At 40.9% G+C, this 125337-nt stretch overlaps 4 protein-coding genes across 11 annotated transcripts; 1 reads left to right on the top strand and 3 right to left on the bottom strand.

Annotated features, from left to right (window-relative positions):
- Positions 1-19416: 19416 nt before the first annotated feature.
- ep400 (E1A binding protein p400) lies at positions 19417-50531 on the bottom strand. 6 transcript variants are annotated; one of them, XM_030737605.1, is made up of 54 exons: positions 50338-50531; positions 45889-47236; positions 45685-45792; positions 45486-45570; positions 45116-45235; positions 43066-43460; positions 42672-42971; positions 42210-42395; positions 41966-42106; positions 41807-41879; positions 41609-41646; positions 41463-41520; positions 41288-41377; positions 39677-39790; positions 39385-39572; positions 39100-39277; positions 38861-38997; positions 38601-38770; positions 38196-38370; positions 37970-38106; positions 37442-37628; positions 37095-37264; positions 36775-36959; positions 34920-35219; positions 32930-33100; positions 32359-32511; positions 32101-32171; positions 31679-31968; positions 31035-31237; positions 30016-30185; positions 29175-29371; positions 28951-29062; positions 28515-28802; positions 28338-28412; positions 28057-28191; positions 27919-27963; positions 27593-27746; positions 27141-27376; positions 25526-25699; positions 25385-25432; positions 25135-25271; positions 24952-25008; positions 24786-24864; positions 24197-24364; positions 24058-24103; positions 23871-23977; positions 23510-23711; positions 23296-23423; positions 22855-23052; positions 22396-22573; positions 22103-22254; positions 21817-21975; positions 21646-21723; positions 19417-20514 (listed from the first exon to the last, which is right to left on the bottom strand). In XM_030737605.1, exons 2-54 carry the CDS (start codon positions 47200-47202, stop codon positions 20194-20196), a joined length of 9381 nt encoding a protein of 3126 aa, XP_030593465.1. In that variant the 5' UTR covers positions 47203-47236; positions 50338-50531; the 3' UTR covers positions 19417-20193. The 6 variants fall into 6 exon arrangements, with proteins under 6 accessions (XP_030593465.1, XP_030593466.1, XP_030593468.1 ...); XM_030737606.1 differs by having other exon boundaries at positions 27141-27373; XM_030737608.1 differs by having other exon boundaries at positions 20194-20514; positions 32939-33100.
- A 1370-nt stretch (positions 50532-51901) lies between these two features.
- Positions 51902-64944, bottom strand: ulk1a (unc-51 like autophagy activating kinase 1a). 2 transcript variants are annotated; one of them, XM_030737627.1, is made up of 27 exons: positions 64455-64944; positions 64265-64357; positions 64143-64184; positions 62879-62911; positions 62728-62764; positions 61384-61557; positions 61160-61233; positions 60949-61050; positions 59727-59785; positions 58168-58250; positions 58020-58067; positions 57842-57930; positions 57529-57685; positions 57362-57422; positions 57174-57263; positions 56836-56949; positions 56606-56736; positions 55876-55958; positions 55548-55669; positions 55195-55310; positions 54818-54943; positions 54341-54480; positions 54056-54231; positions 53839-53957; positions 53156-53313; positions 52876-53011; positions 51902-52761 (listed from the first exon to the last, which is right to left on the bottom strand). In XM_030737627.1, exons 1-27 carry the CDS (start codon positions 64542-64544, stop codon positions 52706-52708), a joined length of 2709 nt encoding a protein of 902 aa, XP_030593487.1. In that variant the 5' UTR covers positions 64545-64944; the 3' UTR covers positions 51902-52705. The 2 variants fall into 2 exon arrangements, with proteins under 2 accessions (XP_030593487.1, XP_030593488.1); XM_030737628.1 differs by having other exon boundaries at positions 55548-55666.
- A 1225-nt stretch (positions 64945-66169) lies between these two features.
- adgrd1 (adhesion G protein-coupled receptor D1) lies at positions 66170-96487 on the bottom strand. Of its 2 annotated transcripts, XM_030737624.1 has the most exons (26): positions 96063-96487; positions 95933-95969; positions 95469-95585; positions 94880-94978; positions 94405-94527; positions 94145-94321; positions 92576-92836; positions 91293-91360; positions 89799-89939; positions 89627-89677; positions 88897-89020; positions 88492-88599; positions 87196-87271; positions 86284-86425; positions 75036-75109; positions 74307-74430; positions 72238-72341; positions 71894-72005; positions 71496-71649; positions 70632-70698; positions 69256-69322; positions 69062-69153; positions 68821-68947; positions 68696-68737; positions 68487-68579; positions 66170-68402 (listed from the first exon to the last, which is right to left on the bottom strand). In XM_030737624.1, the coding sequence occupies exons 1-26, from the start codon at positions 96114-96116 to the stop codon at positions 68307-68309; spliced, it is 2730 nt and encodes a 909-aa protein (XP_030593484.1). In that variant the 5' UTR covers positions 96117-96487; the 3' UTR covers positions 66170-68306. The 2 variants fall into 2 exon arrangements, with proteins under 2 accessions (XP_030593484.1, XP_030593485.1); XM_030737625.1 differs by lacking the exon at positions 94880-94978.
- A 1539-nt stretch (positions 96488-98026) lies between these two features.
- stx2b (syntaxin 2b) lies at positions 98027-105566 on the top strand. The gene is made up of 11 exons (XM_030737648.1): positions 98027-98362; positions 98470-98544; positions 98638-98737; positions 99343-99417; positions 99494-99567; positions 100826-100934; positions 102904-102977; positions 103135-103272; positions 103431-103541; positions 103733-103841; positions 104011-105566. The coding sequence occupies exons 1-10, from the start codon at positions 98333-98335 to the stop codon at positions 103826-103828; spliced, it is 882 nt and encodes a 293-aa protein (XP_030593508.1). The 5' UTR covers positions 98027-98332; the 3' UTR covers positions 103829-103841; positions 104011-105566.
- Positions 105567-125337: the final 19771 nt, after the last annotated feature.

Here is a 125337-nt window from a genome sequence, read left to right as displayed (position 1 = left end):
TAAGGCTTGGAAGTCTTTTACTGCCAGAAATGAGGTGAAATGTTAACAGAGCTTATGGTCTAGAGGGAGTTGATAACAGTGCAGAGATAAGAATAGAGTGCAATAGTAGATACTGTGACTGAAGTAATCTCTGACACACATCCCTCTCACTGTGCATGTGTGTGCGTGTATATCTTTCATGTGCTTTTTGCTGTGAGATCACAAGATACTGGCGGTGTCTGCGCAGGCTGAGTAAGTCGCCCTGAGGGAGAAGCTTTTTAGCAGCGTGGCTGAAAGGAGGAAGTTCGACACGCAAACCACAGAAAAACACAGAATAAAATCGCCTTTATTTTTTTCCCCCCTCTCAGCTGTTCCAGTGTCAGCTAAGTAAACGTTGGACTTTGATCATAAATTTGAGGATTTCACTCCCTGTGTCAAGTCAAGAATTGAGAATTGACCTAGGAGAACTTTCCCAGGAACATATCCTATTGGCTTGAGGTGTTTGCACTGGGAAAGCAACTCTAACTTTACAGAGAATGGCATTTACTGAATTTCACTCCTCAAAGCTAAACCTCAACACTTTTCTCTGTTATATTACTCTACCTCCCCTGTGCTGTAATATACTATAGAGTGAGCCTCAGGGGTCATTTCTTTTAACAGACAAATGAAAAAAAAGTAAAGAGTGTCTCCAGACATGTGGATTTAGCTCTCCTGGGAAATGCGGCAGGACTCAGGCCCTGACAGGCCAGTGGAAGACTGAGCTATTTTTAAGCTGTTCCACACAGCTTACACAGAATTAACAGTTCTGCTCCCAGCTGTAGGTGCCTATAGCGTGCCTCCCTGCAGATTAGTTGCTTTCCTTCCTTTTATTTTTATCTTGTCTGCCAAACACAACAAGAGAGATAAAGATAGATTCATGTCTAATCACTCAACACTTGAACGTTATTGGACTGTCATATATGATAAAAACCAAGTATAAAATAGTTTTTTTTGCTTTCAGATTGAATGAAAAACACTAATCTGTGAGGTGTTCTCAGGAACTAACTGAGATTTCGGCCTGTGGCAGTGCAAACAAACAGTAACTCAGTGTATGCACCTCATTCTGTATCCTAACATGGTTGTTCATGTCTTAACAATCAGTCTACTGACTATTTTCACTAGCAACATTCAATTCAATTCAGTTTTATTTATATAGCACCAAATCACAATAACAGTCACTTCAAGGTGCTTTATATTATAAGGTAAAGACCATAGAACAATACAGAGAAAACTCCAACAATCAGCCGACTGCCTATGAGCAAGCACTTGGTGACAGTGGGAATTAAAAACTCCCTTTTAAGAGGAAGAAACCTCCAGCAGAACCAGGCTCAAGTAGGGGCGGCCATCTGCCTCGACTGTTTGGGGGCTTAGGTGATGGAGACAGGACAAAAGATACGCTTTGGAAGAGAGACAGAGATTAATAATAGATAATGATTTGGGGGCCTGATTATTCAACACATTGCACGCTAACTTTAGCAACAGTAGTGTTCAAGTAGTAAAAAGGTCAAATTCAGTATCCATTTTTTCTTTCTCTGGTTTTGATACCTGCCCTCCTTTAGGGCCTCTATTACATCAGCTTGTTGATAACGCAGTCTCTGTGTTGCTTGGTGCTGGGCAGGCTGTGTGCAACAGGCTTTAGAGAAGTGTTTTTTTCAGCTACACCAACTCTGAGAGGAAATTCAAATAGTGAAGTTGGCCAGAAAACCACAACAATGCATTGAATAGTGTTCAATATATAAATATTTATATATTGAACACCATTTCATGTGTTCAATATATAGAAATTAGGAACTGCATGGCTGGGTGGCAGTTCACTGGATATTCCATTTTAATGGTACTGTATAAGTAATGCATGTGGTGCTGTCACCACAGAGTCTATAACCATGCTAGTGGCACTGTGAGGATACACTTATGCACAATGGTGCTTTAAACTACATGTTAATATTGGCAAATATGACACAGACTAATGATCAGGAGTTGTGCTAATATGCTTATATCTCCTAATTAGCAAACACTCCGAAGCACACAACAGCAACAACAGCAACAACAACAACAGCAACAACAAAAACAGCTTCTTATTGGTGACAGAGGAAATCCATCTAACAGCTGTTTGAGTATTTCAGTTTGGATCAAAACAGCAGCATTTAAAAATCTTAACTTCGCGTATTACTTTACATGCTTACATATATGGTATAAGAAAAAACAAGCAAACACCCAAACAGTATTTTACAAAAGGACAGTGTGCACAGAATAGATGAATATGCACATAACACACATGCCAGTCATCCCAGTATTCGTTTACAAAATGATCAGGAAAAGAAAAAGACACACAGATACACAAACAAAGGAGCAAGTCACTATATATGTCTTTGAGGAAGAGGCTGATATCCTATTCAGCAGCTTCTGTTTGGTTGTGCTGACATCAAGGTCAAAATGTACACAGCCCTGCGTAGGAAGGAGGGAAAATAGTCCATCAAATGAGCAATGAACCAAGCACTCGCATCGTGGAAACCGTTGATGCAGGAATACCGAGCCCTCTGAGAATAGATGCTGCTCTGTAAGCATCTACATCGCTCCCTGCGCATCCACAGTGTGTATCCGTTTTGCACATGACCTCAATTTTTGTCCTTTAGCACAGATGCAAAACCCTCAAGTTCCTGTCTGCAGAAATGCCTTTTGTCATCTTCTTCTGAATGAAAAGGAATTTAGTAGATTTAGGGATTTCATTAAATGCACCGCAGCTGCCAAACGGCGTTCATGCAAATATAATCAAAACCTCACTCTGACTGTGTGTGAATTCCTGTAAAACAATGCGTAAGTCCGCTGTGGGTGACTACAAGAGGAAAAAAATAATAAAGGCAGTGGAAAGAGCTGAGTGGACATTATAAAAGAGTAATAGAAGAAAAATTTAGTCTTACACTGCCAGAGCTAGTGAGTCACATCCGATCTGAGAATCGTGTCAGATGTGGGAGAGTGGGAGGTGTGTGTGTGTGTGTGTGTGTGTGTGTGTGTGTGTGTGTGTGTGTGTGTGTGTGTGTGTGTGTGTGTGTGTGGGCTGCAGAAATATGATATAGAAGGGCCAATCCAGTCCGCTAGCATTCTCTCTTGAACACCCAGAAATTAATCCATCCACCTTGGAAAGTCCTCAAGGCTTTTCACACTGAGGATGCAACGTATTAGTAACAGACTCAAACAGGGTCTTTGTGTGTTTATGTCCATAAGGGACTGAGAGGAGACTGTAAAGGAGGGAAAAACTACACTGTATATGCCAAAGAGCATGTGTAAGATGCACACTGAATCTTTTGTTTTGAAAAAAAAAAAAAAAAACTGTGATAGTGATATTCTAAACTTGTAATCACGCCTCTGTGCAGCTGTGTAGCTTTACAACACCAGTTACACTCGCTGCCTCTGAGCAGCACTCAGTGACCTTTGCTCTACTAAAAGCATTAACTCAACCACTGCAAGTGCAACACTGTAACTATCACCCTTGCAGATTCCTATCTCTCTTTCTTTTACTCTTCTGCCTCCCATCCATTCACTGTGTCTGCCCAGAGGAGCAGCCCTCATTTTGATCCTGGTAATGATTGGTGCCCAGCCAGGTGGCAATAATGTGCCCATTCTACTGTGTTTCCTTCCAGGGGTCAGGGGTGCTGGGTGATTAACATACAGGATGTGACCTTTAATCCACTAGCAGCTCCTTTCAGCATTAATCTCCCCCAGCCAGCATTCAACTCTGATAATGGCATGTTAATTAATGATGCTCTTTTGAGGTGGCGTCAGCCGCCACTGGAAGATCCGAGAGCTGGTTAACACCTCACACATGTTCAAGTCATCCCAAGAATATCACACACAAGACCTGAACGCACGAAACACGTCATGTGACAGGCAAATTAGATCACTTCCTGAGTGCAAATGTTTTCTTCAGTGAGAATCAGTGTATATTCAGTCTGTAAAATGTAAATATGCTATCTCACACATATCATCCCATCAGTGTTTGCGCCAGCAGGCGAAATGTCAGTCCATTCTCTCTCTCTCCTTTCTCCTCATGTTGCCCTGATCAAGCTGCTCACTCAAACACATTCACAAACGCAGAGGATCTACCCAGAGGACTGTCAGCACCCCAGCTTATACATATTTAATCAAATGTTTACATTTTCTTACACACCATCCCCAACTGACATTAGAAGAAGAGAGCGCTGGAGAGTTTGGGCTGAACCCCAGTGTTGTGTACATTGGATGAGTCAGAGTGATAGAGAAGACAGGCAAAGGCCAGGCTTGTCATTGCCCGGGAGCTGTGACCGGATTTATGACTCTGTGTGCCGTGGAGGGGAGGCCACAGAATTGTGTGTGTGTGTGTGTGTTAAGAAATGTTGAAAAAGTAAAAAAAAAAATTCTATTTCAAGTAGACCCCAAAACAGCCATCCATGGCTTCATCTCATCACATTTGGACTCTTGCAGTTTCCTCTATACTCGGGTCTCAGTCAAGACTGTCACCTCCATCCAGATCTTTCAAAACTCCACATCACTCCCATCTTTGCTACACTCTGCTTGCTACCTGTTAGATATAGAATTGATTTTAAACTTCTATTATTATTACTTTTAAAGCCTTACATGGGCTCCTACCTGCATTATAGATTTGATCAGACCTCGTGAACTGAGTTGCATTCCTCACTTCTGACCCTCCGAGCTGTGGAAGTCTTTACTAGAAGAACTGATTTTAGAAAACACTCCTAAACAACAGTTCTTATTTCCAGTCTACTATTTTTATTCATCTATTTATTTATTTCAATTGTATATGTTTATCTTACCTGTTGTATTATTCACTCTTTCATGCCATGTTTTTGTTCCTTCTAGTTTTAACTGTTTACGTTTCTTTTTGATTTTTTAGTGCAATCTATTTGATTGTGTTCTGCAAAGTACTAATGTTTTGAAAAGTGCTATACACATAAAGCTTTATTTATTTGTATCTTTGTGTGTTTGTTTTGTTTGTTTGAAAGGTGCTAAATTTCATGAATTCAACCAACAGTTGTTGAAAGGAAGAGAAAATTCCCAATAGAGGAAAACGACCAATATGGTTTATCCTCTGGGGACCTGGAGACACATTTAAGAACAATCCACTGCTGTGCTGCATTTATTTATGGAAAATATTTAGTAGTAGTATTAGTAGTAATCAGTATTGCCACACAAGAAGAAAAGCTGAAATGGCAAAGTGCTGAAAAGTATCCATTTTGGTGTAAATGCTGAGACAAGCTGAAGTATTTGTTCAGCAAAGCGCTGAATGGAGCTAAATATTCCGCTGAAATTCCAGCACTGTGAGGAAACAGCAATTAACAATTGTGTAAGGATGATAAACCGGGCTGGAAGTGACAGCTGAGGTGTGATAACTTCAAGTGAATTAATGTTTTGGTTAAGTAGTTACAAATGAGTCTGTTGATGTGCAAACACTGAAAGCAGTGAAGGGCGATTGATGAAATCATTTGGACTGTGTTTACCTCAAAATTTGAAGTCATTTCACGTGTTTATACTGTGACATTTAATCCAGCAAACTGAATAATGAAATAACTAACATCTTATTTCTGCAACTGCAGAGTGATATTAGTAATACACGTAAAGGGCGGACAACTGGAAGAATACTAGAAGCAGCAAGAAACCAGCCCAGTTAGAATAATGAATTCACCAAGACTGAATCTGAATGTTAGGAAAAAAACATGTAATTCAGAGACTGAAGAAACAGATCAAACTCTGACACATCAACACTTTAGCCAGTGATTTATACCCATCAAAAATCAACTACTGCAGCTCAGCTCAAATATGTTCTTTCGCCTCCTCACTTCACCTCCCTCACTATAATTGCTCCACTTTCCCCTCCAGTCTTTCTTCTCAGCAGTTTCAGGGGCTGGTCTGTCGGCTTGTGGCTGATGCTTCATTTATGGTTCAGTGATTGTGTCCACTTGTGTAGGTATTTGCCTACAGAGAGCCTACGTGAAAGGGGTTTTCAACCAACGCAAATGTGCTCCGGTGCAGTCCTCCAAAATCTCAGCTGCACGTTGCTCGACGTGGATGATGTTGTGCGTTGGTTGAATGCTGATTGGTAGGCATTTGGTAGGTAAGCAACTGGGCTGGAACAGGGACGGGAGCAGATCAAAAAATACAGCAGGAAAGGTTCAGGCAGTGGCTTCAGTGGACATTTTCATTGTTTTTAAGACTTCAGCTCTTTGTATGTTAGAACTTTGCTCTTCTCCTCGACTGGCTGACAGACCAACAGCAGCATAAGCAAGAGTAGCCCACAGACTGGCTGGACCACATACTTTGGACCCCGCCTCCATTTGGCTATAGATACCCTCTGCAAGTTGACAGGCTTTAGATCCACACCTTTAGATCGATACAGTCTGCTAATGAAAGCTAATGAAAAGTTCAGTATTAGAGCTTAGAGACCAAACCACTAGTCTGAGCAGCCACGTCTAGTAAAAAATATGGAATTCATGGATGCATGAAAGGAGTTCTCAGGGCTACACAGCGAACATTCATGGAAGATCTAACTTGTGGGCAAGAGGGAACGTGAAGAGGTGGGTAATTTGAATTACATACGCAAGTCACTGAATGTTTCTAAGACATTCCACTTCACAGATATCAGAGACTGGATCCATTTTTTTTCTTCACTAAGTAAAAGTGAAAGTAAAAGAAACTCCTCCAGCCATGAGCGCCCTATAATGAAAAGTAGGACTGTGGGTGTGAGAATGAGCAGCTTTCTCCACTGTGTGCCAAACTGATAAACGATATTACAGTGCCCAGTTAAGATGTAGAGTGATTAGTCCAGCAAATACTAGATCTTTGTCCCGTGTAGCCTGTTATAAAACTTGATAAAAGACACATATCAAGTTAAAGGCAACTGGTCCTCTTTCTAGTGTGCCATGTTTTAGTGCTGACAGGTGGAAACGTGGACACGTCGAAATAATTTTGAAAAAAGACCTGCCTCAACAGCTTTTATAGGGTTACAGAGGTATCACACTGGAATAAAACTCACCCAAAAAAAAAAAAAAAACGTACCCCATCTCCTTTTGTCATTTTATAGCTTAAGTGAAAGAGATAATAATTAGGCTGGAATGATGCATATTCAGTCAAATTAGTAGAATTTTTATTCATACAAACACACTTTATCGAGAGAAATGGAGGCCTGCAACTAATCAAAATCCTTCCAGTTTAAGGAAGGAGCACAAAAAGGATCCACCTATGCCTTTGTCTAAGGTTTGCTTTAGGAGAATTGGTTAGTCCTCCTGCAGCATTCACCGCTCTTTCTTTTTTTTTTTTTGCATTTTTGGCCACAGTGGGTTTTTATGGGCAGTGGAGAGAGACAGGAAATTGGGAGAAAGATACAGGGCAAGCTGGCGACGGGCCGGGACTTGAACCCGCGTCGCCTGCACTGCAATGTGGCATATGTATGTGGTCTTTCAATTATGAATCTTTATGTCATGATCATTTGGACCCAGGTCCTCAGAAACAACTTGTTTTAGTCCTTTCAATAAGAAATGGCGCTCTGCATCCACAAAGGCAGTTAAATTCAAGTATGCATATGACCTGAATGTTTTGTGTGTGTGTGTGTGTGTGTGTGTGTGTGTGTGTGTGTGTGTGTGTGTGTGTGTGTGTGTGTGTGGTTTCGCAGAATTTGACTATAGCTTTTCCTGTTCTGCCACCTCTGCCTCCAATGAATCAATGTTGCTCACTCGAGTCTTATCAGAATTTGAAGCAAACAATTTAACGAGACCACAGGAGCATTTCTCTTTAACTTCTACTGTCCTGTTCCAGCCATCGTAGCAAACGAAGACTTCCTAACACTGACAAATACAGCTGGTGTCAAGGCATATATTACTAAAGCAGCGCAAAAATTACCATTACCTGACATAACCCCTTAAACAGACACATTATAAACACTAATGATAGGTGTATGTGTGCGCATTTTTCCTGTCTGGCCCTCAGTCATGAGCTGGCTCCCTAAATTGGCACTCAGTCATTGAAACTTTGGGAAATGCTGTTTGAAATAATCAGTATTTCTCTGCAAAGTAATGTTGACACCTCCGCACAGTGGTTTTGTAGGTGCATTTAGTAATGCAAGGTTGACAGTTATAACAGAGTGGAAAGACAATAGGGGCACTGTGTGTTGCAGTAACGTGTACCAAAGAGAAATATGCAGTTTGTATGTAAATAGCTTTTGTGTCTGTTGGAGAAGAAACTGAACTATTTAACTGAAGGGTAACCACTCTAAAAGCATCTATCAGGTTAAAGTCAGAACTCATGTAGTCAGCGCAGAGAGAAAGGAACAGGAATATGGATACTGCTGATTTAAATGAAGGATTTAGTGCATCTATTAAATTAAAGCAGGATGAATGTTGGAATACAGCTGGATAACTGTAGAAAAGTTATATGAAAACCAAGTTAAGCTGAGCTAAAAAAGGAGTGACCAAAATATACCCCCCCCCCCCCCCCCCCCCCCCCCCCCCCCCCCCCCACACACACACACACACACATGACTGAGATAAGTGCATAAGCACAGTCATCACAATGTCCTTGTAATTACACACAAAAACTGTAACTCAGTCCTGGAAACCACAACACCCAGCAACAGCACTCAGAAGATGACAACATGTCTTGCCCTTCTCCCTTCCTTCTTCTTCCCACTTTACTTTCCGCCTTTTCCAACATTTCAGGCAAGAAGAGAGGCCCCTGACCAAGATATTGGACTCCATCGCCTCATGAAATAGCAGTACTTGTGCACGTACGCGTGTCTGTGTGTGTGATTTATGTGTCTTCTCCAGACTCAGTAAGAGCTGGAAGTACACTGCCACTTCACTCCACCCCACCCCTACACTCCACCTCACCCCCCTTCTCCCCCAATTGCCCAACAAAGCTCTCTAAAAATGTGTGTCAGAGGGTTTTTTTTTTTGGGGGGGGGGGGGGGGGGGGGGGGTGTCCCCTGAGAGGCAAATAGAATTAAGGAGCTGAAACTATGCTATAGGTCCTCAGCTGACAGCAGGAGTACACGCCCAAGACAGTGAGCACTCCCCCTCTTTGTTTTTCCTCATACCTTTTTTACATAACAGTGCTGCATAAATGGAGAGAGGAATTGATCACAGTTTTGGTCAGCACTGTTCGCTAAATACCCTGAAATATGATACAAATAAATATTATGCTTACACACTCACATGCTGACACAAGCAAGGGAAAAAAAGGCAAGCATGCACGCACAGTAACCGCATCAGTGCTTCCTCTGGCATTAATCTTGCACATTTATTCTGGTCAGTCAACTTGCAGGGAAGAATTCACCGGGAGATCTCATGTTGCATATCAACACTTCCATTTGTGCAGCGAGAGGCTTAAGTAGGTTAGAGGCAGGCATGCACGCACCACTTTCGTCTCCAGCCCCTCCGGGGTATAAACGATTCTGTCAGGGAGGCATGCTGCTCGTTATCGACGTGCTCGCAGGCTGGAAGTTGCGGGCACCACAACAGCTCCTGCTAAATCAGTGCAGCCTCTGCCTCACAACAGCCATGGGTGATGATCGAGTGCTTTATGGATCAGCTATAATACCATGCACAGTAGCACATCCAAATTCAAAAAGGACCTCCGCAGCGAAACGATGTGCACTGATTCAAGCAAAGCACATTTACAGTATGTGCGGCTGGAGGAGAAGTGAGGTTGTAATGGCCATAGTTGCGTTTTATGAATTCTCAATGCGGCACGCAATGAGTTAACAAAAACTCTGTGCCCATGCAGAGCATCTCATTTTCACATGTTAACATCTGATCATTAGTGCCGAAATCCCCAGGATGCATCTTCTGATGACCATGAATGGATTTAGAACACATCCATCTGGCAGTTTGAGATATTACATTGGACTGACCTGCTAATGGTGTCAGAGAGAAAAAAGAAATCAAGGGATCACCAGGGAATTTATTCTCAGCGGAACAGAAATGATATAAATAGAAACAGAAAAAAATGAATGTGGTATTCTAGCCTAGAGTTGCTGAGATATTTCAGTCTGGACCAAAGCTGAGTGGAATTGCTGTCACTAGAGTCCCCGCATCTCTGAGGTTTAAAAAAAAAAGAAGAAGCTGGTTGTTAATCTGCTAAAGCCAAACCCCACCTAGCCTGAAGCACTTTGGCTGCATGTGCAAGCCTTACAGCTATTTTGAAACAGGAATGTTATAAGATATAGTTTGTCTGAATGCCCGAATCCTCAGACTGGTGGCTGTCCAGGAGGGCAAAGGGAGATTTGTGGACCCGGCCAGACCAGAATAACAATCCTCAGATTAATGACTCCTATTCCTCTGCATTGCTCAAACTCACTGTGTTAAGTTTCACAAGTGTTTGTGGCTGGAATGCATGTATTTGGATCATGTGTCTACTCCACTGTACTGTAGGCTCCACGGGAAAGTAAATTCCATTATCTCATTATTTCCCACTAACCAATCAACCGACTTCTTCATCTAACACACGTTTCCTATCATGGTGGTGGTGGTGGTGGTGGTGGTGGGGGGGCATTCCAAACATTCCACAAATTAAAAAAGAGATCAATCATGTACCAAGCACAGAAAGTCAAAAAGAATTGAGATTTTTATTTGTTCAGCTTAATAAAATATAGAAATGAATACACACAGTATATATTATATAAATCAAGAACCCAGTAGAGAAGCTCAGGGCTTTATCTGGCTGAAATTGTCACCCCAATAAAAAGAACTGGTTTAAAAAAAATTAATCATGAGGCTCATGATTTTTCTTTGGGTCTGACTAAAACATCTTTTGTCTACATGCAGGAAAGGCTCCAGCTGTAAAGATGATGTGTTACTTTAGGATGTCCCAAAGTCCTACAGTGGGTCATTGGTTACATTCACAGCACCACACTGCTGCTGTGGTGTATGTGTGTTTTTTTAATGGTTGTATTGATTAGTTGGTCTATTGGTTTGTTCAGCACAGACAGTCATAGTGATTCTCTGATTTTTATGCTGCACCATCAGTAGATCTGCAGGTTAGCAAATGTGTCACGAGGAAGCAGCATTTTAAAAATGCTGACGCCAGGGTTGTAGCTAAAAGCACCAGCAAAGTCACACAGTAAAGAGCTGTCCATCCATTTTCTTCACCACTTATCCACCTTAGCATCGTTTGGGAGCTGGAACCTATCCCAGGCACACACCCCCCCCTCTCCAATGGGTTACCGGTCCAACACAGAGACAGACAAGAACACACACTCGTTTCCACACCTAAAATCAATTTAGAATCACCAATCAACCTGGCACGCATGTCTTTGGACTGTGGGAGGAAGCCAGAGCAGCTGGAGGAAGCCCACACAGGCAGAAAGCAGAACATGCAGACTCGACACAGAGAGGCTCCGGCTGACCGGGAGGGTTGGACCTTCTGTGCTGTGAAGCGACCGCGCTAACAGTCACCTCCCATGACGAAGAACCATGGAAGGCAAACAAATTGCGTGGGATCTTTTCTGCCACATTGCAGTTTCTTCTGCCAGCAACTTGGGAACATTTGTGCAGGAGAAGATTATTTTTGTAGTTTCTGGGATCCCTCTAATGTACACCCATTGCCTCCAACAGAGAAGCTGAAACAAAAGCAAAAAGCACAGTAAGGGATTTTATTTTTGCAACAAATAAAAAAGCTGCCACGTGTGATCTCTTACTAGTTACTTGTGTTACTTTGCACTTTGGTTTTTCATTTTTAGTTTTAGACAACAGACGGGTGAGGACTTTTGGGGTCATTTTATGCATTTAATAGAGAGGCTGGTTCATGATCAGAACCTTAACCTCTGTGGGGCACTTCATATTTGTAGGTTTATGCTGAAATGTTTGGTTCATTTTATTGAGTCTTTAACATGGGTGTAAACAAGTGAACAACACACAGACATTAGAAGTTTTTGATGTTTATTTACCTACATGCAGGCTCATATTTTCCTCATAGCTCAGCTCAAATAGAGGTCATCATGACACCTCTATTTGCGAAGTGTGTAAACACAGCTGGAGTTCAAAGGGCTGGAATTATGTGAAAGCACTTTGTCCAGTCTCTCTGGATATCAGCTGGGGAGCAGAAAGATATTTTTAAATTTCATTTTTGTAATTCTTCAACAAAAAAAACTGAACAAATAAATCATACAAACTGAATGTCAATTAGCTTTTTTTTCTCTCTCTCTCTCTCTTTTTTTGTCCTTTATATTCAAAAAGTCCTTGAGAGTCACATTTGTGGGTAGATTACACATTCAGAGATGTGTTCTCTTGCTTCCTCCACAAAAAAAAGAATATGTAAATAAATAAATCAGGTTTGTAAAAAAGAAGATGCTGCAATCGTTTCAGGAGTGGCTGTCCCAGAAGATCCATCCCAAGGTAATACTGTGCGATTCTCAGAGACACTGTAAAAAATCAAGAGCTGCAGCTCAGACTCTTCAGGCTTCAGTTATCATATTAAATGTTAAACTTCATGACGGTACAGTTAGAAAAAGACTGAACAAGTATGGCTGATGTTGCAATTTCCCAGTTAAAGTCCAGATCTCAACCTTAACACAGCTTAACACAGCTGTGCATAAATGAATGACTGCTAGTTAGATCTCTAACTGTTAGTAAATCCTAGATACCAGTTTTCTATTTATATGTGCCAATAAATATAAATTCCATCCATTCTTCTCTGTGGTTTATTTCAAAATATTGACTAAAATGGAGTTTCTCTATGTGAGAAGTGTCTCTCAGTTGTTGAAAAGTATCAAAACTTTCACCTGAGGATATTACACATCCAGAGGTGATGCTCTTAATACATTCATCTTTGTCTGTTTGGTCCTGCACGATCATTGGTAGCTGGTACTTGATTTCAGCTGTTATGGAGCTATGATTATGTTAACATGTGATAGATAACTCTTGATTCCTAGATATTCAACAGAAAGTTCTTAAACAATATGCTTCATGTGCGGAAGAGAGGTAGAGGACAGCCTGCAGGGCCATCCGTGGGGGTGGATCAGGACAAGATCAGTGGGAGTGACAGGGAATGCAGGAGGCAGCAGGAGATTCAAAGTAGGCCAATAAATAACATCCTAGTGAGACAGCGACCCCTCCTTCAGCAGCAATCACCCCGTTCCACCCATAACCCCCTTGGCCCTTGTCGACTGTGCCCCCTTGATTACTGGCCTCTCAGACAGGAGATGGGGGTGGAGGCCCCGGCTGCACAATACGCCTCTCATACGGGGCCCTCACTCACCTCTTGCCTCCATTTGTTGGACATTCATCTTTCAGCATGTGTGTGAGTTTGTTTAGGGGGTTCGTGCCGAGCGGATGAGAGGGGGACAGACACAGGGATGGAGAGTGTGTGTGTGTGTGTGTGTGTGTGTGTGTGTGTGTGTGTGTGTGTGTGTGTGCGCGTGCGTGCGTGCGTGCGTGAGTGTGTGTGTGTGTGTGGTGGATGTTCTTCCCATCATCTCCCTTCCAGTGCACCACCCCCTCCCTCCCCAAACACTGTTCTATCTTACTCCCAGACCACCATGAGGTTCTGGGCTGTGCTTTCAGTACGAGAGCTGGGTGGTTTAAACATTAGCCACTTTGAGTTGTGCTCCACAGAAGTCAGGAAGAAGAGAAAGAGCTTGTCGTCTCCCTTCAGTCTGGATACAGTCCTGCCACTTGAAGTCCCCTTGAAGCCAGTTAAATTTCTGGCATCACAACCGCTGTCCAAGCATTTGCAATTTCACTCACATTTTAGCAAAGATAATATTTTAAACATTATTTTAAGCAGGCCAAGGCTAATACTAAACACTCAGTCTGTCACTTGCTACTGTCTTTCTTTTAAATATAAAATTCTTAATAGCTGGCGTGACCCTTTAATCTGTAAACTGTGTACAAAATGGGGCCAGTGTGACACATTTCTCTCAGCGTGAGTGGCTGTAGGCTAAATCCTGCACATTGCTCCTAAAATTCTGAAACTATATCACAATATGGAAGAACTGGCAGCCTACGGTTGTGACACATTTTAATCTGCACATGAATACTAAAAAGAGGAGATTATGTTTTATGCTCCATATCGTGGAATTTGCCATGCGCCTGGAAACAAGGAACTCCAAAGTAAGAATGCAACTGAGATCGGGAGACTTCCTTTCTATTTTCAGGGGCTCAAATGTAATCAGACATTGTCAGAAATTACGTGTTTTTTAAAGTCGGTCAAGAATCTTTTGCGGGTAATGAACGCCTGAAGTCATGAATCCGTGGACATCACCAGAGAATGGGTTTCCGCCTTTCAGATGTTTGTTCATGGGTCTTAGGTGGACTGAGATCAGGTGATTGACTCAGCTGTTAAATAAACTCTGGTTTGTTTTCTCAGTCTGTTTTGGAATGGATCCATCTGTACTGTGAAACACCGTCCAGTCGATTTTACTGAACGTGGATGAATCTGGGCAGACAGTGCATCCCTATAAACCTAAACTTTCTTCTGTCACATCATCAGCAAACACCATGCTCACGCATCACATCACACACTGTGCCTTCTTTGTGCCTTCTTTTTTTCTTCCACAATTCTGGCATGTCTTGAAAAAAAAAAAAAAAAATGCTGCTCCTGAACAAATTCCTGAAAGAACAGCCCACTCCGTGAAATAGCTTTTCAGTAAATTGTTCAATTATATTTGATCCCTTGAAAAAGACGGGGCTACACATTAAAGAGTTGTAATTCCAAAACCCTTCCTGCAATTTGGATGAGAATAACCTCAAATTAAAGCCGAGAGTCTGTATTTTAACTGTCACTCGCAAACGCTGTGTGTCTTGGGTGTACTTGGGGAAAAAAACAAAACAATAATTGTATCAGTGTTCAAAGTATATGGACCTAGCTGTAGCACACAAACCACACGCGCACACAAACGCCGGGCATTTTGACAGTCTGAAGAGTGGCTTGTGCGTTGAGGAGAGCGGGGCCACACTTCAGCCAAGGTTATCGCCAAGGCTCGGGTAGAAGACAGAGATCCTCTTTGTGGTTCACAGCCACTCACTTACATGACTGTCATACCACAAGACATTTGCGTGGAAGATGAGAGCAGCCGAGCATAGTGAGCTGACAGAAGCAGACAGAGAGGAAGAAGCAAGAGGCACGGAGGTAAGAAAGAGAAGCCCAGGGAGACAGAGAGAGGGATTCAGAGGAAATGAGTGGGAGGTGGGAGCAGAGAGTGGCAGACTTATATTGTGGATCTACGTGGTATGTTTTCAAAGTGCTGAATGACACTTCCTATCACTGTGGTGAGGGAAGTGGAGCGTGTCATACTCCAGTGAGCTCTCTCCCTGCATCTTACATGCAGAGCAATTACCACTGGCACACCCCACCACCCCACCCCACCCACCCTCAACCCAACACCACCATTATCCCCCCTGCAATTCAGTGAAATCAGCTAGCAGACCTGTGACTCATCAGTTGGAGTAATAGGCCTGTCCTGCTTTGGCCTCAGGAGTCTCACAGCTTGTAGGAGGCTTAAGGAGCACGGGGAGATGACTAAATGAAGCAAAGTTGTCTCATTATAGAGGGGAGGATGTCGCAGAAATCACCTCTCATATCAGCTTTTATCTGTATTAGTATGGATCAGAAAAGCAGGCTTGTAATGGGATTCAAAAGCTTTTTTTTTTTTTCTAAACCTAGAAAGTGTCGACGTTCCACTGTTTGGTGCAGAGAAGCTCCAATACCTGTGATGGAAACTTAAATACCTCACTTAAGGGCATTTGGACAGCACGATATGGCATGTTCCTAATGTGATACAGAAAACACACACACACACACACACACACACACACACACACACACACACACACACACACACACACACACACACACACACACACACACACACACACACACACACAAAACCAAAGCAAGACATGTCTGAGAAGCTTGAAGGGCTGTGCTGCCAGTGTGTGCTACATAAACCATTGTTCCACCAGCCCTGTGATTTGCACTAAAGGGGGTCACAGTTGGTTGCCATGGCAACCTTTCAGTATAGATAGCCTGCTCCTTTTCCAGCGGCGGTGATCATCAGCATCATTGAAGGAGCATCATTAGCACAGAGCCCCCGGGGCTGTGTGATCAGTGCCTGGCCAGAACATTAGAGAGTGTGGAGACAGAGGATTTGGCCTTCACCATCTGCAGGGTGAAGCAGAGCTCACTCCCTGATACATGATTCACTCAATCTATCTATCTATCTATCTATCTATCTATCTATCTATCTATCTATCTATCTATCTATCTATCTATCTATCTATAATAGTAATTCGTGATATTAATTAAAGGTATCAAAAATATAAAAATAAATGTGTTTATTAATTTAATAAAATGTGACTTAAATTGGTGTTTCTGTTTTAATGTTTTTTATATATTTATTCGCTTTTGCATAAATTCCCCAGTTTGTTTATGCTTTCATAGCACAGTACTGACTGACAGTGTTATTTTCAGTTGGGTTATTTAACCTCACTTCTCTAGCAACTTCCCACAATGAGGCAACCATTTGTGTTGTAATCCTGTTTCGATCAACCAACAGGTGCAAAGCTGAACCCGTGACCCACTTTGACTGACAGCCCTCAGCTGTGTACCAGGAGAACTGTAAATGAATACAGAGTGGGGGTGGGTGGGTGGGTGGGGGGGGGGGGGTAATATGTACATAAATGTCTGAACTTAACAAACAAATCAGGGAAGTAAATGGGAAAGTAGCACAATTGTAAATGGAAGTGAAAGCAAACAAAAACATCATTTTAATTTACGTTTTATATTGCCAAGCTTACATTTATGATGCTTCATAATGTCTCCCTGATTTTATTTGTTTGGTCATTTATTTTAATTTTTACAAATTTATTTAAGCAGTTTTGGCCCGCCCTACCGGCGTGCTGAGCTTGCTTCTGCATGCGTTGCCTTCAGCTCTGCTTGTTTCTTAGGCAACAACAAAGCCATTGCCGTGTTGATCTCTTCACTGGAGCTGTGTCAACACATGTAATGATTGTATCATCCCGCTTTTCCAGAGGCTGCCATTCAAACGGGCTCCTCTGCTCTTCCACATGCTTTAGGGGCTCTTGTTCACGGCTCTGTGCAAATGCAGAAAAAACAAAAAAACAATAAAACACACACACAACAGTGAAAGAGCAGCCCTTATTTCTCCCTCACGCATTTGACACTCTTCAGAGGCTTTAAAGACCCTGCTGAGATAAACACTCACTTGGTGGGTGGCTAGTGTCTGAGCAAGAAGATAAAAGCAACTGACAGCACTCAGCAGCCTTTATGCCACACTGCTTATCCTGCACCCCTCCTAATGCATAACTTTCTCATTGGAAAAGAAAATATCAAAATAACAACCTGCTGCTGTGAGGACTCTGCAAACATAGCTTGTTGCTGTAAATGTGTCACTCTCAGTCCCTGGATCACAGAGCCTGTGTTGTTGCTTTGGTTTAAAGTCAAAGTAGAAATGCTCTTCATTTTTATGTTTACACTGGAACATGAAAGTTTCATTTAATCCTGTCTCTCTTTGCTGTAAACTAGCATCTAAAAAACAGGTGAGCAGCTCTTGAATGTGCATTTATAAGCTCTCCGTCAACACATCACTGCCATTTGCAAGCTCAGGTGTCTGAGAGCTTTTCCTTCCTTCAGAGCAGAATACAGCTCTTTATTTCTGAGTTTCATGCCGTTTAAAACGGGACAACTTTTCTAGTATAAAAAAACAGAGGTTGAGCTCAGGGATTGAATGATGTCCCGGCCAAAGGAACCGGCTTTGTCCATCTGTTCATCTCTGAGTCCTCTCTTCCACCTCACCTCTCTTGTCTCACTTATTTAGTGGTGAATGTGGGCCGGCCACCGAGTGCCAGAGGAGAAAAGAGAGACACAGGGAATGCACTGAGGAGCAGATGGGAAATATCAATGAGCTGGAAAATCTGGAATAGTAGTGGGACCTCCTTCAGGAAGCAGGTGAAGGTGACACTGATACAATAGTGACACCTTCTGGAGAATCACAAATCTGCATTTGCATGACTTTTAGAAGCAAATTAGCAGGAATGAACCAGTTTTCTTAATTCACTAAGTCAGTGTGCAAAGGCGGTAAGTTCAATATTGAATGCTAAGTAGAACTTTGGCCCTTCATTTTTTGCTCAGGGGCTCACAGAGCTGTTTTACCTGCATTTTTCCAGTTTTTTTTTTTTTTTTAATTGATATGTGACAAAAAGGAATAGAAACACCATAATTTAGTGCAGCCTCCTGACATGGTTATAGTAACCAGCAAAAACTCTTTAAAGGGGTGGAACAGGAGATTCTCGTCATGGATGAGCAGCCAACAAATCAGCAGCAACTGTGATGCAATCACGTCAATATGGACCAAAATCTGTGAGGAACGCTTTCAGCACCTTGTTGAATCGATGCCATGAAGAACTAAGGAAATTCTGCATATTTAGCTATAAAGTCTTAGAGAGTAATAAATTGTTAAATGTAGTTATTTTACTCACAGATACTAGTTGAGGCTGCATGTGTTTTAGCCCACTGTCAGCTTCCTGTATCCCACTCAGGATTGGCTGTCGCCTTATTATTCCGAATAGTGGGGCGGTGTCAACATGAACCCTTTATTTTGCAGAACAGCAACAAGTCAGTATTATTAGACCAGACCTGACCCAGTGATGGTTGCTATTTCTATTTTAAGTGCAGGGAGATCATAATGTTACATTTTATCAAAACATTTTTTTTTTTTAACTGGATAACAAGATGGAAGATGAGCTTTTCTATCAGCTCTGCTGGCTGAGTGAAAGAAGCTAGAGAAACATACACTAAATGATTAAAACCCAGAGCCTGATAAAGCTGATATTCAACAGTAATCAGACACTTCAGATTAATCCTGTAGTACCAAAAATCTGACCCTCGCTATGGTACATGTGCAAAAATGGGACATTTTACTTCGACAAGGTTTAAAATGATGATTACGGTTCACAAGTGATGTTTAAAAACCTTGAAGATTGGTTTGGAGAATGGCTGAGAAGACAGTGGCTTAGCTCAAATCTGATGCGTGTCAGAGTGGGACAGCTGTGGTTTCAGTGGTGAAGCGGGTTTGATGCCGGGCTCCCTCCACATCCCAAAGTGTTGGGTTTGCTGCTCCACTGTCATTTGTGTTTAAAGGGGTGAAACTGAAAAACATAAAGCACTCTGTAGAACCTCTGAGGTTTAAAGGTTCTGAGAGAGCAGCAGGATTATTTGGTTTTGTAGCTCGGGTCTTTGAAGAAATCGTACCAAATGTTATGTTACTGGGCTTGCAGATAAACATATTTTTTTCTAGTCTTATCTCTTCAAATCAAGTGTTTTATTTCCACGATATACAAAGCTGTACAAACAAGACTGTGTGCTGGAATGAGATGTAAGAAGCCACAAGACTAAAAGTACTTACAACAATTTAATGAAAGGAAAAGATGAATTTGTGTATAAAAACAAAACACTTTATTACAATTGGGCTGAAAAATCCAATGAAAACACAACTACTTTACAAGTACAAATGTCCGCTGTTGATATTTACATTTTTTTTTTTCCTTTAACATCAATAAAAAAAAAAAGGAGAATTTATGAGGAAACAAAATACTAAAGTACATGTTTACAGTGTATTTGCTGAAATTTAAAAAAAAAAAAAAAAAAAAAAAAAAAAAAGACTAAAGGAACGTGCATTATTCTCCATTCAGTATCTATAGACAACAAGAGATTCGGACATAAAACAGACTATTTATGAATACACTTATTCTAATAGAGAGCTAATTTCCCAATGCAATAAACACCCATAATCCTCAGCCTCAGTTACCTTGAGTCATTTAATCACTGTGCAGAAGGCATGACTGCTGTGGCTGTCATACGGTGGATTGTGCAGTAGTTGTGGGAGAAATTGTTAAAGGTGTAATATCAAGAAACATTCCACATCTCAAAACAAATGAAGAGCAGAACATCACTGATCTGGTGACAGATTGTTATGGATTCCACCAGAATTACGCGCAGAAGCATCGTGACTGATCTTCAAAACTGGTTTAGGTACGAGCACTGAAACTATGTTGAACACAAGATTAGAGAGGCTGGAGTTAGTTTGTTGTTGCAGAAATCATAAGAAAGCACAACAACCTCATCACTGTCCTGCAGGAAAACGCTCGGTACATACAGTCTCATTAGTGTGTATCTCTAACTGCCCCCCCCACTAGGCTTGGCAGGGGTTTTGGCTCTGATGCCCCCCTGGCGAGCCTGACCCTTGGTGGCCTGCTGCGGCTGAGAGGGCTGCTGCGCCGGGGACTCGGCCGTAGTGGTTGCAGCAGGCTGCTGGGCGGGGCTGTGCGGAGGAGGTGTCTGGATCTGGGGGGAGGCGGTTGCAGTCACCACCTGCTGCTGGATGATCTTCTGCTGGACCACCTGGGCTGTCGCTGTACCAGCGGGAATCATCTGCACCTGAGTGGGAGCTGATGTGGTAGCCTGGGTCAGAGTCACAGTCTGAGGCTGAGCCTGGATCTGACGAGAAACAACACAAACTAAATATTTCTATCCTGTTTCAGAGATTTGATGCAATCCACTGCACATAAAAGCTTTATGAGACCTGAACAAAACACTAACAAAGTCTGTGATGAATCATTTAAAATCAGAAATAAAAAATGAACATAGTTTTAGGTATGATGAAGACAGCAGAACAAAGTGATCGCACAGAAATTTCATCTGACACTTTAACTTCGGTATTCTGGTCAAATGCACCGATTTGTGGGTAAAGTTTTTCTAACATGTAGACGTCAAATAAAAACAGCCTAGTGCAGCAGACTATAAGCCCGATGGATGACAGCTGTAACACAAAGCACGACGCCATTCACAAAGACAAGAACTGTTTGTTCTCTAAACGTGAATCCTCGCTTCAAACAATACAACTACTCACCGTTCCTTTCAGCTGAAAACGAGTGTAACTGTTTCAAATCCAAGCCCAACTTTCAAAGCCTCAAAGAACAAAACATGCCAATCTTTCAAACTTTTAATGCTCCTCCGTCGACATCTAAACATTGTGTGCAGTGAATGAACAGTCTGTTTATTGCTGTATACATAAGACAGCTATATTCTTGCTAAGTGACAAAAAAAAAAAAAATCCTTTCAACCACAATTAGCAATTTATGAATGTAAAATTGGCCTTGAGCTGGAATTCTGGCAGAGCACCAGAGAACTTTAAACCCTTTAATTAGTGGACAAATCCTTGAGTTGTGGCCAAATGTGTTTCGTAAGGTCACACTGATCTTTACTTCTGACATACATACTTTTATCAGTTCATTCATTTGTAAGATAACATTTGTGTCAGATGTAATAAAATTCACCTCGAGGTGCTCCTGATATCTTGTGTTCATGAGAAGATGAATGGCACGGACAGCTTGAAAACCCAATGCCTCACCAGGGAGGACATAACAGAGCATTATAAATTATTTATTTATAAATATAAATAAATAATTTAATATTTGATAAAGGTAGCACACCTAAAAGCCTGCAGTGGTGTTTATTCTAATGTCTGTAATGTCAAGTTTCAGACTGAAGATTTGAGGCATTTGTTAAAAAAAAAAGAAAAAAAAAAAACAGCACTCTCATGAGCACTGCTCAGTCTAAAACTCTCACCTGCTGAGAAGACGACACAATTTGTTGAATATTGGCCACGGTCGGTTGCTGCTGCACTATTGATGGGATCTTAGTCATCTGATATAAGCAGTAAGCAAGAAAATGTCATTAACACACAAAACCAGTTTCACTGCAGGTATTTTGTTGCATTGGCTGTCACTAATGATGCACCTGGAGTTGCTGGGGTCCAGTGGTTTTCTGGGCCGGGGTGATCCCAAAGAACTGGGTCTTGAGTCCCGGTTGGAGTTGGGTGGTGGCAGCATAGGTCACCTTTTGATGTGGCTGCTGAGCTGGCTGGGCAGCCTGCACTGTCACCTGCTGTGCACCGATCTAAGTGAAATTAAATTACAATAAATACTGTGACTGGATCTTCCCAATACAGTAAGATTACTAGTAACCTATTACTTCTTAATAAAAACATAAATTACATACATAAGTAAAGGCACTGTGGGTTTACCTTTTGCTGTACAGTGGCCTGTCCTGGCTGAGGCTGCCCTGCCTTCTGCTGGGGTGCAGCTGCCACCTGAACTGTTGCTTGGTGCTGTTTCTTCATCTGAATCAGCTGCTGGACCTGCATCTGTGGGAAGGATGATGCCAGCACAGGGCCACCTGACAGAACAGAGAAAGAGCAATGGATTAAAAGACGTATTAGAAGATTGCCATATAAAGGTTTCCAAACCACATGATGCAGACACAATCAGCAATACTGTTGCATCTTTTGAAGCATGTAATCCAAGAATTTCAACACACCTGTTTTCTGTGGCTGACCAATAGCCACACTAATGCCTGCTACAGTGACCGGCAGTGTAGTGACACCAGCTGATGAGACCACAGCTGGCATAGAAACTACAGGAGGCTTGGTCAGGGTCACCTGAGCTGTCTGTCCTGCCTGGGCCTGAATCTGGCCCTGAGTGGGCACCCGCGCAGTCTGTGAAAAGAAAGATTAGTATGAAAGGTGGCCCAACCTCAGAGCAAGAGTGTACAAAGGACAGCGTTTCTGTGGATCCGGTGGTGGATGTTATTAGTTTCCTCTCATTAAATCATCAATCTGATGTTGTTACACCTTTTTGATTTCTGTAGATAGGCTGTTAATAATAGCATTTATCTCATTATATTCTCTAAAAAAAAGATTTCTCAGTGACATCCATAACTACTAATTTTGTTGCAAATTCTGCATCAATATGTAAATCAATATTTCCCTAATCTTACCAATCTGGCCATTGGCAGGCTGGTCGTCAGCACAGCTCCAGTTCTTGGTGTTGTCACAGCTGCTAGCTGAGGATTAGCTTGAGCAGCCTGTGCAGCTGGCACCTGTGTGGCCTGCTGGGCCCCTGCAGCCTGCTGGCCCTGGGCTGCTGCGGCTGCTGCCACCTGCTGCTGTGGTTGCTGCAGCTTATGCTTGTGGATCTTTTTAAAACAGACAAACAAAAAAACAAGAAAACCCCATGGAGATTACCACATAAATTAACTTATAAGTCATACAGATAAGTTATACACATGTTGTCATTGCAACAGTGCCCTGTATTGTTTACTGGGTAAAACTGAAATACTGTAATCAGCGTAATCACGATCAGTTAAAACTGCAAATCTAACTCATCCAAAACAGACTAAATTAGTAATTGGTGTAGTTAGTGTATAACAATGGTATACCTGGGGTTTGCCAACAGTTTTGAGCTGAGGGGATGTAGCCTGTTGTTGCTGCTGCAGCTGCTGCTGTCGGAGTATCTGGAGATGGGCCGGGGAGATAGACTTTGTGGTTTGTGGCATCATACCCGAGGCTGGAAAAAGGACAGAGGACAGGTCATGTCTGTCAAACAATGTAATGTAATGCGTACTTATGAAAAGCCCACGCTAAGCTTATTACCTGGTGTGACCTGAGTGACCAGTGGGCGGGTCTGTGACTGCACGGGACTCAGAGTGGTAGAAACTACTGCAGAAGCTGTCACTGGGGTAACTGCTCTAACACCTGGACCTGTTGCTATAGCAACCACCTCGGCAGGGGCGGCAGTAGCTGTCACAGTCCTCTGTTGTGTGTGGACCACCTGCGTTCCAGCTGTACCTGCAGGCTATATTAACAATGACAAAAAGCACAACAACATGAACAAAGGCTTTGATGCTTGTAACGACCTTTTCTCTGTACTGAGTTTAGCACTGCACTCCAATCCAAATACTGTCACTGTAAATTAATGATGCCAGAGCAGCAGTGAAAAGCAAGTATGACTCACAGACAGAGTTCCTGATATGACTGGAGATGCAAGGCGTTTGTTGGCCTGGAAGGGACTTGGAGGAACTCCAGGTATTGTGTTGACAATCACATTCCCCCCTACAGTGGCTAGAAGAAATAGAGTGAAAGGAATTAACTACTGGAACACAAGCTGCACTGTAATCTAAACTGTGCATGTGTTCACGTACCAGCCTGAATGGTTGTGCCCACAGTGGCATTTTTTATGGCCCCAGCCTGTGAAACACAAAAAGTGTGTTTAAACCTTCGACTGGCTTGTTTTGGAGATGACTATACGTAAAAACATGTAGCTCAGCTTCTGAGTCTCACCAGTACAGCTGCATTAGGCACAGCGGTAGCTCCGCCTACCGTGGCAGCCTGAGGGACTTGGGCCTGGCCAGAAGCAGAAGCCTGGGCTTGGCCAGGTGCAGCCTGGGCCTGGGGGGCTCCAGTCTGCTGCTGGGCCAACTGCTGAGCCTTCTGCTGCTCTGCAAGGGCCTGCAGACACACATGCACAAACAATGCATAGGAGCCAACACAAAAGCAAACATATTTGCACAGATGGAAGAAAACTTGAGTTTAACTGATATGTGACAGCCATGTTTTAAATTCTTTACTCTTGCTTTATAATTATTGTACTAGAAAACATTTTAAGTGAGCATCCCTCTTCTTGGATTTTACAAGTAATTGGAGATACCAGCCTAACAGCTGCAGTGTGCAGACAACTACCCCCTACTATTGTGCATCACAAGTTTGAAGGTTGTTCTGACACGTGAAAACTATATAAACCAGATTTCTCTCAACAGCTACAGAAATATTCATACCAAAATTCCTTTGTTGAAATTAAACTAACATTCTCCAAGCATAGAATAGCACCTGGATAAATAAGCACAAGCAGTGGAACGCTGCTGATAAGCACCTTTTTTTCTTTGGCAATCCTTTCAGCACGTTGAGATGCTACTTGGATGGGAGGTAGGGGCTTGTCGTAGCTGATCCCACTGAAGATGAGAAAATTAATAACACCTTACACTTCTCTTTAAAGATTTTGGGGCTTGATTTCCAGTGAATACAAAATAAAGACACACCTTTCTGCCAAGACAGACGCATGTTTGGGGTTCTTCTGAAATGGATTCATGCCGAGTCTGTAAGCAGTATAAAATTGCATTTAAATGGACATACCTTATATGAACAGAATTTCACAATTTTAGATTCTTTTTTTGGGGGGGTGGGGAGGGGTTCATATTTCTCTCTCCTTGATCAGTACTTACAGTGGTTTGATTGGTGGGCTTCTCTTACTGGCAATGATCTTCATAAGTTCAAAGCGGCTGTTGTAGAGCTGGATGTGAGTGGCATTGTCATCTTGTGTGTAGATTTGACAGGTCCTTAGAGGACGGCTGTTCTTAGACTGAACGTAGATACATTTTATATATATAAAAAAAAAAAAAAAAAAGTAAAAATGAGGCCAGAACAAATAAGCATTTATCATATCACATGCAAAGACCAGGCAGGACAGGGTACCTTGTATATACTCTTGGTTTTCTTCTTGGGGTTTGCTTCATAAACCAACTTAAAAAAAAAAAAAAGTAATTGTTGAGACAAATAAGCACAATGTGTAAAAGACAGTTTTACAGTAAAGTAAAGTGACTCTGTATTCAGTACCTTGCCCTCTTCTCTGGGAATGATGACATTCTCGTAGCGGTTGCGACACTGTTTGGGTGAGCGGTAGATGCGGCTGCAGGAGTTCACCACATCACTCACCAGATCCCAGTTAGGTGTGTGCGCAGGAGACACGATTGTCAGGTTGAGCGGCAACTCCAGCAGCTGCTTTACAGCCTAACAGACACATAGCAATGACAACTTAACCCAACACGTACCAATTTTATGAACTGTGCTTTGAAATAAAGATCATCATGGCGGCAGCACTAATGCTGCGTTTCCACTAGTACCTACTCAGCACAACTCAACTCGGCACGGTTTGCATTAGGTCGTGGTACCAAGTACTTTTTTAGCACCCCTCTGCCGTGGTTCCAAGCAATCTGAAAATGTGATGTTGAAGAACAGCATGCCACTGACTGGCCAGGAAGTGTCATCACTAGCTGAGCCATGAGAACAATGCCTTCACCAGAATCAAACGCGTCATTTTTTAAAACCTGACAGCAGGAGAAATGGAGGCACACAAACCAACACTGTGGTCCAACGATAAGGTCCAGGACAGCTGTGTCCAAATTCAGAGGCTGCATCCTTCGAAGGACTTTGTCTACATAAGCTGGGTCCTTTGAAGCCCACAAAAGCCGGAAATGAGGGGATGTGAAACTGGACGAGCTAGCCTTCATATGTGCGTCACACGCCCTCACCTCAGCATAGCTCCTGTCACCTAGCAACTGTGACAGCGTGAAGAATAGCTATGGAAAAGAAGGTGATAAAAATGGAGCTGACTTGTGTGTGTGTGTGTGTGTGTGTGTGTGTGTGTGTGTGTGTGTGTGTGTGTGTGTGTGTGTGTGAGAGTGTGGGCGGAGTTATTTAAAGTTGACTTGAATTGAAAATAAGCTGTTAAAACAAGTATAATATATTTCTACATCAAGGATTAATGAGCGAATGATTAATTTCCAAATATACTGACAGCTCTAGTAAGACATTAAAGTTGAAACTATCCAGTTATGAAGCTTAACTTTAATCTCAGGACAAAAAAAAAAAAAAAAATTTAATCTTAGCAAAACCGATTTGTTCAAAAACAAATGAAACACTGAAATAAACCAAACATCAGCTGTTAAGAGACGATCTGAGTGAATTACATCTGTGTTTAACTTCTACTCAACAGCAAAAACCAGCAGGGGTTTGAAAAGGATGCGCCGGGAGTCAGGTGTGCTCTCCGGGCATGGCGAGCCTCAACCGCCCGGCGAGCGGACAGCTGGCTGTTTAGAGCAGCAGGAACGGACATCTCCATAAACATTGAAGCACTTTTGTAATTAAGCGATATCTTGATAAACTGAGGTTTACGCTTCTGCATTCTCGCCTGAAAACATCTTAAAAGTTTATTTTGTGTCACATAAAGTCAAACTTTTTAGCTGTGCTCCTCCACCATTGCCGCTCAGTTCTGCTGCTCTGCGTTTGAGTTGCATACACATTTCATCAAGTGACTTCTGCCCGCGTTGTTATATCAACTCCACCCACATTGAGGTGGTACACAATTGTAAAGAAAACAAAACAAGACTGTGCCGAGTCGACTCACGCGGAGTAGGTACTAGTGGAAAAGAGGCACAAGTAAAGCCAGTACCTGAAGCAGGGCCCAGTCCTCACTGATCAGCCACTCTGGATTGTCCTGCCCAGCCTCCATGGCAGGTTTAACCAGCGAGGGTAGGGGCTTGGCAAACGGTGCCTGCTGCTTGAGGGAGAAATTCTTTTTCTGGTCCTTCCCCTCGCGGCGAACTTTGAGCATGCTGGCTTTTTCAAAAAGGGAACGTGGAGGAATGACCGCCTCCCCGTGGCCCTTCTTCTTCTTTCTGGCTGCTGCTGAAGAAACATACTTAAGTTAGGGGACAAAAACTAAAACTTAGAATGACACTTCAGCATTTGTCTATTCTTATGGTCATTTACACACTCTTTCCCTTAAAAGACACATTTACAACAATTCCTTCTGATGTACATGTATCTAAAAAAATATTCAGAGGCTGTGGAGAACTGAATATGCAAATAGCACAGGAACACCTTATTAACAAATCTCTTTACCTGAGGGGTCCATCTTCAGTCTCTTATGCTCCTTGCGAATGTAGACAGGAGGCAGCTTGGACTCTGGCATGGGTGTGGTGTCATACATCAACATCATTACAGAATCAATGTAAATGTCATTGTCATCCTGTGGTGGTGTGGGTGGAGTCCAAAGCTATGGTGGAAAATCACAAGTCAAAAAAGTGTCAAAAGGCAAAGCAGGATTTCATGTTGTGGCTCAAGATAAATACATTTAATTAAGAAGATATTTAAATTCTATACAATTCCCCACATTACTCAAGACGCCGTGTAAACATTTATAGATAAGGTCACATTTGACATCTTACGGGCATAATTTCTGTGTGGCCGTCCTCTGCATCAAACACATACTCCTGTTGAAGTACAGAGAAAAAGGTGATGTCAACTACAGCACAATAATCCATACACCACTTGCTTGATTAGCAGAGATCAAACTATCCACCCACCATGTTGTAGGCATCCTCTCTAGTGTAGGTGAAGAGATCTTCATCTCCCTCCATCATATGCTGCTGCTCCTCCTCCTCCTTCAACCTTTGCAACTGCTGCAGCTCCCAGCTTCTCTTTGAACACTGCAACTGCTCCTGAGGAACATAAACACAAAACACACAAGAAACTGTTAATGAACTGATTTTCACATCTATATTTGCAAATGCCTGTAAATCTGTAAAGACGCACCTCAAATCTATGAAAGTGATTTAATCTTTTATTTTATTTAAAATTACATTACCTTGAGAGCTCTTTCATCTTCACTGATGTGGAGATACTCCAAATAATGCATGGCATATCTTTCAATAGGTGTAAGCTGTTTCAAGGACAGGTAAATACAAAACAGCATTTAATTTTACCGTTATTTATTTTTGCTTGCACCACTTTTCAAATTGTATGTTAAGAAAATCAAACCTACTTGTTCCATGACTGCATTTAGCTCCTCTATCTGAGCAGGTTCTTCTTTAGCTTGGCTTTCCAATTCCCGGTCCTCCTCTGTTGACTCCCGGTCTGGCAACTCACCCTCCTGCTGCTGCTCATCCTCTGGACCGGCATCCAGGTTTATGCTCTGGAGAGCCTGGATGTAGGGTCTAGCTACTCTGGGAGAGATTGACTCAGAGGCTGAAGGCTCCTGGTGAAGGACGACAAACTCCTCCACCTTCTCTCCCGAGCCTGCCTCTACTTCAAACAAATCCTGGATTGTCCGCTATAAACACACAATATCATGTCAGTTATTTCATGTCTGGGGTTGAACTAAATAATAATGACTTTTAAGCCCAAAAGACAATTTAACTAATTTCTGTAGCAAAAACTTTCATATAATTTTAAGAAGCTTCATTGAGAGTTTATCTTACTTGAGTGAGGAAAGCCAAGGTGTAGTCAGTACCCTGAGCAGCCACCTCTCTTATTAGGTCCTTGGTACCATTCTTCAGGAGCTTCTCTTCAATAGAATTCCCACTCTCCAATCTTAGGACAAACAAAATTAAACAACAGTCCTTCATTATCCCAGTTCAGGAGGCAAAATATTTTTTATCTTGTTCCACAGGGGGTGGATTAAGGAAGTTTTTAATAATATCACCTGTATATGTGTATATCCTTGGAACGCCCTATTTTGTCACACCACTCCTGGGTACGTGCGTCCATGCTGGGATTGAGGTCTGTGTCGTAGAAGATGATGGTGTCTGCGTCAAACACAGTCCCAACTGCAGAGCAGCAGCGGTTGGTCAGGATGCTGCAAAACACCTGCCTGTTCCTGTTGAACTTCTTCATATTTTCCTGCAGGCACACAACACATGAGCAGAGTTGGAGAAATGTTGAGGAAGAAGTTGTTGACAACATAGTTTTGTGTTAAAATGCCACACATTCATGCATTTGCTTCACTTATCTCAGTGGTTTCTAATCAATTTTTCCACGTAAATTAACAAACAATTCCTATGTCTATGAAACTGATGTTTCAAGAAATTTTATCTTCCTTGTTTATTTTTATGAGACTGCTGTTGCTGTATAGTTCCCTGCAGCTTTATCTTATTGCTAACCAATCTTGTCTCGTGAAAATTTCCAGATTCTATTCTAATAAGTCAGCATTGATTTATCTCTAGTGTGTGTCTCAATCTTCTATATTATTGGGTCTAACTTATAACAAAGAGGATGGAGTTCAAGGAGCTTCACTTGCCTTAAAAATGACATCAAGTATTAAGAAATTTGTAGAATCATGAAGAGAAAAGACAGCTAACCCACATCTACCGTTAAGTCTTTGTGGTACATGCTTGCTCATTACTGGTTAACTGACAGCAGTTACTAGTTTAATTATACGTTTTATTTCGAATGTCACAGCACATATTTTTTTTTTAACTTGACAGTTCTGACTATCAAGTTAAAATTTTTAAATTAAACAATTTAAATGGTGGTGTGACTTTTACCTGTCTTTCATCACAACTGAAGCTTTCGTCAATGCGCACATAAGTGAGCTGCCTATAATCTAGGAAGGCCTCCAGGATGTCTAACATCTTCAGCATCTGTGTAAAGATGAGGACACGGCGACTCTCTGACTTGAGCTTCTGCAGTAGGATGGCAAGAGCTTCCAGCTTACCTGGGAAAGAAAAATATCATGTTATTATCCAAACCTCTGCCAGATGCTTCTGTTTCTGGAGTTTGACTTTAGCTGCAGTGCGGTTAATCTTATTTCTATAGCAAGAGTAACAAAGTTTTTACATATTTACGTAGACTGAGAATACTGGATTTGAGCAGTTAAGACTGATCAGACAGATGATGTTAGTACAGATTAGTCCTAGCTTGCTTGTCTCTGATGGTTGACTGTCATCACAGGTTGAGTAAAGCATCAGACACCTATTTATTTGGATCTGGTACCTCCTTTATCACTATTAAAATCTGTAAATGCTCTCTGTGTAATCTATGTATCCATTTTTCACTTTCACTAAAGTTACTAGATTTCTTGTTTGTGTACTCTGGATGCATTTTAAATCTAAGTCATCAATAACTCAGGTCACAGTAATGCCTGTGTAGGCGCAGGGACATGACTGTACTGAAACGAGGAGGAAGAGACAGAATATGTCACTTCTGTTAATTGTCGTGGTGGTTTCTTGATTTTCTAATTTTTTGTAGTTATAAATACAACTTCTAGAACTTCTAGTTAGAAAATTTGTTTTATCAAACATACTCCAGGAACTGTAGATTTTTTTAAGCCTTGCATGAGTTTCCCTACCAACAGCCTGAACTTCATTTATATGAAATGTTGTTAAAATGAGGACAACATGACTTTGGACCACCAAAATCTAATACGTTCATCTTTAAGTCCAACTGAACACTTCTGTCAAATTTAAAGGCAATATTCCTCCTGTGATATCAATGTGCACAAGAAAGGGATGCACAAACAACTCAAAACCATAATTAATCAGGCTACAGCTGATACTGGACTAACCTGAGTCCATCTGCATTAACTGCAAATCAGGACAACAGAAGAGATGTCTGGATGTTAAGTGGTGGATGTCTGCACTATGAGGGGCAGAGGCCTCCTGTAGCTGACGGTGAAGGGACTTCTGCTCGAGGCTGTAGGGAACTGGGGGATTGGCTGCGTAAACGTGAGGAGGTGAAGCCACAGCTGGAGGCACCAAACATACAAGCCTAAAAGATAATATATGTGCATCAGTCATTTAGATTAAGAAATGAAACATTAGAAACTGACTTGTGATAAAACGATAAAACCTTAGCTGGTAATTTAAAATTTTTTATTTACAGTTGTAGAGCTGTAACAATTTGTAAAAAAGTGGGGACACAGTGTAAAATGCAAATTGAAACAGAATGCAAAGATAAATGATAAAATTATTATTTTTTTTTAAAAACACACACATTGAAAACATCTAAAGTTTGCAAGTTACATTTGCCAGGGCTCATTTTTTTTTTTTTAAACAATTTTGCAATTTATTTGGATAAAAATATTTGGTTTTCAAAACCAATTCACATCAATTAACATGACTACCAAGTGACATAACCACAGTGAATGGATTTATAATAACATTAGAAGTACAGAACAAACAAAGCTCTGCAAAGGTGTTGTTCAAGTACCTTTTGATAAGGCTGTTGGCAGCCTCCAGGCGGTCCTCCACAGAGAGCAGAGAGGACTGCAGTGCAGAGGTGGTAGCTACGCAGGTTCTCTGAGCCCTGATACAGCTCTCTCTGCCCACCCAGCTCCAGCCTCCAGCAGTCAGGGCAGAGTGACCAGGCTCTGAGCCTAAAGTGCATGCTTGTAGCAGGTCTGACCCATACAACACTCTGCGCCTGCAGCGATGCTCATTTGCATCAAACAGGCGACTTAATCGTTCCTTCATCAGTTGAGTCTTTTCTTCTGAAGACTCCTGGATATTACAGTGACAGACAGCACAAACAATCACAATTGCTTTTCCTGTAATGTGACTGGACTAAAAGAACTTTATTAAAAAGAAAACAGAAACTGTAAACAGGATTTTTCTGCAAAGTGATGTACTGACCTGAGAACCACCGTGAGTTGCAGTAGGAGGCTTTGTGGGGGCTGATGTGGCATTTACAGTTGTACCCACCGCTTAAGAAGAAATACACAGTGTCAACAGAAGGAACAGAGGAAAAGATGTGCAATTATGTGGACAATCTGGTATATTATGTCACACACAACTGTCAGAATTATAATGAGAGATGATGGCAGCTGTTATCAAAATAACTGATTAAGAGGCAGAGACAACAATGCAAAACATTCCCTGTGTCCAAGTCACCTTGCTGAGCTGTTGACACTGCAGGATGAGGTGTGCCAGGAGTAGCTGAGGCACTGGAGGCGGGAACAGCTTGAGGCATTGTCTGCATTACCATGGATCCCTGGGGCCTAATAATCTGCTGCCCTGGAGCTGACACAATCTGCAGGATGTTGCCTAAATGCATGAGACATTGAGAAACTAATGAAGTGATGCCTTCACAGAAAACAAAACAGGCAAGAAGTCAGATTGAAGGATTTTATGAGCACATAGATGGGAATTAAAGCAAAATGCTAACAGTAAACAAAAATATAAATGATATGATTAACATATAAAAAATAAGATGCAGCTATATTCAACACATTTTTAACTGCTAAACTAGTTTGACAGCTGGTTGATAGGCGAGAGAAGAGGTCTCCCACTAGAACCAGACCAACGATGTTGCCAATATGTGGTAACAGTCTTACGCAAACTGATTGACAAAACCTGTGCTGACAATTAAAAAAAAAAAGGCAACAGAATTACATGGGTGAGTCAAAAGCACACAAAACAATGAGGAGAGGGAAAAAAAGTGTGACAATGGGATGTACATTACCGAGTGTACCTTGGAGCTGCAAGGGCTGCCCAGTAGTGAGCTGACGGAGCTGACTTGGGGACAAAGTAAACTTGTTGCCCTGAAACTGAAGAGTGACAGGTGTCTCCGGCTGGGAGATTCGATTTTGACCTGCTATGTTAGCCAGCTGAGTAATCTTCACCACATCTCCACCTTTAACAGAAAGGAAGAACAAACACTTTAACAAGGGCAGCCCTAATAAGTATGTTTGTTTTTGTTTTTTTTTACAGTTCCAAAACAATATACTGAGTTAGTTAAAGGGTGAAAAAGAGACAAAACATGCAGAATCAGGGTGGATTAATCAGTGGAACGAGCACAGCTCCTCACTGCAACAGAAAGGGAAGAAAATGCCTATAAGGACAAATTAAAGGAAAATCCAACATAAAGTATTTCAGGAGTTGTCGTGTCTTCAGAACAGTTTCACCGCACCTTGATAATGAATCTCAAAGTTTACTCATGAATGGAACACCATTCTCCAAAAAGATATTTCCTCATTTGATGATTGTGGTGGAGAATGCTCTCAAAAGCCACAGCACATCCGGATGATGTGGTTAAACTACAAGAATGGATTACTAAAAGCATGTCTCAGATACTTAGCTGCATTCTTACCATGTTGTTTCATGCAGGCTATGTGAATGTAGACAATTCTGACAATATAGCTAGATATATAAGTACTGAATGGTTTTGTTTTAAGGAATTGTGGGAAAACTTTATCTGCTGTTCTTTTGTAAAGGATGGCCTGGTGCATCCTGTTCTAAAAGAAATAAAAAGGAAGCACTGAAGCCTCTTTCCTCAGAAAGAAAATTTATTAGCATTTATTGTCCGTCTTCTCTTCTTACTTAATATGTCTCATGTAATTGTACTACAGTTAAGGCTTAAAACAAACCACACTCCCTAGATTTGAGCTAATACCAAGACCATATAAATGGATGAACACCCCTCAGCCTGGCCTCTTTTTGTTATGTTTGCAGGTTGAGTCACTGAGAAGGATTCCCTCTGCCCAGTATAACCAGTACAGCCTGACCTGCTGGCCATTGAGCAGCTCCAATGAAGCCATTGTGGTCAAGGGCCTTGTTTGAAGTAGTGCTGATAATAAGAAAGCATCCCCTTCCCTTTCCTGATTGCCTGCTGTTTGAACCTGTGACATTTCTACTCTCAACTTTGCGTTTATATGTCAGACACTGCTAGTTAATGGGCATAAAATGTGCATGAATCCTTAAGTTGAATTCATCTGAGATCTACAGCATGTACAAATCTTGATGACATTTACAAATGCAGGGATAAAATTGCACCTAAAACATTTACTAAAATAACCAAATTCAAATGGTTTCAGAAAACCTCTCCGAGTGCTGCATTCTCAAAAGTGCTAAGATGGATATAAAGAAAAAAAAAAGCTAGTTTTTAATTATGTTTTTATTTTTTAAATAAAATTCAAATACTGTGGTTTTCCAGTTCATGTCTGTGGGGTCATTTTCATGCTTAGAAGTCATGCTAAAGTTCAGATTAAAACAATAATAGGAAAATAAAATAAAAGAACAACAACAAAGCTTTGGGATTTCCTCCTGCAGATGGGCTGATGCAAGAGAAAAGAATATTAGTAAGTGGGAGAAAAAATATTAAAAAAAAGAAGTGGGAGGATATTGTAACCAAGTTAAATAGTGCAGTGTTGTATATTCATAGTGTACATGCAGGTTTTAAGAAAGAGACTGGGGAATGCTGTGGCTGTGGAGATGCTGCTGATATGCTACAGATCTAATTTTAAAGGACTTTTTCCCCCCACCACAATTTATACAGGATATTTAACTAGAATTCCTGCACTGCTACAATTGCATGTACAAAACCATTTCTCTACAGATGCAAAGAGTGAACACATATCAGCAGTGCCTCAAGGCTTCAGTGAAGAGCAGCCAGTACTGCGGTGCCAGAGGTGGAGGGAAAAATGCTGAGACAGAGGGGAAGGCAGGCCACTTACTAGGCAACCGTGCCTGGGCCTGGGATGTAAGAACCAGCCTCTGGGACAATAAGCTGGGCTGGATGGCATGGCTGGGGGCTAAAGCTGCCCTGGGGACCTGTGTTAATCCAGGCTGGCTGTTGGAAGCAACGGATCCCACAACTGTGCCAGCTAAGCTCTGGCCTAAGGCCACAGGGGCAGCCCCCAACACATGCTGTCCAATGCCACCATTCCCAGAGGAGGCTACAGTGGAGGTTGCAGTGCTGTTGCTGCTGCTGACAGGAGTGGTAGCCTGGGCTCTCTGAGTTGCTGTTCCAACCACTGTGAAGTACAAGGCAATGTGGTATGGGACTCCATGTTAGGGGTAACCCAATATTTAGTCAAATCAGTATGATCAAACAGTTTCTCCATAACTTCATTCAGCAGTGGTGGGCCAACTCAGCAAGGACTATTATGGGTGTTATGTCAATGATAATCACTGCTAACAGTTTGATTCAAAATATGAGTGTTAACAATATGTGGATTTGTTTCAACCATTCAGTACAGAAAAATGAATAGACTGAGTGAGACTTCAGTTTGGTATACCGAGTAGTAGGGTGTAACTTTCAGATGTAACTATTTGACACTTCACCAGCTCTCAACAGAGTTTGCACAGAAACATGGAAGATGGTGCACAACTTCAATGAATCTTGTTTAATGTATGAATCTGAACACTATACAAGTCTTGCCTTCATGGCATAAAACTGGGTCTTCTCCGCTCACACTGTACTGGTCATTTAACTGGCTGCCATATGGAGCCCACACATAATCAAACAGATGGCTGTGTCCTCAGTGTTGACATACACTTGAGTAATTATGCATATGGTGTACTTGTCTTAATGGACATTAACATTACCTAATATATTTTATTTTTGGCAGTACATGGGTCAAAGACTTTTAATGTTGGCAGTATGGAGCATCTGAGAACCTGAATTATTAGATTATGAGTTATAGTCAAACTTGAATGTTTGTTTTTCAAAACAAATGAAAAACATGTCAATGTAAGCATTGCATTTGTTTACTGCTATGAAACATAACTGAAAACTCAGGTAAATACTGACTAAATCCCTGCAAAGTATTACTACCTTAAAATGAACAAGGTTGGTGGTGATGGGGGAATGTGTATCTTTAGACTGTCAGCTCCATCTGTGAAGGTGTATTCAGTGGCAGCCTAAGCTGCACTGAGTGACTTTTGCCTCCATCGCTTCATCTGACTTGTTTACAATTATTATTACTTTTTTCATTGTATCCTCAGTTGAAATATGACAACTTGCATTTATTTTTTAATTAAACCTCAATGAGTATCTACTCATGGCAGAAACTTGTAGCAGCTCTGCACTCATGGCTGCACCGCTGTAGGAGAAAACGATGTTGCCAACCCACCACTGCTGCATGGAAGTGTAAATATATGAAACCTTAAAGCAAAACTTGTTAGTGAAAGTATAACAAACTTCTCCAGAACAGTTGCAGGATGAAGACCTCAATTTTTCAAATTGCAGCAATATGCATAAAATATGTGTAGACAGTACAGAGTTTTAACAATGAATCACAAACACTAACGCATGACTGTAAAGCTAAGTGTTAATATTTTTCTTAAAGTATGACAAAATATATTTGGCTCATTTAAATTCCAAGTTATGCAAAATAACACTGCACACATCACATGCTTAAAACTAGTATAAGAACACTATGTGAAAGCACAAAAACGAAAACTAAATATATGGGAGGTGAGATGTACTGTTAAAAGTCTGATGTGTACACCACCAGGAATCCTTTAGTTAATGTGAAAACCAACTTTCCTGTCCTTTACTGGATACTGCCCCTGAAATGATCTTACCATGAGGAGTGGCTGCAGTCGAAGTGGTGACTGGGGATTTGCCCCTTGTCTGGCCCACCTGGCTGGTGGTGGAAGGAGAGGCGCCAGTAGCAGGGGAGCTCGTTGGAGGACGCTGACCTGCTGCATTCGCAAAGACGGCCAGGCGACCTTCTGGCTTTGTACCATACTGCACTGGCTGGAACAATCTAATCAGACAAAAATAAAAAGCAGAGGATTTCAATACACCATGATCCTGAGGCTGCATTTTATTTGAAAACTTCTAAAGATCTTTACATAGATCATTTCATGATATATGGGCATTTGAAGATAATATTGCAGACCTCATGGGTTTTATCAGACATGGTTTGGGTCTTGGCGGTGGATCTGGACTGCTGTAGATTTCTTCTATGAGCTGCTGCGTGACCTTTAGTTTGGGTACTGCCTCTTCGGTCTGATACCGAGTCAGTCTGTTCTCATTATTGATCAGATCGAATATGGACAGGCTTGCAATCTAGGGGCATAATCAGTTAAGACAAGGTAAAGCAGCAGAAGTGGAACAGTGCAGCGTGACTGAGATTACTCATTAATCAAAATGGTCACGGATTGATTTTCTCTTGCTCTACTTACTGATTAATTGCATTACCATTTACATTCACAACATTTGCTAGGGCTATACTACAACACGTACCTTGCTCGAGTCAGTCTGAAGAGCTCCCAGCACCAATGACGGTACATTATATTCTAGAGAAGAACAGAAATAGGAGCTACTGGTCTCTCTGGGTGCCACCAGCTCAGGGTGGTTACACACTCGCTGCAACTGCATCAAAACCTGCAGCACGCTGACAAAATGACCTGTTTTCAGCGCCTCCTGAGCTCTGGGGGAACACAGCCACACAGAGAAAATAATTATAACAACAAACAACATATGTGCAGAACACGTATCCCTTGACACAATAAATACTGCTTGTTTGTTTGTTTTTCAAAGAACCCACAAAATAAACATATTTCCAGTTAAAACAAATGAAGAAAAAAAGATAGTTTGGTCAAAATAAATTATGTCGCATGGACGCAAAATACACTGCAATAGAAATTAAAGTAATTCAATTACTGTTCATGATAAGCTTTTTATATTTTTCCAAATCAAACTTTATTATATCAAACACTGCACTGCAGTGTGTGTCAGGAAAAAAAACTGTAAGAGAGGTAAATATTTTACCCTGGTTGAGTGAGGATATCCTCATAAAGGCTCTTCTGTCTGTTGGATAGACGGCATTTTAGGATGTGCTCGTACTTCTTGGGTAGCTGTTTCTCCACATCCCTTTTGGAGCGCCTCAGGATGAAAGGTTGAATCATCTACAGTTAAGAAGGTTTCATATTTAATTTAAGGATTACACACAGGTAAGAGATTCATGGAAGAGGACATCTGCAGGTGCTATACCCACCCTGTGTAGGCGGATAACCAGTTTGTGGCAGTAGTCCTGGTTCTGGTCTGTGCCTGCCTTAACAGGAAAATCAGAGTAAGGCCTGGTGATTCCTGGCAAAAGGAAGTGGATCATGGTCCACAGCTCCTTCAGAGTGTTCTGTAGAGGAGTGCTGATGAGGAGAATCCGCTGCTCACTGGAAAATGCACAGAAATATCTCGGTCATTCAGTCAGCTGAGCCTTATTTTAAGGATCCAGCAAAATATTAGGCAATTTCTTGGAGACAGACCAAAAGTCCCTCATATGGAATTAATCTCATCAGTGAAGTGACTCACCAAAAACAACATGCACATGCATTTCTGTTGCTCCCTAACAGCTATTATTATTGCATTATACAGTATAAATAACATTTATCACACAGCTCACCTTCTCAGAGCAAAAACAGTTTCCCAGTGTTTCTCCGTCATGTTTTTGAGGAGTTGCACCTCATCCAGGACTAGGTGCCTCCACCTTCTCTTTAGGAAGTGGCTCTGGTCTTTCATCAGGAGCTTGTAAGAGGTCAGACATACATGGAAGCTGTTGGCTTCCCCCCACCACTGTAGATCAATGACCATACGGTAGTTACTACATTTACAGCAGCTAACTCAAAATGCTATACGATATTGTATTTAAAAATAACAAATTACCCTCCTCCTAGATCTCCGTTCCCTTCTGTTGCCAAGGTAAAGGAGGACCTTAAGGCCAGGACACCAACGTTTGAACTCCACCTCCCAACTTAGCAACTTGCATGTTCTTACCACAACAAGATGGGGCCCCCAGATGCCTGCAGACAAAAAAAGGATCATGTCTTTATGTCAGTCAAACTTTATAAAATTAAGGGAAAAAAGTTCACTATTAAAAAAAAAAAAAAAAAAAAGAAGCATACCCTCTTGCCCAGCCAAGTGGGCCATGTAAGCAACTGTCTGTACAGTCTTGCCAAGCCCCGTCTCATCAGCCAAGATGCCATTCAGGTGTTTCTTGTAAAGGGTTACAAGCCAGTCCACGCCAATTTGCTGATACTCCCGCAGAGACCCATGCAACAGAAAAGGAGCTGCGCTGCGAGTCTAGTAAAAATAAATAACAACAATGAAAAACGTGTTTTAAAAACAAAACAAAACCATTATAACATGTTTTTTGTTTAAATGTGCGAGAGTATCTGAATGTGTCGTACTGATGAAGTGGTTCTGAAGCTGCCCTTTGGCAGGATGAGCTCTGTGGCTGCAGCTACTTCAGCTATGTCTCTGCAGGGTTTCCCAGAGTCAGAGGAAGCAGCTTTGTCAGCACTGCGGTACTGGTCCACACTCAGCAGGGAGTCAATCAGCACGGCCTCAGGTGGACTGCCTGCTACACATTCCGTTTCTAGGAAATAAAAAGTAAGAAGTATTTTGGAATCTCATCATTCACAAAAGGCCAAATAAAATTCTACTTATCTTGACAGTTTAACTTTATGATTACAAAAGTACCTTCAGGCTCTTCCATTTCATCCTCATCACTATGAGGACTAGGCTGAGGCCACTCAAAGGTGTCAGCATAGGCACCGGCATATTGTTTCATCAACGCATCCAGGGGCATCTCAGCTGCAAGACAAATACAAAAGCATTTCATTTTTAAAAAAAGAAACAAAGACAAGTCATTTTCATAGCTGTTGGTCTTAACTAAATGGCAAAAAACTCAAAATTGTGTATTAATGTGCACTGGTAAATCCATCTATATAACCACTGCCATGTTTCAGCACCATCTTGTGGCCAAACAAGAACTGCTAATTACAAGGCTGTTTCCTCCATGACAAAATTATGAAAATTCAATAATATCGCTATGGATCTACAACAGAGGTGATGCTTCCCTGTAAAACAGAATGCATAATTTGTGAAAAGTGGAACGTCAGAATTTTATATTAACTGTCTAATCACATTTGGTATAAAAGTACCTGACAACTTTCTGCCTCTCAATCTGCATACCAGCTCAACCGCATCAAAATTTATAGAGGTTTGATGCTGTGGTGAGTCAACTTCTAATTCATTGGTCTGACGACTGTGAACTGTAATGTGGGGCCAATAAAAACTAACAAGGAAGAATTGAGGAAAAGTTGACTCTGCGCATATTCCCCAAATAACAAAAAATTTGCATTTGTTTAGACACCTCAGGAGTAAACTACTACCTCAGCAACAGTTCTCCAAGCAAGTTGTGTGGTTATGGGTGTTTACAAGTTCCTCTAACCAACATACTAAAGTTTCTTAATTGAGCCAGTGCCACAAGTTTCAGCAACTTGCATGACATGTCATGTTGTGTCTCAAAGCAGCTCATATGCCGCGATTCCATTAGTACCTAATCAGCTCGACTCGACTCAGCGCGGTTTGTAGGCATTTCCATTAGTACCTGGTACCAGGTACTTTTTTAGTACCCACTCAGCCGGGGTTCCAAGCGATCCGAAAATGTGAGATCGAAGAACAACATGCCACTGAGTGGCCAGGAAGTGTCGTCACTGGCGGAGTCACGAGAGCGACTCCTTCTCCAGAATCAACTGCGCCATTTTTTTAAAACCGACAACAAGAAACTGGAGGCACGCAAACCAACACAGTGTTCAAATGAGGAGGTGCAGACATTTCTGTGCTTGGTGGGAGATGAGAAATGAGAAAGTTTATCATGAGGTCTCTGAGCTAATTGCTGCTCATGAGTACCATCGCACAACACAGCAGTGTAGACAAAAACTAACACACATTAAAGCGCGTACAAATTACATCACAAGACTTCTGCCCGCATTGCTCTATCGACTCCAGCCACACTGAGGTGGTCCTTAATTGTAACAGAAACAAAACAAAACTATACCGAATCAAGTCGACCAGCGCTGAGTAGGTACTAATGGAAACGCAGCAATAGATGAGTTTAGTCTCCATGCAGGTCTGCCCCTTCAAGCACCATTTTCACTGCTAAAATGCCACTAGATTACATCGAAAACTCATTTAACTGAATAAACTACACAGCAGTAGCAAGAGAAAATCATACTATTCATTTCGCTTCCTTAATCCTGCCTCTGCAAATACAGTATGGTTACAGAGAGATATTAAAATAAGTACCATCTTTGGCAAGGTCAACCAACTCTGCTTTGTGGTCCGTTTCCCCTTCGAGGCCCTCCTGTTCCTCGATGGTGCTCTCTTCATCTGTAACTAAAAGTGAAGGCAGTCTTTATAAGTCCATGTTATTTATTTCTTCTGTTTTTAATCAAATGAACATTGATTATTTGACACTTACCATCTTCATCAACCAAGGACAAACTTGCCTTTCGTTTTCTAACTGAAGTGGCCACCTGCTATAAAATGAAATTTATAACTGTAAAAATATCTTAGGTGCAAAATGTGCTTTTACACTATTAATTGGTATGCCAGTGCAACACTTACCTCTTTATCAGCCTTCTCTCCTGCTGACTGACCAGATACTGTAGAGCAAGTGAGGCAAGTTCAATACAAACAGAACTATCACAGGTCAGATAATCTGGCACATATTAGCTTGGAACCAGGAGCAACAGAAAGTAAAAGCTCATTATACAGAGCAAATATTTTGTCTCTTATTTTCAGTAGGTGATCGATGGGACATACCTCTGGCTTTTTGTAAGCCAAGTGCTTTGAGCCTCTTCTCATAAATTTCAAACTGGAGTTTAATTTCTACAACCTGAGAGGAAAAGATCGGATTTATGCTACTAAAAAGAGTTCTTTATAAATCCTGAAACTTTCAAGAATAAGAATAAACAAACACACCTGCTCAATGTTTGACCAGAAGAATTCTACCTCTCGAGCGATTGTGCTGGCAATATGACGAAGATGAATTTCCCTTTCTTTCTTTGCTCGCTCTTCACTTTTCTTCTGCTCTTGATGATAACGGGCACATGTGCGAACAAGCTGTGGTGGAGACACACAACACATGAGTTTGTCTTTGAGGGCTTCCTCCTTTTGCTTTTGTGCCAATCTGTATCCCCCCCCCTGTTAATTATGTTTGCCATACCTTCTTTGCAGCAGCCTCCTTCCATCTCCTTTCCTGTGCAAAGTCAGCTGCCATCCACTGCATTTCCTCCAGGAGATAGTCCCAGTGGGACTTCGGACGTGAGGCTTCCACAAGCTTAGGAAGCCTACTGGCAGACCACTGGCCCTCCTTCCTTAGCTCAGATATGCGTTGATGCACTTGACTCTCCTGGCAATCAGAAACAGCATGTGACATCAGAAGGTTAATCAGGAATAGTCATTCTTATGTTTTTGATTCAATAGCGTTTTTATGACACTGCAAAAAAGTGGGACAGGAACTGTCAATAGCTTTATTATAACTAACTATGAAATAAAATAAAAATAAACTTAAAAAAGAACAAAAATGTCCAATGACAACATTAAAAGGTCCCAAATCTTTTCCAGGTAAGGCTTTTAATCACCTGCTGACATCTGTGTGCAAACTAAGGGTTCTTAAGGAACTCACCAATTTGGCCTGCTCCACCTGCTTATCTTGAGAACCATCCTGTGAAGACTGCATGGTTGTGCTTTGACCAAAGCTGCCTATTTTGACTGCTGATATGCCATTGCTTCCAGTCAGCTTTGACTGATTGCTTGGGTTGACATTAGAACCAACAGGACGAAGGGGGCTTGCAGTATGGGGGGTTGGAACAGAGTTGGGAGCAGAGAGTGGAGCAGGAGACACAGATGTTATTGATACTGAGTTGGTCAAAATCCTCTGAACTGGCTGGTTTGGCTCTGTGCCGGGGCGAGCAAGTGCCACCGTCTGTAGAGCAAAGAAAACATTGAGAATATGAAGTTTATGGTATCGTCATCATTTAGTCGCTAGCATGCAGACTGACTGCTTCACACAGACTGACCGCTTGTCCTGACTGCAGAATGGCCTGGGATTGTTGCTGCTGGGGCTGCAACTGGAGATGAAGACCCGACTGCATCTGCTGCTGCAGCTGGGCCTGGAGCTGTGTGTGAGGGTTCACTGTGGCCAGGACAGGACCACCTGTCTGCACTTTCACCTGTGCCTGGAGCTGGCCACCTGGCTGAGTTGGATTCTCCACTAACTGAGCCTGCTGAGAGAGGGCCATAGTCAGGCCTGTCATAGGGAGGGCACCTTGTGGCAACCTGCCAGGTAGCTGAGGAGGCGGGGTGTGCAGGCTGGCTGCATTCTGCACTGGAGGTCCTTTGGATGGGTCGTACTGTTGCTGGTTCTGCTTCTGTCCTGCGATCTGGACTGCTTGAGGAGTAGGCGGCATCCCGCCTGTATACATGGTAACCAAAGTATAGGATAAAAGGGTAGTAGTGACACAAAGACAAATGGTAAAAAAATGAGTTGTTAATGCTACTGTCCAATATGCAGTGTTTCTTTTTTTTTTTGTTAAATAAATGCTTTTGTGCTCCTAGAATAAAGATTAATAGATGCCGTTAAGTGTTCGGCAGCTTTCCCTTAATATTCATTTGAGAGACCCCCTTAAAGAAGTTATATATTTTGAATCTAACAGGTAGATAATGAAATTTAACTTTTAACTATTAAACATCTGTTTGAGTTTCAGCTATAAGAGCTCCTCAGAACCTTCTCTTTATGAACTAGATGTACTTAACAGTAGTCTACGACTACCTGGTGATCAGAGCAGAAACTAATGAAACTCATACAGCAAAATGATTACAGAGGAAATGAAATCAATATGAGAATCTACATGTCTCTCAAATAAAATACTACTTTGATTAATGCAAAACTAAAACATTGCATTTTAAATGTTGAGAGAATGTGGTTAAAAACATTAAAAATTATTCATGCAAGAAGAGAGGTTTTAGAAAGAAAAAAGAAATGTAACAAAGAAACATGAAAACAGAACTTCTGAAGATACAGAGACAGGGAGAGGTAAGGGGAAGTAAAACTAAAGCGGACACTTACAAAAACACTGTATGTTTGGCATGCATGAAGCAATGTCATTCTAGCCGTAACCAAGGCATCTGGATGCCTCACATAGCGACAAAGCACAGAGGTGAGCAAAAGGACACACATGGGGTCTTGCAGATAGCAGGCCTGAGCGGAGCTGTGCACACTAAAGCATCACCTGCCTTACCTCCCTGCACGTCACACCACCTTGCCTAGACGCCATCAACACCTGGCCCTGACACACCCACACCACCACAATCGCAAAAACCTGTGCCGTGAACTCAACTCCTCCAAATGATTCCCCTCCTACTTAGACTGAGGGAAAGAAGCCAAGTCAGAACAAAATGTCATGAAAAAACATGGAAGGAAATAAACTAAACGTGGACATGAGATAAATAAAAATAATCTTGAAGACTGATGATTGATGATTCTGAGTTCCTGTTGATGGCTCACGCAAAGACGTACAATTGAAGAGGGAGAGACGTGTGAAGGAATGACGATGGGAAACCAAAGGGAAAAATGAAGTGGATTCATAAAATGGGAAAACAAGCAAAACCCATTGGAAAGTGAATTCATTCCCACAGGGTTCCCACTTTCTGTGATCCACCGCCAGATAAGATGAAAATCCATCAGCACGGGAAGGCCTTTCCAAATAAAGACGACAAACAGGAACAAACTTCAGAAAAGAAGAGATGGATGACGACAGGTGATCGATAGTTAAAACAAAAAAAGAAAATCATAAGACATGGCATCTTCCCATTGAGTGGCTACTCATTCTTCAGACTTGGATTGTCTTCTTCCCCATTTATCCTGACAGAGAGAGCTTAAGCCTGAACTTCCTGAGGACTGCTGAGAAATCCAGCAGATGGAAGAGCTGTTTGTTGATGCTGCTTGGAGTTTGTTTGTAGAAGATGAATGTTGTGATTCCCTTTTTAACATCTCCTTAGTATGAGGAAAGGGCATAGGTCCAGCAGCATCGAACAGAACACAGAACGGCCTGGTAGAAGCACTCCTACCTTGCGCAGTTGGCATAAGCTGCTGGAGTGGAACGCCAGGTGATCCTAAAGGAGCTACACCAGGATGCTGGAAAATCAGCCCATGGCGACCAACGTCAATCCGGGGCCTCTTAGCCTGATCTGGGATTTAAAACACACAATACCCTCATAACGCAAAAAAAAGCACTCGGCACACAGCAATGACCTTCTGAAGACCTTACAGGTCACCTCTCCTTCCTCGGTTTAAGACTTCAACACAGAGCGCTAGTAGAGGATGCCAAATATCTAAAAGCAGAAGCAATTAGAGGGAGAAAAGAAAACAAACAGAAAACAAAGCAAACGGGGAGAAAACAAAGCAACATAAGACAGGAGTCTACGATCTTTGCCCTACCTGCCTGCACCATAGCCTGTTGCCTTTTAAAGGCATCCATGTCTCCAGGGTTTGCAATGGTGCCAGAAGCAGCCCCTTGGTGTCCCTGAAAAAAACAACCTCTAATGGAATCAGTGAGATATTCTCAACAGACTCTAAGTAAGACATCATACATCATTTCATTGTAATAAGTGGTTTAAAAAAGTGCCGCCGCTAACACCTGAAACTGCTGCTGGGCAGAGAAAGCTGCAGAAACATTGGGAGGAAGCTGTGTTGCTATGGCAACTGGTGTCACTGCTTGGCCATCCTTTCCAGTAACAACCTTTACCTGAAAAAGGCACACAATTGAAAGAGGCACAATACTCAATGGATTAACAGAAAAATCCATATTTGATCTCAGACCAAGAGCCAGCCAATGTAATACCTCATCATTGATGACCTCGGACTGCTCTTCTTCCTCCTCTTCGTCTTCAAGATCCAAGTCATTCTGTCTCAAATAAGTATACAAGGGAACACAAGGCTTCTTCTTAAAAGCTAGATAGTCCATCATGTTCCCTTGGAGGTGTTGCAGGAAAAAAAGTTCAATAAGATATTCTTTGAACACTTCTTTCAGGTTCTCCATCTTCTTTGTGTGGTGCTCCAAGCACTGTTTTCTCAGCTGGGCAATCTCTGGTGTAGAAGGAGCAATTTCCTCTAATTTCTTGGCAGCTTGCTTCTTCACAGTGCCCACAGTCATGCTGGTGGGTGCAAGGGAATTACTGGGGATCCCTTGGGGTGGACTGGTGAGGGATGGACTAGAGGGTGGGATGGAAGAGGGTATACTGAATGTTGTGGCTGTTGTTCCTACTCCAGAGACCACACCCTGTGCAGTCTTCTCAAATATCATAGGACGTGCAAGCTGTCCTTGAATGATACTGCTGATCTGTGGAGGTAGGTTTGAAGTGGTGATGTGACCAGGGCTGCCCAGAGTTGAAAGTGTGGTGGCTACAGGACTCTGAGGTGCGTGGTGGTGGATGGTGCCGCCAGTCTGTGAATGAGGCTGAGAAAGCCGTCGTTCCCTCACAGATCCTGCTCCTGGAGAGGCCAGCTGTACCTGGCCAGGTGTGGCTGGGGCAATCTGGGCCAATCCTGTTCCCTCTTGGTAAACAAAGTGGCCACTACCCGATGGACTACCTAAACTGATTTGCCTCACTATCATACCAGCGTCAACAAAACGTGTTGGACTCTGTCCATGTACACCCAATGCTGTTGCAGGAGCTGCTGGCCTCGTTACACCCTGCAGAGGAACTGGACTATGTTGGGTGGGACTCTGAGGTTGTATGGGCTGGGGCACAGGTGAGGTGACCTGGATGTAGGAGGATGGTGGATGCTCAAACCTCCACTGAGATGTAGTATGCTGGAAGCCTGGGGATGCTGGGTTCTGGATGGGGAGTGGTGTTAGGGTTATTTGCTGGTTCGCAGTAACCATCTGCCCCACATTTTGTAATGTGATGTTCATGTTCTGGCCAGTGACTGGGCTACGACTCATGATTATCTGATAATTAGGTGACTGGGGGGCTGAGGGACTGGCAGCAGAGGAAAAAGGGGTCACAGGGGATTGAGGATGGTTAACTGTAGCTTGCTGCTGAGTAGCTGCCATGGTCGATTGCGACTGTTGCTCCTCCGTTTCTGACCCGCTGACAGACTTTGATCTCTGAAGCTGTCGTTGCATATTCTGTGATCCACTTCCATGGTGCATTGCGTGATACGGTTACAATGTTTAGCACAATAATCTGTGGAAAGGTCACACATAAAGTATAAATGCTAAATAAAGGGTTAAAGTAATAATACTAAATACATTTTTATTGACTATGTGATGCAGAAATAAAGTGTGCCTCATCTGTTGGGTAAGCCAACTATATAAGATACTGACTATAACAGCAACTTATTGAGCTGGTTAATGAATGGCATTTTCACAATAATTAATTCTTCTAAATACATTTCCCCTCCACTGGTTTTCATTAAATTAAAAGAGAAATTTCTGTCTGGGTATTCAACCTATAATCTTAGTTCACATAGCTGAAAATTAACCATATCATGTCAACATATCAACAACTTCATGAGAAATTAGATAAATTAGGACCAAGGATTTAGGGCTGCAACGATTCCTCAAGTAACTCGAAAAATTCGATTATAAAAAACCCTCGAAGCAAATTTGTTGCTTCGACGCTTCGTTTAAACTCTGCAGCCCTAGGGTGTCTCCGTGTAAGTGGAGCATTTCACCCACATTAGCGTTACAGTTCTCGGTCGTTGTCTTCTTCTTGTGGGTTTAATGGCGGTGGGCAAACTAGCTTAGAGCTGCATTACCGCCACCTACTGGACTGGAGTGTGGATCAGGAGTTAGAAAAAAAACCCTCAGATTCTAATAAGTTCCCCGTCGCTGCGACGGATTCCCTTTAACACTAATTGGATCATCGCTGACATGTTTTTCCACGCCTCCACTGCTCGCTGTCGTGTTTGTGTGTTGCGCTCGCTGTGCTGAGAATTTCAGCTGTTATTTTTTCTCTACTTAAGCTCCCAGAACGGATCGCTTTAACTATATTGCTAGCGAGTGCCGCTGTTAGCACTAGTGATCGTTCTGTACCGGAAGGACCCCTTCCCCGTCAAAATATTTTTTATACTTTAATCCCTGGTTATTGACTAAAAACAGACCTGCAGTAGAAACGTATTTAGGGGAATGCTTGTGAATACAAAGCATTCCAACATTACGCTCTTGTAGCCCCCAGTTTTTCAATAAAAACACTGATAACGCAACAGCAGTAGGTAGCTGTTTCACGAGCAATCTGTCTACGAAAGCGCAAAGAGGCGAAGCCGTTATAGAGACGATGAGCTCAGGTGGAGCAAAAGGAAAGGTTTTTCAAGCATCCAAAACAGAAGCTTTTTTCCTGTCCGCCATTAAACGTTTACTGGGAAACAGCTGGAGGTCCTTCATTAGCAAGTGAAGAAAGGAGAACTTTGTAGCTGCTCCATCCACCTGTTTGTTTCACATAAAGAAAAACTGCAGTTCGGAAGTTAATAAGCAGATGAACTGTTAATACGAAAAAAGTATTTCTTATCTGATTACTTGAATAATCGATGGAATAATCGATAGAATACTCATTTACTAAAATAATCGATAGTTGCAGCCCTACAAGGATTGTTGCTATAATAACTAATTCCTGTGGTGAACTTGCCACCCTGATAGCCATAACCAAGAAACGTCTACCAACAAAACCAAAAAAAAAAAAAACCCCAAACAGTCTTTTGGCTTCTCCATACACTATCTGAACATTTAGTGAGCAGCAGAGGGACTACCATCCACTTCTCATCAGTAGTGCTGAGGTGGAAAGAGTGGACACTTTCAAATACCTGGGAGTGACCATCTCACAGGACCTGTCCTGGACTCATCACATTAACATCACTGTGAAGAAGGCCAGACAGCGTCTCTACCTCCTCAGGCGGCTGAGAGACTTCAAGCTCCCACTCAAGGTACTCAGGAACTTTAACACCTGCACCATCGAGAGCATCATGCACGGGAGCATCACCACCTGGATGGGAAACTGCACTAAGCAGGACTTCATGGCCCTAAAAAGGGTGGTTCGTTCAGCTGAACGGACCATCAGAACCACCCTCCCCAACCTGCAGGACATTTACACCAAGCAGTGCAGGCTGAGGGCTATGAAGATCCTAAAACAGCCCAGCCACCACAGACACTCTCTCTTCTCCCTGCTCCCATTAGGCCAGCAATACCGCTGCCTGAGGACTAAGACTAAAAGGTTGAAGAAGAGTTTTTACCCACAAGCCATCCGTCTGCTCAACTCTGAGCCCTAAACTGGACTATCATTGTATAATGTAAATTATTATAATATTCTATAATTCCATGTATAGTGTGAATTACTTATTTTTATTCTTCTTATTTATATATATGTGTGTGTGTGTGTATATATATGGCTGCAGGTACAAAATACATTTCACCGTGCATTGTACTGTGCATAACTGTGCATATGACAAATAAACATTATCTTATTAAATCGAAGTGAAACACAGGAAACATCAATGACTGTCATCAGTATATCCCATCTCATTTCAAATGTCACTGAAGTTAGAGATTGTGCTCAAGAAATTTAAGGACTGTTAATCTGTTACCTACATATACCTCTTAATTATTCAGAAGCAGGTCTTAATAGAGCATCTGTAACGAAGTGCAGCTACACGTTATTTTTACATCTGTTTGCACTTACTGATGAGCGCCAGGTAGCATTTACATATTGCCCCGTGATGAAAATGATACAGCTGATGTAGTTTGATAATGATTCAGCCAAAGGAACGAGCTTTTAAAACAAAGGTGATGTACCTTAACGCTACCGATGTACTGCGATCGTCGGCTGACAACGACAGCTTGTTAACAGCGCTACTACTTAGCTAAAATCCCGTCGTTTTAACACCGTAACAGGAACATCCCATTTACAGCCAACATTTACAATCGACAGGCGAAGAGCAGTCGTTTCTTAGTACTGGCTTCAATTTGCAGCGCTTGTTGCGACATTAGCTTCACCCGTCTACAATTTCTGCGGGGCGTAACGTTCGCTTACGTTAGCTGCAGTGAGACATAACATATACAATTATCAGAATATTCATGTCCGGGACGATAGTTGAGCCACATAAAAAAAAAAAAAATAAACTGGAATGTAAATATTAAACCGTAATTCTTACAACACTACATATAGCCCTGGGGCGATTACAATAACCTGCGCTACATAACGCGTGCTAGCCGATGCTACTGCTTAGCTTGTTTTTGCTAGCAGGCCAGCTACCAATGAATAAATACAGTTATTCCTTCAGAGGCGTTACTTACAGGGAACGGGGCTTTTGTAGTAGTTTCATAAATCTTAAGTCATATTTACAATAGGTCCCATATTGCAACAAGTGCTGTTTCGCGAACAGTAAAATCTTGATATCGTTAGCTGCTATTCACTGTTTTGAAGCTAAGTTAATTTCATTCAGCAACATGGCGACCGCGGCAACCCGCTGTGCAACCCGGATGTCGTTCTGGATCCAAGGAAGCGAAAATATGACGTAATCTAAAATATGAGGGTTCACGCCGTAGTCTGGATGACTGCTGGTGATATCAGATTAAAATGCAAGCACTGGCAGCTTGGTTATTATCTTGTAAATATAACTTCTCCCCGCAAAGGTGCTTAATATGGAACAATAAGGACATCCACTATGAAAATAAGACTTCTATCACACATCGTTTGATGAAGGGTCAGCTGCTTTATTAAAATGTTTTGATTTCTCTTTATCATACAAAGAATTTCTTGATAAATTCAAAATATCTATAAAACCAAAAGAAAATGCTATAGTTTTTGATGCTGTATCAAAAAGTGTCCTATTACAAAACTCTCTGTTGCCGATCTAGTATTTAATTTTGAAGATTTTAATGACAGCTGTATATTGGTCAAGCTATATATTGAAATAATCTGTGTATCTACATACTTCTGATGTTCTTTATTTAATGATATACAGTGGGAGGAAGCACTGAAAACTTGTGATACTGTATTAAAAGCAGGTTTAAGGAAGATATTACATAGAATCTACCTAAAAATGCATATGGATTATAAACATAATTTCTGTGGACTGGAAAGTGAAAGCATGTCTCATCTATTTTCCCATTGTATACTATACATTCACAGTATACTTTCTAAGGAATATAGAAGGAATGTTGAGATAAATATTGATATATATGACATTATGACATTGATATATATATATTTTATGTAAATAGTGCTTATGTATGTGTATAGTTTTTTTCTATTCTATTTTATTTTCTATTCTATTTAGTAAATTTGTTTTTTACTCATCCTTTTCTTTTTTCTCTATACTGAGCTGCTGTAATGCGCAAATTTCCCCGTCGTGGGATCATTAAAGTATTATCTTATCTTAAATATGTTTGATGTAATATTTTATTTTATTCAGAACAAAATGTAATAAGAAATATAGCTTGTTCAATATGCTATGTATATGATGTGTAGGTACCTGTTTGCTCTTTGCCTATGACACTGAATAAAGTTTGAAGGACAAAAAAATAGACTGTAGTAAAATTGTAAAATATTTGTGGCTTGGAGTTAAAGAGCAGCTGTGACAAAGGTGGACATTTAAGTAAGAACACTGAAATTGATTTATGTTTAAGCAAATCCACAGTTCTTATAATAAATATTTATTTTGATCACACACCATATAACAACTTCTTTTGGCAAAATTGACAGGCAGTCTTAAAATAATACAAAAGGCAATTTGGTAAACAAACTTCAGTTACACAAAATAACCTAGCGTCATTGCAGGGAATCCATGCACAATGAATTTGTACATTGATTGAATGCAAACCTATATCTCTAAAATCAAAATGAGCAAAGTTCAAAACCTAAAAAAAAAAAAAGCCCAAAACACACACACATAAAACAAAAATGCACAGGTACACACAAACAGCATTAGTTTATACGGCAAGAAGAAAAAGTCACTCGAGTACCTCGTAGCTGAGTACATCACTCACCCAAAAGAGGATTTCTGGATCATGTGTAAAACTAAAATCTCATTCAAATGTCAAAAATATTTATTGCACTCTACAGTGTATGGCCATAAGACAGGCAGTCATAAGGCAATTATTGCGTGTTAGGTTAGCGCACACTTTCAGTACATTCATATTCACTCTTCTGCTACAAAGAAAAAAAAAGGAAAAATTGGCACAGGTTTACATAATGACAATATTTGGTCATCTCATCCAAACTCTTCAGAGTCCCATAGGCTGGTGAACATTCACCAGATACATAACAGAAATATTTCAAACACATAAAACCACAAGGTAATCTTTGTTTCAAGTATAAAACACTTGCAGTCAGTTCTTAATGTAATTGATCATTCTATGTGCAAAGCACTTAAACGCACTGACACGTACGGTTTGTAACAAAACAAATACTGAGAACGATTTACCTGATCATAGCTGTTAAACATTCATAACACAATCTGTTTTCAAGAACGTATCCAAAGCTGGACTTCCAGTCTTTTCTGTGCATTTAGACTAAGATTACAGGCTGGGTGAAGAAATGAGAGCAGATGCTCCAGTGGTCGTTTCCCTTAGGAGAGATCAAAGTGCGGACAGTCTTGGAGGATCCATCTACAGTGATGACGGATGGATAATGCAGTTGCTCTGGATGTAGTCGTGAAGCTCATAAATACTGCTGTGTGTGCAGAGTTGAGAGGCGTCTCTCAATGCACTGCTTACCTAAAAAGATAAAGGAAAAAAACCCAGTGAACACATGGAAAATTCCTTCATACACTACTTCTAATATTTAAAGTTTCTCTTTATTGGTTTGTGTGTCACAGTGCTTCCACATACATTTATCTATGCTGTTGATGTCCTCTTGCTCTGTGAGGATTCGGGACAGACCCTCCATGAGCAGAAGGGCTTTATGGTAGCGCTGGACTGACATGGTGCCGTGGTGGAACATCTCATCTAAAGCAGCAGACTTTACCTGAATGGGAGGGGGAGGGGGGGGGGGGGGGGGGATACACACATACACACATTAAAAGAGCTAAGCTAAAGATACATACCCAGTATATACAGGGTTGGCTCTAACTGGAATGAATACCAATATCCTGCATTGAAATGAGCTCACCATGTGCACAGTGTGGTTGTAGATGAGCTTCTCTGCTGTGAGTGCATTGAAGTTGTCCATAAGTTTCTGCTTGTCAACCAAGAAGGTCTGCAGCTGATCGCTGAGGGAGCGACAGTAGGTCACGCAGGTCTTATACACTTCATTGAGCTTCCTGATCACTGCAAAAAAAATTAAATACAAAAACCTTTTTTACTTTTAACTGTAAACACACACACATAACCTTTCTGCCTGTTTGGTTGTGCTCATACAACAGGAGTTTGGTAAATTACTGATGGATTTTGACAAACTTATGGCCAACATCAGAATAATAAAAATGTACAAAATGGACTTAATGGTTTATTCAGGATGACCTGAGAGAAGTGACTGTGCACATAAATTCATCAGTAAAGTGTTTACAGAGGTCAGGGCTGAGGGCAGCTTTCCCACAGACGTCTATAGGAACAGAAGGCTTTTTGCAACCACAGATTGCCCTTCTGGCGGCTTTAAACAGCACGCAGGTTTAAGTCCCATCCCTGCTGGCTTCCCTTTTCAGACTCGGAAGTTAAGTCCATCTTGTATAGTGTCTATGGTAATCACTGATAAATGTTTCTGAAGAATTTCAAACTATGAACATTTAACATTTACCTTAGAAATCTACAAAAGTGAATGCTTGATTACTCAAAGCGAGCGGTCCCTTGTCTCACCTTGTTTGACTGTAGTGGATGGAAACAGCTGGCCATTCTTAATATTTTCTTTGGCACCGTGCAGCGCCGATGACAGAAACTCTTCAGCCTTCATGTACAACACCAACTGCTCTGCATAGCTGGAGCATTACATAAGAAGCATAAGAAGTTATTTTTAAGATGTTTTTTTAAACAAAGAGAGCTAGTCCACATTTTGAGAAAATTTAATGCCTCTTACCTCCACTCTCTACTCAGAAGGCTGATCTGATCTGTCACCAAGCTCTGCTCTAGTAAGGAAACATCAGGACAGCTGATGGAATCCAGCCCCGGCTCCTTAAAGGAAGCCAATTCCATGACGCACTGGACAAAAGCCAAAGTGAACTGCAAGTCACTCAGAGCATCTGTGTGTGGCTCCTGTGAAAAGAGCGTATGAAATACTCTCAATGTGGAAGCTTTTCACGTGGGATCTGCAAATATCCATTACTGATGATCACTGTGGAACACCATCAGTGTTTGACTGTACCTCCATTAGTGTGTCTTCAGGGAGCTCTGGAGGATGAAAAATCAGACCGCTGCGTGGAATAGCATTCATGGCTTCAGTGTCACTGTGCCTACGGTGTCCTCTTTGGAGATGCCAGCCTGAGTTATTGTAGCTGGGAGTGTCTGCATTTAGAACAAAAGACAAAGTTACCTTTAACCCATACAGCTGATACATGAATAATGAAGATGCACAGGATTCACTAATAACATGTTTCAGCTTTAAAATAATCATTTAAAACATAAACATTTAATGGTTTCCCTCCGATAATCACACCATTTTTAATTTGTGTTAACGGTCTAAATGATCTCCAAACTCAAGAAAGCAATACTTAATAAAAGCCTCACTGGATCACTCATAAATGTGCCAAATTAAGAGACTTCTTAAAAACATTCCTTCAAGCAAAACTGAAATGATAGTTCAAAATAAATACCCAAGAGTGAAAGAAGCTAGAACACCTACCTGAGAACCTCCTCATTAACATGGTATCAGGAGGAGAGTTTCCACTGGAAGGAGAACCCACAGTGAAGATCACAGGAACTGGGCTGTCCGAGCACCGGAAAACTCCATGATAGCCAGCAGGTGGAGCTGTAGGAACAAGTAAGAAGAACTGGTAAGGTAGTCCACTTGAACTGTAAATGAACAGTAAATGTACATTGTAATTGAATTAGATGCGTCACATTGCCCTACATGTGCAATGATTTTATTTTTGTAAAACCTTTCCTTTGCATGACTTTAAGGCAGTGTTCTTATGAACTGGATTATTCGTACAGAAAACAAAAGCTGTGCCAGTAGAAATCATTTGACTGGTTTTACTTTTTCGCACTTTGCACTGATACCTGTTATATCCATGCTTTTCTCGCTGCTGAGGCTCTCGTCTCCTCTTTCTTCAAAGAGCTGAACTCCAAGGGCCGCCTTCAGAAGCATGTCAGATAACCTTCCTGTGCTGATTGATCTGCACATGTAATATATCCACAGACACCCTTGTGAGCATTTAATAATTGATCAGACAGCATATGTTTTACTGTGTGGCATCTCTTAGTGGCAGGTTTTCATACGGACTCTTAATTAGATGTGGAATATTAATGTCACATTTCATTCCATCTGCTTAATATACTGTCACAAAACTTTATAATAATTTAACCATTTATTTATAATGATAATATCAGTAATGAGTATGAGAGTATTATACCTTTTAAAAGGACCCTTTTTAATGGCTGATTTCCGGCTGAGGCTGGCCTGGGATGCAGGATCAAGGGATTGCAGGTTTGGGACTGTCCTGGTTCGGTTTGGCATTCTTGGCTGAAGTTGCTGCTGAAAAGGAAATGAAACTGTTGAAACATCTTCTACTGTGTTACCAGATTTTTAAAAAAATTATTCTCTCACATCACGGGAAATGTAAAAATGTGCTGTTTTAAAGAGAGGTGAAAGGAATGTCAGAAATAGATCGGCAAAGTAGAATGAATGACTTCATATTCATTTTTAGATGTACTGTTTCTGTAATGCAGGCAGAAGCTGACCTTGGGTCTGTCCTGCATGTCAGGAGAACCAGCAAGCAGTCCGGTTCCTGTGCTGAGTGGGGGAGTCTTTGGGCTCGTTCCCACTAGAGAACATAACAAATATTAAACCATTATTTTTTAAAAAGCACATGATATTTTTGTTAAGGCATTCACAACTTTATCACCCATGCTGAATGAGACAAGCTCACGCACATGCTCCACGAGTTTAAAATGAAAAGCAGAAGAGATGCTACAGAGAAAATCAAATACCAGCATTTCACCTTGAAACAAATCCCATAATATTCACTAAAGGAATATTATTTAAATTCATGTTGTGTGTTTGTGTGACACGGTGGAAGTTTTTTCAATGCCCGAATTGAGAGCGTGTGTTTTGCTGCTGGAATGTTATAGAGAAAGAGATGCAATGGAACAGCTCTGCTTAACAAAAGCCCCTTTCAGACATGAAAATCAATCCGATGGCAACATAAATGTCGGTCTCTGAATAATAAATAACTATTTCTGTAACCTTCTTACAATAATAAGCATCTGAGCAGCAGTTTCTCAGTGTACTTCCAATGTCCAGTAAACCGCGTTTATAACAAAGCACAGTTGACTGGGATTAATTTAAAAGTTGGGTTTTCAGTATGACACAAAGCAATCACTCTCACGGCCTCATGAATACTGCAATATTACACATCCCAAATCTGAAAAGGGCTCCGTAGTTAATACAGAGGCCAACTGAGATCATTACCCAATGGGGAAGACTGTAGAGGTTGGCCTCCTCCAGAGTTGAGGGCAAAGCCTGGACTGGGAGATCTACATTCTTCATACTGTGGCGGGCTTTCATTGCTGCTGCTGCTGCTAGCACCGTATAACGTGACCCTGAACGAGATGAGGTGTTGTTAAGACAAAGGAAGCAGAGAATATATAAGAGTAAGAATCTGAGGTGCGCTGGGGGTACGGATAAATGGCTGGACTTGCCTGGTGGAGCCATGAGAGCTGGCAGACTGCATACGCTGGTAGTTTTGGATCTGAGTTGGGACTGGAATGGGAAGAGAGGGGCTGCATTTACCGCCAACTATTTCAGTAGGCTTGCTGCGTGGTTAAAAGAGGAAACACAGATGAGTGGGCAGTTGATTTTATAAATCAATTATAAACAGCAGTTGAATAAACATATTATGAAATCACAATTTCTCATGTCCTGTATACCACGAATATAAATACTGTTGGATCTACGTTCACACTCAATTTAATTATCCATCTTAGACCACTTTCATTTTCCACCAGCTGAAACCTAAACCTGTCTGACTTTCTCTTACCTAACAGTCTTGGGGGGCGAGCAAAGCATAGGAGAGCGTGGGGGTGTCTTTCCAGTGGGTCCAGAACCCCTTTCAGCCAGCAGTGAGCTCCTATACAAACACATTAATTAATTATTCCTACATAAATTAATAACACTTCAAACATTACTGAACACAGATAGTGTTCATCCCAAGAAGGTAACACTCACCCACAGTCTATCAGGCAACTTTCAAGGGGTGACCCAATGTTTACTTCACATGTATGCTCATCTGCAAAGCAGCAAAACAGAAACAGTCAGACCTTTTGTGCTAATGTGACAAAACAACACACTAAAAACCATCCCGATATATAAGGAGTGATGCTCAGAGGTCTTACTGGGAGACTGGGCAGGCACCACGACATAATCTTCCATGTAAGATTGGGTATTTCTATCATCTTGACTGGCTATGTCTTTCTGCAGGAAACCAGGCTTGTCCTGTGTAGGGGTGTAAGGCAGACTGGGCTGAGGTTGCTGCATCTCTCCATCGGAATGCTGACAGAGAGAAGATAAAGAAACAATTAACTTTACCTAATACTAACTGCAGCAAAACACCATTAGAGTTTCCCTGAAAATATAATTTTACATTTCACATATATTTTTCCAGTCGATTTCAGTTCACTTCATTTTACAAGAGCACATTGCACATACTTGAGGTGAGGCCAGCTGGGATGTGGAGGAGCTGCTGGAGGAGCTGCCGGAGCCAGAGCTGGGGTAGGAAAGCATCGGGGCTGATGAGCCTGTCAAAAAACAAAGGTGCTTGTGTTAGGACCTCAGCTACAGCACCTTCCCTGATACTAAGCTGCCCTAACAACAAAGCAGTGCTTACATTTCTTTGTTGAGCTTGTTTCCAGGAAAGGATGGTGAAAAAATTCCTCTGCAAAAAAGAAAAACCCAAAACAAATCAAAGCACAGAAAAAAAAGATAAAGACATAAGAAATTTATTTTTTTTAATAATAAAAAAGGTACAGGCTTACCAAAGCTGATCCGTTTTTTGTGGTTTCTCTGGAGCAGCCCTACCAGCAGGTGTCTTAGATTATCAGAAGTCTCTTTTGGGATGCTGACAAAACACGAAGACTTTCTATTAAAACTTGCATCAGTAAGAACACTGATAAGAATGGGAATCACAGATTATTGAATTATTCTAGTAATTTTAATAAGGAGAAAGTTGGGGATTGTTTCATCTCTGCAATATTATAAAGTGCAGAGTAGCCTTTACTTTGATAGATCATGCTAATATTTTGACCTTGTGGCTTCAGTGTGTTCACTGTGTTTGCATTGATTTTGCAAATATTTATGGCTTTAAAAAAATGGGATTGCTACCGTGAAGTGTAAAATAATTTAATTTATGGCTTCACTGCAAAACCTCAAGGTATCACAGTGTGTGTTTATGTCTGTGTTGAGCTATGCGAATCACATGGAAAGTGATAGCCATACAGGCCGGTAGCTTGACCTACAGAGCAGGCTATATATAGAATCAGAAGAAAACAACAAACTGTTCCTTCACACTCTCTCTCTCTCTCTCTCTCTCACACACACACACACACACACACACACACACACACACACACACACACACACACACACACACACACACACACACACACACACACACACACACACACACAGAGCCTCTCTTATCTCCCAGCTTTATCACTGAAAAAGATAAACATGGCTTTGAGCCATGCACAGGCTGGCAAAGTACACCATGAAAGCAGCGGACAAACAATCCATAAATCCCTCTGAACGCTTTCCAAGTCCAAATTCTGAACATCAGAGAAGCTGTGTTCAAAATGACTGTAAATAGCTACGAGGCCTGACTGTTAAGGCCTCTGTACACACTGATAAAAAAGCAGAGACAATCTTATTTAGAAAATTAAACCATTCACAGGATGGTGCAGTTCTCTATATTTCCTCACTGCTGTTTGTAATTCTAAAATATAAATTGGTGACGTTGAACGTTCTAGATGATCGATGACAGGTGTATGTATGACTTTTTTCCACAACAGGACTATTCTTAGAAGTGGTGTGGGACTTCTTTACTCAGAGCTAATTATATATGTGTGTACATGTGTCTGGGTGCTCGCATGTATTTGTTAAAGCATCCAAATATATATCGAATACCATTCATATAGACACAAACTTACATTTATGGACAAACATTATCAGGATCCAGGGTGCATGAGTGGCAGTTGACACTGCCTTCCTATCATCTTCCTCTGTGTATTATGTGTGTTGCAATGTTCCAGTCCCATCTTAAATCTAAACTTAGTCTTTTTTTTCCCTTTGGGAAAAAAAATGAAGTTTTGCTGTGTAATGCAGCACTGCATGGCATGAGCTTGGAGAAGGCAGTGCTAGTATGTCCACTTGCTATTGGTGCAATGAGACATCACACAAACATTAACTAGTGAGGATTAAAAACTGTTTAATGTCCAGTCTAGCTGCATTGGACATTTGCATGCTCGTGTATACCTGCTGGGTAATGTCTAAAACAGCTCAGGGCTGGAGTGGTTGTTTGAAAGCAGCTCATACTCACTTGGGTAACAGGGTCCTGTTACTTTCATAGAAGAGACGAAGCTTGTGCGGTGTGCTGGCCTGTGTACAAAAGAAACAAAGACAAGAGTAACACTTGGAGATGACCACCCACAGGCCCAAACAATGCAAATGAATGAGTCTGGCTTTTATAAACAAGCATTTGAATAAGTGATTTTCTGGCCTACATCTTTACAAATGTAAATTTTGATCTCTCTATGCTCTGCATTTTTTCTCTTCTCTTTCCCTTCACTCCATAACCTGAGCCTAGCACTGCTGGAGGTCTCTTCGGATACAGGGGAGTTCTTCCTTCCCACTGTTGCCAAGTGCTTGCTAGTGAAGGACTGTGTGGTATTTATCTTACAAAATAAAGGACCTTGAGCTGACTGTTGTCATTAATTAGCACTAAATAAATAGTGAATGCATTGCTGTGCGGAAGTGTATACAGTCCAAGCATAAACAGTATCAGGTTTTCACAAATGTCAAAGTGTAATGAATGTTTGCCAGCAAAACCAAATAAACATCATTCTCAGAGGCAGCAGCAGTAGCGCCTCACCTCACGCTAACCTTTGGACTTAACTCATTGACCTGCCCGGCAGAAATAGAAGGCAACCTTCCCTTTTACTGTCAGAGAAAATAAACTACAATATAAGAGATACCACAGCAGAACAGGTCAAAAACAATGTTTTTCTCTCTATATGGGTATAAAAGGGGCAACTTTAGTACTAAACAAGTGACCAAAGAAGAGGTAAAACATTGGCATGTGTCTATATATATAAATCACAGCTGAGGCAGCTTGCAAATAACAGTTCAAGAGTGGCATCTGAGCAGCCACGTGAACAGGGGAAAGTAATAGCTAGGGTTGTGAAACAGCATTTACTCTGGGTTCAGAGAAATGGCTCATAGTAATTTCCAGCTACCTCCCCCATCAACCCATCATACGTAAACAAAACTCATTTCTAACAAGCTGTCCCAGCATTTTCCAACTAACAACACTGGAGATGTTGAAAATTATCACCCAGCAGGCAGGTGGTTGTGTTGTGAATCATGTTTTTCCTTTTAGGTTATGAAAGAGATGCATCATGTTACACTTTGACGTTAATTAATTTGCCCTTTGTCTGAACTTAGGCAAAACAGTTTCATGGCTGTTTGTGATTATGTAAGGGACCTTAGCAAGTCCTTGTTAGTATTTGCATGTGTGCTGTCCTTTTTTAAGTGCTACTCACATAAAATGGTGCTTTGCCGGTCAGACACTGATACACGATGGTACCGATGCTCCACAGATCAGCCTTGGCATTATAGCACCTGGACATCATGACCTCAGGAGCCTGTGGCCAAAAAAAAAAAAAGAAAAAAAAAAAGAGAAACAGCTTAAGAGGCGCAGTGCATTACACTTGGTTGGTATAGGAAACCGGAGTGAGCTGCCTTAATGCTTACCATATACATGGGAGAGCCACACAGTGTGGCTGCCATAGTGTTTGTCTGGAGATGACGCGCAAACCCAAAGTCAGCTGGAGGATGACAGAAACAGGTGAGGGGCATATAGCAATGTTTTTTTTTTGTTTTTTTTTAAAGTATGTCAGCCTTTTAAATCTACAGAAACCCATTTTGACTTATTCTACATTCAGATCATCTAAAACAACGCTGGTGGAAGTCATTACCTATCTTAATGGTGGTATTGATGGAACTGGCTTTTCGCCCCCCTGCATGGCATAGTAAAATGTTCTGGGGTTTGAGGTCTCTATGGAGGATGCCTTTGCTATATAAGACCCTCATGGCCCGTGCTATCTGCTGCAGGAATCCACGGATGGTGTCTTCACTCAGGGTGCCTTTAGCTGTCGATACAGAAGAAAGTCAGTGTGAGAGCTCAAAGAACATTCACTATACCGGCTAGCATGCAAATGCATTAGGAGCTTACTCATGTGAGACTTTAAACAATGATTCAAAATGTGAGAACACACCAAGAAAGCACCACCAAGTGCAGAAATGCTGTAGTTACCAGCAGATATCTGGACGAATATCTGAAGATTTACATATTGTGGGTGTTATGATATAAATATATAGCATGTGAGATAAATGTTTACTTTGTGTGGCATCACACTTAACTTAAAAATATTGTGTACAGTGTCAGCATCACTGTTGTTATGCTTCATGAAGGAAGATTTTGCTCACAATGCTTCAATTAGAAATTAAGGTCAAGGCTGTCTGATATAAAAGCACCCACACAAATACCACCATTACCACCTACTGCTCCCCTCAACCTCCCCCCGCCCCTCATCAGTATCCCTTGCCGTCTTGTTTTTCCACCAGAGGACAGGGCATAAGGGAGTGACAGATGGGTGAGGTCATGTGGGTGCATCGATAACCTTGCCAAATGAGTGCTGCGCTGCAAATAGCTGTATGCGTCTCCTTGGCAGGCAAGCAGAATTGGCAGCTCTCAACTATAAGAACCACTGGCACTGTGGCTGAATTAGACCAACGCTCCACACCAGTGGGGCAAGCCTAGCCTGAGGAAAAATTAACTCCATGTGTCATCATTATTTAAAACAGGGCTTGAAACTTGAAGCAGGGGAATTTTCAAGTGAGATAAGTTTTTTTTTTTTTTTTTTAATTCTCATATTGTAAAATAAAAACCGGGATTTATTTTTGGTCTCCAACTTTGCTCCATTTTCCACACTGTAGGAAAACACTGGAAAGGAACTTCAGATCAACAGGTTTTATCTAGGTTAAGTACTTGGTAGTATTAGTGATAATTCACCCACTGAACTTCTTTGGTTGTGCTGCCCTGCCAGAATCCTATTATTCCTTCAAAACACTACAAAAAAGCTTTACTAAGCCTCTTAAAAGCCACACTGCCCCACCAGTACATGTTTACAAGCATTGACATGCAACAGAAAGATAAGGTGTGAGTGTCCTCTTTTTTTCCTTTTTCCTTTTTTTGCTTTTGCAAAAACTTCCCAGTATGCACTTTGAGCTTTAAGCCATTTGTTATGCAGCAAACTTACAATGAAGGTACTCTGCCAGGTCACCTCCATTGCAGTACTGAAAAGACAAGAAAGACAAGTGTTAGCTCAGCTGACACTGCCGCCTGAATAGTGGATGAGATTTGCATTTTTTCCCATGAAAACAAGAACAGCCATTTCAAGCACAACTCACCTCCATGACAAGATACACATATCCCCCAATCTCCTGTTAATAAAAGCAGATGATATGCAAATGATTAACAATGCAGCTACATGTGGTATTATTGAGCACCAGCTACTTGATAACTGAGTTGATGTTTGAGTCAATAAAGCCATGAATACTTAAATTACTTTAATATATCCACTGGATTGGATCTTCAGTGTTTCAGGGTTGCAATATGTACAACAACTGACATCAGCTCATTTCTTAGAGTCTTTTGACTCATCAGCAGAAGCTTCTAGAAACTCACTGCCCCTCCCCCCACTTCAACACAGGGAAACTGTATCCTGTTAATATCACTGGAAAAAGATGGAAGATGTTTCAGGAGAAGAGGCCCACTTGACTCCAATGGAAAGCAACAAGTGGGAAATCGAGCTGCGTCTTGCTTTTATTACACCAAATTAAAGCCACTGGGCTCTCTGTGTGCTGGACTGAAACTTCAGAAGTGTTTACCACCGGTGCTATTACATAAAACACCGCATGGCTACTATGGTGTGATGAAGTTTTTTAGTTTTAAAACCTTATTACATCTACATTACAGGATTACAATTATTTATAAAACAAAATAAAAAAACACCACCAACAAAAGAGAAATAATAAAATCATTGGGGGACTGGTTATAACAGACACCAGAGGGTTTAGATTGTATAGATGCTAGGTATTTACACACATTCATGCCCACATAAATGTTCTGTTCTCCCTGTGTAACCTGAAGTCATTATGTTTGCATGTTGGGGTGTTTCTCCTGTGTTTCTCAGGTTCTGTGGCATTGTCTGACTGGCTGCAACCTGCCATCTGTCAGAAATAGATCAGCTCAGCCGTGTCTGCCTGCCTGGCTATCTGAGTGTCAGTAAGTTGAGAAGAGGAACGCGCACACTGGTAAATTAATGTGCAGTGCTAGAGTCGCCTGCTAATTTAAAATGCATTTAGGATCTAGCATTTAAAAGCAATCAAAGATTTTGCACTGTACAACAGAAGTGAAAAACAGCCGTATAGCTACTTGTAAGTCCTTTATAATGATTTATTTGCAATAAAGGGCCCTTAAAGCTTCCAGATCAAGCTCGGGCCTTGGCCATGTTTGCACCACATGTAACTGGTTGCCAGTGTTTCGGCAAAATTTGCATCATGCGGCAACAGAGTCAACAGTACCGCAAGTCTGTTTGTTTTGCTGTCCATGTGCTGTGGAGAGAGAGAGAGAGAGAGAGGAGGGGGAAGGGAGAGGAAAAACCATTCTTACCTGATAATCAAGTAGCCGAACGATGTTCTCATGTGTGAGTTCCTAGAAGAGGTGTGGGAAAATATATTTGTTAAAGGTACACTTGGAGACCTAAGCCACGGCACCTTCTGAAAAATACATACCTTTAATATTTTGATTTCTTTCCCAAGCAAAAACTGCGATTTGCCAAGGTTTTTCTTGTTGATACACTTCACGGCAACTTCCCAGTCATGTTTCTTGAGAAGTAAACAAAGGCAGTCCGTGAACACAACAACAAACCACACATCCTCAAAGACCAAATAAATAAAAAAAAATATCAGATTTGAAAGTTACCTCTTTATGTCTGCCTTTGAACACAACTGCAAATGCGCCATTACCAATCATGTCTTTGCTGTTGAACTCAAACTTCCCAATAGACTCCATGGATATTAAAAATAAACCTGCTGAAATATCCGAGAGTGTTTAAGTGGTTGATTTTCCAAATGAAACAGACGCGCGGTACCACGGCACTTTTCTCCTGCTAGCAAATCCCATGCCACTCACGAAAAATACAGTTTTTGCACGAAACAAGCTTTGTATTCGTGGAAAATATCGATTCAAAACATTACGAAGTTACGGTAAACACAAAAAGTTGAAATAACCTCGTCGTAAACAGTATGTAAACAAAAATATTAGCAGCGCACTGTGCTTATTTGGCGAGTTTAACTAGTCCATGTCTCTTTGCAGGAAAAAAGTTCAAATAACTGCTGGTAAAAACACTTGGTGCTCACACGGTGTGTTTAGACTTTATTGTATTCCTGCTCACCTTTCTACCCATATACCCAGGGGTTATTCATGTCTTATGGTGAGCATGCGCAAACAGGCAAGGCAGCTGTTTCATGGTGTCGCCTTCAGGGACACCTCGTAAACACGTTATTCGGTTACTTCACTTCTCTACGGAGGTTCGTTTCTCCCACTGAAAAACAAAACAGAACACTTTTTCCCAACCATAAGTCAAAATCTCGGGTTATTATCTCAAAATTTCGATTTACTAACTCAAACATCCGAGAAAATTACTTGAAATTTTGAATTATTACGTAGAAATTTTGAGACAATAACCCAAAATTTCAACTTAGCTCTGCCAAGCCTTTTTTTTTTTTCAGCTGTGGAAACGACCTTCCATACAGTTCGATGTGACTTACTGTATTTTAATTATTAAAAAAAATTTATTTAATTAAAATATTTTTTCAAATAGTAGTTTTACATTGTTGAGGACTGCTGGTGTTAGTTAGTGAGATAAATCCACCTCTTTCCACCCCCAACTAACATGCATTCATTATCACATAGACTCTTGACACCCCCAGTGATTAAACCCGACCCCAGGGCATGGTGACCACAGGGGGCTAAGCTCCGGGCTTTGTAATTAGCAGTTCAATTGTTAACAAGGAGCAAAAGGCCATCACACATTGAAATGAAGTTTCTCTAGGGTAACACAACACATTTCAGAATTAAACAGGATTTGCTCATTGCAACATTCAATGTAAATTCAGTTAAATTCAAAGCAATGTGTAAAATTTTATCTGCCCTTAATATAAGGTTTTGGTAGTGTGATTTAATCAAATCAAGTAGGCATCTTCACTTTTAGTCCAGATTTTCTTCTTTTTTTTGGTTGTTTTTTTGGCTGCAACTTTGGAGGATTTTTTCCCCCCCTAATTTGGGCTTTAAATGCCTGGTATTAGACTACCTTTAGATAAATCACTACCATTGTGCACAACAGAAAAAACATCTTTTAAGCTACTCTGTAATACATTTAAGAATGCATCACCATCATTGTTCAACTGTTTGTCTTCTAGCTGTTGTGAAATTCAGGATGTGTGTATCAGTCAGTGTGACAGTAATTTCTGGTGTTGTTATTCTTCAAAGTCATCTTTGCCAAAAATAGATTTCATAACAGTGTAAATGATAGGTGCGTGCGTGTGCACATGCAAAAACACACATGTATCCACCAAAGCTCATTGAAATGTGATTGCAACAGTGAAAATCATTTATTAAAGACACACACTGATTTCTCATACTAAAAAGTTTTTAATAAAGATTACTGAAAGCTCAAACCATAGTACCATAAGACGACAATCATCAAAGGCCGCATACATGCTTGGGAATATTGAAATATTTCATTTTAAATCTGATTTGAAAAGTGAGTGCAGAGTGACTTACAGTAAATCCTGTTCTGGGAACCTTATGGATGTTTCAGTGTAAGAGCGATGATGCTTTAAGTAATATCATCTCCCTTAATTCTCACAGTATGTTAAGAAAAAAAAAGCAACAGCCTTATCAAGTCCCTCTGATATAGAAAATAGTTCATATTTTTCTGTACAAAAAAGAAAGAAAACTTAGAAGATATAGCAACAGACTAGGCTAAACACAAATTAAAATTTCACAGAACTGGGTTCGATACACAGCTAGTTTTCACTGTTCCACAGAAAGAATAACATATGGCAGCTTACTAAGATGTGAGGTACTGAAACTATATCAGTCAATTATTTGTCTTCAGTTTAAACACAAATAAACACACAATTTAACATAAGAACATACCGATTGTTGAGCTGTGACACTTTGCAGAAGACACGATAAAGAATTCGGATTCACAAAATAAATAAATACATTATGAGATTCTAATTCACTATTACATCATCCATGGTTATTACGCCGTTACTGCGGTGTGCCATCACCAGAACTGAATTAAAGCTGTGTGGATCACAGGAATATAGAAAAGGTGTCACCTAGATAAAATTTACAATGTGTCCCTTATGATGATGATTTCTGTTGCCTGTTGGTCAAACCACTTTGTCATAGTTTTTAAAGCATAAATATAACACTACGTCAAAGGAAAATAGAGTTTTCCTTGGTCTTTTTCTATCGAAGGCCATGTTTTGTTTTTTTTTTAACTCAGCTATATCTTGAAAATACTAATCACTGTGTTTCATTTTCTAAATTGGATGTAATTGCACTACTTTATCACGTCAGACAACTTAGGCTACGATAAGCACATCAATGTGATTCAAATACGCAGTTTGACATTTTGGAAAATAAACTTATTTGCTTTCTTGCCAAAAGTTCCATAAAAAAAAGACTGCTAACACACCAGTGCTCAGGTCTGCAGCTAAACGGCAGCAGATTAGTTTGGCCAGAGCATACATTTTTCAAAAAGAAGGATACAGCTAATCTGGCACATGACTGGAAAGATACAATTTGTAAGTTTTACTCTCTTTTTAGTATGTATTAAATAAATGAGGGTCATCAGTGGTGCCTGGTAGGTGAATTTTGTCAGCTTTGGCCAAGCTAGGTAGCTTCCTATTTTGGACATTTTTTTATTGTGCTAGGCTATGCTGGTGCTCACTTGGTGCAGTTGTGGAAAAAAAAATAGATGCAACCAATATAAATAATTGAACTTTTTGAAAATTAGAGATGAAGTTAATATTTTCAATTTTTTTTTAAACAAAACTATTAATAGACGTTACTCTTGAGTGAGAAAAGTCAGTACACCCATGGCATCAGAAACAATGTACTTTTTCACTGTACTAAACATACATAAAAGCTGCGTCCTCTAACCCTAACTCTCCTATATACAGTACAGCACAGTATCAGTGTTGCCAACTTAGCGACTTTGCTGCTAGATTTAGCAACTTTTCAGACCCCCCCCCGATCTTTTTTTTTTTTTTTCAAAAAGTGACTAGTGGCACATCTAGCGACTTTTCCCGGTGATTTTGGCGACTTTTGGAAACAGGGGGGACCCACCCTACGATTTAGCAACTTTAAATGACTTAAGACACCCACCAGTGACTTTTCTTAGAGAAAAGTTGGCAACACTGTACAGTATGCAGACAGACCAGGAAACAGACAAACTGACATGCTGCGTTACTCAGAGTGTCATCACCAGACCCTCAACGGTGCTCATGGATCTCTGTCACTTCACAGACCCCCCCCCTTAGGTGTTCCTGATTTTGGTTTTGGTAACATGTCATGTTTTTATGAGTGGATAGTAAGGCACAGTCCTAAGAGTCTGCTTGTCTTTAAAGCTATCATGTAGCTACAAAACACCTCCCTTTGGTGACACTTAAGCAGGTGAATGTCCAATTCAGTATATAACAAAGTGGGAGCTTCAGACTGCTCTCCCACCACAGACAGAAATAGCGATGTGTTGTTCTACACGGCAGAGAGGTCAATACGGTTGGCTGAGTTGGTGCTCTTGTCCCATGTGTTCATCTTGGTGGGAGTTACACCCTCCTTGTGTCCATTCATCTATAATACAAAAAATATGGAGAGAGACTGTTAGATTTAAGCAGCCATTTTTGCTTTATCAAATCTTTTATGATCAGGACTCACAATGTCAGAGTTGAAGGGCTTCACATTAATGTTTCGGATGGAGCTGCTGGTAAGAGACCACACTTTGGTTTTGTGTTTGAAAGCAGCTCTGACCTACAGAGAGAAGTAAAGCCATAAATATAAGGCAGAAAGTCAGAATTCATTGCCCTGACCTCGCTATTTAGGCTTAACTCATGAGTGGAGAAGTGAAAACACATTTAGCACCATACCTCAGAGTTGAGAAGACAGTGAAATAAGAAGACAAAAAACCCCTAAAAGAAAAGATTTTACAAATGACTGCCAACCATTAAAAAAATATATACATATAATCATGATCCCATCGTGAAGAACCTACTTGTAATGAGTTGAATACTGCAAATATATAAAGGAATGGCAAAGAGTGTGTGTTGACGGCGAGAACACCAAAGATCCAGGAAATGCCTAGTATAGGCAGAAGCACAGCTACTGCCTTTGCGGTCAGTCTGGAGACAAACCAAGAGATAACATGCTTATGAGTTTTTAATAAAATATCAGCATTTGATTATAAAAAGAGCATTAGCCTGGTTCTGAAAAAAAAAAGAAGAATAAATCCTCACTTGACTGCATTGGCATCTCCATGAACTTTGTAATTCTCTCCGCTGATTCGAGATATGATCCTGGTCACGGATATCAGGATGCCTATGTTCACCTGAAACAAAGACATGTTTGAACAGTTCAGACTTGTTATAAATTAGGTAACAAATTGTGACCCGTGAAAAATAGTGAATGCAAATTTTTGTAAATCTCTCACCACAATCACAAAAAGAGCCGGTGCCACAAATGCCCAAATGGCTCCGTTCTGCAGTGACAGCCAGCAGCTGAAATAAACACAAAGTGCACTGTTGAAAAAGAAAGAAAGCAAAAACAAGACAGTGTTCTGACAGAAATATTGAAAAGCCTTAATCTGACGATTATTTTATGATCAAATTCCAGCCCCTCAAAAATTTTAGACAGTGCTTATATAGCGTGTGCATATATAATTAGGACTTAATTTACATCATACAGTATTATTCTCTTGTAGATCCAGGATGACCACACACACACACACACACACACACACACACACACACACACACACACACACACACACACACACACACACACACACACACGCACACAGAGAATCAGAATCAGAATCAGAATCAGAATCAGAAGGTTTTTATTGCCATATGGGTGAACAGGTTCACAGCATTAGGAAATTGCTGCGGTACTTCGTGCTTACAGAAAAGAGTCCATTCATTATCACAAAGACACCCCCCCACCCCCACCCCAAATGATTAAATCCACCCACAGGGCCTAGTGAACACAGGGGGTGAAGCTCCAGGCTTTGTAATTAACAGTTCAATTGTTAACAAGTAAAAGGAGTAAAAGGCCATCATATATTCAAATAGTTTATCTGCTAAGACTTTTTCTAGAGCAGCACAGCACATTTCAGGCACGTATGACCAGGGACATACACGTGTTCGATCAATTGGGCCCCTACTTATAAGCTGGGATTAGCTTATGGGGGAGTCCTATTTCACAAATAGTTATTTTTATATCATTCTACTTGGTATTTGTATGCTAGCTGATTTATGAATAAATAAAATGAAACTGAACTGACACATGGCGGCACATTACCCATCAACAACCGAGCACAGCAAAAACTGTGGTCTCATGGACATTCGCCACTTTTGTTGAGTCGTTGGGCAGATTAATCATATATTTTTGTGATTAAGCAATTCTAAAATGTCAATTTGTAGAATTAAACAGGATGTGCTCATTGCAACATTCAGTGTACTTTCAGTGAAGTTCAAACCAATGGGTAAAACTTTATCTGACCTTGATATAAGGTTTAGGTAGTGTGATTTAATCAAATCAACTTTAGAGGGAGGCCTCATTGCATTTATTTAAATCTGAGCAGAGTATTTTGCCCTTCTTCAGATGTTGCATGATGTTCTCTCACAACAAAAGGGTAATAATGTTGCAATGCAAACATGGAACAACACCAGATGCTATCGAATAACAATTTCTGTTTGCAATTTCTTGCGCAGGTGATGTCACTCTTACGCAACTGCAAAGAGCTTTCATGGAATAAAGTGACCTTCCAACATTTTTATTTTTTTTTAATGCACAGGTCGTACTTACTTGTCAACTTTACCATAACTGTCAAGCGCTGACGTCATGGACACGACACAGATCAACAGTGGAGAGCCTGGTACAAAAAAACAAACTCAGTTCAAAGACATGCAGTTTAGGCTAACTGGTGATTCTAAATTAGCCATGCATGAGAGCTAAGGTGCTTGAAGTGCAGGGAATGCAGAGCTGTGTGACTGTATGGTTAAAATGTGACGTGTAGTCTAAAGCTTTTTGAGTGGGCAGTATTATGATATAAATGTGAGTACATTACATTAGATAAAATGCCCGAGAAATGCCTACAAATACTTTTAAGTATGCTTTTTCTTTAAATCCATGGGTGCTCGCTAGCAGAATTCTTTTCCCCTTGTCATTTCCTTTCTTTGCCTTGTTGTCAAAACGCCACAGGATAACCTTAATTACATACACGTTGAGCCTGTGAGCCCTGCAGGACTTGGGCCTGTACAAACTGCCTGTATTGGTTTTTATTTCTCTGCTTTGTTGCTGAGTGTTTGTTTCCCTGAAAAAAGGCCTTGTTATTATACTGCTTAGATCTCTTGGCTTCCCATGCCCGAAGGTTTTGAGCACACTGGGACGACGTTTTTACTTAGAGGAAGGAAATGAACGATAAATTAGTCAAGAGCCTTGATGTTGATTATTTTATATTTAACAAGGAAAGTTCAACTTTGAAGAAACTGTCTTTAGATAAGATAGCCTGGGGTAGCCTTTAGATCAGATTCAGGACAATAAAATAAGATGATAAGAGGACAGAAATGAGGAAAATATTACTGAATAGTTACCTTTTTAAAAATTTTGACAATTTAATAATTTTAATTCTAAGAATTAAAAAAAATATATATAGCAAGACAGACCTACCCCAGCCAATGCCATAGTAGTAGTAGTGTTTGCTGTCCTCAGAGCCGAACACCTTGACCACCATACTGTAGAGATGAAGGCCCTCCACCAGCATCCAGGCAAACGCACTCAGAAAGAAGAAGTGAAGCAGGACAGCCATAACCTTGCAAGGCAGCTGGTGCAAGATCAAAACAATCCCCTTTAATGTGTACTCTTTTTCTTAAACCCTAAGATTTAACATCAGTCTCATCAGTACTGATTTAATCATCTATATTTTCATCACGACACATTTCTATCCTCATCGTAGTAACAGCTGTATAATCATTATAACCACCGTCAGCAGTCCTGTCATCATTATGCTGCTAATCATTGTCACCGCCATCATGTATCCCGAGAAAGTCACTGTAGGGTGTGTGTACCGTGCCAGGGTCAAAGCGAGCGCTGATGAGCAGTAAGATTTCAGCCACCAGGATGGCGAAGGAGAGGTTGGCGTGGATGTGGTAGCGCTGGTTACGGATGGTACTCACTGACCTGCAAAGAAGAAAAAGGAAAACTTCACACTAAATTCCTACAGTACCATGGTAATAAAAAAAAAAAAACTTTGTTGTATTTAAACATTGTGGCTGCATTTTTGATACAAGACTCATCATGTTGCAGGATTATCGACCACATATGAAATAAAATAAATACAGCATATATTAAATTAATTTCACAGAGTTCTTCTAAATGTACTTGCTGGTAAAAAGTAAGTAGTAATACTCACGACAAGACTGCAAAGGTGACCAGCGTGATGGCAAGGCAGAAGATGGAAATGGAGCAGCCCACATAACCAATGGTTGACAGTGCCACCTTGTGGCCAGTAGAAATCTGTGAATAGAGACATGACCTAATCAACTTAGACAACAACTCAGCACATGATCCGTGTTACATGTGTCATTCCACATACATCCAAATCTAGTGCATCCTGGAAAATCATAGGGAGCTGTAGAGTTTATGAGTTAGCACAAGCCTAACGTCCATTAGTACTTCCACAAGCGGCCACAGTCTCATAACCTCAAAAAGTTTATACCTTCTCATGTGAAAGGGCTCAACGCAAACGTTGTAATTAAAATGTTTCTTGATGCCAAGACTGTGTTTTTTGTTGCTTTTGTTTACATGCTTTACAAGCTTTCGAGGCCATTTTTTTTTCTTGCAGTTGCTGCAAAAATTTAAACAAATACCTATTTTTATATTTTGAGCAAAAGCAAAATGTATATAATCCATGAAGTGCATATCCAGCCCAGTGCATTGATGTTGTTTTGGAGTTCAGACTATTTTGAGTGTTTGGGTTTAATTCTCCATTAACTGTCTACTTGTGTGCCTTGTCATTACAAGGGCAGAGGAGTATCAGCCATCCAGAACTGGGATACGTGAGATGTTCCCTTGCAACTGAGGGATGAGGCAACCCACTAATTAGAGACTTGCAAAGGAAAAGTATAGCATCAGATAGACTTCTGTGACTTAAATACAGCACTGGCCCACTTAAGCTGCAATAAGAAGTCTGCTTTTCTATTTCAAGAAGCCATTGTGGATGCTAACCATATTCCCATGGTGCATATTCTTGGGTAAGTTAGAGTTGACTGGCAAAATCATATACACAGGTTTTGCGATTTTAAGTGCTCCACATGCAGATGATGTAAATGTAAAAGAGAGAACAGGAAATACTAGATGAAGGATGGTTTAAAGGGAATTGTTTTGGACCCTTGAGAGCCTCTAACTTTGAGGAATGCTCCACTGACCCATTCAGTGACCTAAAACAACCACACTTAATCATGGTTGCCCAAAGCACTTCTGTATAACCAGCACTGAAACTGACATTGTGAGTGTGTAGGTTTGGCTGAAAGGGAGGAAAGATTAATTGTCCAAATCCTGCAGTAGGGTCGTCTGGCTGATGGGTCACTGTGTGGCAAACTATGGCATAAGAAGGCATCAGTAAACCACTGCTTCCCGTTCACTTACTTTCCTGCAATCGAAGCAGCTCATTGTAGAGAGAGGGAAACACTTTTGAACACAGCTAGACTGAAGGAACGCCATTTAACAAATCAGTTGCACCAAGATAGCATTGCAGGTGTTCCTAATAAAGTGTCTCCTTCCTATTTATGTATCCAAGTAAAACTAAACCCCGGACTCAATGATGCTGCCCGTTTACTGGAATTAAAATCCCTTGCAGAGTGCATTGAACAAGGTGTCTGGCTTTCAGACATGCGTCCACGTCTTCTGCACATGCCAATTAAGATGCGTCCCACTGGCTTTGTCTTCACTTCAATTTTACGTTTTACAAATATTACACTTTCACTTATTACTCTTCTATTAAACTGTAATAATTTGCCTTGATTTTAACATTTCTGAATTGCTGTTGAATTGAAAAAAAAAAATCAACTATTTAACTATTTCTTGTCTTAAAACACATGTTCTCCTTTGTCTTGCAGGAGTCTGATAGTATATTAAACACTACAACTCACAGTTATTCACCTAAAAACTGTTTGCCAACCACCACTAAACAAGAAAAATAGAAGAATGAGTTACTAACTACTAGGCGCTGCACTGATAAAAGTCTGGGGCCTGGAGAGATTAGACGCTTCTGCACAAAGAGGAGAAACATACAAAGCTGAAGACTGCTACAAACATCAAATTGTGTTGAACTGAGATCCGGAAAATGAGATCTGGCAAATACAACCACACACAGATATGCCACAGCTAGTAACATAGTCATTTGCAGCAACCTATGGCAATCCACTGTTCATATCCTGAGTAATTATAGCAGCTCTGAAGAGCAACCAGAACCCACCATACCTTTAAGGGCACAACTTGCATGAGGATGGCAAAGTTGGTAAGGTGGTTGCACAAACACACTGAATATGTCATGTTTCCATCTGCGCGTACACAGCCTTCGTTGGACCATACTCCCTCTTTAGAACTGAAAGGAATGACAATTAGGTACTGTTAGCAGAGAACATATATTTACTGCAAGATCAAACATAAAGAACAAACAGAATATAGAGAAACAGACAAGGCAATTTTCATAGGAACACTGCTGGGAGGGTGCACTCAGCACAATCCAAAATCCCCTGTGGGAGGCACGCAGAGAATTAGTTGACTTTATTAGGGCAATCTGACAGGGCAACCCAATTATTCACATTTTTCTTGAGCTTCAGGGCAAAGTGGAGTAGGAAAAGGATGCATCTGTATCCAACTTAACCGCACTCCCTTTTTTAAAAAGATTTATGCTTTCCAAAGAGTGTTTTGGCTCCATGTATCAGAGCTTCAGGTTTTTTTTTCTTTTTACACAGAGGGCTGGGGCTCAACAAGCTGAAACAGCAACACATGTAAAACTGGATGTTTTTGATTTGAAAGGGTAAAAGAAAATACACCACCTTCTCCCAATCACAAGTAATTTATTCTGACTTAAAGACTAGAGCAAGAAAAATGCAAAGACTGAACAATCAGGATAAAATCCCTTTGGCGCTGGATCTGAATGGATAATTCAGAAGTTCTATGTCGAAATCATGAACACAGACCCACCTGTAGTCCAAGAAGGCACAGTAGAGGAAGACTTTATTGCTCTGATTCAATACTTGGTCCTGCTGTTCTTTAGTCTGAAAAATAAAAGTCAAATAAAATGAGAAAGAGGGACGTGTGTGAGACGGGGACACGCTTGCTTGTGGATTATTTGGGTGCATAAAATCTGAAAATTTCAGACTGCAGCGAGGCTGTTTGACTTTTCCATCTTTTTATCTCTGCGTTTAACATGCACATTAAGTAATATTAAAGCAATAATAAATTCTGCTGCCACATAAATGGCCGGAGTAAAACAAGACAGCTAACGACATCTGAGCTCATACACAAGGAAAGACAAGACGCAGATTGTCACTCAGCTAAGGTGATTAACCCACTGAGCGAAAATCCCTGCTGTCTTCAAGAATCTTATTCGATTATAAATCACTTTTTCCGTGTCATTCCTTAAAATGAGATTTGGAGCCTCCAGAGACACTGAGCTAATGGCTACAGTGCAAGAATGCAGTAATTGGGACTTGGCCCTGGTTTCAGGACAAACCACTACCCTCCTCAATCTGTCATCTCAAGAAAACAACACTAAGTGTTGTACACCTCTTCGCGGACCCTGTGCCTTTTCTTTCAGACTGAAAGACTATATGATTAGATGGAATGTGTCTGCACTATTTCCTTCTGGAAAAAGTGAGAGTGAGAGTGAAACTGACAGTCAGGCTGTCTGTTTCCTGGCCCATAGGCCCAGTGATTCATATTACAAAGTGTAGCACAATACCTAGATTTCACTGCGTGTTCTCATTCTGTCTGTTTCGCACATGCAGCTCCTTAGTCATCATGTATTGTGACCCCCGAGATGGATTTAACAATTAGCTATTTATGTGGCCCATTACAGCAGGCAGGACAAGAGCCATGAGAGCGCTTAGAAAGTACCCCGTCATCACCAGCAGCTGGCCAGCTTTGGTGCTCTGCAAGAAACCCCGTGGATGAATTTACTGGTCTCCTGTGGGCTCTAATAAGTTCTTTTTTTCTCTTGCTGGGTGTAAATGAAAGCAGATGGAAATAAGAAAAACTAAGACTTGCCCACTGTAAGTCTTCCATTACAGTGCCATATCTGCTCTAACTGGGGTTTTTGTGCATTTTGTGCAGACCGTCACATATGTACTATGAGTAGGCTTCTTGGCCATGCTTCTGCTCTTCCAACTGTTTTGTGGTATATCCAGCTGATATCTGAGGGGCGATGCAGAACCCTGAAAGTCACTGGTGAGTGCTTAAATGTACTTAGAAATCTGGTAGAACTTTGAGAGCATGCTGTTGTTTCCCCAGTGCCCCGGGGCCTCAGCATCTACCAGCCAAGACTGCAGCTGGCGCTCCAAGTCTTTATTAACAACAGAAGGCCAGGAAACACCGCCCTGGAAGTCACTTTGAGCCTTGTAAGGCGAGCAGAAGAGTGAGGAAAAAGAGAGAGGGAAAGCTAGTGACAGGAGAGTGATGCAGAGTGACAGGCTGATAAAGGAGAAGAGCCTGAGAGAGAGGCTGATAAATCATAGATAGACAAGATGTTTCTGGTGCTTCTTTGTTACAGTGCCTTACTACAGTGCCTACTGCAGCTGCCTGAGGTAAAGTATCACAGTGCAAAACATTTAAAATATCCCATTACGAGAAAAAAGCTTCTTAAAAAACCTTAGTTATTTAAGAGTGCAATAGATTTAGCAATAAGATGTGATTAATGTATATAAAAACTACTTGTATACAATTCTTACATACACAACTAATTTAATAACTATTATGATATTGTTTAATTATAAGTATTCATGCATCACAGTGGAAAAATGGCTTAGAAGCCAAAAAAAAACAAAAAACAGACACACAAGCTTGATTCATTCTTAGCAATTGATCATTATTTATAAGTTTCTTAGTAAAATCTTAAAAATCTTAAAGCTGGCAACACATTTTTGCCATCACTGGACATGAAATCAAAAACAACCTTTCAGTATATTGTTATTCATGAATTTCAAGAGAGAACCAAACTCCAAACAAACAGTCTGTGATGAGACTTTGGCCTATTGGAGGTCTTCTCAGATTGGATTGCGTGAGTACTATAGGATGTGATGGTGCAACGGGTTAAGCGGAGGATTATCACTTGGGAGAGCAGGGTTTAGGTCCCGTTGGAAGCTATTACAGCACTGATATAACATTCAGGATATGAAACATGTGTCTGCACTTGCTTGTTCTTTGGAAGGGTCTACTTTTAAATTCCGCTGTTCCCCCCTTTTTTTTTTTTTTAAGATTTCTGCCCACAGCAGCTTTAACATGAATTGCAACAACAGCTCTAAATTCAGTGCAGTATCATGTGTATAAAATATAATACCGAAGAAGTGGCCTTTAAAGTGTGAAACAACTGACAGCTAACAGCCAGGATGAGTCTTGGCTGTAGCTACAGGGGTATAAAAGTATACTTTAAATTCCAATACAACTCTTTTAAAATCACCAAGTTATTTGGGTGTGGCGGTGGCATTAATAAAAAGACAGGAGACAGAGCTGATGATGCTCAGACGTTCAGTGGGAGTGACCGGGATGGACAGGATTAGAAATTAATATGTCAGAGGGACAACTCAGGTTGAGTGCTTTGGAGGAGAAGAGAGGCATGCCTGAGATGATTTGGACATATGCAGAGAAGAGATAGTGGATACATTGTGCAAAGGATGGAGAAGATGGAAAAGAGGAAGATCATGGAGAAGGTTTATGGAAGTAGTGAAGGAGGACATGTAGAGGGTTGGCGTGACAGAGGAGGATGCTAGAGAGGGTAGCTGGAGGCAGATGATCCACTATGGTGACCACCATTTTTTTTTTTTTTTTTTTTTACATCCGATGGCCTTCATGACACAACCCCAAAGGGATTTGTTTCTCCTCCTGGAAATACTTGAACGTCAAAAGAAGCTAATAATCTTTGCTCATTTGATGACCCCAATAAAGTCTGTGAATTTTGAATTAAGAATTAAACCAGCAAAGTGGCTCTTTTGTCTCCACCTTCTGGCAGTGAGAGAATTTCCACAAACACTGGGAAATACATTTACAACAAGAAAATGCCACACCAGTGTAAATAGGATTTGTCTTTGCTGGTAATAGCTGTCTTTGTCAGACTTTCCTCTAAAATATTTATGTGCACCAGTGTGATACATCACACTGATGCACCAGCACATCACTACAGACTTAAAACTCAGGTATTCTGTGGAGTCCAGAGAGATTTACTGAGTGCTAAAAGGCTTAATCAACATTGCATGAACCCATTTATCAAGGGCTTGAATATGAAACTCCAGCTTTTGGGTTGGTGGTGTTGGATCAGTGCTTGGGCCTGTAATATTCATCTTTTCATTCTGCTGATATTAGAAGACGTCAATCAAATGACAGATTGTCTTTTGTAGATCATTTGTATATAAATTGCTGGCTGCTGCCAAGTCTCATCCTTTTTGCTTTTGATCACTGTCCTGTGTCTCCCTCTTTTTGAGGAATGAAAATGACATGTAGCACAAAATCTTTATGACATACACAACCCAGTAATTTATACAGAAATGTAAGCCTGTCTGTCCTCTGTGGTGCCTTTCAGCCCTTCCATAGAGTGGCAAGCTGGAACCTTGCAGTGGTTGATGAAAACCCCTCAAACTGATTCACTGCACCAACAGCATTTGAGTACATAAATAATGTCCTGCTCTCCTAGAATCTCCTCTATGCTCTTGAGACTGTGCTGGGAGACAGCAAACCTTCTGGCATGTGCCATCCTGGAGGAGTTGGACTACCTGTGCAACCTCTGTAGGGTGCATGTATCGCCTCATGCTACCAGTAGTGACACTGAAACTAGCGAAATGCAAAACTAGTGAAAAAACAGTTAGAAAAGATGAGGGGGAAAAAAATGTCAGCAGCCTCCACCTGTAAAACCATTCCTGTTTTGGAGGTTGTCTCATTGTTGCCCCTCCAGTGCACCTGTTGTTAATTTCAGTAACACCAAAGCAGCTGAAACTGATTAACAACCAGTTCAATATCCCTGAAGTTTAACTGACTTGATGCTGTACTCTGATTAATTGGTAGTCCTTTAATTTTTTTTAACAGTATAGAATGAGAACCTAAACAACAACCCAACTCATATATTATCTAAGCATTCAAAACTCAGAGATGGCACAAAACCCTGGAACCGTGACAACAATTAAACAAGTCGAATCTGAGCAAACTTAACTTCAATCTTGACCTTCGTCTCGAAACGTGCTCGTTCTTTGCTGTATCTACTACTGTTTTCCAGAGCTTGAAGTTAGTCCTGCCACCCACTCATTCCATCCATCCAGCACTGATACAACAATATGCAGCCACAAGAGCAGTTTTGGTTGTGCTAAATTTGAAAACCAGAGAAAAATTACAGAGCAGCGTGAGCGTGAGAAGAGAAAAGGAGCGATCGTCTCCTGTTCCAAATAGTTTTGAAGCACAGAGAGCCAAGGTGTAATTTGGGCTGCACTTTCTGCATTTGGTATAGAAATTAATTTTACAGCAAACCCCATAAAAACAATAATCATAATTAATCTTGTTTTACAGAAACTAGAAGGAATAATTTAAAACTACTATCACCTTCACTTTTTATAGAGCAGGCCTGTGAGGCTTGGACTTAAACAGGGTTTTGACAATGGCTTAACTGCTATGCATATAAACAATAAGACCGTACATGCATAAGCTTAGAAAGCTGCACTGACTGCTGTTAAATTTAGTAAGGGAAGGAAATATTTTATTGCAGTATGTCTGGGTAAGGCACAAAGAGGTATGGTGGAACATTACTCAGTCCAACATGCGCACAAACGCGCGCACACACACACACACACACACACACACACACACACACACACACACACACACACACACACACACACACACACAGCCTGAGGGGGGAAAAAACCCCCCACTCTACTCAGCTACCTAAAGGTCAGTATAAACTGTAACATTACACAACGTGTGACTGTGATGGAGCGCAGGTCGTATCGTTAGAGTAACAGAACTTTTCAATCAGAGGCCGGACTTAAGTTGATCCACACACAGCATAAGGAGTAACAATCTGAATCCATGCAGCATAGCACAACTGACCATGAGTGAGATCATGCTGTCAGGGGAAATGTAAAAAAGACATGCAGCTGTGGTCTCAGCTCAGTCTCTGAGGCAGACATTGAAAACAGCGAGACGTGTTGATAGTCGTTCTGGGTGTGAGGAAAACTGGGGACAATTAAACAGCTCTAAAAGTTAGGGGGTTGTTTTTGATTTGCAGATATACTGTAACACTGATATCAAGTGGACTCAAAAGAACAAAGTGATCCCTTCCCCCCACTTTTATAACTATGGATTCATATGTTTATTTCCAAAGGGCTTTCACATGGAACCACTGTAATATGTTTTTTGGTCTGTTTCAGATAAGTGACACATTCACATTAAAATAAGGGCTGCATTTAGAGGCTTTGCAGTGAAGTTTAACTATGAATAAGATTTTTAGCTGATGATGTTCTCTGATAAAGCCTGTACTTATACTGGTACATAACCTCTTCTAAACATATTGATGGAGAGGTTATACACAGAAACAAACATTTGTTTTTTCTCCACCTGAGTAACCTGGATGGATGGATGGATGGATGGATGGATAGATGGATGGATGGGATGACTAGTTAATTGTAACTCATGAAAATGCTTTTGAATTACAAGTCTGCCATTACTTAGCGGTTCACTGGGTTAAATTTAGAACTCCTGAAGATCTTTTTAATAACATATAAAATATGATTTTATACCACACTGGCTAAATTATGAAAATATCATGAAACCAACAGGATCAGGGCTGTACTGATTATTTAAAGCAAGGAATCTGCTTTAATTAACCAATGAATGAACTGTTTTAATGTGCAAATATCAAAATCGTAAAGAATTACAATTTTTCTCAGTTACAGACAGAAAGCCTGCTGTAACATCTTCAAATCACCAGTTTTAATTTTGTACTTATAAGAATATTCTGATGATGGTGATGATGATGATGATACCTGTTACTCAGCTACAGTGACACTGACAATCTTGTCTCCTGTGTACACGATCCACGGTTACAATGATCCCAGTTTTACTTTATGTCTGTGTGTGTGTATGTCTGTGTGTGTGTATGTATACAAAGTATGAGATGATTTATTTTTTTTTCCCTCACTCATCCCTATATGTTTTCACTGTTGTTTCTGTCTTTTTAATGACAGCGCCTCCAGAAGGGGGGCAGCATGGCCACAGTTCACCTAGCTCCCCATGTTTGTTTGTTTGTCTTCTTGGATGTGTGTTCCGTTAATTGTAATTTCCCATTGTGGGATCAGTAAAGTATCATCATCATCATCATCATCATCATCATTCCCTGACACTGCATGACAAACATTATTGCCTACAGCAGTAATGTTTGTCATGCAGGAGGGAAGATATTTCAGCCATTTGTTAAACTGGAAAGCCTGTTCGAGGGAAATAAATTCATCTTTGACTTTTTAAAGACTGACTTATTCCATAAAAGCAGCTTTTTGTGTTTCGTCTTTATCTTTGCAAGATTTATTTTTTCTACAGCTATAAATTTTTTCTGCACATTCACAAACTTGAATGGCTGTTTCATAGTTTTGCTGCGGGTTTAAAAGGGTTGACATAAAACTGCGTCTACAAGACAATGAAATTCTTTTTGAACATTACTTCACAAACACCAAATCCTTTATACCCACACAGAAAACTCTCGCTTGCTCGGGTCTTAAGCTCTGCTTTATATCACGTAGTGAGAGGTGGTGGTCGCGAAGCTGGAGCGGTGACAGAAAGGGGGCGCTAAATGGGAGGAGCTGGTTATTGCAGTGAGAACTGCAATAGCCAGACCTCCATCTGTGATTGATCAGCAAGTTGGCTCACACATCCTGTGTTTGTGTGTGCAAGTGTACGGGTGGGTGTGGGTGGCTGGGAAATCTGGAGAGAGAGAGTAAGAGAGAGTGATAGAGCGAGGATTTGCCCACAAGGTTTTAGCTGGGCGTGTGCTGGAATTATAAAAAGACTGGCAAAAAAAAAAAGGAAAAAAGAGTAGATAAACTATTGTGGCAGAAAGGTCTGATCGGGATCAGCAAGGCTTGTGTGATTAAAAGAATAAGAGTGTGGGTATCAGCATGTGTTAAATAACCTTTGTGTGTTTATTTTGAATGATACTGAACAATCACCCCATTATTTTCCACATATATAGAAAGCTCTAACAAGTCTAGACTCCTTTGCACACACAAGCTAGCACCCCCCCCCCCCCCCCCCCCCCCCCCGACCTTATTACTAGTACTTCCCACTGAACTCTCTCATGTTCTTTATTATAGGCGGGAACCAGTGGATGAAAATAAATTGAAAACTTAGTCACTCTGAATTTTTGTGTGGTTACTTGGTGAATATTTGAACTGCTTATGAGTAAAGTAGAAGTGGGCATAAGGTGTTTCAGTAGTATTACCTTTTGGAGTTTTGCACTTCTATATAATACACTCACTGGACACTTTGCTAGGTACACCCTGATAGTAGTATGTTAAACTCGCTTTTGCCTTTGGAACTGCCTTAATTCTTCATGGCATATGTTCAACAAGGTGCTGTGGTGGGGCCCAAAGAAGGCCAACAAAACACCCCCAACATTATTAGTCCACCACCAGCAGCCTGAACCACTGATAAAGAGCAGGATGGAGACATGCTTTCATGCTATTTACATCAAATTATGACCCTACCATCTGACTGTCACAGCTGAAAACGAGTGTCATAAGACCAGGCAGCGTTTTTCCAATCTTCAAATTATTGTCTAATTTTGGTGAGCCTCAGTTTCCTGTTACTGCCCGACAGGAGTGGCACCTGATGTGGTCTTCTGCTTCTGTAGACCATCTGCTTTAAGGCTGGACATGGTGTGTGTTCAGAGATGCTCTTCTGCATATCTTGGTTGGAACAAGCGGTTATTTGAGTTTCTGTTGCCTTCCTATCAGATTGAAGCAGTCTGACAAAGCAGACTTACTGGGATTTTCCTGCACAACCATGTCTATAACCCCTAAACATGGTTGTGCAGGAAAATCCCAGTAAATTAGCAGTTTCTGAAATACTCAGACCAGTCTGTCTGACACCAACAACCATGCCATGTTCAAAGCAACAATATTCACCTTTCTTCTCCATTCTGATGCTCAGTTTGAACACCAGCAGGCTGTCTACATGCCTAAAATAACTAACTAAATTGTGGACTTTCCTTAAAAGCCAGGCCCGTGCCAGGAAACCAACCAGTTCTTTCAAGAAGAGTGGGTCAAATATCCATCCAGAATTATTCCAGAAGCTTGTTGATGGCTACCATGGGTGTCTGGGCGAGGTAAAACTTGCTAAGGGACAATTAAGAAACTGTTAGTAGGGGTGTATGTATACTTTTAACCCTGTGTGGATTAGAGAAAATCCAAAATAAATTAAAACTTTGCACCCAATTCTTGTTTTGTTTTTTTGCATTTTTGGCCACAACGGCTTTTATCGACAGTGGAGAGAGACAGGAAATGGGGCAAAGATACAGGGGAAGAAACGCAGGCAAATTGGCAATGGGCCGGGATGCAAACCCGTGCCGCCCACACCGCAAAGCGGCATGTGTATGTGGTCGCCGGCTTTTACCACTAAGCCACCCAGGTGCCCTCTTGTTTTTTAAAGTCATTAAAACTGTATGCTGTATGATCATTCCACCCTGAAAAGAACAGTTGAAAGAAATCATTAAATGCCCCAAATTACCCTGACGTTCATGCCCATAATGAGTGTATGTAAACTTCTGACTACAATTGTATATTATAAATAAAGTGAAATATAAGTGAATTGAAAGACTACCAACAAATTACTGCCATGTCATTCCACCCGTGACTTTGGACCTTCTTATAAATCCTCCAGGCTAACACTTCTTTATATGCCTATTAATTCAGGCGTCCTTGTCAAAACCAGTTTCTCAAATCCTCACAGTTTTGACCCTATAAATAGATCTCACTCATGAAATCAGTCTTTCCATTTGTTCACTTCATACCATCAGTGTGATGCTCTGATGTCAGTTGAGGATAAGGAGAAGGTGCCAGCCTTTTTTTTGGTATATATTAATGTTTAACTACAGACCCCAGTGCTTCACACCTTTTTTTCCTTCTCCTTCGTCACCCCTCTCAAACTGAACCAGAGTCAGACAGCCATAATAAATCACAGAAGGAGCCAGGGTCCAATCACCACCACCACCGCTGAATGGCGTGAGAAAGCCCATGTGCCTCCAGCAGGCTCAATAACACCTTGTCAGGGTATCAGACCTGCTCCATGCCACAGAGTGTGGTGGCGGCACTTACTGAGTCAGGTGGGAATGGCATGACTTCATGGTGCCATTTCACTGAACTCGGAGCATCAATCAAGTGTGCAAGTTCACTTTGACCTTGACTTGAATGAGCACTACCTGCCATGACACAAGGTTATTTACAGGTTGGTGACTCCATCACTCAGTGATATCACATGTTTTAGCATTCCAATTGTCAGATAGAGAAAATGAATGAGAGTTTGTGTGTGAGCCAGGATAGTAGTTGACTGTACAGTACCAGAGATGAAACACAGGACTTTCTGTAGTCACGACAACATGAAAAGACAAATGAGGGAACTGACATATTTCTGCTCTAGACACATTCAGCACTCCCACTGGGTTTTAATGAAGTCACTGAGCTCTTACCTATTCTCAGGGGTAAACAGAGAGTTCAGATGGAAATCACTTACTCCAGCCCAGTGAACTGGTGCCATGAGGAGACATGTTTGAGGTTTAGCACAGACAGTCAAGACCAACATAAACAATGACGGGTAATGTCTGCCACATACTGTGTGAGCAGCCCACCCTGCCTTCAAGCTAGGGAGGTGATAAGTATCAGCACACTGCCAAAAACAATAAAACCACCAAAATAGTTTCTTTTTTTGACTAAATCCAACAACAGGTCTGTGCAGTTTTAGCAAAAACAACCTGTTCTGGATGCAACCAAAGCCAAAAGTTCTGCGAGCCAAATTACGATGCGCCTACTCATCATAAATCATCGTCTGAGCTATGCGCAACAGAAATGTGCTGGCTTGGCGTGTTCCGATCAACATGTATTAGTAATAAGTATAACAGCTTATTTGTAACGGGATGGAGAGGAAAGAATGTAAGTAACCTGATTTATCCTTACATCAGTGGTGAGGGCAATCCAACTAAAATAGAAACACCTTAAAACAGAAACAGAATGGAGAGAACTGTTGAGCATCTCCAGCACTACCATAACAAAGGAAATTTTAAGCTCTCTCCCTTGGTGTCTGCTAAAACAAACAGAGCAATCATTGTCACAGAAACCAGGCCAGATAAATTACAGCATAAACATTTATTTCACCAGGGAAAATGAAGGCAAACAAAACAATATTACCATGGTTTCATAAAGCTGCATGAGTTTCTTTTGTGCTTTTATGAGTGGGGGTGGTGGTGGACTTGATTCACTTCAATAGAAAGTCAATAATTCTCGCAGAACTTATAAATTAAACAGAACTACACTGTGGTGGAGTTAAGTCAACCGCCTCATTAATGCCATTGTACGACAATCTAATAGCCTAATAACACAATTCATTTAGATAAAACGAATACAAATTTGTGAATTGCGCCATCATATTTCTGACTTTACCGGAAAGCAAGCTAATGCAATGAACATTAGCCAATTAATTTCCAGTTTCGGCTGAATTTCCCATGGAAAGCTGGCACTGTCCCTGCCATAAAGTACCAAAGAAAAATATGTTGGTCATAAAAGAAAGTTATTGTCTCTTTTAAAGTGCCCTGAGCTTGCAGTTCAAATGCCCATAATCAGCTCGCTTTCTAGAAGCCAAATGCTCCATAAGGGAAAAGCCAGGCAGTCTAATGAAAACCAAACTAGGCTTCACTCTTTATGCTGGTAAATGCCCAGCTGCACAAACCTCAGTCAGTCAGTGATGGGCACTCATCATCTTACATAATAGAATACCAAAAATAGACCTGATGGATTTCATGTGAAGAGATCCGTTACTGCAGCCGCAGGCAGACCTTTCTCATCTGATAAGATTCCACCAAACAACAACTGTGCCCGCCAAGCAGAAAATCTCTCTGTTTTCCCAGTATTACTAACCAAGCCAGAAAATAAATGACTGATAAATAAATGGGTCAGAAAAGAAGAAATGGGACATGCTATGGGCCAAGTCTTACCAAAACATGGGTCAGCACAATCTTTATGAGCGGCGCTCCGGAAAGGTTGACTGACAGGGCAGGCAAAGGCTCCACTTTCAAAGAAATGAGAGAGCTTGCTACCGTGATTTTGTGATCCTTGTACTCAGCTGCTTCATTAATCCTAAGAGACAAAAAAGGGAGAACGGACATGGAAATTTTAAGAAAGGAATAGAAGCAGGAACAGAGATAGTTGGTTAAAAAAAGTGCTCCAGATCTCTTATTTCACAATAACATCAATAGCCACAAATCTGGAACCAACATCACCACATAAGTGTTACACGCGGGACCAGAGCGGTGACATTTAGATGAGACTTTGACCATCTGCCTGTTTAATGAATCACACTTACTACCAGAAGTATTGCATCACAAGTTTTTCAAGATGATCTGACATTTGACATCGGGGTCACACAAACATCATCTCCCTCTTACGATATAAAGGGAGGCCTGACAGCCCGTCACAAACATCTCCAAATGTACTACAGCGCACGTAACATTTCTGACTTTATTTAGATGGATGTAAAGTGGGGAAAACAAGTTGCTTAATCACTGTTATGTCACATTAGGGTAAAAGCTGGAACATGCTGATCCAGTGGTGGGTCAGTAAAGGAAGGGGCTAATAGCAGGGTGTATCAGTCAGTAGGGGAATGAGTGGTGAGATGAAAGATAGGGGAGGAAAACAGATAAGGCCTCGGCCCCAGGCATCAGCTGTTCTGTGATTCAGGAAGCAGGGGTCCCTTGGCACCAGCTGACCCTATTCCCACCCAGGACGTACAAAGACGGAGACCTGCTTTTTGTGTGTTTATTAGTTTAGAGTGCTTAGACTTCAAAGCAAAAAAAAAAAAAAGTCAAAATTTTACTTTTCTTGTTGTGTGGCATGCTGTGCCATCTTACCTGGTCTTCACAGGACTGATCTCTTTGTAGTAGCTGTGCATGTTGTGGTAGAAGAGACCAACAATGGTGGTTTGAGCTGAGGAGAGGACGACAACATACACAGACTGAATGTGAAAGAAATGAGCAAAAGGGTTGGGAATGTAAAGCATTGCTGCTAAAACACTCACAAAGAAGGCAAGTTAATTAACGTTGGCTCGCTACCCCACGCTGGCGCCGGCAGGCTAATGGGACAACCCTGCACTCGCACAGGGGTGAAAAGGAAGATTGCCGCCTAACCCACGTGGATGTTGGAAAGCTTATGAAACTTCTAAATGACTTCACTGGGACAGCTGGGGGTCTGCTCCCCCACCCCTGACCTGACCCATTGTTCAGCTTGGTCCCACCGTAATGCTTCAAGATAAACAATGAAATTGGAGCAAACGGTTAATGGCCCTGTTCCTCCTTTCAAAGGCTTTCCACTCAGGACCTGCTGTCTAGAACAACAAAAACTTGCAGATATCAAACAAGCTCGAGTGTTGGAAAAAAAAAAAAAATGTCCCCCAGCAAGTCTCACAAGAGACCAGGTCAGTTTGTTTGTATAACTCTACTACGGAAAAGTGAGAATAAGAAAAAATAACGCAAAATATGCAGCATTTTCTGCTCTTAATTAGGATATAAAATCTGCCCTTGGAGCACTTGAGACAGCCTGGTGTTCAGAGTTAATTTGCTCCTGGCTCTAATGTGTCAAGCAATAACATGAATTTCACTTCTGATAATAGCCCTTTAATGAATTATTAAGGGTCCGTTCTGAATGGCAACTCAGTGCATGCAGGAGCCAGGTGGAGCCAAGAGAATCTGACCTGAACACAAAGTCAAACAAACAGAGGTTTAATGCCCACTGTAATTACTGCGCTCCCTCGCTCCACTATGTGGCTCCATTCCTTTTAATGGTGGAGGAAAGTGGAGAAAAAGTGCGCTCTCTCTCATTCTTTCTGTTCTGAATAAAAGGGTAACTGCCAACATTAAAGTCATAGCTGGATTTCTACAGTACACCATAAAGCCACACAAAAGCTCTCATGGCACTCTTGTCCTAAACTGTATACTGTGTTAGCGGTCCTAAATCTTATGATAATAAATTACCAGCCAATAACAAGAGTCTCCCAGCTGGACAATTTTCTCTTGGCAGAATCAGTGCACGACTAATGTGAGGTATTCACACTCAACCTAGCTACTGTTTTCTACACAGAGAAACTTCCACCTTGTACATACATGAAAGCATGTCAGCGAACACTCGCAGGGTGTAATATTAGCACTTACATTCCATTGTGAATGCCTCTCCAGGCACAGAGATGTAGCTCTTGCCTTCTGTGGGGAAGCGGTAATGCGGCAGGTTGAAATTCTGTGGGAGTTTCATCAGAGAGTAATCTGTGGAGGTCAGAGGTTAAGAAAAGGGAGGACTGTTGAGAAAAGCAAAGTGACGAGCAAGCGACAAGACAGATCTGCTTCGTCAGGGGTGGATCACAGATATCAAACCACCCCTGGGAGACAGACAGAAAATAAAAATACAAGGAGAAAAAAAAAAAAAAACACTCCAGAGAGGAAAAGATCTGAACAAAATTTGGCCTGACATGATTACAAAACTAATGATGTCAACCTGAGGCTCGGAGTCCACAAAAGCTACAAACAATGACTTACATTATGTAGAGCTGACACTTTACTGACCTGCAACAAAAGATGTTCCACCCAGGGATATGAGAGAGTTCGGGCTGTCCTCCAGGTTAGTTACCATATGTTCCATCACTCTGTCCACTGTCCTGATCAGACCGCTGACCACAGGTGTGGACTGCTGCTCGAGAACAATGACCCAGCATCAAAATGCTCACAACTAATTGATTGTTGATGATTTTCAGCATCTAACGATGACTCACGTTGGCCTATTAAATGGTGTCACGTTTTTCTTTCGAGCATCCAGGATTTCTTATCCAAATATAAAACACTGCTTTGTTTGTCGTAGAGAGTATAAAAACAGGTGATAGTTTCACTGTGTAGAGTTCCACTGTGAACCTGACAAAAACTCGATAACTCGATTGGCTCAGACTAACTGTACACTGAATACTGTATCTACTGTCCAAGTTTGATGTGAACATCTGTTTCCGCTTGCTCTTACAAAAACAAGCAAACTTGTTCTGAACACCCAGTGTACTGAAACCGCTCTCTTATGTTTGTGATTTGGTCATAATGATCGCACAGTGGAGGAAACAGAGGCCTCTTACCAGAGAGTCTTATACAGCTTTAAACGCTACTATTGTTACTGGCACTATATGTGTCAAAAATGTACAGTGTAAAAAGTTGTGGACGTCTTAAGCGTCTTACATTTACGTAATTACCAAATAGCATACGTTACATTATGTCATGTTTGGACATTGCACAACAACAGAGTGAACCCATTTACCTCTGGCAGTCCAGGAGAGGACAGTACTTCTTCCACACTTTTGAGAAAAGCCTGATGGAAGAAAATGGACATCACGGAACTGTTGCATCACATGCATATGGGTGGGCAATGTGTCTGTGCGTATGAACTGGTTTTGCAACAGTAACATGTGCATTGGACCGTGCTCCAAGACCTGTGTGAGGTTGTTGGCAGTGTCACGAGGAATGGTCCTGTTGGGCAGTGTCTTCAGGAAACCCACCACTGGCAGGGACTCAGGGCCTCGGATCTCCTCTTGATGACTGCTGATGATAGGAGGACTCGCATCAGTGGCCCTCTGGGGAGACAGCACATCAGGCATCAAATGAAGTTTACTGTCAGGAACAGCAAGTTCCAATATACACAGGATGTTTAGTGACTGATAGCTTTAATTCAGACAAAACTCTCTGGACAAGAGATTCAGCAGTGGTCTTTTTCAGATTAGTGCCCAACAATGAGTGCGCTGTAGTCTGTAGTGCAGAGGAGCTCCGTCCACTACTTCTATTTCTTTATTAATTTCCTACAACCAAAGCCCTTTGATAAAAAGGCTGAGTCTACTCACATGTGTTACCAATATGCTTTTCCATTTGTCTTTAAAAGGAAACAATGCCTCAACAGGAAATAAACTACTGGTGTGGATTCGAGAAAAAGTCCTTCATCGTTACCTCTGTGATGACTTTCATGTGTATTTTGGCTCAAAGACTTTCTGGTAATATTTGAAACATCACAAATAGTTCACACTGAGTCTGAGGTATGATCAACTCCACATTTTCAGACTACTATATTTTTTAGTTAATTTAAGAGCTTCTTAATTTATCTCAAAGTTGTGAAATTCCTTTGTTACAGTAGTTAAAACAGACAGATATTTCATGAAGTTTTCATAAGACTATGCAGTCCTGTGGAAAACTAAGTGCAACCCATGATTCAGTAGCTTGTAGAACCACATTTAGTGACAACAAATTGCAGTAATTATTTTCTGTATGACTTTATCAGTCTCTCACATCTCTGTGGAGCAGTTTTGGCCCATTATTCTTCACAGTGTTGCTTCAGTTCATTGAGGTTCACGAGCATTCGTTTGTGGACGGCTCTCTTGAGTTGAGATTGTCAGCTTTGATTCTTTTCAGCCATTCTGTTGTAGATTTGTTGCTCTGCTTGGGATCATTGTCGTACTCGATTTGGGCCAAGTTTTAAGTGCGACAGATAGCCTCACCTTTGACTCTAGAATACTTTGTTATAAAGAGGAGTTTATGGTCGACTCAATAATTGCAAGGTCCTCCAGTCTTGTGGCTGCAAAACAAGCCCAAATCATCACCCCTCCACCACCACGCTGACAGTATGAGATGTTTGTGCTGATATGATCTGTTTGGTTTTCTCGAAACATCCAGACATCTCCACTTTGATCTCTATCCAAAGGATATTGTTCCAGAACTCTTGTGGTTTGTTCAGATGCAACTTTGAACAAACTGGAAAGATTGTGGCATTGTGCTAACACACCTGAATGCTCCAAACCAGCAAACTCCCAAAAATCTGTTTAACCATCTAAAACCATTTGCTGGTCTTTCAGTCTTCAGTTCTATTCTATGGGAAAGACTGTCCTCTCTACCAGGCGTCATATTTGCTCTTGTTGGTCAAAGAACCCCAAGACACTTACGACCATCGGTGTAGTTGAGGCGACTTCTCTGGAGATTTCAGGTGTTGTTTCAGAAACCATGGCCTGACCTAGAAAAGACAATACAAAGGGTTAAAATAGGATCGGGAACCACACTGTTGACATGCACGGAAAGCTGTATATCACTCCTCTCTCTGGTCATCTTTTAGCCTTGCCTTTTTGTTATTTTATTAGAGCCTTTGTTGAATGTGGCTAAGTCAGGCTGCAGTAATGCGGCTGGATTTTGTCACCTTCAAGTTTACAGTTTGAGTGTAATGCCCGGTCATGAGAGGGGAGCCTCCACTGGGATACTGGGATACTCCACCACATAATACTCTGACACTAGTTTCTGTACAGGGCTTAGACACATTTAATATCTTTGTTGTCACTGAATGAAAACAGCTTTAAATAGCTACCAGAAAAATGCCATATATGGATGTACATTAGGCATATCAGCCTACTCTTCTTTGGTTCAATGTAACATTTTATATGCATGCTCTGGTGAGGTAAAAATATTTTTCTGTAACCATAACAGTCAGGCTCTTCATGTCTGGTATTAAAGAAATTAAGACTCTGTGCACTTTATGCTTCACCGTGACCAGATAAAGCTCTCTTGGTTCACAGTAACCGCCTTCATGTACCAATACCACACACACAAGGAACCACACAGAGTTCAACTGCACTGCTCAGTAGGATTTATCCGCAATAAAAAGTGCTTCAACTTATCAGCTAAAAAAGTACCTTTCATCATGCTTTGAGTATTTTCCCATTAAAATGAGATTTGCAAATAAGCTTGATCACAAAGCAGTTAATATTTCTAAATTCTCATAAATGTCACTTTTTTTGTCCATTTACGGCACTCCACTGACCAAAGGAGGTAACAAGAACCGAAACAGACAAGACTCTGAGGCTTTCATCCTAGCGTGCTGTAACTTGTCACATTAAATCAAAATGATTTGCCCCCTGCAACTCAACAAGCCATTGCACTCTTATAAATACTTACAAGGCAGAACGATGTAAGCCATGGCACTTGTATGGTTGAAGGTCATGAAAGTGTTTTCTGCAAGAACAGCCATTTGACAGGGACGGCAGGCCATATTTGCATGGTTTGAAATCCTTTTGTTAAGCATGAATTCTGGGGATGGAATGTACTAAGGATAAGGGCGGAAATTGCTTTTTAACCCCTGATTTCCTCAGAGCAAAGTCAAAGGGGAGGAAGCATTTTAATACACATGCCATGTCCAAGAATGACAGGAAGCATTTTCCAATAGTATATGATGTCCTACCTATAGCTGCACTGTAGTAGAGCGAGATCTCTTTAGGTGAAAGGGCCCTTTCCCAGATGACAAATTCATCAAAGGCCCCCGTTACATAATGACCATATTCCTTGCTGTTGCCAGTTCCAATGACTAGGTCAGGGTAGGGGTCTCCATAGGCTTCTTCTGAGATGCTTGCATTTTTGTTCTCAGCAGTTAAGGTTGCATTGATGTAGACCTTCAGGCCATCTTTGTTAGTCCATGTGAAGAGGATGTGGGTCCAGTATGGCCCTAATAAGGGAAACATAAAATGACAAGAGAACTGAGTTGATTTTTGTAGAATTTAAATATCTTTATATTGACAGAATTTGTGCGTGTCTTCGCTTAAGCGTGAGCCTGCGGCTGTGCCAACAGCTCTGTGAGGCTGAACACAGACACAAGGATTTTTTTGAGCTAGCCTAACAAACCCAGAATGAAAAGCAGGAATTAACAGGAATCTGAAAGCACTAGACAATTATACATTTTGACCAGCTGATGGCACTAGCTCAGACGAAGATCCAAACCTCGACCGACATTAAGTTTGTGAACTCAAATGTTTGATTTTTTTCCAGTAATTTATAAAATAATTTATAACGCTTTCAGCTCCAAATGCTTGACTTTATGATGTGCGCAAATCATCTGTGCCCACAAAAACTCCAGGTAATATTTCCAGTCAATTTTGCATCACAAGAACAGAGAAATTAATGAACAATAGCGAAGTCCCAAAAGACAGTGCATACCCTGTAACACATGCCAGAGGAGCATAACCACCAAAACACATGTTACAGTGTAAGCAGCACTGGATGTACCAAAAGACCAAGCTCAGCTTTCAACTCTCTCATTCATATGTAAATGTAAATTTTATATTTTTAACCTTCACTTACGATTACACACTGGGACACTTAGCCCCTCAAGGTTTACTCTGTCAACCCACAAAAACGTTTCCTCCCAAATTAGGAGAGAGACGTGACATATTTTGACATGATATCCCCGAGGCTCGACGTGTCGCTGGATGAGAACCAGATGATGTTTAAGTCTCTGTAGCTGAACACTCAAATCAAAATTGAGTTATGACCAAGACCTTGAGTAACTGCAGCGAAAACAAAGATGACAGAAGTCATTTGAGAAGAAAAGAGCGATCGGTTGCACGTAATGTTGAATCTTGCACAGTTTATTCCATTTTGTCAACTGTTTACAGTATCAGTTCTTCTCATGACAAAAGAAAAAAAAGGAAATTTCATTTCAGAAATGAATTCAAAATATTGGTCATACTCTGACTTTTATTGTATTTCATATCTCATCAAATTTGACACCAAAACTAAACACCGAACATGATTTCAAGATGGAAGATGACTGCCATCACTGTATGTTTAGTGCTATAGCAAAAGATTTGAGAAATGCATCCTCACCTTGCCAAATCAACTGTCCGTAGCTGCATCTGGTTTCAGTTAACCAAGCCATGAATGCAATTATATAACCATCAATTTATGGTGTTTTCAAGACCAAAATACATTCCTCTTGGGAAATGTAACTATACAAAGGGAAATTTATTCACAGTACCTGGAACTTCGATGTTGACCCTCCATCTGTGGTTGTTGCCTCGAGTGTAAAACTCCACATATCCTCCATGGGGGTTGGTGTAGACCGAGAAGCCGTTGGAGATAACTTTTCCTCCAGAGGCTACAGCAAAGCGAGACTGTCGCTCATGGTTTTTCCAAAAAAAGGAGAAGGTAATACCTAGAGGATGATGAGAAATCAATAGCCATTAGTAACAGTAAATGATAGTACGTTCAATTGTGAATTAAGTACAGTGCACTCACCCTCAGGACCACATAAAGTAGGGTCACTAATGCACGTGTTCTGGTAGTTTCCAAAGTGAAGAAAAGTGCCGCCGTTATCTCCATTCAGAAAGATTCCCTTGTTGACCATTCCTTCAACAATGTCTGTGACAAAGCACAATTTATAGACATAATTTCTCTCAAAAACAGAAGATTGTCTTGACAGTTTAGTGATGTTTTAGTCACATCTGATAACCCTGCATCTGATGAACATAAAGATTTTTTCTGTTTCATCTCAAAAGCCAATCAACAAGTGTAATGAACTATAACGTTGAAGAACAATCATTTATCATTAATATACCAAGATTTCCTTAAGCTGCAAAGAACCGAAGACTGAACAGGGAGAAAAGTGTGAAGGGCTCAGCTCAACCGTGTGGCGATACAGAGGGAACAACAAAGAGCAGTGGGTGATGAAAATCAAATGAAAATCAGTCAGAGGAAAGTGATGGATCCTCACCTAGTGTTGCAGAAATGTTAGTGTAGGCAGAATCATTGGTATACACATAGGAAGAATTATGGGAAGAAGGGAGCACAGTGTGGTTGTGGATTCTGATAGCTGGACAAAGACAACAGAGAAAAAAAGTGATTCACAACAATACAGACAAAAACAGAAGACACAGAATAGTGAAAGAAAGGTGATGGGAGGGACGTGATGCACAGGTATGAGACAGAGTGATGGCGACCAGCGTGCACAACGGCAGCGCTCAAAGAAAGCTCAGTGTGACTTCACACATCATGCTCAAGTCTATACCCGATCCCTCTCTTTAACTTTTTAAAACTTTCACTCAATGATTTCTCAGCAACACTGTTGCAAATTATTTAAAAATTAGCCGAAAAGATCTTTTACTGTCTCCAACTGTGGGTTACTGTATATGAAATACTGCAGCACTCTCAAATCCTTTAATTGTTCACATGCAAGATGATTTGTTCTGCAATTTCAGTCAGAAATCTGACATAAAATTCAAAAGCACGATGGCTTTAGCTGGAAGGTGAGTGGTAAAAACACATTTACTGTAGGTAGCGCGGGTGTTTTCATATTCACATACTTATGTTACTTCCGTTAACATAACCTGGTCTGTTTCCAATCTGATCCCACAGTTCGTGGATTCCTTCCACGGCATCCAGAGGCCAGTAATGCGAGGCCGTGGCCAACACCTGCAGGCCTGGACGGAGAGTTTACGTAAACAAGCATCCAGAAAGGGCTTTTCATCCAAATCAAGCCTTGTTAATCAAAATTTTCTTTCCTGGAACCACATTTTGGATTTAGGATGGATTAAAAGACAGCGATGATAATAATGAACCAAACAACTGGGGGAAAAAAAAGTTGTTTATGCAGCAGACCATTCTGATTAAGGAGAAGAAGTAAACAAGTCAATAACATCCTCTGGCATGGAAATTAGAAGATAGTAAAACTGGTTCTAACAAATTATTACATAATTTTGATCAATACAAAATTTAATCTAGCAACTGAAAGCACAGGAAAGATGTCAGTCCAGGAATGTCTTACTACCTGGATGTTTCAGAGATTGCGCCACTTGAGAATGAACCTGTTAAGAAATTAAAATGCACTTATGAAGACTGTATAATTATGAGAGGAAGAGATAATAACTTTCAGCATGATGCGTTTTTCGTGAGTTTACCTTAATACAGGAGACAAAAGCTGTAAAAAGGTGAATTCGCAAACTAAATGCCATAGTTTTTTTTTTTTTTTAAATACAACACCAATTCTCTGAAAGCACTTAAATCCCCGGATAAAGATGAATCCAATGAGAGCCGCTCATTGTTCCAGAAGAATGACGAATGAAGTCCATTTGTCCAAGGTTGGAAATATAAATAAATATAAATAAGACCACTGAAACAATAATGGATTCAATTTAGAGCTGTGCCGAAAAACTCGAAAAGTTGTCCTATCATGATAAAAACTGAAGCCCAACTTCCACGCAGAAAATTATAATCCGTAATCTATATCCCGACATTCAAAAAGTAGCTGTTTCTTAGTGTTTCCGTGCCTGCATCTGGGAAGTTCATGAAGTACAGGAGCTCCGTTGAGGCGTACTGGGCTGTTGCTGGACTGAACGTGGGAATTGCAAAACGTGATGTCATTTTTTTTGGGATCTTCAAAGGAGGGGCGTTAAAGTTTGTGCGTAAAAGGCGTTTCTTGTGCGTAATGGGAGACTGCACGGGGAATGAGATCAGGAGTTGCACCGTGTGATCCACAGATGCACATCTGAGTTTGCATTCAAAATATTCGTATTAGTATACAACTTGCAGCTACCCGAGCTTTCAAAGAACAACGGGAATACGTTGAGCACTAATTTGTTTTTTGCAGTGTATAAATCTGTGAAATTGCACCAATATGCCCACGGTATCTGGAAAAGGAGCTGAAACTTTTATTGGATTACAGTTAAACCACACCAAAAGAGAAGGAATGTTCTGTAAATAAGATTAGCATTAAATAAGAAAACGCCACACTCCAAGTAGAAACATAAAACAAGACATATGGTGTGTCAGGTGAGAAGTAGGCCCCTGTTCGACTTTTGGTTCGGTGATTTCAGTTTGTGAAATTCCTAATGAGACTTCGGCATTTAGAAAGTGTAGATTGTATCCACAGGTGGGGAGTCATCAGGAGTTGTGCCAAAAAGTTATTTCTGATGTGTCTGTGCCTTTTCTATATGTAACACATTTGTTTATATTCATAAACAGACTTCAGTCAACAGGATTTATGAAAGGCTTATATATAAAATGAAGAAATGACCTGTTATGGAAGTATCTTTATGACTCTGCGTTATTGTACTTAATCAATTCAGCCCTTTTTGGGCTTTTTTTTTTTTTCATAGAACTATGATGTTATATTTGATGCAGTTTCTGCCTCCTTCGTGGCCACGTGTATCATGAAAACACGTCTCACGACAGTGGCATAAATAAATGATATATAAAAGTGGCTTTGCCAAAACAGTGATTGCAGCTTCCACCTTGTGACAAGAATGTTCTTTCTGGCTCCAAATGACTTGATATCATTCATGACCGACGTATGTTTGAGAGATTATAGGCCAACAGTTAAAATACCGGAGATCACTTTTTGGCATATGATCACTTTTTGGCACATCACCCAAGAGCTCTCAAAGTCAATATGCACTGGTAAACAGCGCCACTGTGTGGCCAGAAGAATAATAGTTTAGCGGTCGTCCAGCCGGGCTCGTCTATTATTTACGAAACCTTCTCATGTAACCGCCTATTGATGTTCGTGCTGTCTAAAAAATAAAATAAAAATAATAATGATAGTAAAAATAAAAAAATCTGAATAAACTCAAATGAGCCACAAAAGATTCACGTGTTGTCTCACAGTGGTACCTAAAACAGCTTTTAACTGGGACAATATTTCTACTTTTTTCTAGGTTCAGGCCTTCTCGAAATGTGTTAGGATTGTATTAATTTAATTTATTTATCATTAAGTTCAAATTTGATTCAGGGAGCACCAGATTAGGCTGAGAGAGAGAGAGAGAGAGAGAGAGAGAGAGAGAGGCGGGGGGGGGGGGGGGGGGGGGGGGGGGGGGGTATTCAGGGAAAGACTTATTGTGGATGTGTTACAGATCCGATGCACTTGTGAGTGGGCAACATCGGCACAGAGTAGACTAGAAACACCCACTTCTGGGTTTATTTTTGAGTTGCGTTTTGGACCCAGTTTTGATAGAGCAACTGTTAGACCTGAGGCACTGGCGTCCTTTTTCTGCGACTGTCGTTTCATAACCTCGAGTGCCTGTATTTCAAAGATAAACGATCTGTTTTTATCGGTCATCTGGACTTTACTCCGCGGCACGGTGGCCCAATGTTCCTGTCCACATGGAGATGTACGGGATGATCCAACAAATGTTGTAGAGCTACCTGAGCGGGAGACGAGCTGATCGGTGTGATGAAGGATCGACTGGCTGAACTGACCGCTGTAAGTGTTTGGTTTTAGCTTTAACTCGATGGACACGAAATATTCCGGCTGCATAAAAAGTCACATTTCCACTACTTTTCTTTACATTCTCCTTTCCATCCGCACAGAGCACCACACAAACACAAGAGGATGTTGCAGTCACAGTTAACCAAGATGGATTCATGGAGAGCTTTTTCAGAAGGGTGTGTACTGCTGTGACTTCCAGGATGTGTATTAATGGTAAAAGAAATGATAATTAAGGACACTGCTGAGTTCTTGTGTGTTGGCTGGTGTAGGTGGAAGAAGTTAGAGGACTCATTGATAAGATCTCCTACCAAGTGGAAGAAGTGAGGAAGATCCACAGCATGATCCTGTCAACACCCAACCCAGATGACAGTAAGTTTGGGTGATTTAGGATGTTAACATCCTTTAGGTTTTTTTTATTGCTTTATTTTTAGAAATGCATGGATAGACACAGACTTTTTGGGCACCGAGTCAACATGCTTCAGATGTCTTCCTTCCTTAGCTGCAATGAATGGCCGGCTGACCGGAAACCTGTGCAGGAAATGGCACAAAATTTTGTATCAAACCTGACAAACTATTGTGATATTCAGGACCCAATCGGGGACTTAAATATGCTGTTTTACAAAAAAATGATTTCTAAAAATTTCAAATGATTTGAAACTATAAATTGAAGACACGTTAAGGGAGCGCTCCTCTGAGAATCAGCTTCTAGCTTTCTTTAGTGCGTGAGCTGGAAATGTGGCCACAATGACTTAGTTTACTCTGCCATGGAATCATCAGTGATTATCGTTAATGTAATGGATCACAGTACCCATGACGTGGAAATGATCTTTTACTTTGTGACCTCGATATTGACTAAGGGTTGTTACCAAGTGACCAACTGAAATCAGAGAAAATCAAATATTTGGATTGTCTGGATGGCTACCTTTCTCCTAAACAAACCCAAATCTAACACATTTCCTGTTTGTGTGCAAAAGGAACAAAGGACCAACTTGCTGCGCTGACCAACAATATCAGAGGGAACGCCAATGTGGTGCGAACCAAGCTAAAATGTGAGTTAAGCTGTCATCTGCATTTCTTTCATATTGCCTGAAACGGTGCAATTATGTCATTTTAACATTTTTCCAGCCATGGAGCTGAGCATGCCCAAAGATGATGCTGCTAACAGGGCCTCCGTTGACTTCAGGATTCAGAAAACACAGGTCAGGACACAAAGTGGTGAATGATCTCAATTTCACTTCTACATTTACTTGATGGTTTTGGCAATATTTCTGTAGTATAAAAGGAGTTAGTGTAATAATCACTAAACTGCACCTTCACTTCACTTTCACTATGAAGAAGAAGAAGAAGAAGAAAGAAGCCTTCAGGCCTAATAATACTATATTCAATATACATGATGTGCCTGTGTTGAACCTTAACAGGCCGGACTATTTACAATATACTATATATTATCCTACAGTGTGTAGGGTATTGTGGTTTTGTTGGGAGCAGTGATGGTTATACAGTCTTACAGCTGCTGGGAGGAAGGATCTACGATAATGCTCCTTTGTGCATTTAGGATGCAGCAGTCTGTCACTGAAGGAGCTCTCCAGCCCAGCAACAGCTTCATGCATGGGGTGGGAGACCTTGTCCATCAGTGATGTTATTTTGGTCAGAGTTCTTCTGTCTCCCACCACCTGCACTGAGTCGAGAGGACATCCTAGGACAGAGCTGGCTTTTCTGATGAGCTTGTCTATCCTCTTCCTCTCAGCTGTAGATAAGCTGCTGCTCCAACATACTGCTGCATAGAAGATGGCTGATGCTACTACAGAGTCATAGAAGGTCTTCAGGAGTGCCCCCTGCACTCCAAAAGACCTCAGCCTTCTCAGCAGGTAGAGTCTGCTCTGACCCTTCCTGTAGAGCGCATCAGTGTTATGAGTCCAGTCCAGTTTATTGTTCAGGTGAACACCCAGTCCACTATCTCAATGTCCACTCCCTGGATGTTCACCGGTGTCCGTGTGGTGGGTCTGTGCCTGCGGAAATCCACCACCAGCTCCTCGGTTTTAGTGGCGTTGATCAGGAGGTGGTTCCGCTGGCACCAGTCCACGACGTCCTGAGTCCACTGTCTGTACTCTGAGTCATCCTCACCTGTGATGAGGCCAACTACGGCAGAGTCGTCAGAGGTATGAGGTATTAAATCTGGGACCTCTCTTGGCACTCTGGCTTCCCATGAGTCCAAAGACATGCATGGGGTTAGGCTGATTTTAAATTGCCCGTAGGTGGTAGGTGTGAGTGGTTCTCTGTCTCTATGTGTCAGCTCTGCAACAGACTGGTGCCCTGTCCAGGGTGTAACCTGTCGCTTGCCTTATGACAGCTGGGATGGGCTCTAGCCCCCCTGCAACCTTGAATCAGATAAGTGGAAGTCGGGAATGTCCGCAGCACATTCTCATTTTCTGTCCTTGTGTTTTGACTTGTCCTCAGCACACCGTGTTAACCAGGAAGTTTGTGGAGGTCATGACCCAGTACAATGAGACTCAAGTGTCCTTTAGGGAAAGAAGTAAAGGAAGAATCCAGAGACAGCTGGAGATAAGTAAGTGACAAATTACTGATCTTCTGAACCTGTATAACACCAGAAAATATGGGCTACATTTTTGAGGCTTTAAAGTAATACCTATGAATGTATCATCATCCATGACATGAATTTAATTACTTGTCCTTTGGAAAAATGTACAAATGTCGAGATAAAAAAGGTGACAAGTAAAACCCCGAGGCCGTGTTAGGACAGGATCCAGGAAACAGATCACACCAGCTTCCTCTCTGCTTCTCTGGGCATCAGCCTTAATGTTGATAAACAGACACTTGCAACAGAAAAGGGTTTTTTTTTTCAGGTTTTTTTCAAGATCCAGACACTAAATCTTCAGTGTTTTGTGAGTTTTGATAATACTTAAATGAGTAGAAACTGTAGAGTCAAACTGATTAAAAAAGACACAATTACCGTATTTTTCGGACTATAAGCCGCTACTTTTTTCCCACGTTTTGAACCATGCGGCTTATAGCCCGGTGCGGCGTTTCTGTGGATTTTTCTTTAACCACCAGGGGGCTCTTTAGCAGGATATGAATCATGGGACGTCAAAGTTGGAAATCAAAGAAGAAAGCGCCAACAAGTGCTAGCAGCAGGCACAAAAGAGATTTTTTTCAAACTCCCTCATCATGGAAACCACAAAAAGAACTTCCTATGATGCCGCTTTTAAGTTGAGGGCTATCGACCTGGCACTACAGGAGGGAAATAGAGCCGCTGCACGTAAGCTCGGCGTGAACGAATCAATGGTGAATTGACTTGTTATAACTCAAATTTGGGGTTGTCTGTCCCCCTCTGCTGAGTGCCGAGTAATTGTGGAAAACCGAGAGCGGCGGAGATACCAGCGGCTTATAGCCCGGTGCGGCTTATATATGTACGTTTCCAGTTTTTTCCAAAAAATTTGTAGGTGCGGCTTATAGTATGGTGCGCTCTATAGTCCGGAAAATACGGTATGTTATAACAGTTATGTAACAAACCTGGAGGGAAAAATGTGCTGAAGATGGTCATGGCATTAACAGTGTGTAAAATAGTTTCATTATATTCCATATAAATATATAAACAGTTGTGTAGGTATGACAGCCATGGAATCATCATATTTGTTGTAACTCGAGTCAAATCAGACAACTTCATATTTCACATATGCTTTCCGCTTATTATACTTAGTCGTCTCTATTCAGTATGACAGTGACAAACAGGCGGATCCCCTGTATTATACACTTGTGAGTAACATGAGACAATAGTGAAATGCAAAAAAAAAAAAAAATAGGATTGTCTCCCACAGTCCCTGCGGCCGGCATTAATGAGAGGCTCTAGTTCTGCAGGCGGGTGAGCCTGATACTGGAGACGCTGCTCTGTGTTTGTGTTGCCCGGGATACGGGCAGAGGACTCAGCGGCCTATGCAACAGTAGCTCACCTGTCTTTGACATAACTCGGCCCGTGCTGTCACAGAACGCGAATAATTTACACAAGTAAACACCCTTTGTGCTTGATGTGCGGTGATGAGCTGCACATGTGGTGCGCTCTGCTCTGTGCGTCTCTCTGTGGAACAACCACCCCAAAAGGTGTGTGATATACAGTGAGCACCTGCGCAGAGGTCTCTCTCTCCAGGGGGTTACCGTACAACAGGAGGCATGGTTGCAGATAAAGAAAGCCCTCTGTTTGTAGAGATCGTTTCAGGAGCTTTGGGAGGTGCGTGGATTTCCTTTGTACCTCAGATACTTCTTATGCAACCCTTAGCTATGAATGCACTTCCAGAAGCAGCAGAATGAGATGGGGCAAAAGAAATTAAATATATACAGAGGGATCCTCCTCCATATTGAGAATTAACATCAAACTGCAGCATATTACGTCCATGGAATGTAGCAAACACACATTGTTCAAAATAGTCACTTTTATTAAGGAAGGCAAAACCTTTGAATCAAATACAAATAACACACAATAATATTAATTCTTTGTATTTATGCATTTTTTTTTATTCTAGCTGGAAGAGTGACCACCAATGAAGAACTAGAAGACATGTTAGAAAGTGGAAATCCATCCATCTTCACCTCTGATGTATGATTTCTTAGGCATTGACTGGTAAAATGCCACCACTGCCATCTAGTGGCTGAGGAGTAAATCTTTTGGGGTTGGGGCTTTGCCCTAATATGGTGTTTTTTTTTTTTTTTTTGGACAAATAGTTTGATGGTGTAAATCAATTTTTCTTCCTCAGATCATATCTGACTCCCAAATCACACGCCAAGCCTTAAACGAGATAGAGTCGCGACACCAGGACATCGTGCGTTTGGAGACGAGCATCAGAGAGCTCCACACGATGTTCATGGACATGGCAATGCTGGTAGAAACTCAGGTAAAGGCCTCATCTAAGTGGAAACTTTCACAGGCAAACACTGCTCTCTATTACTTGCAGAATTACTATTTAATAGTGTCTACTAGGTACATCAGTATGGAGCTTGCAGAATATGAATATTAGATGCAATAAATGAAAGCATTTGCATTAATTTACAGGGGGATATGGTCAACAACATTGAGAAGAACGTCTCTAATGCAGCTGAATACATTTGTCGTGCAAAGGAAGCGACCAAAAAAGCAGTGAGATACCAAAAGAAATCCCGGAGGGTATGTGTTAGTTTCCAGTTATTTCTTTATACACTGGTAAAAATACAAGCATTTGTAAAGGTAAATTATATAAGATTAAGGTTTGTGTGACAGTCGTTAGAAAAGCTTAAAATTTGTTCATACTTTGTTATTTTTATTGATGGTTTCTTACTTTTAGCTAAACTTCAAATAACGTCTTCTTCACTTGCCAGAAATACATTATCCTTGCCTTTGCTCTGTTGATCCTGCTTGCTGTTATTGCACTAATTGTTGGCCTGTCTGTCGGACTAACCAAACCCCCTGCATGAGACCTGCTGTGAGGTAACAACACTTCCACACCCACGACTTCCACTTCTTAAGCCGAGCATCCATCTCTTAATTTATTAATCCTTGTTTCGTTTATCTGCTAAACGGTTTGATGGAATTGTAAATGGCACTTTCTCAAGTACAGCCGGTTTCTCTGACAACTCCTTTCTCCTGTTTTTGACAGAAACTCCTCTACCTTGCCACGTGTGGAGGTTTCATACTTTTACTCGTCATAATAGTTGGAATCTTCGAGTAATGAATTTCATCGTGCACAGTCCCAAAGCAGTCAGAAGTTTTATGAGCTTCATAATGAGACTGTCAGTCTCTCCAAGAGTGTTGCAGGAAGTATCTCTTGATCAGCATTTCCCCCCCATTGTTGTTATTTTTTTTTAACAATAACTCCTGATAACAGGGCGACCAACAACTGATGTTTGGAATTGATACACATTTGCAGTTAAAAATCTTTTACATCATTTCACCATGTATGAAAATTAAAAGAAAAAAAAGTTTGGCCAAATCTGGCATATTTACATGATGGACCTAAGTGTTCATATCAATGAATGAATTTTCTTAAATTAAAACAATCAAAAACAAAACAAAGTCTAAACAGTAGAAATAGAAGTGCCTTAAACCTGCATTCCTTCTCATGGCCAACAGGGGCTGACTCTGTTGGTTGCAGAATTTGGCGGGACTAATATTCCTGGGTTCCTTTAGTCTATGACCCCAGTAAACACTTTCCTGATGGGTTTATATGGCTTCAGCTGCTAGTGCTGTCTTACAGCTCACATCTGGTCTCAAAACACCAAGATGGCAACAGTGAAAAATGCTCAGCTTGAGACAGGGATGCCTTTGTTATCCCTGAGGGTATTTTACAGCCAGCAATTCCAATGAAGTTGTTATGAAATCTAAAAAGTAACTAAAAGCAGAACGTAATGATTCACAAGTGCAAAATCCCAATATTTTATTCACAACAGAATATAGAAAACATCAAATGTTTAAACTGAGAAAATGTACAATTTTAATGAACAAAAAGGGTCATTTTGAATTTGATGGCAGCACTGGGTCTTCTTGGTCATGTTCTTCATTTCATAGTGTGCCAAATATTTTCAGTTGGTGAAAGGTCTGGACTGCAGGCAGGTCAGTTCAGCACAGTATGAAGTTTAGTAGCGTCTTGATGAAATGTGCAAGGCCTTCTCTAAAAAGGATGTCTGGATGGGAGCACATGTTACTCTCAAACCTGTATATGCCTTTCAGCACTGATGGTGTCTTTCCAGATGTGAAAGCTGCCAACTCCATAGGCACTGATGCACCCCCATACCATCAGAGATGCAGGCTTTTGAACTGAGTGCGGATGGTCATCGGCTGACCAGAGAGCAGTTTTCCAATTTCCAAGTTTTCCATTTTAAATGATCTTTGGCTCAGAGAAGACCACTGCGTGCCTGGATCATGTTCACACACGGCTTCTTCTTTGCATGACGGAGCTTTAACCTGTATTTGTGGATGGCACTGTGAGCTGTGTTCACAGGCAGTGATCTCTGGAAGTGTTCCTGAGCCCGTGCACTGATTTCCATGACAGAATCATGCCTGTTTTTAATGCATTGGCATCTGAGGGCCTGAAGATCACGAGGATTTTCAGACTTGTCCCTTCTGCAGAGATTTCTCCAGATTCTCTGAATCTTTTGATATTACAGTGGGTACGGAAAGTATTCAGACCCCTTTAAATTTGTCACTCTTTGTTTCATTGCAGCCATTTGCTAAAATCAAAAAAGTTCATTTTATTTCTCATGTACACTCAACTCCCCATCTTCACAGAAAAAAAACAAATGTAGAAATTTATTAAAAAAGAAAAACTGAAATATCACATGGTCATAAGTATTCAGACCCTTTGCTCAGGATTGAGGAGAATCACCCTTTTGAGCGAGTACAGCCATGAGTCGTCTTAGGATTGATGCAGCAAGTTTTTCACACCTGGATTTGGGGATCCTTTGCCATTCGTCCTTGCAGAGAGTTACTTTTTTGACATTTCGCTAACTCCTCTTAATTGGAGGGGAAAGCGAAATGTCAAAAAAGTAACTTAAAGGGCCAAATTGTCTTATATTTTTGACATCAAATCGCAGACCGGAAGTAGGGGGTGGGGCCGGATGCGACCCGTGGGCCACGAGTTTTTTTTTTTTTTTGCAGATTAATGCTTCTAGGAAACTTGGTCTCACTAAGATGTTCATTTTATACCCAATTATGTCACTGAACTAATTGGTTGCTGTTTCTTTTTAGTACTGCTTACTCTTCATACCTTTTGCTGTCCCGGTCCCAACTTTTTTAAAACATGTTACTGCCTTGAAATTGAAAATGAGCAAATATTTTCATGAAAAAGGAAAATGTCTCAGTTTAAACATCTGATATGTTTTCTATGTTTTACTGTGGAATTAAGGTTGTACATCTTGATGAGAGAACCACTAATAAATATTAAAACCAAAATGATTTTATAGTTTGCCCTCTATGTTGGCAGGCTGTGTCTAAGACCAGAAAGGAGCAACTTGAACTCCTTGATCAGGAATGGCTTGTGACCAGGCCTTCTTTAGTGTTACACACATGGGAAAAGTCATTCATGGCTGTGCAAGCGACTTTGCTGCACACCTTAACAACACTCTGGAATTTGATGCTATTTTTGATGGCTTTCAAGGGTGAGGGCTGATTCAATAAAGCAGGTATAGAGGTGGGCATGCTTGCCATAATAAAAGTAGATCATAAGATTGTGGGGGTGAACCGTCTGAAGAAAAGCTTGCAATGTTTATTGAAACTTAAGGAATATTTCCTATTCTGCCTTCAAACACAGCTCGTCTAGCTCACCTGGTCAGCTCCAGTCCAGTACTTTACTGTGCCAGAATAGCCTTGGTTGTTAGATGTTGCCTGTAACTAATCAGATGTGATTGAGCCATGGGTGGGACATTGCTTAAGATCACATAGTGGTGGACTAGTAGTAGTCTGTTTGGTAACATTTTTTTGTAAATCTTAATTTTGACACCAAATTTTATATTTTCACTGCAAATGCATATCAGTTCCAAATATCAGTCTCTCTGCTTGACTGTAAAACTTCATAATTATCATCCCTTAACAAAAACATACCAGTCAACCCCTATAAGTAGGTTTAACGTGCATGAGCATCATTAGCCCTCATGTTACACTATAGTAGAGCACTTCTATGCAATACAGATTGCTGATGCCTTAGATTGCTGCCATTTTTTTTCATGTTGGATAGCTTTTTTTGTGCTAAAGGAACAGTTTGACATTTTGGCAAATGACTTGAACTCTTGGGCAGCACAGTGGTGCAGTGTGGTACCCTGGTACCCTGAACTGGATAGTGGAGCTGGATGGATTGATGCAACAAATTTTGTCAAACTGTTGCTTTAGTGTAAAACATGTGAGCTGTTTAATTCTCTGAGCACTGATGGCATAATTTGTGTTTACATATTCAAGTATGTGTTTTTTTTTCAATGTTCTTGTTAAGCTGCTACAGCTCAGGAGACCTTTAAGAATAGAAAAGTAAAAATTATTCACTGTAACTTTTCGCAGTTACAAAGAAACATTTTCAGTGTAATCACTTAGAATCCAGCAACTCATTCACTGCTTAAAAAGGCAACCTTATAAATGTGCCTTCTTGAGATTTTAATATGAAACCTCAGCTTATTCAGCTGTATTTGTCACAACTAGTGAGTGTGATGACTGAAATATTGTTGTGAAAAGAGTCATATGGTAATGTAAGACTCTTGGAATAATATTTCAAGAACACACGTTTTCATTGTGAGACTCTTTTTGTTTGTTTTATTTTATTTTTTGTATTTTATACTGAAAAATAATGCAATACAATAAAAATAAAAATCCTGAATGAAAAGACTTGTTTGTGTTTATTTTCTTAATTAAAAAAAAATCAAAACAACTCTGAATATTCAAGACAAAACTATAGGTAATTTGCCTGCTCTAAGAACACTTCAAACATTTGAAGGTTCAGTTTGTTTAAAGGAAACAGAAAGAAACAGAGGCTGCTGTTTACTTCAGGCCTAATGAGTACTTTGCACAAAGCACTTGTCTTCTGTGTAATCAACCAAACAAGATTAGTTAGGAAAGTGGAAGTGAGTCCCTGGAGGGCAAGGTCTTTTCTCCCTTTCCTCTCCTTTGAGTTAGATCAAAGGCTCTTTCAGAGGTGCACTTTTAATGAAACACCAGTGAATGTCCTTAAATAGGAACACAGGGATGGTTTCAAGTACTGATCCCACATGTCAAATCAAGAGATATTATGAACTGTGATTTAACTTGGCCACAGCAGTTTGTTTGGATGAGTAATTTCTGTGGAAATATGGAGAAGTTAAAGCATGGTAAATGATAACAAGTGTGCAAACAATATTTTGAGGAATATGGATGATTGTTCATTTGAATTAGTATCTTTTTAATTTTGAATAATAGCCTACTGTTAGTCATTAAAAGGAAATCTTCCATGAGCCACACAGTAGTCTGAGGACTGTAATGCAGCCATCAGTCTGTTTGAATGGGGAATTATAAAAAATGAAACATTTCATGGACCATAAATAAGAGATCTTCTACCATTGGTCAGCATGCTAAAGATACTCAGTCCATACTCTGCTAGTCAGTGTTACTCACCAGTGTCGTTTAATTGTGCTAAATGAGAGCTCATTAGGAGAAACTGAACATGATGTATTGATAAGAAATACCATTAGCTACTTGGTGATTAGACTCAGATGGCCCATCAAAGCAGAAGCAAATCCCAGTAGCGATAGGAATTAGAGCAGGACTCCCAAGAGTTTAGATGCTGGTGGTGGTGGAGACCAAGATGGAGAATTGGAAGGAGCTCTTGGGTTGTGGAAAAGGGGAGAATGACAGATGAGCAGTGATATTTAAAGCATGCTGAGCAGAGGCTTGAAGGAAGGTGGGCAAAAAGATGATCAGACTAGAAGTGATGACGTCAGCACTGAATTTGACAGGGTGGGTAAGTGGGAGTGAAATAAAATGGATAATCAGCCAAACACCTGTAGGCATGCAGATGAGGGATTTCAGATCTTCCTTAGTGAACTTATGCCTAAGCTTCATTACTTTCCACATAAAATAATTTTCAATTTTTTGCATTTCTTATGTCTCAGTGTGCTTACTAGTTTTTGGTGCATGACCTGCAGATCACTGGAACAGTGAGGAGCCATTGGCTGGAACTGGTATCCTCACCTGCCAGACCAACTTTTCTTGATTTTGATGAAGGTGAGGCTTGAGGGGCACTGCTAATATGAAATATGAGTGGATTATAAGCAAACCAAAATACTGCAGCATTTCATAGGTTGTGCCAATCAACAAATAAACTGTAATTGTTAAATAAACAGTTTTGCTGAGAACACAATAGAAATGAACGATGTGCACAGTAAAATGCTAGAATAGGCTGAATTTATTTAATTTCAGTGTTATTTATAGTGTCAATTCACCAGCCACTGGATGTGATGAAAGTGCAGTATTGGAAGGGGGATTAAAAAAACAACAGTAGTGACATTTGACCTCTGTCCTGAGTGAAGGCTGGAATTATCAGTCAAAATAGAAATCAATATGCACAATGGAGAATGACTTAACCTAATGCTACTGCTCAAAGGCAATGCTGCTCCTTTTTAAGGAGGAGTGTGTCCTTAAAAAGTTTTGAGGATACTGGACAAGTGGAGGACAAAAGAAGAAATGGCAGACCTAAAAAACTATGTACAGCAGATGAATATTGGTTCTTCTTAAACTAGCTTGTTTGCCCAGTGCAAGGTATTACATCTGGCTAAGCTAGCTTGGGAAAAATGCTATAATTACTGTATACTCTTAGCATTTTGTTCAGGAGGTGTGAAGGTGTATAGTAATCCTTTATACTGTTACATTTACTTAAATAACTTTTTTGAGGACATTTGAATATTTTTTAAAGCAGCTTACTGGAGATAATGTGGCTTTGTCATCCAACTCTAGCCACTATTCTAATTTCTCTATTGATGGCAAAGCCCTGGCTTAAGCTACAGTGGCCAGAAGACTCCATCTCTCGGGGCTGGTTTGAGGTCAGTATGCCCACAAACACTGTGGAAGTTCAGCTGACAAAGCTGCAAGTGTGTCTGTTATATTAATGCTAACAAGCGTAATACTAAACACACACTTAAAAACTAGCAATGCTCCTTGTTTCTGACCTTATGTGCACCTTTGCCATTGTACTTAGCTCTTCTCAACTCTAACTGAATTGATTTTGCTTTTGAGTACTTTTACTTTTACAGAAAGAATTTTACTAGTGTTCACTGTATGAAATTCTGTATGCAAGAATTATGTAGTACCTTGTAAAAGTCTTGACCCACTCCTCATTTAGTTATAGTATTTACCTTCTAAGGAGCCAGAATTACTTGTAATTTTTTTTAAAGTGGTCTTGAGTAATAGTTCTCCAGACTTTCTGAAGGTCTTGCAAAGTTTTTCTTCGGCTGTTGGCTGCTGTTTCCACTCATTTTCAATCCAGTCTTTGTATGTGACATTTTCAGAGAAATGCTTAACACTGACCAATGAATTATTCAAGCATTAAAAAAGGCACTGTGCTGTCACAGTGCTGTCTACACATAACAGGAAACCTTGCAAATAACAATTTTTTTTTTTTAGAACTTTTTATTTTCAATAACAATTTTATCAACATATACATGTCCACCTTTGTCCCATCTCACATTTCACATCTTAACATCTTATTTACGCAGACCGTTTTGAACATTTCACCTACACCAACCAAACAGGCTATTTAAATTCCGGCTCTGTCAAAAGTTATCCAGGGATTAATGATGGAGGAGACAGATCCAACAGAGATACATTTCCTTCAAATATATGTTAGTCCCATTAAGAGAGATCTATATTCATTAACAACATCCATGGATATATACATCTCAATAATTTCAGTGACAGGGACTACAGTAGACATAGTGGAAATACAGATTAAGGTAATAAAATTACAGAATAATAATAGTACAAAATAAATTCAGAAAGTACACAAACGAATAACTAAATAAATAGATAGAGGTGTCAAGGCTACAGTATGAATTTAGTTATAGGTCTCCACTTTGTTTCAAAAGTCTCCATCTTAAGTTGTAGTCTTGATGTTGTTTTTTCCATGCAAATAACAATTTTAAATTGCCTGTTAGCCCTGCGACAGGCTGGTGATCTGTACAGGGTGTACCTTGCCTCTCACCCTATGACAGCTGGGATAGGCTCCAGCCCCCCTGTGACCCTGAACAGGATAAGCAGAAGAGGATGGATGGATGGATGGATGGATGGATGGATCTCCAACAGCTGCTCTCTGGAAAATGCTTCAGGTCCGTCACATCCAGGACAAACAGACTGAAAAACAGCTTTTACCCCAGCGCTGTACGGGAATTGAATACTGCAAACACACCACATGAATTTTTATTTTATTTTATTTATTTATTTAAGTATTTATTTAAGCTACTTAGGCCCTGTGCAATAATCTGCAGTTTATTGAATGTTCTTAAAGTTATTGAATGTTTTTATTGGGTTTAGGCACCTTAAGGATTGCTGCTCAATTTCATTGCACTCTAGTACAATGACAATAAAATCTATCTATCTATCTATCTATCTATCTATCTATCTATCTATCTATCTATCTATCTATCTATCTATCTATCTATCTATCTATCTATCTATCTATCTATCTATCTATCTATCTATCTATCTATCTATCTATCTATCTATCTATCTATCTATCTATCTATCTATCTATCTATCTATCTATCTATCTATGGATAATTTAAATTGCCTGTTGCAAAAACTGTTCATATGAGAAATAACACATATGGACAGGTATCAAATAGTATTTTTGCACCAAAAAGGTCCAAAAGAGTTATTTACCAAAACTTGGTGTGTCCCAGCACGGTGAGCAGTGCAGTGTGTCCTTAAAAAAATTTGAGGTAACTGGACAAGTGGAGGACAAAAGAAGAAATGGCAGGCCTATAAAACTATGTACAGCAGATGAACAGTATCTGAAAGTTCTGTCCTTAGGAAATAGGAAAAAAAATCTAGCAAAGATCTCACACAGGACCTGAGAAATGTATCTGGCCCTTCAGTTGATCCATCTACTGTTCACTGAAGCCTCATCAGAAATGGTCTCAGTAGAAGGGTGGCTGTCAAGAAGCCATTGTTTAGGAACAGAAACAGGGAGAAAAGGCTCATCAATCATCATCAATATGTACGGAGGAGATCAGGGTAGAGGCACAACAGTGAGTGTCTACATCCATCTGTAAAACATGGCGGAGGCTCTGTCATGGTTTGGGGCTGCTTTTCAGCCAGTGGTGATGGAGATCTTGTCAAAATTGATGGAGTTATGAATGCAGAAAAGTACCATCAGATTTTGATCCACCGTACAATACTATCTGGAAAGTGGCTGATTGGCAGTGGCTTCATTTTTCATCATGACAATGATCCCAAACACATTGCCAGTACAGTAAATGCATACCTGGACAGGAAAACACACAGTGGAACTCTATCAGTCATGGACTGACCTCCTCAGAGCCCGGACCTCAACATTACTGAAGCAGTGTGGGATCATCTTGACAGAGAACTGAACAAAAGACAGCCAACATCCAAAGAAGAGCTTTGAATGTCCTACTAGAAGCCTGGAGAACTGTTCCTGAAGACTACTTAAAGAAATAAGAAGAAAGCTGCCTTAGAGAGTTCAGGCTATATTGGTGTTTTAATTAAGGAATTAAGGTGTTTGTACCAAATATTGACTTTCAAACTCGTTAGAACTGTACAAACTCTGCATTGCCAGTTGTGTTAGCATGTTTCAATAAATCATTGTATGTTTTTCCCATTTTCCTCACAAAATATAAATTAGTACAGGATATTAGAGTGCTTTGTTTAACTGGAAGTGGAGCTGTCAGGGAGGGAAAAGTCAGCAGCTAATAGTCTACTCTGTGGGTCTGGAACATGCTGGCCTAGATGACCCAGTGGAACTGTATTGCAACTTGTGACCATTTGATTTTGTAGGGTGTACTTAATCTGTAGTCACATTACGACCCACAGCTACTATAAATCACAAATTTATGTCAATAAAAGCATGAATTTTAAACTGTAGTCTGATCCAGCATACACTGCAAATGTCTCACATGTAAAAACAATGATTTTAGTCATGCATATGAAAAACTTGAGTTTAACAAAGTAAAATAGAACTTATAGTTTTCACGATTTCCACAGTATTAACAGCCTTTAACATTTTCTAGGTGCACATAATATTGTAATCTTAGCAACAAAATCAGATGCTTTGAGAAGAAATGCATATAAAAAAGTCACTATTGCCTGTTTTTAATTACTGAAGTGTAGTTATAGTTTTATGCTTTTTGCATTTCCTGTGGCAGCTGTGCCATCTTTTCTGTCTGTGTGGACTAACAATAATCCAAATCCATTATTATGTAACTCTGTTGAATACAGATATTTATAATCTGAACATGCTGGAGATCATCATCCGACACTGCTGACCATGACAAGCATTTGGGGAAGCATGCAAACTGTTCTGTCATGGTAGGTTATTGCTTATACCAAATGAGAGATGAAATGTGACTGATGCAAGGCTTAACTTGACATCTATTTTTCTATGTCCCAGGGGACAATGGGTTGTCATAAGACTTGCAAGGTGGAGAAACTCCTGAGACAGTCTCAACGGGAAGTAGTGTGGAGCCAGAAGCAAAGGTTAGCCGCAGCAAAGAAGAACAGCTGGATGAGAGGCACGGATAAGGTGAGTGCTGTGTGCTGGTTGCTAAGCTTTCAATGAATAGGCTTTGATTTAACAGTGTCTGGACACTGGCTGGGTCAGCATTTGTTGATGTCTGCAGCCATAATCTGACCTCATCATGCACTCCTCAAACAAGACTCTTTACTGTCACAGAGGCTATCATAAACAAATTTAGCCATATGTGCCTTATAGTAATAGTTTCATCTCATATATTAGCTAATAAGTTAACAAGATATAACAATGTAAGTGGTGTTTGCTGCTCAATAAATACACTCTAGATAATGTTAGATCCATAAGTATTTGAACAAGGACAAATTTTTTTTTGTAGTTTTGCCTCTTTACAAAACCACAATAGGATTAAGAGCTAAAAATCAATGTGATGTAATTAAAGTGTAGATTTCAGCTTAAATTAGAGGGTTTTAACTAAAGGATTACATTAACTGTTTAGGAATTACAGCCATTTTTATTTATAGTCTCCCATTTTCAGAAAAAAAGTAATTGGTAAAACTAACCTAATTCTAAATAAAAATATTGTTTTTAATACTTGGATGAAAATCTTTTGCAGTCAGTGACTTCTGAAATCTAGAACCCATGTACATAATCAAATGCTGCATTTCCTCCCATGAGATGCTCTGCCAGGTCTTTTACTGCAGCTGCCTTCAAACACGCCTGCCTCTCTGAGAGTGTTCTTGACTCTGTTAGTTGTTGTAAAGGGTGTTTCATTAGGTGCTTTAGTTGTCTTCTGTGGCTTTTCAGGACTTTTGGTGTTGCTGAACTGGCCAGTGTACTCATTCTTTTTTAAGAATAAACCAGGTTGTTGGTCACTCCTAAAGGTTTTGATGTCTTTCTGATAGGCTCATGTTAGATTTTCAGCCTGTTGATGGGCTTTTTCACTTGCATCAACATCTCTTTGGCTTACCATTTAAAAGTTTGGACACAGCTTTTAATTTAGTGGGTTTTTTTTATTGTCAGAATTGTAGATTAGTACTAGAGTTATCCAAACTATGAAGAATTACATATGGAATTATTTAGTAAACAAAATACAAACTAGAATATGTTTTAGATTTTAGATTCTTCAAAGTAGGCACCTCTGTAGTGCTATATAAATAAAATTGAAAGAATTCCCCATATATAACAGCTTTGCACATCTTGGCATTTTCTCAGTCAGCTTTATGAGGTCGTCACCTGGAATGGCTTTCAGTTAACAGCTGTGCCTTGTCAAGAGTTTCTCACACTTCTTGCCCTTTTAATGTGTTTGAGACCATCAGTTGTGTTGTGAAGCGGTAGAGTCGGTATACAGTGAATAGCCCTATTTGAGTAATGTTCTAATCCATATTATGGGAAGAACTACTCAACTAAGTAAAGAAAAACAACAGTTCATCATTAGTTTAAGAAGTGAAGGTCAGTCAATCTGAAAAATTTCAAGAACTTTGACAGTATCCTCAAGTGCAGTCACAAAGATGATCAAACGTTATGATGAAACTGGCTCTCATCAGGATCGCCCCAGGAAAGGAGGACCAAGAGTTTTCTCTGTTGCACAGGATAAGTTCATCAGAGTTACCAGCCTCAGAAACTGCAAGTTAACAGCACCCCAGATAAGAACTCACCTAAATGCTTCACAGAGTTCAAGTAGCACACACATCTTAACATTGCTGCAAAGAAGCTAACAAGAGGAAGAGAATGGCTTGGGCCAAGGAACACAAGGAATTGGACACTAGACCAGTGGAAATCTGTCCTTTGGTCTGATGAGTCCAAATTTGAGATTTTTGGTTCCAAATGCCATGTCTTTGTAATGCGCAAAAAAGGTGAGCGGATGGTTCCTACATGTGTAGTTCCAACTGTGAAGTATGGAGGTGGAAATGTGATGGTATGGGGGCGGTTTGCAGGTGACGCTGTTGGCGATTTATTCAAAATCCAAGACACAATTATACAGCATGGCTACCACAGGATTCTGCAGCGACATGCCATCCCATCTGGTTTGCACTTAGTGGGACTATCATTTGTTTTTCAACAATGACAATGACCCAAAACACACCTCCAGGCTATGTAAGGGCTACTTGACCAAGAAAGAGGGTGATGGAGTGTTGCCTCCACAATCACCTGATCTAAAACCAGTTGAGATGGTTTGAGACGAGTTGGACCGCAGAGTGAAGGCAAAGCAGCCAACAAGTGCTCTGAACCTCTGGGAACTCCTTCAAGACTGTTGGAAAACCATTTCAGGTGATTACCTCATCAAGCTGATTGAGAGAATGCCAAGAGTGTGCAAAGCTGTAATCAAGCAAAAGGAGCCTCCTTTGAAGAATCAAAAATCTGAAACACATTTTGGTTTGTTTAACACTATTAAGTTTGCTACATGATTCCTTATGTGTTTCTTCATAGTCTGGATGACTTCAGTATTAATTTACTATGTAGGAAAAAATAAATAAAAACATTGAATGAGAAGATGTGTCCAAACTTTTGACTTGCACTGTAAATAAAATTGCATTGAACTGAACTGAATTGAAACACAGAGAGAGAGAATTTATTTTCAAGATGTGCACACTACAGCTAGATTAGTAAATAACCTAAGCAGCCTTATATCCTGATCGTAGTAAACTGCATGCCATCTCAAGGCTTAGATTTTCCTGAACAGAGGAATTTTTGACACCTTCACCAACTCACTGTAGTAAAATATTATTTTTCCCATAGTTATGGTATCTGGGATTTCATTTATAAGAGTTTCACAAACAGTTTTGGTTATTCAATGGCCAGAAATAATATGAAATCCACAGACTTGTGTCAAAAAAGGTAGCACTGACTTATTTACTTTACCTGCACACCTATGCTTATTGTTAGCCTGAAAAGCCCACTATGAGTAGGAAAACCCCTGAAACTTGTGTGTGTGTGTTTCTGTGTCGTGTACGTGTGTGTTCAGCATTGATCTTCTGGGAATGAGTGAAAAACGAGGCAGTTGGAAAGAAACTACTGTGGCAGTTACTGTTGTGATAGTGGTACACTCAAACTGTCTTCCAGTTCTAGCTGCTGGAGTAGTTACACTGTTTCATGGACCTGTGGCAGGTATATGATATAAAATAAGTGACAGTCCTCATAGCTGGAAAAAGCAAAGTAGAACTGTTAAATCTGATGAGAACAATGTTGTGACACATCAATGATCAGTACACAATCTTCTCAGCGTGTTACATGACTAATGTTCACAAAGTTGAGCTATTTGCTTGATTAAATGATCCCTGCAGGTGCAGTAATTTGCTTACAGGGGTAACAAGAGGAGAATGTGAAGCTTGTTCAGGCACTAGTAAGAGTTTGTATTCACATACAGACGTTGTCTACAAGCCTCTAAAGGAAATCCAAAATCCATCCATGAGCAGTTCATTTAAAAAATGTCTATAATTTTTACATAGGGGTCTGACATAACAACAAGAGGAATGAAAGTGTTTAGAACAGGGTTGTGTAGGTAGCATCAGAGTAGTTCATGCTGCAGGCAAACAGCAGGAGGCAGGGCAGGACCTGGTGTACTTTAATATAACTGAAGCCTGTGCAGTGGTCTGTAGCAACTGAAACCAGTATTTAGTCTCCACTTTAAAATGGCAAAGAAATATGTGTAGTCTGACCTCTACCTCTTTATCATATGCACATTATGAGTAATTTTCTACTAAATGTTGTCTGACTGCATCAGCGTATCCAAATCATCTCAATGTATAAGCTGAGCTCTTGGTGTTGTCTGTGTTGTGCAGTTTTTAATAATATTCAGAAACCTTCACAAAAGGGAATGTCAAAACAGTTGTTCACACCTCCAAATGTGTCTCAGTAAGCTGGGTGCAGGCAGGCCTGGAGCTGCTGTTCTGCCTTCTGACAGCTTTTGACAGCTGTCTGCCCAGGTTTGGTTCTCTTTAACATTCGAAGGTAGGCAGGCATCCACTGAATCATTTTTTAAAGAATAAAATGAAGAAACAAGTTGATGTACCCTGTACAGCTTTGTCCTTCTTAGGGATAGAAAAATACTCTGTTTCGAGATTTTTAGACACAATTTGCAGCTAGTCAGTAACAGGTAATGGTTTTATTTAAATGCTGTGTCTACCCGGAGAGCTTCGGTGTGATGGAGGAAAACAATATACCCATATATACAAAAAATTTACCCTTTCACCTTCATGGACGCACTTCGAATCGGATATTTGAAATGCATTTGGGCTATTCTACCAAATTGGTTCAAACTGTAGTCCCATACTTAAGAACACATTTTAAAAAACAAATATTCAGACCCTTGATATTTATAAATGTCGTTGTGATTTTAATTAATCTCAAAGCATTAGTTCAGATAGTGCTAAATTAACTGTATATGATATCCTCCTTTTTATGTGACTTTCCATTGGGCGGCAACTGGCCCAAATGCTAACGTCTAAATTTAAATAAATTAAAACATGATTTAAATAATAAAAAAAAAAAATTGATTGTATTTTAGACCTTTTTTTTTTTATATATATATATATATTTTAAAAGGAAGTTTAAATATTCAAAATGATTCTGTTTTGTCATGAATTCAAGAAGTAGATGTCAAAAAAGCTGCCCTATGTTTTCATTCACCACAGAAACAAGAAGCGTTATGGTCCATAGGGGGAGCCTTTTTTCAGCCACATTCCCCAAGCTTTCACCAACAATAAAGACAGACTTCCTCTCTCTAATGGCTGTATAGTAAGTAGATAATTAGTAATAGTAGTAGTAGTAACTGTTTTTAGTGATATAGGCTATGTTTGTATTCATGAACATCTTTTCAAATATGTGATTGCTAGTCATTTTTAGCCTAGTGTTGCTGAGTTATGTTAAGAATTAGCTAAAATTGTCACTACGAAAAGAGTCATAATCATAATATATGGCAAAGTTATGGCTGTGACCTGATTGTTTTGGTAGTGACAAAAGTGGATGTCAATGATTTTTTTTTTATACATAAGAATACATTTCATTTTTCAAACACTGAAATAATCATTGTGTCTATTTTATCATGGATTTTCCTTTGGAAAGATGAAAAATAAAAATTCCTATAATAAAAAGAGAAAGTGGGACTAAGAAATGACCCAGTGAAATACCAGTCCATAGACTCCAAAACCGCAAGGAGTTGAGCCATGAAATTTGGCATGAAGGACTTCAGGCTGCTAATGCTGGGATAATATATGCTTATGATATGCACCCTCTTTCTCATGCCTGATTGGCTTACCCTAATCATGTTATCATATTGTGCTGTGTGATTGGCTGTCCCTACCTGACCATTATTGACTGAAATGGAGAAAGGGGGGGATTCCCCATATATAGCAACTTATATAGGTCACTGAACAGCTGGCAGTAGCCAGATAATGAGAAACTGGGGAATCCCAAATTTCAAGATAAAGAGCCAGTATGTTTATAGTAGCATCAATTTTAGGCTACAGCCTTATTGATTAGTGTCTGATGCCAACATCTGATTGGCTGAGCCTTGTCTAATGCATTGGTCAGGGATGACTCATGGCCATAAATAGTAGAGACTATGACTCATCATTGAGCAATATTAAAGCCATACCTACTGCTCAGTATTATTGCTCAAATGTAAACAGCATGGTTGCATTATGTTTTGTACATGCCTTATGATTATAGTGATGTTCTACATAATGCATTGATAGCAGCAGATTATGTAGCGTGGGTGCATTATGTAGTAATATTCCAGTACACACGAGTATAATATGATGTGAATACCTGTAAGTATAGATTATATTTGGTTTATTGTTATAGAGTATATGAACAGAAAGACATTATGCAGTGTATATCCTTCTACAAAAGTGCAGTATGTACTTTCTCTAATCTGTTTATCATGGAAATGTTTTGTGACTGTTCTAGGATGTGGTTACCAAAGATTATCTGTAGAAATGTAAAGATAATCACAGAATATCAACACTAGTAAAAAATCAACACTGAATGTTCTGTTGTTAAATATGTGTCTTTTAGGTACAGAGCAACAGATGTCTGGTAAAAGTTTTGATAAAAGAGAATACAAATTTGAATCAAATTCCAACTCTGAATTTGAACAATTGGTCCATTTATAATACTTAAATCTTTGAAAAACAGAATAAAAACACACAGAGTCTTATTTTTAATCATACTGTGCTGTGCCTTAGATGAGATTTACCTATAAATGTGTGCTACAGTGAAAAGTGCTTCCTGCCCACTCGGATCCTCGTCACTGTCTGTCTCCAAATTTTATTTGCACTTTAGACATGGAGGGTTTTGGGGGGGCAGTGTGGGCAAGCACTGACGACCAACAGTTGGCGCTTGTGGCATAACTGTCCCCTCAATTTTAACTGCACCCTATACACCTCATTCACTCACAAACATTAACACATAGACCTACAAGTTGGGGAGGAGGAGGGGTGGATGGGTCATCTTACACCCCGATTTCTTGCGTCTTGCCCGGGGTAGGGGTCGGGTGGTTCCTTGGGGACCGGGCTGGTGGCGTCCTGGGGTGGTTTCCACTTGCCCCGCCTTCAGAGGGTGGGTAGCTATGGATGAATGTGTGTCTTTGTGTATTTGTCACCGTCTCCGTGAGTATGGGGGGGTGAGTGAATGTGTATGTATGGCATATCTGTGTGTGGGTAAGTATGTATGGGCATGTATGAGTATCTGTGTATAAATGTGTACACGGGTGTCTGGGTGTGTTTGTATGTATGGCTGGACCTGGGTCTGGGCCTTGTGCCTTGCCTCCTGGCCGCTCCTTGCTGGTTGCCTCCTCCCCCCTGCCCCCCTGGGATGGGGGTGCCTTGGGGTTCCTGGGTGGGGCTGGGTGTTCTGGCGTGGGTGCTGGCCTGCCCCCCTTGGGGGTGCGGTGCGGGGCTGCGTTGGCTTCTTCGGCGTGGGGGGGGCTCTGTGGAGGGTCGGGCGGTCCTTGGGTGCCGTGGGCCCGGGGGCCCTGCCGCCGGCCAGTGCAGGGGGCTGGCCGCTGGGGGGGGCTGGCTCCCCATCGCCTTGGGTTCCCTGGAGCCCTCGCTCCTCGACTGGGGGGGCTCTGTCTGAGACCACCCTCTCCCGTCTGCTGGGGTGGGTGTGCGGTTGTCTTTGGACTGCGTGGCCGGGGGTCTTCCTGGCCCTGGTTGGGCTGCTGGTGGCCTGGGTTTCCGGGGGCTTTCCGTACCTGCCTCTGGCTTCTGATGGGTGGAGCTGCAGCGTTTTGCCCTCATTGGTAAGTACGTTCCATGACACAGACACAAACATGACACAGACACAAACACCCACTCAATCACAACTCAACAAAATTGTTGGTGTGCATAACATGCTTTGTTAGTTTTGTTTTTCACACACAAATTTATTTTTGCAAGTATTGATAGTATTTTTTTATATGTTAAAGTGATGAACTATCTGATTAATAGACTTGTGCTCTTTCCCCTTTTTTTTTTTTTTTTTTTTGCTCCCTTTCTCTCTCCCTTTTTCTTCTCTTTATTTTCCTCTTCTTCAGCCTGTCAGCTCTGGCTGTTACATAGTATGTGGAAAAATAACTCAGATAAATAAAATAAAGGGTTAAAACATCAACAAGAAGAGCCTATTGAGAACCTATAGAGCTCATCTTGAAATAGCAAATATGTTTGGCACAACAACGCATTCAGATCACAGTTCTGCTTGCAAGATCTACCAGGCATGACAGGCTTAAAAAAAAAAAAAAAAAAAAAAAAAAAAAAGAAAAGTGCTTCCTGCTCATTGTCAGAGCTAAGCGCCTCCCAAGTGTTTACACAGCAGGTAGAGGACACGTGTGGGAACAGTTGACAGTTGCTTGTGGTGTTGTGGTGCCTTGAGTCTTCAACAGATGCTGTGCAAAATAAGCTGCCGATTGGGATTGCAGAGAGGGTCCTGCTGTAGGGGAAGGGAGGCCCCAAGACAGGAGATAAGAACCTGCTGTAGTTGCTAAGCATCGAGGATCGAGCATTGAGGAAAGTCGTTTTGGGCCCTGCTCTTCCCCTCTGCTTTTCCCATAACAGAGTGCAGCACCACTGTCAGCCACAGAGGGCAGCCACACCGCGCATGCTGTTCTGCTCTCCTCCATATCTCTCTATAGTGGAAAAAAAACCCAGGATGACCCAAATAATCCCCTTTAATACCCCTCTGCACTTGATTTCCTGATCTGTGATTGGATGGCAGCAGTGTTGCTGCTGTTTGTGACAGCTGATTGGCGTTGCCCAACTGTTCAGCGAGTGAGGGTTTGTCAAGCCGCCGGGGGAGCCTCTGTGGCATGATGACCCATGATGAGGCCAGGCGGTGTTCCTGTATTAGCTTGCAAAAGAAATACTGTAGCTGAGAGGTAGTGCAACAAAGCTGGGAGCCTATAGCAAAGGGGGATGTTAGAGAACCTTGCATGACCTTGCCAGCTTCAGTCATGGCTACTCATCAGCGGTGGTTAGGTGAGCAGGCAGAATTATACTGTAGCATGTTACTGGAAGCATTTATTGACAGAATTGTCTGTGACTGCACAGAATAGGACAGAGACAGTTCTGATTAAAGAGGACCAAAGACATCCTGGAGAGGGTGCACTGCTCGGTGCTGCTGCACACTGCACTGCCTCTGCACCCCTGCGTGCTTGTGTCTGTGTGACTAAGCGTGTGTGTGTGTGTATATATGTGTGTTTGTGTGTGTGTGTGTGTGTGTGTGTGTGTGTGTGTGTGTGTGTGTGAGAGAGAGAGAGAGAGAGAGAGAGAGAGAGAGAGAGAGAGAGAGAGAGAGAGGAAAGGGAGAGAGCAAGAGGAAGGGGGCGTGTTGCTGTGTGTGCTCTGCTGCACAGCCATGGTAGTGTGAACTGAATGATGCTCGCTGGCTGTCCCTCTCTCTCTCTTTCTCTCTCTCTCTCTCGCTCTCTCTCTTCCTGCGCTGCCTGGCTGTGCCTCTTTCTGCCGAGCATTGATGAACCATTTTATGCTACATCGTCCCGGTCCTGCTGCTGGCTGCTCTTCTTTCCTTTTGACACAGTAGGAAACACCTGCCATTTCATCATTCCTTTCTGCTAAGGTAGTGTACCATCTACTGTCTGCTGTCAAGCCGTACATGTTTTTCTGAGCCGTGGATTGTTGCACTGACTCTGCTGCAGGCTTCCTATGCTGCTGCTGCTGCTGCTGCTTGCTGGAAGGATAAGGATGATCATAATATCTCTTAGTGGCAAAGATAATTGAAATGCACCCCACTGCCTCTTACACACTCATGAACGTTTACCCTCTTATGCATGTCTTGGAGATGGATCAGTGTGCTTTGAGCTGTTCTGCAGAAGAGTGTTGACAGCACAGTGAAGAGCCAGAGGACATTAAGCATCATTTGCATGCTGTAAGGATTCACGGTTATTTTTTGTGTGTGTGTGTGTTCCTTCTGTCCTGATGGAAAACATGCTGCAACATGTTTAAAGGGTACTTACTTTAGCATAGCTGGAGCAATGTGTTGTCAGTGTGTGATATAACATGATTTTGGGGGTTGACGTTGCTTCAGGTTGTCACTGCCATGCTTGTCACTAGATGTTTTCTGTAGCTTGCATATGCACAGGAGATGTGTTAGCTTTAGGTTGAAGAAATTATTAGGATTACTGAACTTATGTCAGTGAAGTGGTGACATGAATACTTATTGGACAAAGCACTCAACTGAAATGGATACATTTGCTTGGGTGGATTTTTATCAAATATTTGTTCAGCTTATCCATTGTTTTCATAAAGACAACAGTGGATGATGTCTGTGTGGTTTGTGTGTGTGTGTGTGGGGGGGGTATGGGTGTTTTTTTTTTCCTAAGTGAAACGTGATATGGTGTGTATGTATGTACATTATAAATTGGTACAGTGTAAATGTGTAAGGGGTAAAACTGTTTCTCTATATTGTACCAGTGGTTTTAGAGCTCAGTTTGCAGGTGGCAGCAGATTGCAGCAGTGGCAACAGACAGTCAGCTGAATTGTGAATTTTAATGTGAGAAAATATTTTATCTATGTCTGTGCATGAATACGTGAGTGCCTCCCAAGGTCACTCATTTGATGTGTTTCCATAATTAGAAGTGTCAGTCTCGATTCACACCTTGAGTATGAGAGAGTACTCTGACGCCAAACTCCCATTCGTACTGTAGCTCCTCCTGTCCACCTCGGCAGGCAGACATGGCCATTCATCATTTCACTGGCGGTCCCTTGGCTGGCGGCAGAGGGACTTTTATCTTCACTATGCACTGGAGGCAAGTTTTCATATTTCAAACCGAAAATTTGCGTGATGTCCACGGAGTAGATTCCTAGAGAAGCAGTGATAGGATGCTGCTGGTGGTGGGAGGAAGTGTATTGTTAAACATATTTTTAAACCTAGCCCCAGGGTCAGATAATATTTGCATACACTGCAAATGGGTGTGGTGTAACACATTGGGGGTTCAGACATTTTTATTTATTTTGGCTCAGAGAGAATACGGAATTTGAATTAGAAAAATTAATTTGGTACTTGCCTTAATAGCATATGAATAAAAACCCAAAAGCACTTTAATGAGTTTAGTAGTGATGTAATGAAAACACCAAGTACTTTTTGATAAATATAATTTTAATTTGCTGTAATTAAAATTATATTTTCATTATACTGAGGCCAGTATTTACTTTCTTTGCTGCTTTACTAACTGCTGAATGTGTCACAATCCTCATAAGCTAATCTGTATTTTTTTCATTATTCCTGAAAACAACAACCTGCTACATAAATGTAAGAAGTCTCCTGGTGAGACCACTGAGAATGAACCAAAACACTAAAATTCTGAGTTATGGGTTTTGCATACAAATGCACATTTGATCCATTAAAGTACACACATTAAGCTGTGTGGGATTTTCCTTTAGGGTGTTTTATAGCATTTTATTGCATGCAAAAGGTCTGCAAATTTAAAAAGCCCACAGCAAAGAGATTTATTCTCTTTTAAAAAAATACTGCTGCTGAACTGCCTGATTGAAATCCAGGTTTTTCTCCCTTTCTTTCTATGTCACATACACATTTGTACACTTAGTAGGCCTATCAATTAAACTGGTATTAATTATATAATTGAATATTAAGTAAAAATTCAATTCAATTTGGGATTCAACTGCAAAATTAATAACTGACCAGGGGAAAAAAAATCAACATTATCAGCTGTCTGTGTCCCATCAGTAAAGAATGCAAAGCTGGATCTCCACCGGAAAAGCTGTTAGTCCCAGTGCTGCTGGAGGGGTGATGGAGCACTATCCACCCGCAGTACCACGTACTGTGTGTCACAGTAAGTACAGCTGTTTGGCATAGGCTCATAGTCAGTATAAAATGTGATGCCATCCACTGATTTCTGAAGTCTTGGTATGAAAGTCTGGACATTACAGTCTTCATAATTGCCATCTTGGTTTAAAACTGGAGGAACTGACTGTGAAACCGCTTGCTCATTTTGCTGATGATGTGTGACTGACATCATCAGCCAATGAGTATACCATGGACAGTCCTCCTTTTTGAATCGTGAAAGACTTAATTTTTTATTGAAAAAGACCCAAAATGAGTGACTGAACACATGAGTGACTGAGCTCATTTGGAAATTGTTTATAGAGGTCAAGTCAGAAAGCTATTTTCCCATAAACCGGAACGGAAGTCACTTGCAACCACAGCTATCACCATCTGGTGGCCTTCAAATAGAATGCAGGTTTAAGGCATTTCTGCACTGGCTAAGTACAATACTCGCCAGTGCTTTGGAAGACAGGGTGAGGTTGTTTGAGT

The sequence above is a fragment of the Archocentrus centrarchus genome, chromosome 9 (assembly GCF_007364275.1).
Source record: "Archocentrus centrarchus isolate MPI-CPG fArcCen1 chromosome 9, fArcCen1, whole genome shotgun sequence".
NCBI lineage: Eukaryota > Metazoa > Chordata > Actinopteri > Cichliformes > Cichlidae > Archocentrus > Archocentrus centrarchus.
The sequence above is the reverse complement of the archived record's forward strand: the minus strand, read 5'-3'. Positions and strand labels throughout refer to the sequence as shown.

Coding starts and splice junctions, on each gene's coding strand:
- ep400 (XM_030737605.1), bottom strand. CDS start 47,202: ATGCACCATGGAAGTGGATCACAGAATATGCAACGACAGCTTCAGAGA. Junction 41,647..41,806: donor TGGCTTACAAAAAGCCAGAG/GTATGTCCCATC, acceptor CTTGCTCTACAG/TATCTGGTCAGTCAGCAGGA. Junction 27,377..27,592: donor ACTGAAGATGGACCCCTCAG/GTAAAGAGATTT, acceptor ATGTTTCTTCAG/CAGCAGCCAGAAAGAAGAAG.
- adgrd1 (XM_030737624.1), bottom strand. CDS start 96,116: ATGGCATTTAGTTTGCGAATTCACCTTTTTACAGCTTTTGTCTCCTGT. Junction 94,322..94,404: donor TACTTTATGTGGTCCTGAGG/GTGAGTGCACTG, acceptor ATCATCCTCTAG/GTATTACCTTCTCCTTTTTT. Junction 92,837..94,144: donor GGTCAACATCGAAGTTCCAG/GTACTGTGAATA, acceptor TTCCCTTATTAG/GGCCATACTGGACCCACATC.
- stx2b (XM_030737648.1), top strand. CDS start 98,333: ATGAAGGATCGACTGGCTGAACTGACCGCT. Junction 99,568..100,825: donor TCAGGATTCAGAAAACACAG/GTCAGGACACAA, acceptor ACTTGTCCTCAG/CACACCGTGTTAACCAGGAA. Junction 102,978..103,134: donor CATCCATCTTCACCTCTGAT/GTATGATTTCTT, acceptor TTTCTTCCTCAG/ATCATATCTGACTCCCAAAT.
- ulk1a (XM_030737627.1), bottom strand. CDS start 64,544: ATGGAGTCTATTGGGAAGTTTGAGTTCAACAGCAAAGACATGATTGGT. Junction 57,686..57,841: donor CCCAGCTGGCCTCACCTCAA/GTATGTGCAATG, acceptor TCTCTCTGTCAG/CATTCCGATGGAGAGATGCA. Junction 53,314..53,838: donor ATCCACTACAGTCAAACAAG/GTGAGACAAGGG, acceptor TTTTTTTTGCAG/TGATCAGGAAGCTCAATGAA.